The sequence below is a fragment of the Rhodamnia argentea genome, chromosome 7 (genome assembly GCF_020921035.1).
Source record: "Rhodamnia argentea isolate NSW1041297 chromosome 7, ASM2092103v1, whole genome shotgun sequence".
Classification (NCBI taxonomy): domain Eukaryota; kingdom Viridiplantae; phylum Streptophyta; class Magnoliopsida; order Myrtales; family Myrtaceae; genus Rhodamnia; species Rhodamnia argentea.
In genome coordinates this window covers 24,833,554-24,955,449 of record NC_063156.1, presented here as the reverse complement: position 1 = coordinate 24,955,449, position 121,896 = coordinate 24,833,554, and the positions used below count along the sequence as shown (strand labels likewise).

At 41.1% G+C, this 121,896-nt stretch overlaps 12 protein-coding genes and 1 long non-coding RNA gene across 19 annotated transcripts; 5 read left to right on the top strand and 8 right to left on the bottom strand.

Moving 5' to 3' along the window:
* Positions 1–3,219: 3,219 nt before the first annotated feature.
* LOC115742513 (dimethylnonatriene synthase-like) lies at positions 3,220–5,545 on the bottom strand. 2 transcript variants are annotated; one of them, XM_030676841.2, is made up of 4 exons: positions 4,538–5,545; positions 3,952–4,413; positions 3,376–3,592; positions 3,220–3,332 (listed from the first exon to the last, which is right to left on the bottom strand). In XM_030676841.2, the coding sequence occupies exons 1-3, from the start codon at positions 5,477–5,479 to the stop codon at positions 3,425–3,427; spliced, it is 1,572 nt and encodes a 523-aa protein (XP_030532701.2). In that variant the 5' UTR covers positions 5,480–5,545; the 3' UTR covers positions 3,220–3,332; positions 3,376–3,424. The 2 variants fall into 2 exon arrangements, with proteins under 2 accessions (XP_030532701.2, XP_030532700.2); XM_030676840.2 differs by having other exon boundaries at positions 3,220–3,592.
* Positions 5,546–22,974: 17,429 nt separating this feature from the next.
* LOC125312448 (chloroplast envelope quinone oxidoreductase homolog) lies at positions 22,975–39,910 on the bottom strand. Of its 2 annotated transcripts, XM_048282912.1 has the most exons (5): positions 39,758–39,910; positions 38,483–38,624; positions 37,738–37,829; positions 36,800–37,516; positions 22,975–22,993 (listed from the first exon to the last, which is right to left on the bottom strand). In XM_048282912.1, exons 1-4 carry the CDS (start codon positions 39,827–39,829, stop codon positions 36,827–36,829), a joined length of 996 nt encoding a protein of 331 aa, XP_048138869.1. In that variant the 5' UTR covers positions 39,830–39,910; the 3' UTR covers positions 22,975–22,993; positions 36,800–36,826. The 2 variants fall into 2 exon arrangements, with proteins under 2 accessions (XP_048138869.1, XP_030532764.1); XM_030676904.2 differs by lacking the exon at positions 22,975–22,993 and having other exon boundaries at positions 36,746–37,516.
* Positions 24,946–26,397, top strand: LOC115742537 (chaperone protein dnaJ 20, chloroplastic-like). Of its 2 annotated transcripts, none has more exons than XM_030676908.2 (2): positions 24,946–25,674; positions 25,844–26,394. In XM_030676908.2, exons 1-2 carry the CDS (start codon positions 25,216–25,218, stop codon positions 25,865–25,867), a joined length of 483 nt encoding a protein of 160 aa, XP_030532768.2. In that variant the 5' UTR covers positions 24,946–25,215; the 3' UTR covers positions 25,868–26,394. The 2 variants fall into 2 exon arrangements, with proteins under 2 accessions (XP_030532768.2, XP_030532767.2); XM_030676907.2 differs by having other exon boundaries at positions 24,950–25,674; positions 26,142–26,397.
* Positions 26,658–34,119, bottom strand: LOC115742535 (serine/threonine-protein kinase MHK). Of its 2 annotated transcripts, none has more exons than XM_030676895.2 (18): positions 33,940–34,119; positions 32,799–33,128; positions 32,628–32,706; positions 32,016–32,084; positions 31,846–31,935; positions 30,793–30,931; positions 30,554–30,656; positions 30,377–30,429; positions 29,454–29,520; positions 29,180–29,288; positions 28,989–29,054; positions 28,826–28,894; positions 28,698–28,758; positions 28,329–28,436; positions 27,816–27,850; positions 27,564–27,609; positions 27,368–27,443; positions 26,658–27,015 (listed from the first exon to the last, which is right to left on the bottom strand). In XM_030676895.2, exons 2-18 carry the CDS (start codon positions 32,804–32,806, stop codon positions 26,886–26,888), a joined length of 1,308 nt encoding a protein of 435 aa, XP_030532755.1. In that variant the 5' UTR covers positions 32,807–33,128; positions 33,940–34,119; the 3' UTR covers positions 26,658–26,885. The 2 variants fall into 2 exon arrangements, with proteins under 2 accessions (XP_030532755.1, XP_030532756.1); XM_030676896.2 differs by having other exon boundaries at positions 27,368–27,447; positions 27,568–27,609.
* LOC125316045 lies at positions 35,673–48,375 on the top strand. The gene is made up of 4 exons (XR_007199351.1): positions 35,673–35,683; positions 37,843–37,847; positions 42,494–42,501; positions 48,195–48,375. It is a non-coding gene; the product is annotated as an uncharacterized LOC125316045 (long non-coding RNA).
* LOC115742536 (chloroplast envelope quinone oxidoreductase homolog) lies at positions 46,523–50,014 on the bottom strand. Of its 2 annotated transcripts, XR_004015579.2 has the most exons (5): positions 49,849–50,014; positions 48,462–48,603; positions 47,700–47,791; positions 46,594–47,363; positions 46,523–46,562 (listed from the first exon to the last, which is right to left on the bottom strand). XR_004015579.2 is itself a non-coding variant. In XM_030676900.2 (4 exons), the coding sequence occupies exons 1-4, from the start codon at positions 49,918–49,920 to the stop codon at positions 46,674–46,676; spliced, it is 996 nt and encodes a 331-aa protein (XP_030532760.1). In that variant the 5' UTR covers positions 49,921–50,014; the 3' UTR covers positions 46,523–46,673. The 2 variants fall into 2 exon arrangements, 1 of the variants encoding a protein (XP_030532760.1); XM_030676900.2 differs by having other exon boundaries at positions 46,523–47,363.
* Positions 50,015–50,722: 708 nt separating this feature from the next.
* Positions 50,723–53,146, bottom strand: LOC125312444 (chloroplast envelope quinone oxidoreductase homolog). The gene is made up of 4 exons (XM_030676901.2): positions 52,713–53,146; positions 52,159–52,300; positions 51,554–51,645; positions 50,723–51,452 (listed from the first exon to the last, which is right to left on the bottom strand). The coding sequence occupies exons 1-4, from the start codon at positions 52,782–52,784 to the stop codon at positions 50,763–50,765; spliced, it is 996 nt and encodes a 331-aa protein (XP_030532761.1). The 5' UTR covers positions 52,785–53,146; the 3' UTR covers positions 50,723–50,762.
* Positions 53,147–63,850: 10,704 nt separating this feature from the next.
* LOC115742531 (long-chain-alcohol oxidase FAO2-like) lies at positions 63,851–69,741 on the top strand. Its single transcript, XM_030676892.2, has 3 exons — positions 63,851–64,177; positions 65,448–65,720; positions 67,880–69,741. Exons 1-3 carry the CDS (start codon positions 63,959–63,961, stop codon positions 69,620–69,622), a joined length of 2,235 nt encoding a protein of 744 aa, XP_030532752.1. The 5' UTR covers positions 63,851–63,958; the 3' UTR covers positions 69,623–69,741.
* A 1,382-nt stretch (positions 69,742–71,123) lies between these two features.
* Positions 71,124–73,297, bottom strand: LOC115742534 (probable glucan endo-1,3-beta-glucosidase A6). The gene is made up of 3 exons (XM_048282853.1): positions 72,950–73,297; positions 71,545–72,849; positions 71,124–71,307 (listed from the first exon to the last, which is right to left on the bottom strand). The coding sequence occupies exons 1-3, from the start codon at positions 73,005–73,007 to the stop codon at positions 71,270–71,272; spliced, it is 1,401 nt and encodes a 466-aa protein (XP_048138810.1). The 5' UTR covers positions 73,008–73,297; the 3' UTR covers positions 71,124–71,269.
* A 3,954-nt stretch (positions 73,298–77,251) lies between these two features.
* Positions 77,252–79,407, bottom strand: LOC115742532 (probable glucan endo-1,3-beta-glucosidase A6). Its single transcript, XM_030676893.2, has 4 exons — positions 79,160–79,407; positions 77,844–78,991; positions 77,583–77,748; positions 77,252–77,422 (listed from the first exon to the last, which is right to left on the bottom strand). The coding sequence occupies exons 1-4, from the start codon at positions 79,209–79,211 to the stop codon at positions 77,385–77,387; spliced, it is 1,404 nt and encodes a 467-aa protein (XP_030532753.2). The 5' UTR covers positions 79,212–79,407; the 3' UTR covers positions 77,252–77,384.
* Positions 79,408–82,272: 2,865 nt separating this feature from the next.
* LOC115742473 (peptidyl-prolyl cis-trans isomerase FKBP62-like) lies at positions 82,273–88,035 on the top strand. Its single transcript, XM_030676774.2, has 13 exons — positions 82,273–82,693; positions 82,799–82,885; positions 84,773–85,033; positions 85,123–85,197; positions 85,279–85,359; positions 85,447–85,641; positions 85,805–85,897; positions 85,976–86,151; positions 86,244–86,366; positions 87,033–87,179; positions 87,267–87,394; positions 87,513–87,627; positions 87,745–88,035. Exons 1-13 carry the CDS (start codon positions 82,489–82,491, stop codon positions 87,793–87,795), a joined length of 1,737 nt encoding a protein of 578 aa, XP_030532634.2. The 5' UTR covers positions 82,273–82,488; the 3' UTR covers positions 87,796–88,035.
* Positions 88,036–94,279: 6,244 nt separating this feature from the next.
* LOC115742522 (transcription factor bHLH62-like) lies at positions 94,280–96,849 on the bottom strand. 2 transcript variants are annotated; one of them, XM_030676860.2, is made up of 7 exons: positions 95,821–96,849; positions 95,532–95,738; positions 95,374–95,439; positions 95,206–95,274; positions 95,047–95,118; positions 94,742–94,954; positions 94,280–94,619 (listed from the first exon to the last, which is right to left on the bottom strand). In XM_030676860.2, exons 1-7 carry the CDS (start codon positions 96,673–96,675, stop codon positions 94,515–94,517), a joined length of 1,587 nt encoding a protein of 528 aa, XP_030532720.2. In that variant the 5' UTR covers positions 96,676–96,849; the 3' UTR covers positions 94,280–94,514. The 2 variants fall into 2 exon arrangements, with proteins under 2 accessions (XP_030532720.2, XP_048139161.1); XM_048283204.1 differs by having other exon boundaries at positions 95,532–95,742; positions 95,828–96,849.
* Positions 96,850–112,488: 15,639 nt separating this feature from the next.
* LOC115742523 lies at positions 112,489–113,866 on the top strand. The gene has a single exon (XM_030676861.2). The coding sequence runs from the start codon at positions 112,579–112,581 to the stop codon at positions 113,491–113,493; it is 915 nt and encodes a 304-aa protein (XP_030532721.1). The 5' UTR covers positions 112,489–112,578; the 3' UTR covers positions 113,494–113,866.
* Positions 113,867–121,896: the final 8,030 nt, after the last annotated feature.

Genomic DNA, 121,896 nt, shown 5'->3' with positions numbered 1-121,896 from the left:
GACTTTAGTGAAATATAGAAGGAAGAAAGAAAGAGGTCAGACATTTGATCTTGTCTGGTGGGCGCCCATCCTCATCAACGCATGCACGGAATATGCATGCCCATATATTATGGTGGGCACATGGACTTTTTTTCCTATGAGCATTTAATGATGGTCTCGTTTCCTTCTCCTATAAAAGGAGAGGAAATCCGAAGGCGATAACGACGAAGAGCTCGAGAGACGTGTGAGCCCTGAGAGATTTGTGCATCGAGACGAGCCCATCAAGTTGAGTTATTAAACATTGTGGATACTGATTATATAATATAGGATTAGGAAACACTTGAGCGTGAGTGATTATAATCCTGTAATTCTCCTATTTATTAGTGGATTATTTGTTAGCTTTTCCCGTGGACGTAGGTTCTAATATTCGGATCGAATTACGTATATCTTGTGTCCTTTATTGTTCCTCGTTTTATTTCTCTGTCGATTTCTAAAACTCCCGACTTAATTGGAAATGTCACGATCCGCTTCTGTTGCGACACCGATTACACAACAATCCGAGTAAAATCTAACATTTGAGGACAAAACAAAATCTAAGGCTGCTCGGAAGCTTGACGATTCCTAGATGATTGCATCTTCTAAGGTTGTGAACCAAGATGATTCTCCAGAGGAAAAAAAAAAAGATGAAAGATTCGATAAGAACTAGAAGCACAAATCCAGCCATCCAAAAGATCTTGTAATTGGAGGCATAAAAGACGGGATCATAATCAGATCCAAACTCAAGAATGTCATAAATGCCTTTGCACTTGTATTCGAAATAAAACCAAAAGGAATTGAAAAGTCCTTTGTTGATGAAAGCTGGACAGAGGCAATGCGACAAGAGCTACATCAATTCAAAGTTAGTGAAGTTTGGAAACTTGTGCCCAAACCCAAGAATCATCCAATCATCAGAACTAAATGAGTGTTCAAAAACAAATTGGATGGTAAGGGTAAAGTAACCAGAAACAATGCGAAACTCATAGCAAAGGGATACTCTCAAGAAGAAGTGATTGATTACGATGACACATGTACTCCAGTAGCAAGATTGGAATCTATAATATTACTACTTGCTACAATGACTTTAAGCAATTACAGTGCTCTTCGCTAACTTGCTCTCTTCCTTCTCACCTCACCGCGGGCTATAGTTTGTCGGGTCTCTAGGGTTTTGGTTACGATCATTGAGAACGTTGGAAAGGTGTGACGGTGAGAGTGAGGTGAGAAGAAGGAAACGATCGAGAGGGTTTAGGCGTATATATACTCTCGTAGTATAAGGAAGCTAAATTGTCCGTCTGAGTCCCCCGATTAAGATGATAATATTTTATAAACAGAAAAAATGATTATTTCCTTCCTTTTCCAATTATGGAAATTAAAATTCCAATTGTATTTTGTTTTTAGGGACAACAAAATGATAAGTTGCCTGTCCTACCAATCAAATGAACATATCTATTCCTTTTTTGTTTTGCTAAATAAATATTGGAATGTGTCGAGATTGATATGGGGGAAAATTTCAATAAGAGCCTAGAGTGCCTTCGTTTTCTCAAAGAAGGGCATGGAGTGAATCTTGTTTCAAATAAGGGCACGAAGTGGTCATAGAATTTCAAAAAATGACATGATCCGGAAGGCATTTTCGTCATTTCCCTTTATTTGATTTTTTTACTTTTTTCATTATTTTTTCCTTGATTTTTTTTAAAGTTGAAAATAAAATCAAATTTTTTTAATTTTAAAAGAATCGAAAAAAGGAAAAAAATAAAATATCAAAAAATCAAAAGGGGAATATGACGAAAATGTTCTTTAGGCCAAGCCATTTTTTTTTAGATTCCATCGCCACTTCAAGCCCTTATTTGAAACTGCCATGTCACTTCATGTCCTTATTTGCAACAAAGTTTATTTCAAGTTTTTATATGAGAAAATAAGCGCACTTTGAACCATTATTTGGAATTTTCCTTGATATGGGAAATGAAAAAAATTAAAGAAGAGTTGGTGAATTTTGACTCGAAAGCATGCACCGAAGCATGCTAAAACGTTAATCGTATTATATACCAACATGACACAACTATATTCATCCACGGAACTTGAGATTGGCTGGCTAAACATGTTTGATATGATTAGTCACGCCGGCTTCATTAACAAGATAGCTTATGGTGACCTATTTTATATTTAATTAGCTTGCGTCAGTTATGTTAGTGTGATCTTTATTGCTTATGACTATAAAAAATAAATATCTTCATCATACCTCAAGATTTATCTACGCTACTATTCAACAGAAGATAGATTCAACTGATGTGCCGATTTAATTAATGATAGTTTCCAAATTGTCCATAGAACGGATAATAGTTGTGTGAAAATCGAGATGTTATCGTAGCCGAAGATAGATTTGAAAATATATTTTTCCTTCAAAGTTAGATCTTTCGACTTGCAACAATAATTTAGGGAGGTCCATTAGTTATCCGTAGATGCAAATTGAGATTTGAAATTTTGATTCTTTGTTGATTTACAATTGTAGATGGCGATTTTGGGGGAATGATATTGGTCAAACAGCCCCCGTAACTTCATGGGCCCGTGCATACGCTCATAAGCTTTTGTCATAACTTCTAAACAACGTGTCGTTATACACAGAAATGAACACGAACCATGGCCTTGTGCATACGGGCCCATCGTGCAGGTGGCAACTCGAATTTATCAGCCAAAATGGCTAAGAAATTTTGTTAAGATAGTATGCTTCAAGCACTTTAATTGCTGCAGCACCTGCTTAATAATTAGTCACATCGCATCTATTTTTTTAAGTTAGTGAAAGGATTGAGAGCGGTAAGCAGGCTAGCGATCGTCCCTAAGCATTGTCATAGGGGACACAAACTCTCTGCAGAGGGTTCGGTCCAAGTCGGAACTATTCTGCATCACTCGCGACGGGGTCAACGTGTTTTTGACCGCAGCCCCACTAAGATGTTAGCAATTAGGAAGTCCCTTTTCATTAAGAATTGCTCTCTTGACCAAGAGTTCCGGTGTACTAAGACGGTTTGATAGTTTATTCTATCCGGAAGACCATCTAACCTTTTTAATTGAAAACCCATTTTACGTAGGAATTTGCTAACAAAATATCTTGATGGCGTTCGATGAGAACCTAAAGATATGAAGAATAATTTTCAATACACATTAAAGATTACCAGAAAATCGAATGGAAGTCTCTTTCTAACACGTCATAAATAAAAGCACCTATTATAAAAATATAATTAATACTTCTTACCAAGTGCGGTACGGTGCTTTTTAACAATTTAGTCCATTATTCATTACACGCTTCCAAGGTAAAAAGAAGAAGAAACAGGTAAAAGAACCATTTTTCTTCGATTACATTGAAATAGTAAACGATAATCAATATATAGTGAATAGCGATGCATTTATTCCCCTCCACTTAGAGGCTCTCGTAGAGATGCAGCGGAAGGCGTGGCTTGAGCGCGACCCGGAGCGGGTTCACCTTGGGCAGGGCGATGCCCGGCCCTTCCTCCATGTCCACCCTTGACCCCTCTTCCAGTGTCACCTCGAATCCCTGAAGGATCCGAGCCAGCGTGAATTGAACCACCTGCGATTCGTAATATGGTGTCAAACTCGAGTTCATATATTCACTTGGATGTGAGTCTCACGACTCATCGAGCCTCGTCGGACGTATAGTCGAGCCCATGAGGCTCGAAGCACGATATAAAACAACCTACTTAAGTATTTTCTTTCTTGATTTGGGATCACTGGTATAGGCCTTAAGGCCCGGTTCATAGATGGGCCGATCGAGGACATTTAGGTTATGTACCCGACCCGACCATTGACCCAAGTCCAATTCTAGTCAATCCCTTGATTACCAACACGTTGTAATTTTTTTGTCTGTCACTCCAGTCCTGAGTTCGTCCTCTCGTAAAAGCGTGAGAACCTTGCAGAAGCGACACTTACCTGCAAGCCGAGTGTGGCCCCCGGGCAAGACCTCCTTCCCGAACTGAACGGAATAAACTCGAAGTTCTGAGCTCTCAGGTCTACTTCCTTGCGCTCCTCCAAGAACCGCTCGGGTCGGAACGCGTCGGGCTCCGGCCACACCCGAGGGTCTCTCTGTAACTTCCAGATGTTGACCAGCACTCTGGTGCCCTTAGGAACATGACAGCCGCTGATGCGACAGTCCTCCATGGCCTCTCTGATCCCCGTCAAAGGAGCTGGTGGGTACAAGCGGAGGGTCTCTTTGACGACGGCTTGGAGGTATTTGAGACTGCTGATGTCGGACTCTTGGACCCATTCGTGTCGTCCAACGACGGTGTCGAGCTCGTGCTGGGCAGATTTGAGCGCAGCCGGGTGGTTGAGGAGGAGGGAGAGTGCCCATGTCATTGTGATGGATGTGCTCTCTGTCCCAGTTAGTATCAGGATCTGCATATCGAGAAAGAGACATTAAAAGGAGTGACTGTAGAATCGAGCAAATATATATATGCTCATGCAGTATAATCTCAAAATTATTGTAGAAATAATAATAAGTGAACGCAGAAATTAATACCAAAGCTGTGGCTTTGATTATGTCCTTTCGCTTGTGGCCAAACACCACGTCGTCCTCGGGCAGGCTCTCCAACATAATGTCCATGAAATCGGCGCCGCCGCCGTCAACTCGGATCCCTTTGTTTGATCTCTTCTCGAGGTGTTGTCTCAGCCACTTCTCGAGCAGGGAGTCGAGCTCTCGGCCCGTTTCTTTCATGGACCTCACGTGCCCCTGAAAATCAAGCCACCCCAGCCACGGAATCGCGTCCGAGAGCACGAACACCCCGCAAAGATACAACGCCTTGTCGATCGCTCTCTTGAACCTCCACGCGTCCGACCCGACCTCCTCGAATTCCTCGTCCTTGTACCTGTTCCCGGTTATCATCCTCAGGTTCATGTTGAACGTCATGTGCTCCAACTTCTCGCCCATCGCCACTCCGCCGCCAGCGGGTTGATGCCACAGCTCCTTGGTGAGGGCATCAACCTCGGAGCTCCTGACGGGGCGCAGCGCCTCGAGGCGCTTGCCCGAGAAGAGCTCTAGGGTGGCGATCTTGCGGATGAGGCGGAGGTAGGGGCCATAGGGGGCGAGCCCTAGCACGGCGCTGTTGTAACCCATGTGCCGGCCAGCCGCGATGTCCGGCCTGGAGGCGAGCGCACGGTCGTTGGCGGCGAGGCACTCCCTGGCGGCCTCCCGGCTGCTCAGGACGACCACATGGTGGACGCCGAGCCGGAGCGAGAACACCGGCCCGAGCACGTCAGCCATTGCCCCAAGCTTCCGGAAGGCCGGCCCTGGCCCCAAGAGGAGGTGGAGGTGGCCTACCAGAGGCCACGCCCCGGGCAGTTCTGGGATTCGGCTACCGGCGGTCTTATTTTTGTAGGATTTGACAAGTTGGCGAACGATGCGGAGCACTAGAAGGGAAGAAACTATAGCCAGAACGACGCACATTTCATGAGGGAGGTCCATGGGATTGCAAGAATCGATGGTGGGATGGTGCGATTTGCTGGCAACAGTCTGGGTTTAGTGCGCTTGCATGCATCCCTATTTATCTACTCCTGAAGATGAGTAATGTTTGTGTCCATTTTAGACCAATGGAACGTGGACGGAAAAATTATAAAAAAATAAAAATAAAAGTTTACTATAATTATATCAATTTAGTCTTAAATTTTATTTTATCAATTGAATTTTAAATCTTTTGTATTTGCGTTAATTCATTCCACCTTGCCAATTTTGATCAAAAAATCGGCGATATAGATGTCGACCATTCTACATGGCTCGACCGGCACTAACGTGGACAATTTTTAATAATATTTTAATATATTTTAATTCTTATTTTATTATTCATTTTATTTTTTCTTTTCCTTCCTTCTTTTCTTTGTTTGTTACCCATTGTGGCTTGTGAGGTTTGCTAGACCTCACCGGCCATTGGGCGAGGGCAAGACAAGGCTGCCTTCGCCTAGATCCGGGCGAGGCCGGGTGAGGGCTACGACCCTTGCCGGCAATCGATGAGGGCGTCACAACCCTCATCGGCCATAGTGGCAAGCAAGGTTCGACGACTCCACATTGAGTAACAAAAAAAGAAAAGAAGGAAATAAAAGAAAAGGAGAAAAAAAGGAAATAAAAATTTATAAAAATTTGAAAAATATTAAAAAATAAAAAAATATTCATGTCAACATTAGTCGTGTTACGTAGGACTACCGATGTCCACATCGGTGATTTTTCAATTAAAATTGGTAGGATGAACTGAATTAACATAAATGCAAAATGTTTAGGACTCAACTGGCAAAAGAAGAATAATAAAATATTTAAGATTGAATACAATTGCAATAAGTTTAGAATTTTTTTAGTAATTTTTTCATAATGTGCATCACATGTTATCAAGCTAGATCTAGACATTTGACTTCGCAAGAAAAAGATGGGTGAGAAACTTCTTGGGTCATAAATTTCCTTTGATTAGTACGGATCCTATGACATGTCGGCCATCACGACTGGAGCAAATTTGTTGCAGAGTACCTCAAACTTATGACCGTTAAACACACAAAGGAACTGGTCATGTGACTCGATCGAAGGATGAGATTGTAGGTGACATATGTATTGCTGGGATATAGGAAAAAAGGTCAACTGGCAATTTTTTTCTTCGATCGAGAAAAGTCCATAAAATCGGACGTCAATTGGCTCATCTATCTATTATATGCCGTATAAGTTAGAACCGAGAGAATGTTCGCTCCTTTGCGTGGAATCTAACTTTAACTTTGTAATTGCCACGCATGGCATGGCATCCGAAACGTGTATCACTTATTGAATGATCTAAGAATGAAAAATGAGAAAGTATTTTCAAATGTAATCTTAAATGTATTTGATCAATAAAATAGATAAAATGATATATCTCGAAATATATTTCTATTGTCTTTCCCAAACTTCTATCTCTTGCTATTTATCTTATTGATTTCAAATTGAAAAGATTAAAGATAGATAAAGCAGTTCAAATATATGAGTTAATGCGTTTAATTTGAAATTAAGTAAGAGAGAGAAATCTATCGCACTAAAAGTATTTTGACAATGTTTTCCGTGATGTTAGTGGACGCTATTGCTTTGTTAATTACAAGAATAAATGCATTATTTATTCATTTGACATAGATTGAAATAATTTTTTTAAAAAATTATTTTATTACTCGAATAAACTTCACTCGATGTTTACAAAATTTTAACCACGACGAATTAAAAACGCAATTGTTATAGATTTCACTTATTTTTATCTTGCTTATATACAAATTCATAATCTGGAATCGACACAAGTTGACATAAACTTTAAAAAGCTATCGTCTTGTCAATAGGGGTGTGCAAACCGGACCGGACCAACTCGAGACCGGCCGGGACCGGCCGGGTTGGTAAGTCCTTGAGGTGGATGGTCCGGTCCCCTCGGGTTTCTTGTATTGGGACCGGACCGGCCCGGCCCGGACCGGACCGCCAATAATATATAATTATTTATATATAAATATATACAATTGCAAAAGAAAATTTAAAACAAAACAGAATAATAAAAGTCCACTACCCATTTTTTTCCCAACTTTGCATGGTCGCACTTTCCTCCTCAAAACTCTCTTTTTAGTCTTATTTTCCATCTTGTTTTTGGTCATCTTTTCTCTCTGCAGGCTTTTTTTGAGTGCGGTTGGTGATGTTTTTATCATGTAATGGCTGAATTTGGTATTGAATTCGAACATTTTGGTCAAGTTCGTCGATCATAAAAGTCATAGCGAGTCGCTATGTTTTTACCATGACATAATTTATTAAGTTGATTAGATTTTCAATAGTTAGCGGTCCCATTGAGCCGGGACCGAGATCGGACCGGGACCCGCCCGGACCAGGACCGCCGGTTCCGGTCCGGTCCTTGGTCCCGAAAATATGGGGACCGGGACTACGGTCCGGGACTACGGTACGGTCCCCGGTTCCATGCCGGGACCGGACTGGCCCGGACCATGCACACCCCTACTTATCAGCATGTGTGGTAAAGAAATAGAATATCAATTTTTACAATAATTCGAGTTGGAACGAATTAATAACCCGAACATGTGACACGAGTCCTATCCGTCCAATATTTCGCTCAATCAATCCTTTTAAATTGAGTGGTTGGAGAGGACTGAAGCAGCAAATCGAGGAACCACATGTCATGGAGCAAAGTCCAACACGAGTGAAGGAAAATCTTGGAGCACAAACAAAAGAACCCGGGCTCACCCTGGGGTACGAAGTAACACTAATAAAACCTCCACCACAAGCTCCACAACGTCAACATCAGCATCGATTCGCGTGCCGAAAAAGTCTTAAATTTATTATATTGATATCAATTTAGTGGTAAGTTTTACAATTGAATTAATTTAATCTTAAATAATTTTATATTGGTATGAATTTTGTGCATTCGGCCAATTTAGGCCGAAAATCGCAAACATGCACGCCAGCCCTTCAAACTTGGCACTGTCGGTGCTGGCGTGGATATTCTCAAATAATTTTTTAAAATTTTTTTTAAATTTATTTTTTTTTTTTCCTTTTTCTTCTTTTCGGTGGCCGGCAAAAAGACAAGGGAAAAAAAAATAAAACAGAATTTTTTTAAAAAAAATTAAAAGAATTTCCATGACAGTGCCATCATAGAACGGCTGATGTACGTGTCATCGATTTTTGCATTGCGAGCCAACGCATGCACGACTAGCAAGATGACGCTATTTTCAATGACCTAAGCAATGGTACATTCTCGTCCCAAAAATGATTCCCCAGCTAGTGTCTTTGGGGGGATTCGAGAGATGCTTTTGGAACCATGATCTCCTTTGGAGTATAAGCTTTTAAACTTCTTTAAATCGGGTTTAGCACGATAAAAATACTTCGATGCAGAATGTACAATAAAAGCTCTTACCATCACGACATAGATTGCGGTCATATAGTGAGAAAGAACTCGTTTGGGAATGCGTTCTCAATATAACATCTTTCTATAAAACAAGGGCCCGTGAACTAACCAATCGACTTAGGGTCTCGGCTTGGATGAATCCCGAAATGTGATCTTTGCCTACGTTAATTCAAATAATAATTTCAAAAATTAATTAGAGTTGGTGAAATATGAATTTTACCAGCACTAGTTCAATGGAAACTATTGATTTCCACTTCGAACATGGGATAATTAGAAGGGAAATGTTTTCTCGACAAGATTGTGAATGGACTGTATAATCTCAACCGTAAATAAATAAGTTAGAAAGCGAAATCTATTGTATTAAATAAATAATACTCATAATTTGAAGATAGCTTTGTTAATTACACGGATAAATGGATTATCTATCCATTCAATGCCAAAATAGATTAAAATAATTTTAAGAATAACTTATTGCATTACTCAAATAAACTTCACTCGATATTCACTAAATTTTAATCACAACAAATGAAAACCGCACTTATTATATATTTCAGTCACCTTATATACAGCTTATACATGAATCCATAATCCGGAATCGATATAAGTTGACGTGAACTTAAAATGATATCGTCTTTTAGCATATCTGATAAAGAGTATCAATTTTTACGATAACACGAGTTGAAACGAATCAATAACACCGAACGTGTGACACGAGTCATGCCCGTCCAATATTCACTCATTCAATCCTTTTAGTTGGAGAGGTTGGAGAGGACTGGAGAGGACTGGACCAGCAAATCGGAGAACCTCATGGCATGGAGCCAACACAAGTGATCCACAACATCAACATCGAGACAAGTAGCACAGATAAATCCTCCACCACAAGCTCCACAACATCAACATCGAGACAAGTACTGAAAACGTCGTAAATTTATTATATTGATATTAATTCGATCGTAAATCTTATAATTGAATTAATTTAGTTTTAAATATTTTCATATTAATATCAATTTAGTGCATTTTACCAATTTAGGCTGGAAATCATGCATTATTGACGTGGATGCCAATCGTTCTATTAGGCACTGCCGGCTACGACATGGATATTTTCAAATAACTTTAAAAAAAAAAAGAAATTTCTGTTTTTTCCTTTTCCTTTTCTTTTTTCCGGTGGCCGGCAAAAAGACAAGGGAGAGAAAAAAATGAAACAGAAAAAATTGAAAATTGTTAAAAGAATTTTCACGTCAGTGCCAATCTAGGGGCGGCTAACGTCCTCATCATCGATTTTTGCGTTGCGGGCCAACGTATGCACAACTAACTCGATGAGGCTATTTTCTATGACCTAAGTAACGGTGCATTGTCGTACCAAAAATGATTCCCCAGCTAGTGTCTTTGACGGGATTCGAGAGATGCGTTTCGAGCCATGATCTCATTCGGAGTTTAAACTTCTTTAAATCGGGTTTAGCACGATAAAAATACTTCGATGCAGAATGTACATTAAGACCTCTTACCATCCCGACATAGATTGCGGCCATATAGTGAGAAAGAACTCGTGACTTGGGAATGGGTTCTTAATATAACATTTTTCTATAACTCGAGGGCCCGTGACTAACCAACCGACCTCCGAAATGTGATCTTCACCTACGTTAATTCGATTTCAAGAATTAATTAGAGCTGGTGAAATATGAATTTTGTCGGCATCAGTTGAAGGGAAGCCATTGATTCCCACTTCAAATGTGGGATAACTAGAAGGGAACCATACAACCTCAATCGTAGGCCCACACATCATCACCGCTTATTTTGTATAAAGCACTAATTGATTGGAAGATCGCGTGATTATTGGTGGTTTGTTTGGAAAAACAAACTAAGAGATGCTTTATCCCACATCGAAAAGATGTGAGTGCGCACGTGAACTATATTTGGTATTAATCAACAATTACCATTGTGGCTTATTGAAACAATGCGAATAAATTCTTAAAGAGAGTGTTATCACGCCTCAAAGTCCGATTCTATTATTCATCCAATTCGACGCTAAATTTCTCAACAATTTAAAGGATTTATTTTCTACAATAATGGAGTCGGATTTTGATTACGCGATTGCATTCCATGGCGATTTGTGAATGAAGGCGTTTCGTGCAGGATGCATCGTCTCACGAGGAAAGAAGTGGGCAGCATTCAACCTCACCAGTATGGCCGGACTAAAAGTCCAAATATTGACCGCAAGGAATCTCCGTCTTCTCTAGAAGGGCCTTCCTGGGGAAAGCATATCAATACATGTGATACACGACCACACGGGCCTCCCGTGGCAGACTCAGACTCAACAGTGTGGAAGCGGATTCACCTTGATAATCTGGGTTTCGAATGTGGCCCTTCAAAACTCTGCAATCTCAAGCCACTTCTTCAAGACGTTCAGAATTGTACCTTTAAACATGGATCCGCCGGCATGGACGTCGAAACTTTCGGGGATGTGATTCAAACTTGGGGTTAGAGAAGTTGCCAACTATATGAAGGGCAAATACCCACCCATCGGTGGCCGCGATGATTTGAGCCCAATTCCTTTCACGAGAGGTCTTGGGTTCGAAACTCGTAGGTGTCGGTGATTTAAGCAAGAGGTCATGGTGGTGGGATGCTACGCTAGCCTTCCCTCGAGGAATAGTCGTGCTCTACTGCAGGTTTGAGCCATAGCTCGCCGGCCGCGCGGACACCTTGCTTATAAAAAAAAAAAAAAAACTATATGAAGGGCAAACTGTAGATAGTCCAACAATTTATGAAGTTTATTAATTCCGGATTGTTGTTGAGGGTTGAGGGGTTGAGGAGAACATTGACTATCACTACCCAGCTAACCAGTAATCAGATGGGAAGTGGTGATTCTTCAAAATTTGAATTTGGATATCTTCAGTACGAGAGCGAAGGCAAAGTGTAGAAGCAATTGAAAAGGTTAAACTTTAAAAAACTTTAACGGTGGAATTTGATAAATGTAAAATCTTTATTGGCTTAAACAAGCATTGAAGTAGCAGTATGAAAAATTTGATTCAGTCATATTATCCAAAGAATTCAAGCATAATAATCTTATAAGTGTCTAAATATATCATTTTTCATACTTATTTTAAGGATTCATGCATTTGCATATTCATTTGGATTGGCGGCAGGCGACTCGAGCTTAATTTGATAGGCAATTTAAACCTAAATTGGCATACAAATTTTTGGCAATTCATGAACACATGCGCCGAAATTTTCAGGCTATTTTTGGAGCTTATAATTTAGGAAAAAAGAGGCATTAGTTAAAATGCTAATTTTTTGAAGCCTGATTCAAGCCCGAAAAATGTGCAGTAGGCCTGCGATTGAATGATAAATTTCGGGTAAGACGTGGACATAGATGTGCTGAATTTTCATAGGTTCTGGAGCCTATTTTGATTTCCATTGGGACTGCATATGTTTTGTTAAGAAAAGGCGTCACTACAAAAAAACACGGATTTAGTCACGAAAAATTTGCCACAGAAAAAATTCGTCGCTAATTTCCGATGAAAATAGTGACAAAATGAATATTCGTCGCTATTTGCGACGAAATAAGCGACGAAAAAATACGTCGCTCATTAGTGACGAATATAGCGATGAAAACTAATTCGTCTCTAATTTGTGACGAAAATTCCCACGAAAAATTTTTCGTGGCTAGTTAGCGACGAAAAAAGCCACGAAAAATATTTCATGGCTAATTAGCGACGAAAATAGCCACAAAAAATTTTTTGTGGCTAATTAGCAACGAAAAGCGCCATGAAATTATTATTCGTGGCTATCTCCTTTGCGACGAAAATGGGATTCGTTGCCAATTAGCGACGAACGTCTTTTTTCGTCACAATTTTTTTTTTTAATAGTTGGTAGCGAAAATCGACGTTTGTCGCTAATTAGCGACGAAAATAAACGTTCGTCACTAATTAGCGACGAACTTTTGTTTTCGTCGCAAAATTAGCACTATGAATAAAAATAACAAAGAAAATATTAAAATTAGCGACGAAATGTATTATTCGTTGCTAATATGAAGGAAATAAAAAAAAAGAAAATATTCAATTTATTTAATTTGCGACGAAAAAACAATGTTCGTCGCTAAATTTTGCGACAAAATAATACATTTCGTCGCAAATTTATTTAATTTATTCTGGAAATTAGTGACGAAATTATTTTTTCATCGCTAATTATTATTTTTTCTCTTTTTTATTTAATTTATATCGACAATTTGCGACAAATAGAGTATTCGTCACAAATTTTGCAACGAATTTCATCTTTCGTCGCAAATTTTTTTTTATTTAAATTAACGATGAAGTTATGTTTTCATCGCTAATTAACGACGAAATTATGTGTTTCGTCGCTAATTAGCGACGAAAGACTTTATTTCATCGCTAAATTTTTTAGGGAGCTTTTGAATTTTAGCGATCCCACTCTCTCCTCCCGCCTAATCCCATTCTATAAATTCTCCCGCCCCCTTTCTATCATTCCCCTCTCCACGGCATTCAATTTCCCCCACCTAACCCCACTCACCTTCTCTCTTCGTCCTTCTCTCTCTTCCCCGCACTCACCTTTTCTCTTCCTCCTCTTTGTGCGAACAGACCCCCTTTCCCCCCTGTTCATCGTCTTCTTCTTCTTCTTCTTCTTCATTCGGCAGCCCCCCAGCCGACGCCAGCCTCGAGCTGACCACCACCCACCTTCGTCGTCACCCCGCCGTTGCGGCCGTCATCGCTCGCCCGCTAGCCCCGCGTAGCCATCGTCGACCTCCACCCCACCACCTCTCTGTTCCCCACAACGCAAGCCCCGACGCCCACAGCCCGCAGCCGCCACCTCCAGCTGCACCGTCGCCGCGACATTCCATCGTCCCGTGAGCCCCACGAGCCCGCTGAGCTCGCCCCGCCAACCTCGGAAGCCGCTAGACCCGCGACGCTTCGCCCTTCTCCTCTGTTCCACTGCTACTCTACCACCCTCCAACTCACCACCGACGCCACCACCTGCCGCCTCCTCCAGTCACTGTAGGCCTCGTCGTCGTCCCTCCAGCTGTCCGCCCCGAGCCCGAGCCCCCGACCTCCATCTCCATCTCCATCTCTCGGTCTCTCTCCCTCTCTTTGTCCCTGCACCCCGACAACCCTCCTGCTCTGCTCCTCCTCTGCCCGCGACGCCCCCGCTCCAGCTGAGACCCACCCCCTCCGCCACCGTCCAGCTCGCCATCCCGGGGACTCCCTCAACCCGCTGCGACCCACGACTCCCTCACCTCCGCCACTGAATAAAAAGGAACAGTACAAAAAAACACACTTTTTGTGACAAACATTTGCGACGAATAAAAATTTGTAGCAAATTTGTGACGAATTTTGCCATGAATCAAATTTGTGACGAATTTTGCGACGAATAAAAATTCATAGCAAATTTTGCCACGAAAAATTCGGTAAAATTCGTCGATAATTGGGTTTTGCGATGAATTTTGCCACGAAAAAAAATTCGTGGCTAATCTGTCATCGCAAAATCTAGCGACAAAAAATTATTTTTTCGTCGCTAAATTTAGCTACGAACAGAAAATTCGTCACTAAATTCGTCACTAAATTTAGTGACGACATTTTTTTTGTGGCTAATTAGCGACGAATAAGTTTCGTTGCTAATTTGCCACGGAGAGTAATTAGTTAAGAAATTTTTTTTTATTTTTGAAAAAAACTTATTCGTCGCTAATTAGCCACGGATAAATAGTCGTCGCAAAATTAGTTGCTAATTAGCGACGAACTTTAGTTTTTCGTCGCTAAATTTTGCGATTACGAATTGGTTAAATATTTTTTTTTTTTTAATTTTCGTCGCAAATCAATTTAGCGACAATTTTTAATTTTTCGTGGCAAAATCCGTGGCTAAACTCTTATTTTTTCGTAGTGCGTGCTCTCGAACTTTAATAGAGTTGAGTTGGACTTGTATGATCATAATCAATGTTTATTGAAGTTTTCAAGCCCAACTCAGCCAATGAACTTATGCGGTTCGTCCTAGTCAATGTCAAATAGAGCAATGAGTGGCCAAAAATTTTATAAAGAAAACAAGAGACCTACATTGGTTTGAGCCCCCGTGAGTTGGAATCAAGGGATGACCCATTACTCCTTTGGTAGCATACAATTGGCCCAGTTAATGAGATTAAACCTAGCTTATAATATTATAAATAGACCCTTAAGTCTTCACAAAGGGGGGTTAGGGAATTCATTCAGAAAAATCAGATTACACGTGAGTTTCTCGAGAGCAATATACGTGAGAGGAGATATTTGTCTCTTCTAGCTGCCAAGTTCTTTTCTTGTTTGCTAGTTTCGGGTTTTTTTTTTTTTTTTTTTTTTTTTTTTTTTTTTTAAGGGGTTTTCGTTTCTAATCAAGGCAAAAGGCTTTCCTTTCCAAATTTTTTTCTGTAGTAGACTGCCCATTGTTCTGCTCATCCGGATTTCGCTTGCCACATCACGCTACCTTATTCAACCTCGCTGCGTGGAATCCCTTAGATATTCGGTCCGAAAAATTAGTTTCAGTCCCAAGTTCGGCAGATGCAAATTCGGAAAAGACAGCCTTGCGATATTAGTTTAGTTTTTTTTTATCATGAATTTCTTGATATTTATTTGCCTTGTTTGAAAATTCTGAATATCTAGGCATACCGCCAAATATTCATGAAATATCTTGCATGAATTGCTGATTGAAATTGTATATTTCGGATATTGCATTGCCTATTTTTGAATTGATGCCCGGTTGCATTTATTGGCATATCTGAAGATTTGCATGTTCGAAAATTGCACTTTGGAATTCGATCTTGAATATCTTTGAAAATCTCGTAATATATTTCTTGCCTAATTTAAAAAAATTGCAATATGACCAAATATTCTTTGAAAATCTTGGATTGAATTACTTGTCAAGTTTGGATAAAATCGGAAGGTGTCGAAAATCTTTTGAATATATCCAAGATACTCAAGATATCAAAAATCCTTCAAAATGTGATTGATTAGGAAAATATCATAATCCGCAACCGCATACGTGGAAATAAGTCTATCTATCGGGCTTTAGATGGAATTATTTCCGTAGCGGGTATTTCAAATTTTAGAGTCGATCCGTCAAGCTTGAGATCGAAATTGAATTCGAAATATTCGATGGTAATTATATTTTTCATTAAAAGATTTGCAACTTGAATTTAAATTCATTCATAAAAACTTAAAATCACAAAAAAAAAAAAAGAAAAATTTAATAAAATAAACAAATCATTCATGTCTCCTGTTTAATTTTCATGTCATGAAATCCCAGAAAATAAAAAAGATGTAGCAAGATATGGTTTCTTAAAACCCACGTCTTATCAATCTTTTTTTAGAAAGATAAATTTTCTAGAAATCCTATCTCATGGATCACATTCAATAAGCAAAATCTTTTGCATCCATTAGGATAGATTTTAAAAGTTGTAGACTTAGGGTTGAAGGATTTTCTTAAAAATTTTGGGGCTTAATGCGAATTAAATCCAAAACAATTTAAGATAGTCTTGAACCGATTCACCCTCCTTTTCCATTAATTTTTAATTTCGAAAATACATCAAAAATAAAAAAAAAAAAAAAACCCAAAAATTGCACCTTTGAACTGCAAGTCATAATTCATCAAAATTGTCAAATCAAAATTTTTTCATGAAATTGGTATTGAAAGAACATTAATTGAAAAATTAATGTAACCAAGTCCCGAACTTAAGATCTCTGGTTTGTAGAAATAAAATAGTTTTCTCCCGCTATTTTATTTAGGTTTCTAATCAACCTACCAAGAAATTATTAGTGGCGGCTCCACAAAATAAAAATCTTTTGCAGAATAATCACTTGGACCTTAAGTCACGATTTGATAGAACTTGAGAGAGTTCGAGCTAGGTTAGTTATTTTAATTAATCAATCCGGTAATCCATAAACCTAAAATTGAAACCCGATTTTTAGGTCGCGACACCGAGTCATTGAGACTAAGAAATATCTAACTTCAAAATTTAAAATGAAAGACTTGGGTGGAGACTTGGAGTAGATGCTATCTTACGTATTAAAGTTAAAAAAAATATACATAGTAAGGGTTATTCTTTGAGCCAATGTGATTATGTTGAGAAAATTTTAAATAAATTTAAACATCTTGGTTTCAAAGAAGTGAGTAATCCGTTTGATCCCAATATTTAACTAAATTATAACACCGGTAGAGCAGTAACACAACTTGAATATGATAGTGTTATAGGGTCTTTGATGTATGCGATGCATTGTAATGGACCCGATATTGTTTTTTCCATATGTAAGTTGAGTATATATACTAGTAATCCAATTGTAAAATACTGGAATGCCATTATGAGAATGTTTAGTTATCTTAAGATAACTAAAAATTTGGGATTGTTCTACAATAATTATCTAGTTGTATTGAAAGGATACGAACGATGCTAGTTGGATTTCTAGTGTGGGAGACAAATATTCCATGATGGATAGATCTTCACGTTAGATGGATGTGTTGTATCTCGGGTGAGCAAGAAACAAACACGTATAACTTATTCAACGGTGGAATTGAAATTCATTGCTTTAGCGGCAATTGGAAAAGAGCCTGAGTGGATTAGAAAGTAGATGTTGGACATCAAATTATGGCCTAGCCTCATGCCTCATATTTCTGTTCACTGTGATAGTCGGACTACTTTAACAAAAGCTTATAATATCACCGATAATGGAAAGTCTAGACATATCAATTTAAGACATGAGTATGTGAAATAATTGATTCAGGATAGTACCATAACAATTATTTGCGTGAGGTCAAGTGGTGCTTGTCAAATTCACCAAATATAATTCCTACTCTCTAAATCGCAAATAAATTGTACTTAGGGTGAACAGAGTTGAATCCATAGAGATTGACAAATTGTTAATTCTTTGAAAACCAAGTAAACAATAAAAGTGAAATTAAGAAGGGAGGTTTATGCAGAATATACTTAAATAAAATAAGAAAATATAAATAAATAAATAAATAAATCAGATTATGCAACATCTAGCAAAGGTAATCTCATTCAAGTTCGGAAGTTGATCATTGAGTCAATCAAATAATTTCAAACACCGCAATAAGTTGGTTATGGTTGTTGAAATACTTCTAACAACCTAATCTTTCCTTAATATTAGATTAACCGGACACACACCTATGATTAATCCCTTTTTAACGAACAACCCCGACATGTACCAAGGATTCAATTCGCTAATAGCATGAAAAACGAGAAAAACCCAACCCTAGCCAATAAATCACACTCGTAACTTATTCAAGCTAGACCATATATTCTCATAATACAACCTGAAAATCTGGTTTTAATCAAGTCATATTATTAGCCACTATCATTAAAACACCTAAACAATTACAGGTTTGGGTATTTAAATTGGCAACTATCACCCCATCAATTGCACAACGAGCTCTTATTGTAACAACCTACAAAGCAATGGTGAACAATAAAACAGAGAATATATAAATACTGCAAAAATTAAGAAGGAGGATTAAGTTTAGATCTCACAACTTGAATGAGCTTGAACCTTGATAAACCTTTGCTAGATTAAAGAGGAGTTGGCCACGCAAGGCAAAAGATAAGAATAATATGCTTCTGGATTTTATGGAGTAAAAGTTTGTCTTTGCTCTCTTGCGTTCAACCTCTTAAATAATAAAAAAGAAAGTCTAGAAAAAGAAATTATATCCAACATGGAAAGAGAGAAAAAGTAGGCAAAAACTTCTCCCTAATATCCTAACTAAGAGTTCTATTTAAGTACAAAAATCCTTCACAATCAGATCTGGAAAATATGGAAATTAATGGTCAAATCACATCCCCAAATTCTACACCAGCTCTGCATCCACGTGACCTTAAATTGTGGGCACGGCTATTTGCACATAATCTGAAAAATGGGCCTTTTACATGGAGAATCCCAACCAACAACTCAAAAACACATCAAAAGCGTCCAAAGTCTTCACGATTGCATCATTCACCATCACCTAACCACAATGCATTAAAAAAAATTCCACTCTATTTATTCAAATATTTGCCCAAAATACCATTAAATATTTGTCCAAAATACCATCAAATATAACAAAAATATAAGTCAAATATACACATCATCATCAAGCAAGAATCTAACCAATCCCTTTACAAAGGCTCTATCAAGAGATATGGTAAAGGTGACCTCAAATGAAATGGGACTAAAATCCTTTGCTTAAAATGACCAGTAATGGTAACCCGACCTAATACTAGCACACCACTAGTTATAAGGCTTCATGGGTAAAAATAAGTTACTGAAAGTGATTGTTTGATACCGACATTAGCCTAGACATGAGAAGTTAGTATCGTCTATTACATTTTAGAGGCTGAGTTATACTTTTAATGAAGTCTAATACGATTTAGTTACGTGTTTATTAGTAACAAAAACACGAGAAAATACTTAATCTATATAGGCTTAGAAGTGATCCTGCTTCTTACGAAAGTTAAGGTTGCTTTCTAAAGAGCTCATGATACAGGTACAAGCACAAGGCCATAATAGTGCTGAGTAAATATGAACTTCTCTTTGAAACAAGAGGTTATATATGTGCGGTATGTTTGATTCTATTACATAGAGTAACAAGTTTAAAGCTAAGCTACTTGTAACTTTAATGGAGTATTGAGATACTTGTACTAAATAAGGTTTAACTCAAAAGAGACATTTATGTGGGTATATTAATCGCATAGAAATGTTTGATTGTATGTTTTGGGAATTTTTTTTTGTAATTTTTTTTTTACAAACAAAGTGGAGGATTGTTGGTGGTTTGTTTGTAAAAACAAACCAAGAGATGCCTTGTACCATATCGAAAAGATGTAAGTGCGCACGTGGACCATATTTGGCATTAATAAATAATTATCATTATGGCTTATTGAAACAGTGCGACTGTTCATAAAGGGCTCTTACAACTTTTGAAGAGGTGTGTTTGAATTGTGTCCGTTTGGACATTATTTCTTAATCTTTGAAAAGTCGTGGCTATTCGAACATAACTTCTTAGCCTTTGAAAAATCGTATCTATTCAAACATTTTCTCTATATATTACTAAGGTTTGGCTTAGAAAAAAGAAGAAAACAGGATTCCAACCACCACATTGGAACACGATTTAAAGCGATCATATCCACATATCACATTAAAACCATATCAATATAAAACATATAGAGCTAAAATATCACTTATTACTATAAAAAAATGTTCTCATACACAAAAAAAACTAAGAGACACATTTATAGATTTCAAACCCTTCAAAATAAATAAATAAAAAAAATAAAACAAAAACAAAAAACTTTATATAACGGATAAGAAATCCACCGACCTACCACCCCCCCCAGGATTTTATGGTATATCCCCCATATCCGACATTATACTATCCGGACACCTAACACGGGAAGAAAAACATATCATATCCCGAGTTTTATACACCTAAGTGTTTGTTCAATTCAAAACTTCACCTTCTATTTTTTTTTTCTTTGAAGAGAAATATAGCCACTCTTTCCAATTGTTTCATAGAGAGATCTTGGAAAAATATCAGAATTGCTATCTGCTATTCTCACCGAGACTTTGTTTTATCCTCGAGGATATTTACTAGAAACCATTAGCAATTTTGTGAGGCAAATAAATTCTTAAAAAAGAGTATTATCACGCCTCAAAGTCTGATTCCATTATTCATCCAATTCGATGCTAAACTTCCCAATAGTAGTGAGAAATAAATGACGATATTGTCAAACTATCAGACTACCTGCTTTTTAAACTAGAATTACCCTCGACTTGCCTTCCATGATCAAATGCTTCATTAGCAAGATAAAAGGTGAGACCCCAAATCAAGTTGGAGAAGATGCGGATTAAGTGCGTGATAGCCTTGGTGACTGTCCAGTTTTGCTCATTTTTATAGTATCGTATTGCATGCTTGCGTAACAAAGAGAGAGGATGATTGTGGGTCCCCCTTGTTTACGTGGGTCCTGCTTTTAAGACATGAGTTTGTGGTATGGCAAGTTGGGCAACGTGGGGGCGTATGGTAACACTTCTCAAAATAAATTTATGCTCCAAAAGTGTTTTTAAAAAAAAAATTCGTTTGGTAATGCAACTTTTGAAACCAAAATCTATTTGGTTATGCAACATTATATTTTTATCTCTGAAGTTGTTTTTGAGCCAATTTTAAAGTTAAAGAAAGTTACTTCTCTTCCAAAAGCAAAAATATCTCAACATCAATATCTCTCTCACTTAGGCTTCTTTTTATTTTCAACGCCTCTCTCTTCCAACCACGCCTCTGCTGTCACTGCCCATCGCCGACCTTCACCACCCATTGCCCACATCCGCTTGTTGTCGGTCGCCGCAGCACCCCTCCCACCGTCGCCCGCCGCCACCCACCATTGTCACCGCCTTACGCCGCCGAAGTAAAAAAAAAAATAATAATTTTTATTATTTTTAAAAAGTAATTAATATTTTTAATAATAAAAATTATTTTTAAAGAAATTTAAAAAAAGTAAAATTGAAGTAGAAATTTTTTGGCCTTTGACAATAATTTTTTGTAAAGATCTTATGTTAATAATGTTCGAGAAGTGGAAATTTTCAACGGGTACAAAATGAATTTCTCTTATCATAAATAAACTTATGGAGCAAAAGTTGATTTTTGAAACCAAAGTATTGCCTTGCACGCCCTTGACCTCCTATGAACTATCAACCAACGATGCATGAGCTAGAGGCAATCGGTTCTTGATCGGGTCCGATTCTCGAGCTGTTCAGTGAAATCGCTGAATTATTATAGGGCCAAGCAACATGGACTCTAGATTTGCATTTAGGACAAAAAATAACTGGCGAATTATTAGGTTTACATTTAAGAAATAAAAATAAATAGATAAAAAATAATTGATCTGGTTTGGGTGGTCCAGTTCCTCTTGGAACCGGAAAATGGACTGAAAATTATCGGCTCTAATTTTATAGAATCGGGAAAAGCTGATTCTCAATTCTGGACCGTATTGCTCACCCCTAGTGTGAGCTGCACCTAAAATTAAAGACAAAACCTCTCTCTCAAGCGGTCGTCAATGATTTAAGCATCTCCGCTTGTGCTAAACGTCATTGTAAACGTTGAGTTGCTTTCGACCAAAAATAAAAATAAAAATAAAAACGTCGAGTTGCCGCTAATTAATGGTTATTGTAGACGAGCTCTATTGGGTAATGAACCGAAAACGGAACAAAGGTTTGTCAAAAATTATCCCTACCATGCTTGTTGTGAATAACTAAATTAAGCAAGGTCTTTGTCTTTCGGAGCATTCCTTTTTTCTTGATTTAGATAAGTCAAGACGACCCCTTTGTGCCCTGCACCCCCCTCAGCCATGTGCGACTTTTACGTGGCCAGGGGACATGAGATTGAAATCTGGCGTCCATGCAGCTCGCAATCCCGATTAGACAACAAGGCCTGCGACCTCCGGTTCGAGGTCATTGGTGCCATGGCCACTTGAATACAGAGAGAGAGAGAGAGGATGGCGGATGGGGAGGAGGGTAGCGGTAGCGGTGGCGGTGGCGGTCAAGTTTGGGTTCGAATTGATAAGAAGATTTTGGGTATGAAAGATCTTAGCTTCCGTGCTTCGGTAGGTCTCCGAGATTCTTCGATAACCATTCAATCTCTAAAAAAGATTATTGATCCTTAACTTTTCGAGAAATCCTGCATCGGTGGTTGTGAATTATTTTATCTAGTTCGTGATTTCGCTTGGCTTATATGGTTTATTTGGGGAAAAGATCGAGCTTCAAGAAATAGTGAATGGTCTTGTAAATACACTAATGTATAATTCCCACCAGAATAGAAGAGCTTGCCCCACCCATGAGTAAATATTTTATCACCTAATTAAATTTACTGTTTATACTAATGCATGTATAAATTTAGTGAAGACATTTTTTTTGAAGAAAAATGGCTACTTTGTAGAAAAGGGCACGATGGTAAACGGTATTTTCACGTGACGGAGGATATCAAGTGGAATTAGGATATCGAGAAATGATTATGTGATTTTCCTTAGTCCACTGAATAGCTCATTCTGAATCATAAAAAATAATAATAATAATAATAAATAATTAGTAATTGATGTGGTGTTTGTTCCTTCAAGAATTTGTGACTCGCAACATGTTGTTCCTTTCAAAGTCGCCCCACAAGACTCTTATGCTAACCAAGCCTCAAACTATCAGAGCGATCGGACGAGGATGATTTCAGATACTTTGCTAAAAATATTGCCGGTCAAGATATTTGATCCGTCGAAATCAATGTCTTGAGGATGCTGTGGATTGTCATCAGCTTTAGAGGGCACGACTTTGAGTGTTGAGAGTGATCAGCAATACAAAAGCAAATGAGCAAACGTTGGCCCATCTTTTTCCATGGACTTAAAGGGCCGTCCTTGTCTTCGTTGAGTCGCTGGCCAATCTCAGTTTCTTTATAAAGAATCGAACACATCATATCACGAGCTAACGTGTAACGGCGGCCGACCATATTATTCACTTTACCGCCCTCCGTTTCGACTCGTACCTAAATGTTTATGTTGTTTATGGTATCGTAATTTTCCCTCCAAATTAAGCTCTCTCGCTATATCGAAGCACCATAAGTCACACAATTCGCACGGCTAAAACCTTGACCCAATCCAAGCTCAGCCCCTCCTCACCGGCATGGCCCGTGATTGCTGGCCTCGGTTCAAGGTGACTGATGCTATAGCCACTTGAACAGAGAGAGAGAGAGAGAGAGAGAGATGCAAGCATCCGTGGTGTTGGCCAAGGATGGCGAAGGGCCTCGTGATGGCGAACGGGGCGGAAGGTACCGGTGATGGGTTGAGTTTGGATTCGAATTGATTAATAGATTTTGGGTTTGGAATGAATGTAGAATTTCTAAGGGTGCAATGGTAACCGATATTGTCACGTGCTAAGGTTACTAAGTACAATTAGACTATCGGAGCGATCAGACGAGGATGATTTCAGATACTTTACTAGAAAAATTACCTGTCAAGACATTGATCCGTCCAAATCAACGTGCGAGGATGCTGTGATTTGTCATCAGCTTGAAGGGCTCAACAATTATAAAAAAACAAAAAAAAAGCAGCAATGTCGGCCCATCTTTTCCATGGACTAAAGTGCCGTCCTTCTCTTCATCGAATCGCTGGCCAACTTCAATTTTTTTTAAGAAATCGAGACGCATAACAAACAACGGCCGTCTATGGTATTCGCTTACCGTCCTCCGGTTTGTTAAAACATATTCTAAAACGCCTTCAATGTGTTGGGAAATGGATATTAGAATAAACTTATGGGAAGACTTTTCATAATCCAATACGAAATTACCCTCACGTCAAGGATCTCGTTTCGACTCGCACCTAGATCTTAATCATATTCATGGTATCGTAGTTTCCTTCTCATTTGAGCTCTCTCGCAATGTCGAAGCACCATTCGCCATGGAATTCACACGACTAAGACCTTAACCCAATCCAAGCTCAGCCCCTCCTCGCCGACAATTCACGGCCCATGATTGCTGGCCTCGCCACTCTGCTGCCTTGACCCGAGTCATTGACGATCGCTCCAACAGATCCCGTCTCTCCCTTCATCCCTACTACTCCGTCATCCAAGTTTAAGTATTCAATTATTGGATCACATTTTTCTTTAACGGTTTAAGTTTTCAGAAGAATTAGAGTTTTGTAGCTTCACAAACCCTAATTTCGTCGAAGGTCACGCGTGCACAGGTCTTAGTGGCCTATATCTCACGATATAGCCAACAAACCCTAATTTGCAGGTTAATTATGTGTCAACTTGATTATAATTATAATCCCCCATTTACCATGTATCCACCGATCAGAAGGAAGCGCTGTGACGGTGGCTAGGCGCCTTTTCGTCCTTTTCGATCTTTATCTTTGATTGCTTTTCATGACACCGCACTGGGAGCAGATTAAATTCCAAGGAAAGCTTGTCGCGTGTTTACCGAACAAATTTGGACTTCACTTCGTTACAATTGGGAATCCAAAATATTAACGACACCGTTTTTGTACACGGATCAAATTTTTTTACATACGGATCAAGTCATAGTCAGCCAACACGTGAAGATAAGAAGATTAAATTCGTATCGAACCCAAATCTAATCCAAACCTCAAATTCAAAAGGCATTTTGAGTTACCATCATCACGCATGGCTGCTCTGGTCCCCACTCCCAGCTGACGCATTTTGCCCTTCATAAATACAGAGGCGGCAGACTCGTTCCCTCTCGTGCCAAAGCTAAGACATCGAAACTTCCACTTGTTTCCCCAGCAAAAGCTCGGAGAGAGAGAGAGATGAGCCAGACCCAGTTCCCCTTGTGCGCAAAACTCAACCCCAAGTTCGTGCCCGGACCTTGCGTCCACCCAAGATCCACTACCCATTTGCCAAAACCAGGCCTTTTCGTCGGAACTTCATGTGGGTCTTCTTCTTCTTCTTCTTCTTCTTCCGCAAGATCAAGAACCGCTTCGAGAGCCGCCGTTGTCGACCTCTGCGTGGCGGCGATGGAGGCGGATAGTTTCTACGACCTGCTGGGCATCTCGGAGAGCGGGACGGCGTCGGAGATCAGGCGAGCTTACAAGCGACTGGTCCTAAAATACCACCCTGACGTGTCGCCTCCCGGCAGGGCCAAAGAGTACACGAAGAGGTTCATTCAGGTGCAGGAGGCCTACGAGACGTTGTCCGATCCGACAAGCAGAGCTTCGTACGATAGAGATATGGCCTTTGGCAGTCGGAAACCATTCTGTTACGTACAGGTATTTGCTATCTTCCTTTTTCATATTTTTTCACCTTTTTTCATGTTGCTGATTTTCTAAGTTGCACCGTGTTAGGTTGTTGAGTATGGTCTAGGGTTACGAGAATCTAGTTGTTCTTGTCAAGCAGCTTCGGTGTAAAGTATTGATATCTGGATGCTGTCTTCGAAAGATTGAGAAAGGAAACTACACATAAGTTCGGACAATCTTATCGGCAACAACATTTCATGACAAAAATAATTGGTTTCTGTCCTACTGTAATCGACCGTCGTACATGTCGGATATTGCTCTTAACATAAACCCACTTGCTTGTCACAAGGGAAGAATTGGTATTTGAGTGTGATGACAGGGGAGAAACCAATCATATGCTTATTATGAAGTTAAGAACTTGTCTTTCACCGTCCGGCATTTTTGTATGCTCCAGAGCATGAAGTATACTTACTTGGTTACGTCATATCGCCATATCGCAGGCGCGACACGACTCTGCGGAGTGGAAGCTTCGGTGGGTGTCTCAAATCAATGAGCTATTGAGGAGACGCGCGGAGAAAGATCTCCGCCGTGAGAGCATGTCCTGGGGAGCTCGAATTCGCCGGCAAAGAGACAGTTGAAACTAAAATCACTCTATTTATGACACTGCAGAGAATGAAATCAATGGTCTTGATCTAACGTAAATTGTGCTCCAATGATCAATAAATTCACAACGGGTGGGGATGTGTGTCCGCATTAGCCAACGAGAGTTCATCAAAATCCATTCCCCCCCCCCTCCTCCTTTTTTTTCCCACAGCAACATTTCACGTAAGTCACTCTCATAACCTGCCACCCAAGCAAAACCTTCCAAAACAAGAACACTCCTTAAAAACTCAGATGTGCAATATTCCACAAAATGGAAAGTCTTAAGCAGCTCTAGGCAATCGCTTTCTGAGACAGCAGTTTATGTACCCACACGGGCAGCAATTAACTTTGCTACCACTTGGCTGCGAGCAACCTAGAAAAATTTGATTACTCTATTGATGTAAACGCAAGAATGAAGTCGAGAATCCTGTACAAATCTTCTCCTCTCCACATTCCAATTTGTTCATCGTGTATTTCCGAACTATACTCCCCAAGAAGCAAGTGCATTGCGGGGCATGATGTCCTGTTGAGCTTTACAGGAAGGAAAAAAATGAAAATAAATTACAGAGGTCATTGTTTTTGACATCGATGCAATTTGTTTCTCAAAGCCAATGACCCTGCTGAAAAGAAGAGGGCATGGCCAATAGAGGGCAGTCCAAGATACCGGGCTGCAAAGAAGAAAGAGTCAACCCAGTTGACTGCGGAACTCCAATTGACGGATGCCGTATTGAACTGTAGCAGCACACAAGGATAATTAGACATCATTTCTCTGAAAGCACAATCTACTAGTAGCATAATAGAGATTTGTTTCCAACCTAAGCTCAATAACTACAATGCTGTCTGTAATGAGAAGTTATCCGTATTACTGACAGTTGCTTGCACAACTGACTTTCATTGGTTTTACCGAAGACAAAACATTCATCATACATTTACTCCAAGAAAAGTCTTGCATTCTTATTGAAAAACAATCCCCTCAACCAACTATATCAACATCCTGGTATAACTTTTGCATATGATCATATGGGAAAAGGTTGTCACATTTGTTGTGCAAGTGAAAATTGTACAATTTCAAACATGCACTTACCTAAAGGATAGTGACAATGAAGAGTCGACTGGTGCCTGAGTTTGATTTTGGTTGGGAGAGAGCAGCGACCAATAAACTGAAACACCAAAACCACAATATGTGAATGACAGCTAATCAAAGACATGAGATATTAATACGCAACACTAAGCTTCAGAGCAAAGAAAGGAGCCTCCTCCATATTAAATGCTACACTTGCCTGATGATTCTGCACAATCTTTATAGTCGGAGCCAAAAAAAATATCCTGCAGTGTGAAGTTCAAACTAGTTTATAATAACAGTCAAAAATTACTCTTCAGACAGAAGCAATAAAGTACAACGATTCTATGTAACAAAAAGTCTCTTTACTATGTTTCTGAAAAGCAGTATTGAATAAGGAAACATAGTGAACCCCATTATTAGCACGTTCAAACAATGATTTACACAAAGCACTTACAAAGTTTAAACTCACCTTTGCTATTCCCTGGGAAACGTTATGCACCAAATCTGCCAGAATCATGCAATGAAAAGAAAGATGATTGCCAATAGAAATCAGATGGGGAAGGAGAAAGATGGGATTGGAAGCAAAAATTCGTGTCAAACTAATGCAAGGGAGATGGGCGCCCAAACACAAGTCAAATTGAGCATTTGCAGAAAATGACAGGAAGAATGTATTATTTATCTACTCTAGAAGCATGTAAAGGCAGATTACATATTTCTGAGAGGAAGTGTGTGCATGGTTTCAAACTATCATGTGAGTTTATGCATGTAAGACCTCAAAATCCTCTCGAACGGATAAGTGAATTTGAACTTCACAACTGGATAGCAGAGAAGTCCTATAAATATATCTTCAGATAAATATTGAAAGGACAAAAAGTTCACTTGATGCGTATGAAGATGATCTCAACCGTGAGCAATTCCCATAACTTCTCCAAATTAACACAAAGACAAGCATCAACTGAACACGAAAACTAAAAATACATACCTCCCAAGTTCTCATTACTTGGCCTCACTGCCAGTGTCAAGCCAAGAAAACAGTCATCAGGTTGGTTGCCAAAGTCCCACAGGTTCAACTCAAGGTTTGGGATTGCACCTACAGCAAAGTCTGCTTGGTAAGACTTCTTTCAAGCACCTATTGCTTTTCCCATACTTTGCTTTGACTTTATTTGACATTGAAAACCTGAAACCTTTCAAACTCTAAGCCTACAACAGGCTTTCATATTTTAAGATTCGATTTTTTTTTTTTTTCGAATTTTGAAGTGGGAGTAGAATGATAGGCAAAATACAGTGAAAATTGTTAAATAAATGCCGCTGCATCAAGGACTCCACAAAATCTCAATTCTGCAAGACTCACCCATCTTATCCAGCTTCCTCTCATATGGATCACGCAGAGGAAAAGGAACCCGCTTGCTAACCTGTGCATTGGGTATTAACAAAGCATTCCCTGAAGGTGAAAAAAAAAGTAAAAGCAGGGATGCTTACATTGAAAAAAGGATGTTGAAGCGACTGCTCAGCGGTTGGCCTTTTTGAAGGGTCCCATGAGCATAGTTGCTAATATCGGTCAAAAAGTACCATCTGTTAATTTAGAAGTCCATCTCTAGCAAGAAAAACACGATCTTCTATCCTACAATAGTTCATTCCTCACCATTATGAGATCGATTGCTTCCGAGCTAGCATTGGGTATCATAGCAGAAAGATTGGCTGGCAGAATCTGGCCAGAAAAACTGACATCACGACATTGACAAAATACTTCCAGAGAAAAAAGGATCGTAGGAGTAAAAAGAGGGCAGAGGATGACAATAAGGGAATTACAAACAGATTAACTTCAATACTCACCTCTGTAGAATTGATATTAATGAAGGGAAAAATACTGGTTCCTTCAGAAAAAGGAGAACAATCCGGCATGCCAAGAACACAGCATATCTTGTACAATTGATCAGTTTCACTGGCCACAAGAAATTTTTTTTTTTAAGAGATTATAGGGGTTATATCTGCAGATAATTCTCCAAAAGTAATTTTTAAACTTCAACGCAACTTGTACTTATGATTCGCTGGACAAATCACAAACAAATTCCGAAGATAATTGTGGAGCGAAAATATTAAAAATCACCTTTCACCAGGAAAAATAGGAGACAACGTGAACAGTTCAGCTAGTATCGCACCAACGGCCCACATGTCTGTAGAAAGTTCTACTTCATTAGACATGAGTATAACTAGCTTCTTTGAAATGGGATATGGAAGTCTGATAAACAGCAAACAAGCAAATACATAAAACTCATATAGATGCTTCACAAGAATTTGCTTAGTATGATCCAAACATCACAAACACAGAATTTACACACATAGGGACACTAAACCGTTAAGTGCATGAGAACATGGGCACCTGCGTAAATCTACAGTAACAGCATAAAAAATCGTCATGAGAAGTACGCTTCTCATAGCAATGAAGTATGTTCCTCTTACAAGATACAAGCATACCCACTAAGCACAAGACCTGATTGATGATCGCCTAAGCAACCATAACACTAAATGAGACAATATGTAGGCGAATGCTTTCCTTCTTTTACATCACACGAGCTAACCACTAGTTGTTTTCCAAAGAACAGTGAGAGGTATTAAACTCATTACACGAGATGGAATTTCAATTTTCAACTAATAAGCGAATGAATAACGTCCATAATGCGTGCCAGGATCTAAGATACCAGAGAATATGAAATTTCACTATGTATGAACAATCTTGGTCCTGTACACTGCACACAATAGATATCATATGGAGCTGTTCTCTTGCATGCAGTTGTCATTTTAGTGTAATGTGCTCCACTGTACGCATGATTTGACTATCTTGACATACAAAATTTCAGTTGCTCATTTTTGGTTCATGGCATGCATGATAGACAAACTTCCAACAAAATAACCTCCAAAATGATCATGACAATTCAGCATGCCGACTGCATGATATGAAGTCAGATTTCGACATAGAATGACAACTGCATTAAAATCTCCAGGATAGACTTCTATGTACGTACAACATACCAATTGCAGGAGTATATGACGATGACTGCAAGAGAACTTCCGGTGCTCGGTACCTACAAAAAATAAGGCACATGATCATATGTAGCAACTCAATCACGCTATTCGCATTAACCAGAAGCTGACAGATGCATTATGTAAGCAAAAATTACCAGAACAATTTGGGTAATAGAGACTCACCAACGTGTGGACACATATTCAGTGTAAGGTGGCATGGAAGCCACTTCTCTAGAGAGTCCAAAATCAGCAATTTTGAGGACATCATCAGTCACAAGCAGATTCTCTGTATGAAGGAAATATATAGTCTAAAACTCAAAAATAAAAATCCTCAAGCATACTAAAGATGCTAAATGAAATTGAACCAGGGAATTGAGCATGCATAGGACCAAACAACAACTGCACCGATATTAGAATTTTACCTGGCTTCAGATCCCGATGGAAATAACCTACTTTATGCATGTGGGCAAGACCTTGCACCAACTGAGATACAAAGTTACATATTTCTCCCTCTGAGAAAGGATTTTGACGGTCTCTCATTAGCTGGTACAAGTTGCATTCCTGACAAGATTAGGAGCCCATTAAATTTTTGCTTCAATAGTCTCACCTTTCATGTGCTAACCAAACCACAGAAGAATGGCACTTTTCTGGAGCTGCAATTTTGTTTAGTCACAAGGGAACTTGAACATAACAACGTACATAGTAATTGACAAATTTCATGCAGTTAGTGCTGCATGTGCGCCAAAGCATCTTTGGCATTCTTGGTTTGAAGAAATTTTCTGGGATGTTAGTTAATAAATTCCATGGTGAAAATATTTCATCTCACAACTCCACCCTTTACACAAGCTGTAGGTCGATCATGTAAGAGAAAATTCTGGAGCTGCACTTTTCCTTAGTTCCAACATGGAACTTCAAGAAGTCCTGTTCTACATGTGCACCAAAGCAACTCTTAACCATCTTGCTTTAAAGAAATCTTAGAGCCGGTAATCAACAAATCATTTTCTTGGAATACCGTATTATGCATTTGATGAGAAGACTTGGATCATACTGCTGATCATCTGAAGATAAAATCTTAAGCAGTGGAGAAGTTTTAGTTCTTGCCACTGTTAATGTTGCCACTAAAAAATTAACAAACAATAGTTTTCATTTTGAAGAAAATGTAGGAGATATCTTGAACCCATTTATTTCTTCTGTTCTAATTAAAAATAATTCCTCTGCTTTCAAATTTACTGGTAGAAAATAACTCCAAATTCATGTCAGCAAACTCTAGGCACAATATTTTATGAGGCTGTAAATATGCCTTATAAATCGAGCACAGCAGTAAAATATCAAGGAGAGTTTTGTGGAAGGTTCTTCCCTTAAAAGTAAATTTAGCGGCTAAATCATTCTGTACTAAAAAGAGAGTACATTAACCATTCCTATTAGATGCCAAGTAAATTACACGAACATCTGTAAGGGGAAAAATGCTCACTCACCATGTACTCAAAAATGAAAAACAGCTCATTGTTTTCTCTGACAACCTCCTTCAACTTGACTATATTGGGATGATTCAATTTTCGTAGGGCCTACAGAAACATTAGTTATAATTATTGACAAGCTTCATAAAATAGATTTATAGCACAGTATTCTGTAATATCTGAAGTACCTTAACTTCCCTAAGATTCATGCACTCTTCCCAATAGTAGAACTTCCTCTTCATTTTCTTAACAGCAACCTGAGATTGTGAAAAGCAAAACTAAAAGCATTACGACTCCATTGATTAACAAATGCCCAAGGAGCTCCTCAAACCGCTGTCCCACCCCAAGACCTCTATATGTATGAACATAGAGTTTCAATGAGTATGAAAGTCAATCAAATGAAGGCCTGAGAGGAAGCCACAATGATAACCATAAAAATAAAGATCCTAATCCCCATCTACAGGGAGACAGATGTCAAATACCATGCTACGGTTTCCAGAACTGCATGTTCTGTTTGGATAGACTATTTCATACAAAAAAATAACGGAAAAAAGAAAACCTAAAAAGTTAAGTCATGGTAACATAGCCAAGGATCCTCCAATCTTATAAGACTCCAAAAATGGCACCATCTTGCCAAAGCCAGCAAATGAATGCAGCGAGCACAATCCGCAACTTTTGCTGCTTGATAAAAAATATCATTATAATGTCCAAAGGAGGAGGTTGGGAAACAAGATAAGTGAAAAAACATGTAAGTCGGCATGATGTGCTACGTAATTTTTTTCCAACAAAAGATCCCTTACAGTTTCACGTGTCTCCTTATTGAGGGCCTTATAAACGCTACCACAGGTGCCATCTCCAAGCTCTCCCAAAATTTCGTATCTGGAATATAGACAAACAGGTGGATAGTTTGTGTGATTTTATCAAAAATTATGTTAGCAGTATCGAACTTAAAGCAGTCAGAAGCAGCAAACCTTTCCATTTCTCGTGTTGCAGCAAATGACAATCAGCACTTTCTCAAGGGACTTCCAAAAAAGACAAAAAGCAGGTCTCTACACTGTCAACGCAGTGCAGGCCACTAGTTTGTGAACACTTTCTGGTGTTATTGAGTCGCACAAAATATCCAATCTCGTGAACATCGGACTTTGCATTGGAATGATTGAGCATTAGGGACAAAACCCCCAACATGCTGCAACTTCCAACTAGCACACTCGGACAAGATGCATCCAACTTAACACAAGATCGATCTAATCAAAATTTCTTCACATCCTTCAACTGTGGCCCATTTAAGACGGAGAAGCAAGCTGCAGAATGAATCAAATAATTTATTAAGAACTCAACAAAGCAAGGAGGCACATATTAGCTGGAGTTGACCATGAATCTACTGTTTCGCTTTCCTACGGGTCCTTCACTCTCCTGGCTAATACCGAGATTCATTCTTTTCGCTTTCCTTATACATTGTTATCAAAACAGAAAAGCAATGTTAAGAAAATAGAGAGAAAAATTCAAATCTCCAATTGCATACTCGATACACTAAGATAAACAGCAAATCAAATAATCTTTCTGAACGAGAAAGGATTGTCTCTTATTGATCTGTTTGTTTATTCTGCCCACGCACGATTGGAAAACCAAAAAGGAAATAAGAATCCTACTTCCGCAACAGAAACATCGGATTCTGGATGCATTTACCAAACGAAGCAAAGTAGGAGAAGGAGCGCCCCAGAAACACAAGATCAGTCCTTGGAAGGCAAAACCGTTTCGAAATTGGAAATCACGACGAAACATCCATCGAACTCCAATAAATGAACTCGTGTTGCAACTCACTCCGACAAGCCAAGATTTTTTTTTTCTTTTTCATGTCATCCTAAGCCAAAACTCCGAACTCACTCAATTCCTCAATCCTATTCTCATCATCAGTTCCTTATCTTTCCCCCAAAAACAAGCAGCCCACGGCAGAAAACTCCAAAGCGCATTCCAACACGATCGGACAATCGAACAACGTAACCTTGTCAACGCCAAGAAAACGAGAAGAGAGACAGAGAGGCGGAATAGCATAATCAAAAAAGATTATCTGCGAACGACAGGAGCCAAAGACCAGGAGATCGTTAAACTCACCATTGATTAGAAGGAGAGAGAACCGAGGTCGAAGAATCTGACAAACAACGAGAGAGAAGAAGAACGCCAATGCGTGAAACCATTCAAAACGAGAGAGAGAGAGAGAGAGAGAGAGAGAGAGGATTAGAGTGTTGAGGAAGCCATTGAAGAAGAAGGATTCCGCAGCAAAGGAGAAGAAACCAAAGAAACATAAAAATAAATAAATAATAAATAAAAACTTCAAAACAAAATAATAATCCATAGAATATTTAATTATTTCAAAAAAGAAATATAAATCGGGATAGCTTGGTAGAGGTGGGGGTAACGCGGGGTGGGCCCCACGTGGCAGTATTCTATTGTATAACATCTAATTACACAATTGTCCCTGTACTACTTCTTTAATTTCGGTGGTGCACCGGCAATGACGATACTGACCCGCCCCGGGCAGAGGAGGTGGTGTTGGTGCCATCGGTTATTAGAGGTCTAGTTTATGGCCTTGATCGTCAATCCGGTTCGGGTCCTTTTGTTTTGGGGAAATTTCAATTTGCCCCCTGTGAGCCCATTTTCGCAAAACTAACCCATCAACTTCAATACGTTCAATTAGGCCCCTATGTGCTGACCAAATGTGGGTCATCGAGCCCCGTGATTTATTCGTAGGTGGGAATTGTGGACGGCGGTGACTCGCACGCCCATCTCACGTGCGGACTCGTGCCAATACGAGGGTGTTTTTGAAAGAAAAAGTGAAAGATAGGGAAGACATTATGACTTGGACAAGAAAATGAAGGCGGATTTAACAAAGATTAGGGTTTCCACGCCAAAAAAGAGTGAGATGGACAGAGATTTGACGATGGATGAGTATTAAGGTTGGGGTTAATAAACAGATTCCCTTTTGTTATGCTCAATTTGACCTAAAACATTTGGATAAGGGTTTTAATTTTCTAAAGCACGACACCCATTGAGAGTTTACGTGATTTCTTTGTTTTTTTTTTTCAAAATTGATAGAACTCATGAAATCTGTCGAATTGGTATAAATATGATGAATAGGTTTCGGATCTAAAATTTGAAAACTGATTAGTACATGGTAGGGCAAAGGTTTAGAATCATACCCAAACCATATTTAGCCCAAACCCTATACCTACCAAGTAAAATAGTTAAGCCAATACACATGTAATAAATTGTATGTATGTATGTATGTATGTATGTATGTATGTATGTATTTTTAGATTTTAATGTATTTGAAGAGTTTGTTTATTATTAGACAGCACAATGTCTCGTATCATCCATGCGTCTGTGTTTTTATGTTAAATCTTGAATGCATTAATCATAATTAATAGCATCTTTTGTTTAACAAAAGTACGAGGTGAAACCTATAAAATTAACAGATTCCAGGATGGTTTTAAGATCCTAAAAGTCAGGTTTCAATTCAACAAACTTAGAACCGATGTCTTTCAAGTTAGGTTCTAGGACGGGTAGGGAATTGTTTACCATGTCCGGCTGCAATGGATTACTGAAGCTTTTATGAAACAAGTTTAGATCTAAAGAAAGAAATTCTAGATGAATATGAGTTTTAATGGGCTTAGATCAGTTTAGACCAGACCCGTTTTCTAATTCTTTGATTTTAATAGTAAAAATAAACAATCAAAAGGGAAAGAAAAAAGAGAAGAATCCGAAGCAGCTCGGTCGGAGCACTGCCGTCGTTGCCACCTCCGGTGAACATCCCAACAAGCACAAGGAATGTGACTCCAATGACGATCTCCACTCTCATGTTTTTCGGAAAAAAAAAAAGTCAAAAAAGTCATAAATATACTGCATTTATGCCAATTCGATCCTAGATCCTTTTAATTGTGTCAATTCAATCATAAACTTTTGCTTTTACGCCAATTGAGTCCATTCGACCAATTTTGATTGGAAAAAACCTCCGACGTGAATATCAATTGTCTTAAGTGGCACGGCCGGCGTTGATGTTATTTTTTTAATTTTTCTTAATTTTTCCTTTTTCTTTTCTTTACTTTTCTTTTTTGATTGAAAGCGGGGGTCGAGTGACAATCCTCGCCGACCCTCAATCAAAAGAGAAAAGAAAAGAAAAGAAAAAGGGAAAATTTTAAAAATTAAGAGAAATTTTAAAAAATAAAGTCAACGTCGGCCGTGTCACTTAAGACAATCAACATCCACATTAACAATTTTCAGTCAAAATTGGTTAGGATAAAAACAAATGCAAAAGGTCATCAAGTCCTCGCCGACCATTAGGAGAGAGCCTACAAGCCGTCATTGGTCGCTAGCAAGGGTCGCCCAAGCGAGGCCAACCCTCGCCTGTGGACGTCAAGGGTGGCCTCACTCAAGTAGGACGAGGATGACCCTCGCCTAGCCCTCTCCAACCATTGCTTGAGATCGGCCACCAGCGAAAAGGAAAGGAATAAGCAAAAGAATGAGATAAAGAAAGAGAAAAAGAAAAAGAAGCAGAAAATCAGAAAATTTTTAAAAAATTATCAACATCAACACCAGTACACCACATCCGATGGCCTACGTTGATTGAATCGTCAAATCAATATTTCCAGTCAAAATCAATCGAAAGGCCTACATCGTCGCTTATGACTCAATTGACACAATTAAACAAATTATAACGAAATTGGTACAAAAACAAATATATTTAGGACTTTTTTTGATAAGTTTCCCCACGATGCCCATTCTCGGTACTCCCGACAAAATCGAGACTGATAAATTCTCCGACCGACGCAAGAGAAAGCCATACCTCCTGATGTATTTTTGACAGCGGAAAAACAGGGACTAGGATTGAGAACAACTGTCTTGACACGACACACGTAGTAGCCAAGCCATGAATAAGCAACACATTATTACAGACAATACACAGGAAAAAAAAAGACTGCAAAATAACACCAGCACTTAAGTCTTATGGCGCCACAATGATCTTGCCAGTGGCGCGACCACTCATAGACTTTTCCCAACCATCTTCAGCTTTGCTCAGCGGATGCGTCGAGTCGATGAAGGTCTTGAGCTTCCCTTCCTTAACCAACTTGACCAGCAATTCCAGATTCTCACCCGTGAGCGTCGCCATCATCGGCACGAGCTGCTTCTTGGAGAAGGTGAGCTTCTTGATAGCGAATGTCGCCATGCCATTGACGCTCGGGCTGAGATCTATCACTTTGCCACGATCGCTCAAGTTCGGCTCGTAAACCGACCAAGGGAAAGCTTCCGCGCAGTGGACCACGAAGTCGTACTTCCTGCCGGATGGGCTCTTCAAGGCAGCTCCCTCCGGGGTCTTGTAGTCGAGGACCTCGTCCGCGCCCAGGCTCTTGACAAAGTCGACGTTGCGAGCCCCGCAGGTTGCGGTCACGTGCGTGTTCCCCAGCTTCGCGAGTTGAACCGCGTAGTGGCCTACGCCGCCCGAGGCAGCGGTGATCAGGATGTTCTTCAGCGGCCCGCTCCCATCGAGTTTTACCCCGGCAATTTGGGTGAGGGCTTGGAGAGCAGTGATACCGGCCATGGGTAACCCTGCCGCTTCAGGGGCTGATACTTCCGGTGGCCTTGCCACTGTTTGGTTCTCCTTCGCAACGGCGAACTCGGCTAATCCACCTCCTGCCTGTCGGATTATCATGTAAAAGCACAGAATTGTTTATCATCAGGCGGCCTGAACTAGCGCGTAGGAGTTCACAAACCGACTAGGAGAGCAATCAATTGTGCCAAGAATTCTCTCCGTCTGTGAAAATGTCATCTAGATTCCAGTTTGTGATTCGCCATCATAGCAACATGCAATCAAAACTCAAAGGACCAAGAATGCAAAACGCGAAGGATGAACATTACAAGGAGGCTGAGGGTGGCTACGACTTTGTCGCCGGGGTTAAATTTCTTGACTGCTGGTCCAACCTTAACAACCTCTCCTGCTACATCAGAGGCTGTAAAATGAAGGCAAAGTGACAAGAGATACGAAGTTAGCACTAAATATTCAGCACACATGCTTAACAGCATAACCGGCCCGTTCATGAAGCTCAGAGAGATTGAGCACACTGCAAGGCAAAAAGAAACATGCCCCATCTCCAAATCATTCACACTTACATACAAACACGATATCCTGCCCACAATACCATATACCAGCATTCCCGACCCGGACCCAGCACGTGCTCGCGCACACACAAACGTAACATTCCAGGGCGCATGAACATTCGGGAAGCAACCAACCAGTATGGCAATTGCACATCGTTTGAAATGGGTCACCGCGGTTTAGATAGAGAAAAACAATGGCAGACACTAATACTATTAAGCAGTAAATTGTCTGCATGAATTGGTTCTTATCAGCATTCTGTAGTCACAAAATAGTGATAAAGCGGACAAAAGCAAACAACATGAGTGAATCGGCCCGAAGTAGTAAAAAACAGAAAAAGATGAATGAAGAAGTAGTGCAACTACATTGACTGTATTGACTATCCGAGCAAACATGAACAGTCTTTAAGTAATGACTCTTTACCCAAAGATCCATACATTTCCGAAAACCATCACACTTATTCTCAACAAGGTGGGAACAAAGCAATTTCCAGTTTCGACAAAATACCAGGTATCTGAGGGAACTTGCGAGGAAGAAATGGTCTCATCTTTCCGTTCTGCATTTTCCAATCAAAAGGGTTTATGCTGATCGCTTCTAGTTTCAGCAAAACCTCATCCTTTTTAGGTGCAGGAACCGGTACATCCACATGCTGCAAGAAGCACAAGAACAGGTTATCATGGCTTGTTATGCAAATCGAAAAGACAGATCAAACACAAATAACTCGATAACCCAAATCACTTAGCACGTATCTACACAAAGAAGAACAGAGGAGACATTTGTAACATCAATCAGATCCTACGATTAATACCCGTCAGCTCACACGAGCTAGGAAAGAAACAAGATCAATTAACTTGAAAAGGATCACTTTTTCACTGTTTTATGCTAACCAAATTACCGACTTTACGCAGTCTAAGGAGCATCACTCCAGCCAACATGCATTGTGACAGAACACTTAAAGGGATCTTACAGTAACTCACAAGACTATATCTAACGTATAAGCATCAGAATATGTCTGTTACTGGTCTTCTGGTATAGGAGCAGATCATATTCGGAATCTAGACTTCAAATAACCAGATAGATATTCCTGTCAAAAAAACTTAATCTGTTTGCTTCATCATCGATGGGTACGGTCACACAGGACAAAGAAATGAGAAAACAAAATCCTTCGCCGAAAAAGGACTGAAAAGAAGATGCACACGCTACCATCAAACACTCAATAAGGGAAACAGATAAACGTGACAAGAGAACTATAAGCTTGGGGATTAATTTGTGCAACTTTATTCACCCTTACACCAAAGCTCTGTTCACGGGGGGCGTGTCGATCGATGGAGTCCTTACGTATCCACTAGAAAATCAAAATCGCGAGCACAGCCTGACCGAACTCCGTTGCTGTGCTTGCACAAAAGTCATGATCTTGATGGCATCACCACTCAATTTTGATATTCCGGATTCTCAACCTCTGACTCAATTGCTAAGATTCAATAAATTAAGAACAAGTCTTCATTTGAATCCCAAGAAGTCCAACAAACTAATATTCCCAAAACCAACATACGAGAACACCGAACAGCTTCTTCCTGCTGTTCCATAGATGGAACAGCAGAATCTAGTAAGCAGGAAAGAAAGGCTAGCTTCGACATTTGCACTGAAGCGACAACAATCCATCGACATCATCAGTTGCCGGAGAACATATAAAACACAGTACGTCCATGCAAACTTCACTGTGTCAACACGCGCACGTGAATATGAATCGCGAGACGATCGAGAGAGCCGAAACATTCGCACCTTCAACCCGGCGGCTCCTCCACCGTAAGACTCGTAGCAGACCGCGCGCATCGTCGGCTTCTCCTCCGCCATTTTCGATCCCCGAAGCTCCCCGAACTGTGCGAAGATCTAAACAGCGAGCGAGAGAGGTTGAAGAAGATTTTTCAGACCGGGACACGTTGGGTCACTGGTCAGAGTCTAGATAGCCGCGGGTTCCCATTTTCGAATGACTGGAATGGCCTCACTTGGATGGGACAGTTCCTAAAGTTTGTGGGTGGAAGGTTCGGAGAGGGGAGACGAGGCGAGGGCATCATCGGAATCATAATTTGATTGCTTCTTATCGTCATGAATGATGTGCCGATCTTCTTATCGGGTCAAAGAAGATGATAATCGGACAGCCCCCCCTAGACCACCGGCTGTCCACCATTGTGCAGACACAGACGAGAGAACATGAACCGCATGTTCTGCCAGCAGCAGTAACTCGGGCCTATGGCCGACAGATAGGTAGATCGGATAGAATTTGGATTGAATTAAAAATGATCCGATCCAAAATAATTCATCTAACGCGCTTGGACTCATTTACACACGATGCAAATTTAATGACCATTACGTATTTAATTCAATCTATGAAATCTGTCTTTTACCTATTTAACTTGCCTTATATCTTTCATATGTATACTTTACTTGTATGAAAAATTCACATCAAATTAAAAAGTAAATTAGCACAATAAAAAAATGTTGCTAAATAAAGTAAAAAAAAAAAGTAACCAAAAAAAAAATTTCATCGAAATATTTTTGTTAATTAGAAAATTTGTGCATGTGTTGTGACGAAACATACTCTGAATGCATACTTCATTAATCCAAGTTAAGTTAATCCCTTTCTTTGTCCGTCAAATCCATCAAAATCCCTCAAAACCCCATTTTTTTTTTTTATGATGCATAAAACGTTCTAAACTATTTATTTATTTTTCCCATGTATTTGTTGTACTCTTTTCTAAATTTGCAATTCCAGAACGATCGTGAGCGTGGTGATTTGGTCGGAAACTTATTCGCAGAGTCAATAAGTTTCCACCTTGGTAATTTCCATTTTGCTTCCGACCAAAAAATTTTCACTTTGCTGTAAATAATCACACCATAATTTAAATGAGATTGAAAGAAAGGGGGAAGAGGGGGGGGAGAAAAAGATAAAAGGAAAGGAAATAGAAGAAAAGCTTGCCCTAAACCGACCTGACTCGTTGGAATATTAGAACAGAAAACAGATGAACCATAACAAGCCACATCACCTCATTGACTCAGTTGAAAAACGAGCCACTTCAATTTAAACCCACCCCGAAGAAAAAAAAAATTTAAACCAACCTTTTGACCCAAAAAAAATATATATATATTTTGGACCCACCTTCTATTCCTAAGCAGCCTTTAAAATATGTGACCTTGTAGCTGGGTCTGATATGCGTAGGGTGTAAACCCATTTAGACCCCATTTACATGGATAAGAAGTGGGTCATAGACCCATTTTGACAACTCTACTCGGGGTACGGTTCTTATCGCTCTTTTTACTCGTCTAAGGAGAACATTCCGTGGACATGGAGCTTTAGATTCCGATCTTCTACCGAAGTTTATGTCTCCCAAGTATTTTGAACCGGCTGCTCCCCTGCTCCGGTAAGAAACCGCACGCATTAGCTTCGTCGCCACCATTTCCTATCGAGAAGCTCCCCAGCAAACACATGATTCGTCAATGATCGCGACTTCTGATGAAAGGGTATTATTATCTTGACTATGGTATTGGCGAGCTTTTATAAGCTTTTTTTCAACATAGTATTTTCTATCCGCATTGTCAATGGAAAATTAACAAAATCAAAGTATTAATTTCGATAAGTAAGATGAGAAAAGGAAAAATAACTTTTCATATTAATTTGTATATCCAATTTTTTAAGAATAAAGTAAAATTTGAATTTTCATCGAGTATGACAATTATCACTATCAAAGCTAGGAGGCAAATTAGAACCAGCATTAAATATCAACAACTCAACCTTAATTTCGATAATAGACCACAAATTCATTCCGCAAAAGTAAAGTAAATCAAGCGACAAAACTAGGGTTTTTTTCCAATTTAATTTTTTTTTAAAAAATATTTACAAAAATATTTTTTAAAAATAAATATTAACGGATTTGGGCCTTGCTCCGCAGCTGGGCTGCTCGGCAGTTGGGTTGCCGAGCAAGCCCATCTCCTTTTTTTTTTTTTTTTTTTTATAAATTTCATTTTTTAAGTGTTTTAATTATTTATATTTATAATATTTTCGTATTTTTTAACATGTTTATATTTATTTTATTTTTTTTTCGAAGCTTATCTTTATAACATAATTAGTAATAATTAATACAAAAAATTATTAAGATCTATAATTCATAAATAATGTTGTAATTATGTAATTAATTGAAAATATTCACATAAGGAAAATCCTCAATACCAAACGAAAAGAAACCCTAGCCGCATTATAAAAAATAGAGCCCAACTCTCCGCGTCACGAACCAAATCTCAATTTTTTCTCTATTTTTTGGGCCGCACAAAAATATGTCGGGTCGGGTCATAAACCGGACCGGGTACATAAAATTCAAGACATATATTAACAATATATGAAATTAATTGAAAATATTCATAATATAAAATTGGTAAAATATTCATATAAATAATGTTGTAATTATGCAATATTTCCCGACAATGACCTAAACTTATACTATGAAACTCAGTGAATAGCTTGAGTGATGCAGGTTATTCTAATACGTCATCTTGAAATTTCAAATCCTTTAGCTTTATCCGCCTTCTCATTATCCTCTCTCACAACACGACGGAAATACTATTAGGATTCTTTTTCCTTTCTTAGAGTATATAACGCTTGGCATCATAAATCGTGGAAACTTGAATCGTGCATTCTTGAAGTTTAGATGAGCAAAAACTGCTAACATGTATATGAAGACTTAGATATGAAGGTATCGCTAAAGCTCCGATAAATTGCATTTTGCTCAGGACAAGAATGAACCTCCCCCTGAAGGCCGGTTACCAGAAGCTACAAATGGTTAGTTTGCTTGCGGCAAAGTGCGAGAAGATTATTACCGGTGTCTATGCCTCAATGAATTAACCTCTTATTTCGGGTCCCGACCGTCTAAGACAAGTGTTTGGTCAGATGGGTCTTAGCGATAAAGATATCGTTGCCCTATCCGGTGGCCACACTCTGGTAAGTCGATCGATCGAGCGGGTTTCACTCGGGATTACAGTTGAGAACCGAAATCTCAAAATATAGCAAATATAAATAATTTTATATTATGAATATTTTCAATTAATTTCATATATTGTTAATATATGTCTTGAATTTTATGTACCCGGTCCGGTTTATGATCCGACCCGACATATTTTTGTGTGGCCCAAAAAATGAAGGAAAAATTGAGATTTGGTTCATGATGCGGAGAGTTGGGCCAATAGGCCCAACTCGGAGCAAACCAACAAATCTCCTTTGTGGTACGAACAAATCGGCGTGGGGGTTCGGGGGCAACGCCCCCGAATTTTTTTTTTTTTTTGGCTCTATTTTTTATACTGCGGCTAGGGTTTCTTTTCGTTTGGTATTGAAGATTTTCCTTATGTGAATATTTTCAATTAATTACATAATTACAACATTATTTATGAATTATAGATCTTAATAATTTTTTGTATTAATTATTACTAATTATGTTATAAAGATAAGCTTCGCAAAAAAAATATAAATAAAATAAATATAAACATGTTAAAAAATACGAAAATATTATAAATATAAATAATTAAAACACTTAAAAAATAAAATTTATAAAAAAAAAAAAAAAAGGAGATGGGCTTGCTCGACGGTTGGGGCGTCGAGCAACCAAGCCGGCCCACCAGGCCGGCCGCTCGGCAGCCCAACCGCCGAGCGAGGCCCAAATCCGTTAATATTTATTTTTAAAAAATATTTTTGTAAATATTTTAAAAAAAAATTAAATTGGAAAAAAACCCACAAAACTACGGGTGGTAATTTTATTTTTTTGGTGTTGATCGAGTCATCACTTAGTAGAGTACACATAGATTAGGAAGCACGAACATTTTTCGAGGGGCTTTCGTGTCGTGTTGGACACCGACATGAGTCCGTCACTCTTCGATACACGATCGATACGTGGTCGGCGTTCGGGACACTCTAGCAACACAGGGCTCTACAATTATCTTACCAATGGCGTCATCGCTTATAGATGTGATCATAGTCAACTATTTTAAAAGTTTAAGCTGTTACATGAAAACGCATGGAAATATTTTATTGGAGAGGTAAATTTTGATGGGACCACAACTAACTACTCTAAAAACTTAAGCTAATAGAAGAATGCGTGGTTTAATATCTATATATTCTAACGGCCGATATCTTTACATGCCACAAGAAACACAATGAGGTCCGAGAAGTAGAGCAACCGTAAGCGGAAAACAGCATTACTCATCATCATCATCATCTGTAAAACATGAAAACAAGATCAAAGGCTGATGCAGCGTAAGCTCAACCGAAGAGACTAACTAAACGTTGAACTTAAGCAAGTACGACACTGAGATTGATTTTATGTTCAAGAATATTTTTTAAAAAATGACTCTTTATTCCCCTCGGATTTTCATGGCACTGGCATGCGATCTAGCAGGTACGAGGATTAACAGTGATGCGGTCCAGAGTTTCCCGCTTCATATCGTCGAGAAATAAACATCTCCGCACCAAGAACCCAAGAGCAGACCACGTTTCGCACCTTCAGGCCGGCAGCTCCGCCGCCCCAAGACTCATACCAAACTGCGCGCATTAGCTTCTTCTCCGCTAGTTCCGAGAGGACATTCGGAGAGAGCGAGAGGAAGGAGGGAAGATTTTCCGGGAGTTTGGCACCACCGACCGATCCTACAATGGCAAAACACGTTCCAGAACCGTCGTTGTTTGCCTTACTGGAATAGCTGAAAATGGCGCCAAACGTGACTCCACGAGTGGGAGGAGTTCGGTCGAACGCAAATCTTATGGCTTTACTTCATCGTTAGACCTGATCCGAGTGATCGTTACTCACACAACACGTTGCACAATTTGAACCCTATAGAGATTATCGGTCTCGAATTAGGCCAATTGTATTCGAGTCGTTTTGCGTGTCTTCACGACAGACAATCTTGTCGTCTTTGTGTCCAACCCGCCGGATGTAAAATCAATTCCAATTCATACAATCCATTTGAATTTACGAATTAATGTCGATACAATATTTATGCGACCTGATTAGACATAATTCGCGAGAAAATCATGTTGTCTATATAGTTCCTTATTAACATTTTGAATTGACAATAATTCATCAATTACCAAGTCCTCGAGATTGGTACACATTTGGATGGAGCGTTAGGATTTTCAACTCACAAACTAGAGGTTAATTATTCAGATCTTACAAACTGCTCGGTGTCGATCACTTGGACAAGCTGAAAGCCTGAAATTAACAGATTTATGAGACTTGCAGGGGTACTTCACGAACCTCTAGGTAGAGGGCGCCTCCGTTTAGGCCCTTGTTTTATAAATGAAAAACTCATCAACTATGAATCTGGTTGTTTAATCTTAGTTGGTGATATTTTGTGACACATTGACGAGGTTTAGTATCAGATTTGTGTTGGCGTGTTGATTAAGTGTCATGACAGGTCATATAATTTTATTGATCCATGAACTTGTTATTTATCCATGCCATCCCGACAAACCTTTTAAATTTCTAGTCATTTTCGTGTTTCTTAAGCCGATACCATTGACTAATGACATCGTGTTTGAATTGATCTACTCTCGAATCGACACGACACGAACACACACATATTGCCCTCCTTCAACAAGATTTGAGGATCCATTCCGCGAGTCCTTCCGTTGAGAAGATTACCAGACAATTCCACGTGATTTTCGATGCCCTTAAATGTGCACATGTACGGGTTGACAAATTTTAGGGTGTCTACTGTCCGACAATAAATTACAGTAGAAATCTCACAGGCTAATTGTCTACTTTTGATCTTTAAACTCGTGTTTTCTCCCGAGTAAACTCTTTGAAACTTTTAGCCCGTCTAATCAAGTCTTGAATTAGCATAATTTTGGATGTGGCATCTGACATAATTAACGATCCTGCCACTCACAAAGCACATACATATCTAGAAATGCGGATTCGGACCTTCCGATACGGTGTCTCTGCACAAAGAACTAAAAGCAACGGGTCTCGCACCTTCGAACCGGTGGATCCCCAACGGAAGAGCCGTAGGAGACTCCGTGCACTAGCTTCGTCTCTGCCATTTCTGATCTAGAAGTCGCGATTCGTCGAATCACGGCTTCCGACAACGTCTCCGGCAAGATATGCTGCTGTTGGCAGCGTTGCCGATGGCCACCCTCTCTCGTTTGGCAAGGGGAAAGGTATTAGATCTATGGTCAATGCAAAATTAACAAAATCAAACTATCATATGTAAGATGAGAAATGCCTAAATAATTTAGATCACAAATTCATTACCTATAAAGTAAGGTGAACATAACGAGTGACCAAAATATAGATGGTTCTACAAATTGAAAACACTATTATCAATCCAAAAATTTCCACACGCTGTACTATGGTTAGACTAAATAAGCTTAAATTGAACATGATTTGCCCACGATCAGACATATATATCCGAAACCCCACAAGTACGAGAAACGAGCGCGCACAATGTATTGAACTGTATAAAGCTGAGCTTAGATAGGCCACAACAATATTACATTAAAAGTATTTCATTATAATGTAAATCGCTCTGTTCAAAGTAATATTACACTTCCACCAATAATCTTTCTAAAGGTGAAAAAGGAACAAAAGAGTTCAATAGCATTCACAGCAAGTAGAAAATCATTATCATAGACAACACGCACAAAAAGCACCGGCAATTAGTCCTATGGCTCTACAATAATCTTACCAGTGGCGTGACCATTTATAGACTTCGCCCAAGCATCCTCGGCCTTGCTCAGTGGATACTGCGAGTCTATGACGGTCTTGAGCTTCCCTTCCTTGACCAACTTAACCAGAAATTCCAGATTCTCGCCCTTGGCTGTTAATAGCAATGGCACGAGCTGCTTCTTGGAGAAGGTGAGCTTCTTGAGAGCGAAGGTCAGCATTGCACTGGCATTCGGGGTAATATCTATCACCTTGCCACACTCGCTCAGGTTCGGCTCGAAAACTGACCAAGGGAAATCATTTGCGCAGTGGACCACAAAGTCGTACTTCTTGCCGGATGGGCTCTTCAAGGCAGCTCCCTCTGGGGTCTTGTAGTCGAGGACTTCGTCAGCGCCAAGGCTCTTGACCAAGTCGATGTTGCGAGCCCCACAAGTAGCAGTCACATGTGCGTTTCCTAGCTTTGCGAGTTGAACCGCATAGTGGCCAACGCCGCCTGAGGCAGCGGTAATCAGGATATTCTTCAGTGGCCCGCTCCCATTGAGCTTTACCCCAGCAGCTTGCGTGAGGGCCTGGAGAGCAGTGAGGCCGGCTACTGCTAAACTTGCCCCTTCTGGTGCGGATACTTCAGGTGGCCTTGCCACGGTTAGGCTCTCATTTGCAACGGCAAACTCAGCAAATCCTCCTCCTTTCTGGCAGGTTATCATACAACATCAACATCAACACAGCATTAATATCACCTTTATCCCAAACTAGTTGGGGTCAGCGGTCGATGAACCCAAAAATAAATAAAATAAAAGCAATACCGATTGAGGGAAAAAGAAAATTATATAGCCTGAAGGGTATAACATCAGACAGCCTCAACTAGCATGTAGGAGTTCATAAACTGACCAAGAGAGAAATCAGTTATTCCAAGAACTCTCGCAATTTGTTAAAAAGTTATTTTAAATCCAGTTTGTAATCCATCATCATCGCAGAATACAATCTCACCAACAGAAAAAATGCAAAACATGAAGGGTGAGCATTACAAAGTGGTTGAGGATGGCTACGACTTTGTCGCCAGGTTTAAATTTCTTGACTGCTGGTCCAACCTTGACGACCTCTCCTGCTAGATCGGTGGCTGTAAAATGAAGGCAAAGAGACAAAATATACGAAGTTACACTTATATTCAGCACACATGCCTCACAAAATAACTGGTCCATCAATGAAGCTAAGAGAGTGAGCATAATAGAAGGCAAATCATTGACACTATACCACAGAAAATGACGTCCTACCCTCAAGACCATCCCATATAATCTAGTCACCAGCATTCCCAACACGGACCCAGTACATGCTCATTCACACACACACACACCAACACAAGCATTCCTGTCTGCACGCACATTCCGGAAGCAAACAAACAATAAATCAATCAAAATGGCTCACAGCCTAAGTTTAGATGGGGATAAACAATGAAACACATGATACCTTAAGTAGCAAAATTGTCTGCATGAATTAGTCCTCGTTAAGATACTGTAACCTAGTCATCTCTTCAACACAATAGTTTCACCAAATCAGTGACAAAGTGGACAAAAGTAAATACCCCTGAATGAATTGGCCCAAAGTTTCTAAAGAAAAAACAGATGAATGAGGAGATAATGCAATTAAATTGACTATATTGCCTACCCAAGCAAATATGAACAATCTTTAAGAAATGACTCTTCCCCAAAAGGATCCATACATATGGGAAACCATCATGCTTCTTCTCAACAAGGTAAGAAAAATAGCAGTTTCCAGTTTCAACACAATACCAGGTATGTGAGGGAACTTGGGAGGAAGAACTGGTCTCAACATTCCTTTCCGCAATTTCCAATCAACAGGGTTTATACTAATCGCTTCCAGTTTCAGCAAAACTTCACCCTTTTTAGGTGCAGGAACAGGTATATCAACATGCTGCAAGAAGCACAAGAACAGGTAACATGATATGTAATCCAACTCAAAAGCGCATATGACATCAGTTAGCACGTATCTACACAAAGAAGAACAGAGGAAACATTTATAACATCAATCAGATTATGTGTTTAACATCTGTCAGCTCAAGAAAGAACACAGAAAAAAAAATAGATCAAATAACTTGAAAAAGAGCACTTTTTTCACTGTTTTATGATACCCAAATTCCTGACTTTATGCAGTCAATGGAGAAACACTCCAGCCAACATGTGTTGTGACAAACAAACATAAGAGCAAGTTATTTTACATTAGCTCACAATAGTAGATATAACATATATAAGCATGATTATACGTCTATTCCCAGGTTCTGTCCGTCTTCTTTTGGCATAGGAGCAGATCAAATTCACAATTAGCCTACACATTAATAGATAGATATTCCTGTAAAAAACATGTCCCGTTTGCTTCATCATCGATTTTTCTCTACACCAACAGGCAAAAGTCTCGACTGGGTCCAGTTACACAGGACAAAGAAGTGAGAAGAGAAAATGCTTGGCCAAAAAGGGACCGAAAGAAGATGAAAACTCTGTCATCAAAAGCTCAACAGGGAAAATGGATAAACGGGACAAGAGGACTATAAGCTTGGGGCTTAATAGGTTCATTCGCTCTTACATTAGGAGATTGTTCTCCAACAAAGGTCTTATCTGTTTCCAAAGCTCTGTCCCTGAAGGTGCGTCGGTCAATTGAATCCTCACATATTCATTAAAATTCAAAATCTGTAGCACAATCTGACTGAACTCCCTCGCTGTGCTTGCGCAAAAGTCAAAATTTTAGCCCCCTTTAGCATTACCGCTCAATTTTTTAAGTCCCGTATTCTCAACTGTTGACTTAACTACTTAAAAAAAAGAAGAAAAAGTTGTCGGCTCAATTAAATAATTTGACAGAACAGGCTAGCAGAACCTAAAAACCAACATACGAGGACGCGGAGCAGCATCTTCCTCAGTTTATTTTCGAGCAGCAGAACCTTAAAAACAAGAAAGGCCAGAGCTCCAACATTTTCACCAAGGTGACCACAACCCATCTACAGCACAAGTTATCCCATAACACATAATCATAAGTCGTCGATGCAAACTTCGTCACTTCAAGTTCAACACAGACACGGTCTGGTGCTAGTTTCATATCGCGTATATACGTATGCGTGTGTAAAGAGATGGGTCCCGAAGACGATCGAGAGCCCGAAGACATTCGCACCTTCAAGCCGGCGGGTCCTCCGCCGTAAGACTCGTACCGTACCGCGTGCATCGTCGGCTTCGTCTCCGCCATTTCCGATCCCGAAGCTCCCAGAATCGCGTGATGATCTGAAGAGCGATAGAGCGAGAGGTGGGAAGAAAGATTGTTCTCGTGGCACGAAACGAAACTGGGACCGTCCGTTGGAAGGCGAACACGTATAAATAGCCGTTGGATCTCTTTCCCGGATGACTGGAATAGCCTCGCTTCGGTCGGGGGCGGTTTCTGTAATTTTCGTGTGTTGGGGAGGAGGAAACGAAGCGAGGGCATAATCGGGATTTGGTTTCTCTTATCTTCTAATCATTGAGAATGAGAAGGATTGAGAGCGAAGGTGGGGATGAAAACAAAGCGCCTCGGAACGATGGGAAGAAGAAGCCTGATTTGGATCCATCCGCATAAGCTATGAACAATGATTTGATCATTTGGTTAATAGAAAACGTCAGAATTTGCTAGTCTTTTGGCCCCATAAGAGCCCGGTCGGTTTCAATCGATAGCGAAACTGAAAAACATTTCAATAAGTAAAAACGTATTGTATGGATGTCATTTCAGCCATAAACCTTTTTAATTTCTCCAAATTAGTGATTAACCTTTGCACGAAATTCTAATATAGTACTTTCGATCTATTTTTGTTAGGAACCACTCCCGTGACAACGTGCTGACTTAGTCCTAAACTATTATTTATGATTATATTAGTAAATTTGAAAAAGTTTAGACCTGAATTAAGGATTGATATGGTAAGCACGCAGAACACACGTCTATGCTTTCGTTCTAAGGTTTTGGTACTGCCAAAAGCAAACAAAAGACGGCTCGATATAATGTAAAACGCATGGTTTCAAGTGAAATTACAATTTTCAAAAAACAGAGCAGTGCTTAGTGTCTTATGGCTCTACGATGATCTTGCCCGTGGCGCGACCGCTGATAGACTTAGCCCAGCCATCTTCAGCTTTGCTCAAAGGATACTTCGAGTCGATGAAGGTCTTGAGCTTCCCTTCCTGAACCAACTTAACCAGAAACTCCAGATTCTCGCCTTTGGACGACATCATCATCGGCACGAGCTGCTTCTTGGAGAAGGTGAGCTTCTGGAGGGCGAAAGTCATCATGGCCCTGGCGCCCGCCGCGAGATCTATCACCTTCCCGCGAGCGCTCAAGTTCGGCTCGAAAACCGACCAAGGGAGTGCGCCGGCGCAGTGGATCACGAAGTCGTACTTCCTCCCGGAGGGGCTCTTCAAGGCAGCTCCCTCCGGGGTCCTGTAGTCCAGGACCTCGTCGGCGCCGAGGCTCTTGATGAAGTCGACGTTGCGAGCCCCGCAGGTCGCGGTCACGTGCGTGTTCCCTAGCTTCGCTAGTTGGACCGCATGATGGCCGACGCCGCCTGAGGCAGCGGTGATCAGGAGGTTCTTCCGCGGCCCAGTCCCGTCGAGCTTCAGCCCGGCAGCTTGGGTGAGGGCTTGAAGAGCAGTGAGGCCTGCCACGGGTAACCCTGCCCCTTCCGGAGCTGGTACTTCAGGCGGCCTCGCCACCGTGAGGCTCTCCTTTGCGACGGCGAACTCGGCGAATCCACCTCCGGTCTGTCAGGTCATCAAATAAGAAGCACAGAACGATTTAACATCATAGCAACATGCAACACCAGTCAAAAGATAAAATGCAGGACACGAAGGGTGAGCATTACAAAGGGATTGAGGACGGCTACGACTCTGTCACCAGGTTTAAATTTCTTGACTGCTGGTCCAGCCTTGACCACCTCTCCTGCTACATCAGCGGCTGTGAAAATGAAGGCAAAGAGACCAAAGATATCAAGTTACAGATTACATTTCACCACAGAAGCTTAACAAAATAAACATGCCTATCTCCAAATCATTCCCACTAACGCCGCGAAACACGGTGTCCAGCCCTCAAGACCTTGCCGAACACACGACCATTCCCATGCGCTCGCAGAAACCAGAAGCAACCAAACGATATGGCAATTGCACATCCTTTGAAATGGCTCGAACCCGCGGGTTAGCCAGGGAAAAGATGACGATGGACATGAACGCTTTAAGTAGTAAACTAGTCTTGCACGAATCGGTTCTTGTTAACATACTGAAGTCTACCAAGTGAAAGTGACATACAGTCATCTCTTAAGCACGACAGATGAATGACGCCATTATGCAACTACACTCACTATATTGCCTGCCCAAGTCTTCACCCAGAGATCCATACATTGTAAAAAACCGTCACACTTCTTCTCGACAAGGAGGGGAAGAAAAAAAGCGATTTCGGGTTTCGATCGAGTACCAGGTATCTGAGGGAACTTGCGAGGAAGAAACGGTCTCAACTGTCCATCCTGCACTTTCCAATCGAAAGGGTTTATACTAATCGCTTCTAGTTTCAGCAAAACCTCGTCCTTTTTCGGTGCCGGAACCGGGATATTCACATGCTGCAAGAAGCGCAAAGAACAGGTGAACACGGTACGCAATGCGGATCAAAAGCACAACCGACACCCAAATAATCGATAACCCAAACTACCCAACACATATCTACGCAGACAAGAAGCGAGCCGCTTTGTTCGTTCGCTCTTACTATAGGAGAATGTTCCATAAGGAAGATCTTCTCCGTTTCCACCAAACTAAAACTCCTACAACTAACACTCGAGAACACCGAGCAGTTTCTTCCCTTGCTTATTTTGGAACAGAAGAATCCCAAAAGCAAGAAAACGCTCCATTGACAGCACAAGCTGTCCGGGAACACGTAAACATAGTTCGCCAATGCAAACTTCGTTACTTCAACACGTATTCGTGCGAGCGTGCGTGCGGATCGCCAGATGATCGAGAGAGCCAAAACATTCGCACCTTCAAGCCGGCGGGTCCTCCGCCATAAGACTCGTACCAAACCGCGTGCATCATCGGCTTCTTCTCCGCCATCTCCTATGCCGAAGCTCACCGGATTGTGCGACGAGAAGAAGCTTTTCACGCTGGAAGGTCTTTCTCGGGCACGGAACGAAAACCGGGAACGTCCCTACGAAGGCGAACGCTTATAAATAGCCGTCTTTTCCACGTCGGTGGAACGGGAAGCGTTTGCAATTGCAACGGTACTTGAAATCTCTTGGTGGTAGAGATAGAACCATGAGTGCAATTCGTTACCACATCTATCTAACTTTCTATAGTAGGTTGGTCCAACTACACTTTGCTTGATCGTTAGAGAGAGAAAATTATTCGTGGGCCGAGACCCACTTCGTTCGTCCGGTCCCCATCGTTCGTCAGGAGGCGACAGCCTTGCCGTCGTGATTGTGCATTCTCTAATCGTTTTCAAGATATGAAGGAGAAGAGATAAGCTCTATTTTTTGGAAAAACTTGCCAGTTTCGGGTTGTTGGATCGCCGCAGATAAGTTGGGAACCGCCGCTCCTCTACGGCGTAGCCCAACATTAATCGTCAAAAGAATGCACCGGTAGCTCAGACTCCAACGAAATAGCGAAATAAGCGGGAGGAAAGTGTAAAAAGGAAAAAGAAAAATAGTTCCTAATAGTATTGTCAAGACCATACAATCTCAATGTAGATCTACACATCATTTTGCATAAAACACTCATTAAGAGCAATTTTTAGCAAGTGTATATTTGTTATCGACATGAAAATGCCACGTTAAACAACTACTAGCGATTTTTGGACCCAGGATGGGAGCAAATTTGAGACTTGACTTGATTATTCTTACCTTACCAAAAAAAAAAAAAATTTTGAGACTTGATTAAAAGTTGTTAGTTTTTTCTTTAGACTAAAATTTGTTTGGAGCAAAATTGGGACTAGACCTAGAGTTTGAGATTTCTTTAAAAAGTTAGAAGCAAAATTAGGAGCAGAACGAGTTGAATTAAAAAAAAAAAAAAAACAAGAATTAGGCCCATTTGAATACAATATCGTTTACAAACTTAAATTCTCGAATCACAGAATTTTTGCCTAAAGAAAAACTAACAACTTTCAATCTAGTCTCAAATTTGCCCCCATCCTTCATAAAAAAAAAAATTGAAATTAAGATTGGACCTAGAGTTTGAGATTTCATTAAAAAGTTCGAAGCAAAATTAAGGATTGAACCGGAAGTCGAATTAAAGAAGAATTAAAAGAAGAAGAAGAAGAGGAGGAATTAGGCCCATTTTGATACAATATCATTCGCGAACTTAAATTCTCGGATCATAGAACCGAGTAGCACGAAACTTCCATACCTCATAAAGCACTTAGCGGTCCCCCGCCATTCTATCTACAATAATGAATCGAAACACGCCACATCCTATCACGGATCAATCAGGTCATTTAGGCGGCCCTGCATGAACATAATTCTCCAAGACCTAGATACGATCGATGTACGAATAACCAAACAAATGAAACGGAAAGGGCGGGAATACAAGTGGGGCAAACGAGCTGCGGTATAAAGCTATCACAGTACAAAACCTCCCTCCCCGAAGGATGGGGCTGACTGAGCGGTTGAACGCTTGATTTGGATTCAATGGACTATGTGTCAAAATCACACGTCGCCCACTTGTATTAACGCCGAGGGCCCACACCCGCCATCGTGCGGATGGAGCCGTATCGGGTATAAACAGACGGGACGATTTGTGCGTGTCCATGCAAGGATTAGTTGAGCCGCAGGGTTCGAGAATCCAATGTTGTAGAAAAATCTCAGTATAATCTATCAGGACTCAGGAGTTGCTCTCAATCCGGGAAAGGGATATTAGGGAGGCTGGTAATGCACGTTTGTCAATGAGTGGGCTGGGCCGAAATGAAACGCGGACCTCGCGAACACCATCAATGGGCGTGTCTCAAGAGCCCAAAGCTGCTTTCCCCATTTGATTGGGCCTTTGGAACTCCTTTAAAAGCCCATCGAAACACAACTTTACCCCAAAACGAGATTTTGCAGCAAGGAGGGACAAATGCCCATGCAGCACTGCCACAGAACGCATGTTGTGAACCGAGCAAGATGCGAGCTAAATCCCCGAGTCGACGATCGCGAAATCATTTGGCGGCGTAGAGAACAAGGACTTGTGCCGACGCTTAGTTACATACGCAAATGAGCTCCATAACCCTAGCGGAAAGGCCCCGAAAACATTTCCGGATGATACATTGATCCCAAAATTTTGAAAAAAGTTCGCGAATCGTGTACAAATTGTTACGCTAGTGCTTATGAATCAACGAGATGGCGCGAGTGCTGATAGAGGTGCATAGATGGTGCAAGTGTTGGATTAGTACATCCATTAGTATGGGATTACGTACCAAGAACGATTTAGAAAGCTTCCGGGCGTCTAAGCCCCCGACCTTTCGGTGAATAGGAGAAATTATATTCTCAATATTGGGTGGTCATAGGTTTCTCTCATCCCAAAAGCTATAGCTCAAAGGATGAGGACTTGCCTTAGGTTGGATCGGCAACAACTCGTATATTTGATACGAGTGTTGGATGATCTTAGGACCTCTTTCATCTCAAAAGGTAGGTTAAAAGATGAGCATTTCCCTCACGCTTACAAACCTTTCACAACCAATGTAGGATAATCACAACAATCTCCCCTCACACTATATGATTTGTAAATAAGAGACTAGGAATGTAATAGAAATGTGTATCTCGCTAATTTGGCTCGTAAAACGAACCCGTTTTGTAAAATGGGTCTTGAGCAATGACCTCTCGAAAGATGAGAGAACTGATGAAGCAAAGGTCATGGGTCTGGATACGATGAATGGAAGATGAACGTGGAAATGAGGGGGGATCGTGCGCGACAGCTCCATGCCGGCGACAAGATGATAAAATGTTAAACAATCCAATAGCCACATGTGTCTTCACTTGATTCTTTCTAAGATATATATGGAAAACATGATGACAACAAACAAAGCTTACGTTGAAAAAAAAAAAAAACACGAACAGAATAGCCCCCATGGATATCTGACTACGAGGCACAGCTCGAGGTTGCTCGCATTGACGTGCCATTGTGCCGATCTTTGTTTGCATGCTGCATGCATGGAAAGGGAAAGCAAGTTGATTAGCCAAGCTGGGCCCTCGAGTCCTTATCGTGTTGAAGCCCGGCCCCCTTGATTTCGAACAATACCTCTATTCCAAAGAAACAGAAAAAGATAACATGAGCATTGCCTAGGGATGTTAAGTTTTTTAACTACTAAACTTCATGTAATTACAAAATAACTTGTCGAAATTATATGTTGCATGAAAAATAGTCTATAGGTGTAAGACTAAATTTGGCTAAATTTAAACAAAAATAATGGCTAAATTGAATAAATTAGGACCGAATTGATAGTTGTACAATAAGTTTAAAATTGTTTGGAAAATTTTTCCCTGTGAGAGCTATTCAACAAAATGGTGGGAGAGCTGGAGGAGGTATGTAGACAGTTCGAGAGTTGGATTAGTACTTTCATTAGAACGGGATTATATATACGACGGATGCCATTAAAAACTTCCGGATGTGGAAGCCCGCAAGCTTTCAACGGATAGAAGAAACGGCATTGCCGAAACTCTTTTCAATTAGTAAATGGAAAATTGTGAAAAAAGTTCTAATCCTATTGTACTATTTGCCAATTTAGTCTTAAACATTTTAATTTTGTCAATTCGCTCCTAAACCTTTTATATTTGTGCTAATTCAGTCGTAAACATTTTTTTGGCGCCAATTCAATCCTAAACCTTTTTTATTTGTGCCAATTCAGTTTATCGGGTCAATTTTGCTTGCCCGGCGCTGACGTGGATTTGATCGGTGCTGATGGGGCAATTTTTGATAATATTTTAATATTTTTAAAAAATTTATTTCTTCCATTTTTTTAACTTTAATTGTTTACTTTTGTTTGTTCATCTTCTTCTTGATGAATAGAAAAGATGAAGTCGAGAAAAAAAAAAAACCAAAGATGAACATCCATGGCGTTGGCTACTGCCTCTAGCCGGCTGAAGGCCAACGGCAAGGTCGAACCTCGCCGGCCACTAGCACCACTGCTAGGTGAGCTTGGCCAAGCCCAAATTTGGCTTGGCCGAGCTACCCCATGGCCGGGTGAGGCCTGGGAGGCAACGGAGTTGGAGGTCGAACCCGCAAGGTTGCTTGAGAGGGAACCAAGCGAGTTGGTTAGAGACTAGAGAGTGGCCGTGGGGCCGGACCTCACCGAGCCGGATATAGGCTTGGCCGAGCTTGCCCAAAGGTGGTGCTAGTGGCCGGCAAGGTTCGACCTCGCCATGGGCCTTCAACCAACTGGAGGCATTGGCCAACCTATGGCTGCTCATCTCTTGTTTTTTTTTTTTTTTTTTTTTTTTTTCATCTCCTCTTTTCATCGGGAAGAAGATGAACAAACAATTTTTTTTGGAAAAAAAGAATAAAAATAAAAATTTAAAAAATATTAAAATATTATTAAAATTTGCCCCCGTCAGAACCAATCGGATCCACGTCGGCGTCTGTCGACCAAAATTGACCAAATGGATTGAATTGGCACGAATAAAAAAAAATGTAAGATTGAATTGGCACAAAAAATATGTTTAGGACTGAATTGGAATAAATATAAAAAGTTTATGATTAAATTGATAAAAAAAAATAGATTTATGACTTTTTTGACAATTTTTTTCATTAGTAAATAACAATATAAAAGTAATATACAAAACTTATCATTGATTTCTACCACATTTAAATGTATATCTCATCAATTTTTGGTATCTAAGTGATTTGGCACCTCTTAAAAGTCGAGAGAATTGATGAAGCAAAGATCATGGGCCTCGCTAAGTTAAATGGAAAATGAACGTGGAAACGAGGGAATCGCGTGCAATAGCTCCCTATTGGCTACGAGCTGATAAATCTTTAATCGATTCGATAGTCACATGCATCTTTGGTCGATTCTTTTTATGCGTGCAAGCACGTAACGAAGGACTTGTCCCCACGACACCTATTGGCAGCTGCGGACCCGATAAGAAAGGGGTGGAGAAAATGCTCCAAACCAGTGTTCCGTATGGATAAATGAACGGGAAATATCGCCAACATTGGAAAGGAAACAAGAAGGCGTGATGACAAACAAAGCTTCCGGGTTACGTCCAACACAGAGAAACATCAATGCCCACTTGATTTGTGACCACGAGGCCCAGCTGGAGGTTGTGTCCCATTCACACTCCTTTTTAGGTATCTTGAAGCAAAGTGCCCCCCGAAAGGGGTGGGGGGTGTTGTGGTTTTCCTTCGAAAAGCTGTCCAAAAAAAATCCTAAATTTAATTGAATTTTTGTCAATTCAGTCATAAACTTGTTGAATTTTTATCAATTGAGTCTTTAAATCTTTTCATGTTTTTCAATTGAGTTTGTCTGGCCAATTTTTACTGTAAATCGCTAACGTGGATGTCGGCATTGAGGTGAACAATTTTAAATAATATTTTACTATTTTTTTGGGGACCTTTTATCAATTTTTTATATCTTATTTTATTTTTATTTATTATTATTTTATTTTTGTCTTTCTTCCTTAGTCGGCTGTCAAGCCTCATCCATGGCCAGTGACTGCCCAAAGGCAACTGCTGGCGAGGGTCGCCCTCGCCGGTCATAGGCAAGGGTCGCCCCTATTAGGATCCGGCCGGAGGGGACCTCGCTAGCCTTGGGCGAGACTTGTCACGTCGGCTATTACGCGTTCATGCCAGCGATTTTCGCTTAAAATTGACCGAATGGACTCAACTAGTAAAACGTGAAAATATTTAGGACTAAATTGTCCACAAATAAAATGTTTATAATTGAATTGGCAAAATGCAATAAGTTTAAGACTTTTTGAACTATTCCCGTCTTTCTCGATCCCTCCCAAATTGATGATTAGGGCGAAAACCATGTAGGGATTCTATCCCTCTTTTGTTTTTGTCTTTTGCATAAAAGTAATCGATTCTATCTTTTGAAAGCATCATACTACCTCACCTCGTCTCATTAATAAAGCTTTGGGACCCCCAACGCCCAAAAATCGCATAAAAGAGACGAGAACACTACCACAACTCGTCTCGTTTCAGCACAAGAGTGTCGGACTTTATCTTGGCGATGGATCGCAGCAAACCGGTCAAATAAGAGCTTTCGTTCATCGAAAAATGAATAGATTAAAAAATATTTTTTCTAAAATTAATCGCCGCACACTTACAAAAATAAACGAATAGAAAATATTTTAATCATCCACAAAAGTGCTTGAGACATAAGATTATCGATAACGAAAACATTTTTGATTAATTAGTTATTTCAAGTTATATAAATGATCCCTTTCTAGAGAAAAATATTTTACAAATCATTCATTTTTCGCCAAATAAAGTAAGTGTCATGGATAAATTTTGGCACTACTGACGTTTTTGTGCTAATAGAAATGTGTATGCTTTTAATTTGGTGCGTAAGCGATTCGAATTTTGTAAAATTAGTCATGAGCAATGGCCTTTCGAAAGATGAGAGAATTGACGAAGCAAAGCTCACGGGTCTGGACAATGAATGGAAGACGAACGTGGAAACATGGGGCCACGTGCGTGAACGTGGAAACATGGGGCCACGTGCGTGACAGCTCCATGCGGGCAACGAGATGATAAATCTTAATCGATCCGACGTCACCTGTCTTTGCTCCATTCTTTTGAAGATGTATATGGAAAATGTGATGACAAACGAAGCTTACGTTAAAAAAACACGAGAACACATGGCCTCCTTGATATGTGACTACGGGGGGTCACATTTGACATGTTAGAGAAAATTAGGGTTTATCTAGGATAATATCCTATGTTAGAGACATTTGATAATTCTGTTGATACTATATTTTTCTCAAGATTGCGCGTATATCTCCCTTTGATTGTGCGTATCCCGATCATATATATTACTTTAATAATGATCTCATAAAATCTATAAACATGCTGATGTAATTTTCATTATGATATATCCAATTATGCGAAAATTCGTCCTCAAATCTGTTTTTCACATTATTCTTGAGTTTGTATCAGAGCCTCTTTTCATGAGGCAACCTAGTATACCAAGTACACTTCGCACCTGGTGCCCTCCATGCACCTCATAGTAAAAAAATCCATCTCGTCCCTCGATAGTGCTCACCGAGTGCCTCATGCTCATCTAAGTAAGCACCAAGATAGTCGTATTACAATGTTAGCGACGTGTCACCAAATCGAGGCTTTTTCAAGAAGGTGGTTTTCTTTCAATGCCAACCGCACATGTTGCATCGCTTAGTAACTATTTTTCCAAGTCAGCTTTATATGTTGCTTGATGCTACGATGCCTACCATACAAGCCGTGTCACTTAGTTACTATTTCGCAAGCCAATCGCATCGGCCGCTTGTTGTTTCCCTCCAATTTTCAACCCTTGTTTTGAGAAGCCAATACCACCATCAAGCTTGCCACCCTCAGACTAGCTAGATTTGAAAGTTTCACCACAAACAAGCGCAACCGCTGGATGTCGTCTCACGCAGCCACACGCCGCCGTGGAGTGTTGATTTCATGGAGAAACAAATCTTCGTGGTACTGTTACACTTGATTGCAAACTCAAGATGACTTGAGGGAGGATGTTAGAGATAGTTAAGATTTATCTAGGATAATTTTCTATGTTAGAGATATTTGATAATTTAGTTGATTCTATATATCTCTCTCAAGATTGCAAATCTTGATTAATATATATTACCTCGATAATGATCTCGTAAAGCCCATAAATAGGCTAAATGTAATATTTATTATGACATAGCCAATAATACAAAAATTCCTCCACAAATCTGTCTTTCACATTATTCTTAAATCTATCTACTGCATTAGAAACATGCTCTAATATCAACTTAAGAATAATAATATGCAGAAAAGAGAAACATGGAATTTGTATATATTTCAATATATATAAAAGAAAGTACCCAAGTCTATTTATAGTCTTTATTAAATGATATAAGGAAACCAAATTAGAAAAGGGTTCTGCTAGCATGACACTATCAGAGGAAATACCCTTAATATCTCTACGATAGATGTAAAATTTCTAATACCCCTCAAACACAAGGTGGGTTGAATCAAATCAACTTGAGTTTGAAAATAATTCGAATAGTGTCTCCAATATCTTTGATTGCGCTGTGAAATCAAACGGTGAAATTGGTAGTGTAGGCTTCTCGAAACTAGGCAACGCATGAAAAAAGGCTCAATTGGGCGACGCGTCTCAAATGGGAATGACACACTTTGATGGATACTGCCGAGGGGCGAGATGAGTTTATTTGGCTTCGGAGTGCAAAGGGTAGATGGGGTGCACCAGGCGCAAAGTGCTCCAGGTGCACTAGCGTTAGCTCACGAAAAGTGGCTCTGATGCCAACTTAAGAATAATAATTTGCGGAAAAGAGAAATGTGGAATGAGTATACATTCGAATATGTGTAGAAAAGAGTACATAAGCCTATTTAAATCAAAAGAAATATTAAAAAATAAGAAAAAAATATTGTAAATATCTCTAGAATATCTCTAACATGATAAACAAAGCTTACGTTACAAAATACGAATTCGATGCCCCCTTGATATGTGACTTCGGGGGATAAGCTCACGTTAAAAAACACGAACACAATGCTCGAGGTTACGTCGCATTCACGTGCCCTTGCAAGTTGCACCCATCTTTCTTTGCATGCATGCAAAACCAAAGCAAGTTTGATTTCCCCAGCTGGGCCATCAAGTCCCTAGCGTGTTGAAGCCGACCCCTTTGATTTCGAACTATGCCTTGAACCCAAAGGAACAGCAAAAGAAAATGAAAAGAAAAAATGAGCATTGCCCAGGGATGTTAAGTTTTTTAACTGCTGAACTTTATTTAATAATAAAAAAAAAGCATAACTCGTCGAAATATAACAGTAAATGTTCAAACAAGTTTAGGACTACATTAAAAAAAAAATCGTCCAAAGATGTAGAACTAAATTGGTTAGAAAAGTTCAGCACTAAAATGGTCGTAGTGCAATAGATTTAGAACCGTTTGAACAATTATTCTCAATGGAAGCTATTCAACGGGATGGCGTGTGTGAGAATTGTGGGTGGTATATAGACAATGCAAGATGAGGAGGCCCACGAGCTTTCAAGTCAAAAGAAACGATATCGTCTGACCACTTTTCAATTAGTAAATGATGTATGAAATTTATATGCGGAACTTATCTTCGATTTCTCACATTTAAATGTGTGTATAATTTTTGGTAAAAGGGGAAGAGAAAAGGAAGAGGCTATGCTGACCGTCCCACCAATTTTGACAGCGGGACAACCAAATTCTGATCCCAGATCTCTTTTGGTGAAATCGGATCGCCTGTTGAGTGAAAAGATCGCCAAAATTGGAATATAAACAAGGACGCGTGATGACAAACAAAGCTTACGTCGGATACAAAGACACATCAATGCCCACTTGATTTGTCAACACGAGGCACGGCTTGAGGTTGCGTCCCATTCACATTCCTCTGTAGCTTTCAAGCAAGTTGCTGGCGATGGAAGACCGTCCAAGTCCATAATGTTAGGTTTTGGCTTGGGGAGAGAGGAGGAGGCTGTTAGGCTTGGTGTCAATGAAACTTCCATGGATCGTAATCTCGTGTTTGGAGACGGCAGAATGGACTCCAACAAGAGGCGGCAGATCAATAGGTGAGATTACTCATGTTCCGAGATTATACCCGGTGTCTTTCAAGCACGATCGATAGACTTGTCAATCGGGAAAGCCTCCACCCTAAGTGAGGGGGGGAAAAGACAAGTAGAACAAGATAACTCAAAAAGATGAAGGATCACGGTTCTTGAAGACGTGACCGCTTAGAAGAAGGAAATGTACATTTTTCTCGGGGAAAATTATCCAAAAAATCTTAAACCTATTGAACATTTTGCCAATTCAGTCATAAACATTTTAATTGTGCGAATTGAATCCAAAATTTTTTCACGTTGTGTCAATTGAGTCCATCCGGCCAATTTTAGTCAAAAAATCGCTTTTGTGGATGCCGACATTGACGTGAACAATTTTAAATAAAATTTTAATATTTTTTAGCTTTATTAATTTTTTTTTTATGTTTTCTTTTCTTTTCTTTCTCCTTCTTTCTTCCAGTCATCGAGCCTCATCCATGGTTGGCAACCGGCCAAAGGCAACTATTGGCGAGGGTTTGCCCTAGCCAGCCACAAGCGAGGTCACACTCGTAGGGATCTAGCAAGAGGAGATCTCGCTAGCCTTGGGCGAGGCTCACCATGTCAGAGATTTTCTCTTAAAATTAGCTGAGTAGACTCAATTCGTAACACCTTAAAATGCTTAGAATGCAATTGACACAGGTAAAAAGTTTAGGATTGAATAAAAAAAAATGCAATAAATTTAAGACTTTTTAGACTATTTTGCCGGCTTTCTCGTAAATGATCAACCCTTCCTTAATTGATGATAAGGGCGAAAACCATTTAGGGATTCTAAGTTTTGTCTTTTGTTTCTGTCTGTTGCATAAAAGCGATTCTATCTTTTGAGAGCATCATTGACAGTACCTCCCATTAATTATATCTATGCTGGCACCGTTTAATTTGAAGACATTCGTAAATAAATAATCTTATCATGCGTTTCATGATTAAAGAAGCTTCGGGACCCTTAATCAACGCACAAAAATCGCATAAAAGAGACAAGACCGCAACTTGTCTCGTTTCAGCACGAGTGTCGGACTATATTTGTTGGGCTAGGAATCGCAACAAACCGGGCAAACAAGAGACATCGTTCATCGAAAAATGAATGATTTGAAAAATATTTTTTTTGAAATTGATCGCTCACGTGCTTACAAAATTGAAAGAATGGAAAATATTTTAATTGTCCACAAATGTGCTTGAGACATAAGATTATCGATAACGAAAATATTTTTGATTATCTAGTTATTTCAAGTTACGTAAGTGATTTATTTCTAGAGAGAAATGTTTTACAAACCATTCATTTTTCAACCAAAAAAATAGAGCCTAAACGTGCAAAAGGCAAAGATATTTACGTTAGCACCAAGCCAATGCTGGTTAGACGATAGTTCTGAGAGAAATATCTGCGTGCGCTGTGTATATATATGCTTGGCCTTTGGGGCAAAATACAGGCAACCACGAAAAGCCACTCGATACTCATCAGTTTTTGGGATTCTTAACCTTCTTCTTCTTCAGAAGCAAAAAAAAAATGGCGGGGGAGTGCCATCCTCTGTTGAGAGGAGGAAGGAGAGAGAGGAGATACAGTCATGGATTCTCTCCAGCTCAGATTCAAGCTCTTGCCGCCATCTGCGAAACCCTAATCCCTTCTCTCTCGCCCGGCTCCGTCAACCCAAAAACCCCAGTTGATGATCAGGCTCTGCATGGCTTCTACGGCGCTTCTGGGTCTCAGCCTCCTCTTCCCGACGAGGTGAAATAATCTCTCTCAATTTTTCATTAGGGGAGAGAATTCGGAAAAAGAGAAGGAAGTAATTATAGCTCGTTTTTTTTTTCAAATTCCTTGCAGCATATAACCTTAATTATTGTTCGGTTTCAGTGCACAATTACAACGAAATAGAGCGTAAAAACGAGAAAAAGAAATCAAGAACATAAAAGTTTTATCCTAATTCATTCTTAAACTAGGGCTGTGTCAAGCAAAATATTCCACTATAATTAACATATCGCAGCTCATCTCTCGTTACTATCACTCAATTACAAGAGAAATAGATAATATATAGCGATAAATATTCACGGACCTCCGTGCATTCTTGTCAATAGAGGGTACTAATCATACCCCAATAATTATAACATTTTTTATCCTCCGCCATTTTCATTTCTTTGCTTCATTTCCAAGAAAGTTGACAAACTGGGGGTAGGTAAAAGATATTCTTTCTTTTCCATTGTTTTGACATGTATAAAATAAATATTGTGACATTTCGTTTCTAAGCGGAAGAGCCGTTTTCAAGTAGTCTTCGATCGATTACGTATTCATCAATATTCGATTGATTGGTCTGAGGTTATCGACAAAAAAGATTTGTCTACATCACTTCGTTTCTTTTTGTCCAAGTTACTTCTCTTTTTGTCCAAGTTTGTTCGATGGATATTTTATGTTTCTTTTTTTTTTTTACCCATTTTTTCAGTTTTTTCCTCACGCGAGTCCGACATATTTGATCTTACAAAGTAGGGATCAAAAAAAAAAAAAAAAGTAAGACATCATTGGCTTTATCTCTATAATCATGTTGCTTGAGCCTTGAACCACACACTGGATCCAACCCAAAAGAAAGAAGGAAAAAAAAAAAACTCATAGTGGCAGTCCATTTTGGTCACGTGCTTTATGTAGTTTGTCTAGAATTAGATATTTTGACATGACATTATCAATTCAATTTCTCCATGCCCCTCATTCATTCATTCATCTTGACGGATGAGGCCGCTTATATGGAAAATTCCTTTTACGATGCCCTAATTTTTCATCTCATTATACTGGGGCACGAACATTTGGTCAGGAAACAAGTACACAACGTTCTGATGTTATATTGTCGGTCACGTGAGCCATGCTGTTGCTCACAACCGCCAGACATTGCTAGAAGGACGTTTGATGAAAATGAAGTAAATGGACATCTTTATAAAGATTTGTCATCAGATGTAACCAAACATTACCCTTCAACGAATGTTCTGATTCCTTCCATGGCAATGGAGAGCAGGTTGCAGAGCTTTTGACGAAGAGGGCTCAGGGCCAAGTCGTGGCGACGGTGAGCTTGGTGCTGAAGATGCTGTCCTTCAGGCTGGGCACGCTCGTGCTGTGCGGGGGCTCGTGCTTGTCTCCGACATGGCCGTTCGTCCGCAGCTTCTCCGAAATGCCGGTGGAGAGCAGAGAGAGAGTTCTCAAGAACTGGTCGAGACAGACGTTCGTGGTTCCCCTGAGGGTTGTCTTCGTGATGATCAAACTCTACTGCCTTTTCATCTTCTACACTCGGGTAAGGTTACTAAAAATTTCAAATCGCATCATTTTTGTGAACTAAATTCGAATTGAATAAAGGGTAGAAATTTATCGTTCCGAGCCTAAAGAAAGTACATATATTTTTCCATGCTCGCGGACTTTAATCAACAACAGCAAAACGGTCGATGACTTTCATAATGAAATTAATATGCGCTATTGGGTTATCACTTCTTATGTGAAACTATTAGATTTAATTTTATAGATTCATCAACTCTTCCACAATTACATTATCAAGTAATTATGAGTTACAATCACTCATTTGAAAAGGTCATCAACGATTATTTGATTACTTTTATTTGACAAATTTTCAATTAGGTTTGCTTGATTGTGCCTCAAATAAGTTGATAGTATCAGAGGCGCTATGCAGAAAATAAACCAGAGTTGACCCCAAAAAAAAAGGGAAGAGATTTTTTTTTTCTTAGAGGTAAGAGCAATTGGTAGTCTAAGAAACCAAATAAACATTTGTAACAAGTTCAAACAAGAGTTCAAAATACAAAACCAGTTCCTAACTTAATCCTAGAAAAGGGTTGATAAGCAAGGCAAAAAAAAAAAAAAAGTAGCAACTCAATAGTATAGTTTTTCGACAAAAAAAAAATAGTATAGTTTGTAAATTTACGAAAATAATGAATCGAGTAACTTAATGGAAAAAAAAAAAAACAAGATGGTGAGAGGCGTTTGTAAAAAGTATAATAAAAGTTAGAAAACGACAACAAAAGTTGATACATTAAAAAAAGACATCATTAAGTAAGACAGATAAGAGTTGGTAGTATAATTTAGTTGGAAGAAAGTTAATAATCGTATAACAATTGAATAAGTAAAGGTGTTGATAAGAAAAGCAAAGACATAAAAGAATTGTTGACAATTTGCAATTGATATATAGCATATGTTCACTAGAAATCCTAAAACTTATCATCAAAGTTCATTTAAGTCCTAAAACTTGCAAAAAGTGTAATCGAGTCCTAAAACTTATCAAATTGATGCAATTAAGACCTAAAGTTAACTCCGTCCAACTTTACTTATGAAAAATACTGACGTAGCCTTTTTTTAATGTCTTTTCTTACCTGCGTGGCTAAAACGACGTCGTTTTGGTCCGAACATGATTTTTAATATAATTTTCATTTATATGAATTTAAAAAAAGCCAAAAAAAAAAAAAAAAACTGACATCAACGGAGGACCAGCAATGTCCTCACTGCCGCCGGCCGACGGTGGTCGGGAAGTTGTCAGCGGGGTCGCCAGCCGCCTATTTCATATGATATCATCAAGTCGTCAATCAGCAGAATCATATCAATCCACACTCGTTCCCTTGCAAAAACCTGCCATGGAAGGAATCCAAAGGAAGACCCATCGACCGAACTCAGAGATAGAGCTAGAGGGTGGCGAGAGCGAATCATCAGGCGATCAATCCACAGTTTCCTCAAGAACATCGACTCCTTCAACACCCCAATTCTGATTCTCCCCCCTTACTCCGCTTCGCTGCTTCTCTCTCGCTTCCTCTTCCCAGCTACCCCGCAATCCTTCTACCGCGCCGTCTCTAGCTTCGCGCTCGCTCTCACCTTCCTCGCCATGGCCAAATCCCCCCAGGAAGGGCCGGCGACCCCCACCCACAACTTTCCCACCATCGTTGGCCCTTCCTGGCGGTGGTGGTGCGGCCGTGACGAGGGCTACAAGGAGCTTGCGCAGCCGATTCCCTGTTGCGTTGGGTTGTTTTTGTTTTTAAGTTAAATTTAAATAAAAATTAAATTAAAAATCAGATTCGAGTGAAAACCAGATCGATTTAGCCCATGTCATCACCAACTATATAAAAAAAACATTAAAAAACTTTACATCAGCGTTTTTCGTTATTTAAATTGGACGGAGTTAACTTTGGAATTTGATTATACTAATTTGACAAGTTTTGGTGGTAAATTTTAAGATTGAATTGTATTTTCATAATAAATTTTATGATTTTTAGTGAATATGTCCCTCGATATTTACAATTTTTATAAAAAAAAACTTGTTCTTTTATAAACGGATCAAGCAGGGCCGTTCATAACCTTCTGATGATTAGTGTGCCACGCCAGTACATAGATATCGATTTACTCCTCTTCTTCTTCTACTTCTTCTTCTTTGATCTTCCTCCTTGTTTTCTCTTGCAGACAGATGAAAACTCGAGCAACCCAGCATGGGAGGCAATCGGGTACCAAGTGGACACCAGAAAGAAACATAACAAGCAAGAGAGGCCTCTTCAAAGAGGCCTTGTGGAAACCGTCCACGAAACCGACTCGTCCCTCGTTCAATCCCTCGCCCAGAAGGGACTCGAAGTTGCTCAAATTCCGCAGCACAACGCCCTCAGGATTAAGTGCGACGTCGTTGTCATAGGCTCCGGCAGCGGCGGAGGCGTCGCGGCAGCAATCCTCGCACGCTCGGGCCAAAAGGTGGTGGTTCTCGAAAAGGGCAATTACTTCGTCCCGCAGGATTACTCGTCCCTGGAAGGGCCATCGCTGGATCAGCTGTATGAATCCGGCGCTCTGCTCTCCACTGTCGACGGGAAGATTGTGGTCCTTGCCGGCTCCACGGTGGGAGGTGGGTCCGCGGTAAACTGGTCGGCTTGCATCAGGACCCCGAGCCATGTCCTGAAGGAATGGTCGGCGGATCACAAGATAAGGCTTTTCGGAACACCTGACTATGTGGCTGCTATGGATGCTGTGTGCGAGAAGATTGGTGTCACTCAGAGATGTGAACGGGAAGGGTTTCAGAATCAGATTCTGAGGAAAGGGGGTGAGAATCTCGGCTTGAAAGTCGAAGATGTCGCTAGGAATTCATCAGAGGGTCATTTCTGTGGATCTTGCTGTTATGGGTGTAGGACAGGGGACAAGAAGGGGACAGATTCGACATGGTTGGTCGACGCAGTCAAAAACGGAGCGGTCATCTTGACGGGTTGCAAGGCCAAGAAGCTCATTCTGGAAAATACCCAACATGGAGAAAGAACCAAAAAATGTTCAGGAGTGATTGCATCGTCTGTCCTCAACAAGGAGATTACAAAGGAGCTTCACATCGAGGCTAAAGTGACCATCGCCGCATGCAGTGCGGTCTCAACGCCGCCGTTGCTGATCTCAAGCGGCCTGAAGAACCCAAACATTGGGAGGAACCTGCATTTGCACCCGTCCGCTTTCGCCTGGGGCTATTTCCCAGAGAATCTGACCGGGATCCAAGGCAAAGTGTACGAAGGAGGAATCATCACTTCGCTCAACAAGGTTGTCTCGGAAACTGGTGCCCCTGTCCCGGTCATTATAGAAACTCCTTCTCTCGGGCCCGGCCTATTTTCTGCCTTATGTCCTTGGACGTCGGGCGCTGACATGAAGGAAAGGATGAGAAAGTATTCGAGGACTGCCCATCTCGCCACCCTGGTCCGAGACAAGGGCTCAGGGGAAGTTAGAGAGGAGGGGGAAATCGTCTACAACCTAGGAGAATTCGACAAGGAGAACATGAAAATCGGGCTGCGGCAAGCTCTGAGGATACTGATTGCCGCAGGTGCCGAGGAAGTGGGTACGCACAGGAGCGATGGGCAGAGGATGAAATGCAAAGGGACTAAGGAAGAAGACATCGAAGAGTTCTTGAATGGCATCGTGGTCAGTGGAGGGCCCGCGTCGAGGGAAGAGCTGTGGAACTTGTACTGCTGCGCACATCCCATGGGAAGCTGCAGGATCGGGGCTAGTGAGGGAGATGGTGCGGTGGATGAGAACGGTGAGAGCTGGGAAGCTAAGGGCTTGTTTGTCTGTGATGGGAGCTTGATGCCTACTGCAATTGGGGTTAACCCCATGATCACTATTCAGTCCACTGCATATTGCATTGCCAAGAAGATTGCAGAGTCCTTGAGCAATAAAGAAGAAGACCTCTGAACTATGACCGAGCTAAATGATTCATATGCTGCATCTACTTCTCGCTTTTGAATTCTAGAATCCGTCGCTTCCTAGAGCCTAATGAATCATGATTTAAGATAACATCATGTCCGGTGAAAGCTATGTCCACTTCATCTTTCTAGTTTCTGCATTATGCTTTTTAGCAGTAATTGTACTCCCTCCCGCCAAAGGCTTTGCCGTCTTCGTCACTATGTTCTGAAACTTTCCTAAAGGCAATTGTGACTCAGTAGATTTAGCGTTTCGGCATCACAGCAAATTAGGTGGGAATTGGATGGTCGTTTTTAGTTATCAGTCAAGTGCAGAATCGAGCAACCTAGGTAAATTCCTCAGACCGTGAACTGAGTCAGGAAAAGAAGACTCAGCAAAACTAGGAAGACCAGTGACAGAACTCCGCACGTTGAATCTTGAAAATAGTTTCACTGTACAACTTTGCCATCTTCTACTATCACAGGAGCTGGACTTGGGGGTGAACTAATTGGATTGACAACTGAATCTTGCGAGAATCAAAAGTCGTCACCTGCTTATCTAGTTGACCACCAAGCCAGGTTCCTAATGTTGCAATCTCGAATTGGAAATTTTCGAAGCAGAAGGAATTACCTCCTTCAAGATATCAATTTAAAAAAGGAGCCGAATTAGCTGAATGACGAAAAGCGAGGGAAGCAAAACAAGGGAGAAGGTGGCTGGAAAGTGCAAAGAACGCCATAAGAGAAGCGGACCAAGTTCTTGTAAGAGATGATCAGAAAATCAAGAAAAGATGCGTGGGAAGTTGCTATCCCCGGGCAAACGAACCTAGCGGACCGAGTACATCATGCTGCTTCCTTGTTTGGACTATAACCGGTTGTGAAATTTTATGCATACGTCCTCGGATCCTGGTATAGAATCCTGTTTCTGTTTGTGAAAGGTTTTAATATCTTAGTCATCGTCTCTCGAAAGGATTTCCCAGGGCTATCTTGAGGTGATCGGATTGTGACCAAGTGCAAGGGAAAAAAAAAACACAGAGCATGATTACAGTCTAGATCGCAGTTTTCAAATATAGATCATCCTACAACCATTCTTATTCCTAGGAATCCAAAAGAGGAATCAATGTCAAGCTAATCAAGTCGGGTCCTCGACTTACAATCCGAAAGGGGGGAATAGAAAAAATGTGCAGCGGCAATGCTTCATATGAAATTAAAGAAAGAGTCATCTGAATATGCAGAAATAGCCGCCTGCCACACGAATCATCAATAAATTGTCTCAGTCTGAAAGTAAGGTAAGCTCCCAGAGTGGTTGGGAAAATGGTGGGATGTAGCCGTTGGAACCTTCTAGCAACAATCTGGAAACCAAGACAACATTCGACCAAACACGACTCTACTGATTTCACGTCCCCATCCTCAATCGCCTAAGGCTCATCAGGACGACACCAACTATAGATGAAGAAAATCGCTGACTTCTGAGATTGCCATATGCTCTGGAAGTCCGGCCTAAGCAGTAGTACCAAAGTTGTTCCAAGAAAAATGTGCAGTGCCTTCGGAAGTGAAGAAGCGCCCGAGTACTGAAAGAATGAGCTGAACAATTCTTATTCTACGTGACGGTGTTGGAGAAACAGAGACCACGGTATCACCTCTTCTGGCCGGCGGAAGTTCTTCAAAGAGTCACCGCAGGGAACTTGCAGGATCCGTAACCTATGAACAACAATTCAAGACAGAACCTGAAAATACATCTCTAATTCCACTTACAGGAATCAATCATAGCTTCTAAGGTTTGAGCAAAGATTCTCCTTCTGAACTCTTTAATGGTCAATGACTATCGAACTATAGCATTTCCGACAGAATTAACAAGCAAATTCAAAGAATATCATATCATAGAGCAATAACAAGATAATCAAGTGAATAATCAAAGCCGGGTTTGCTAAATCTTACTTGGGTCTTTGATGGTTTGAGTGGCCAGCCCATCGAAGTAACAAGACCCGCCCGCCTTCCTAAACTGGGCCCAGTACGAGCTGAATGCGTAGCTCGCCCGCCGGACCAGCGAACCCCGTCTATAACACGCCTTGCCCGGTTGGATCGGCCCGCACGTCCCGTTCCCCTGCGAGCACGCGTACGACAGTGCCGACCCCAACGCGCTCCGGTTCGCTCCCCTCGCCACCACGCACCATATCTTCCCCTTGTACGGCTCGTTGTTCGTCGGCGCCGGCAAGCCCCCCCTGTACTCCCTCTCCGGCGTCTCTCCGCTGAGATCGATCTCATAGACGAACGACCCGTTCGGGTACAACAGCCCGAAATGCCGCTCCGTCCCCGGACCCGGCTTCTGGTTCTCGTTGTAGAGCGCGAATATGAAGGAGGGCAGGACCCAACCGGGTCGAGCCGGTGTCCCTATGGCCGGTCGGGCCGAGAGCTTCTTGACCACGTTGCGGTTGTACGTGGCGGCGTTGTAGATGTTGGCGCCGATCTGATCGCAGTCGCCGGCGTTGGGCCAGCCCGTCTCGGCGATCCAGACCCGGATATCCGGGTACCCGAGTTTCTTCATCGCAAATATTACCGCGTCCACCATCTGGTCGAAAAGGTTCGTGTAGACCAGGCCCGTCCCTGGGTCCGTCACGGTCACGTTCTTGGACTCGAACAATGCGTAGTCGAGGTCGATGGTCTTCGGGTCGGAGGACCAGGGAAAATACGGGTACACGTCGAGGAAAAAGAAGGATTTGGTCCGGTTCAAGAACTGCAGCATCGGCTTCATGACACGGTCCGACACGTCGGGCCTGAACGAGCCGCTCGAAGGCGGGTACGACGACGCGAGAACGTCCATCGCTAGCGTGGTCCCCACCTTGACCTTGAGGACCCTGTGCCTCTTCAGGGCGATCTTGACCTTTCGCATCGCCGGCACGAGGTTGAACCAAGTCGTGTTGTCCGCGGAGCTGAGGATCTCGTTGCCTGCAAGGAGGTACCGAATCTTGGTCGCCGGGTAGAAGGGCGCCACGTTGGACCCGACCCACGAGTCGGCAAGCGTCTGGTTGACGGCGATGGCGTTGATAAGCTCGTTCGGGACCATGACGGAGACTCGAATGTCGGTGTGCTTAAGGGCTCGGAGGATGCTCGGGTTGGCATCGTAGAGTTTGACGCGCTGGGCCTTGAGCCGGTGCTTGATGAGCCGGACGGACCGGGCCGGCGACGGGAGGTTGTTCCCCAACTGGCCGTAGTTGACTCCGACCTTGCTCGAAAACTCCGCACCTGTGGCAAACAAGAACCCACAAGAGTGAGAGGCTCGAAACAGACAGAACCCAAATCAGCATTGTTGAGATTCCGCAGCAGAAGAGAAGAGACTACTCACCGCACAGTGCGAGGAGCGGGACAGAGAAGACGAGCAGATCCAAAAGACCCATCTGCATCGAAATCAACGACCCCCGCCTATTTCTAATCAAGAGCCCTGTTTTCTATCTTACCCCAAAGGTTGCAACTTCTCTTTTGGGAGGTCGATGATGGTTGAGACTGTGAAGCAAAGAGGATAACGGAGCTTGGTGGAGGAGATTGGCGATTGGGGAGGTTTGAACAGATAGCAATGCTCAGATATGTTGTGTCAAAGGTTGCGGAGATTTGTGAAGATAGTACTGCGGATTTAATGGAGTATTTTTGAAGGAGATAAGAAGATCTAGGCTTTCAGTGAAATGTCTGTTGGGACTCTCTCTCGAGAGAGACTCGTGGAATAAGGCCCCGTAACATATTCTGTCGCAGGAAAAGTCTAGTGAGAAAGAGGAAAGAGTAACGAGTGGGGGCCACTACATTTGGCGCTCCGCTTTTTGCTAGGTTGGTTGTCTCAGTCTCGGACAGTGGGGAAGAACAGGAAGGTGGTGGTGACTCGGATCAAAAAGAGAGAGAGGAGAGAGAGAGAGAGATGCCAAAAGAGAGGTACGACTAGCCGTTTCAACTTTCAAGTGGGGACTTCGGCGTGCAGACTGCAGGGCAATAAAAGACATGCCAGGGATTGAGGACATCGTTTCTTACTGGTTAGGGTTTTAGGATTGAAAGCGTTATGGGTCTTGGAGCATTGTCCAATCAAATTCTCAGTTCCTATGCATGGATGTGAGCACCATTTAATTACACCACCTCACTGGCCTCAGACTATTGTAATGAATACGGATAATGTTTTTTTTTTGGTTGTTGCGAATTCGTATGTAAGTTCGTTCCAAAGAAATAAATCGACGTAGAATGCCGAAATTTATAATTAGTTGTAGAGTGGTTGCAAGATGTTTAATGACCGGCACACGTGGAGGAGCGAATGCAAAAAAGCTTTTGGAGTTATCTCTCTCTTTTCTTTTCTTTTCCGATTTAGGATCATCATCAAATGGAAATATGGCTTAAGAATTAATCTTATGGGGTGATGATAATGTGCTGAATGGGGAGATCATCCACCAACTTTAGACGCCAAAGTGAAGTTAATGATATCTCACTTTGACAAATGAGGATTCCTCGCCTGGATTGGAAATTCAAAACGGGGTGCATCGCAACCGTTAATCATGCGGATTCTATGTGAGCCTCCTCATAACCAACTATTGAGATAGACGGCGGTCAGATATGGTTCAGCGAATCCAAATCCACACGAGTATTTTCCAGGGCAGAGATGATGGGATGTAATCAGTAATGAGCGAGGCATTCCAATTACCCAAATGAATCAGGAGGGAGAAAAGAACAGAGAACTAGTCCGGACGAAGTAGGGCCTTCCCATAAAAAAACGTTGGAAAGAGGAAAGAGATGCGAGCTTCCCTTAGTCCTCTCCAATGGCGTCGCGCGTGGGATTTTACAGGAAAGAAAAAACAAAGGAAAGAGGTGGGCAGCGTCTTCTTCCCAGATTTCGCATTATCAATCATCATTATCGTTGTTATTATTGTGGAACGTCCCAATCTCCGTGGTAGGGACGAGGTCGCTGATTAAGAGCTTGCCCCCCCTCCTGACTATTTGTAGAGACGTCATTATTAATTTTCTTCCATTCTTTACTTTTTATCTTTATTTTTCTTCTCGTAGGTTAATAATTCAATTCAACGGACCAAACCAAGGGTCAAAGCCACTGACATGTTTGTTTGTACTGACCCATGTAATTGTTGTACTGTTCCCACAGGTTCTTCCCAAACTTCACTTGCACGATAGGGCCGCCCAATTCGTACAAATCTCGTATTTTACTTCCTCAGAAGGAGAAGAAGATTAGCATCAATTTGCTTCATCGAGATGCTGTGAAGACACGGCTGATAAAAAAAGATTGGAAAAGGGGGGGTGGGAAAAAAAAAGAAGAAAGCAAGAAAGCAAAGAGAGATGCCCAAATGACTTTGGAAGAGGAACCACACAACCCACCGAGCCCTTTACTTACCTTCCTTTCTTGGTAAAGGAAGAAGATGGACTACAGGTGGGGAATCGTTAGGACAATGCCCCCATCTTCGTCGAGTCTTCGGAGAGGGCCACGCTGGGAAAACTTTCGACAGGTCTCTAGCTCGTTCGCAAGATTCGAGTGATAATGTTCGTGCAAAGATTTCTTGTGGATTTAGTCGCACAATACTCGGAAACAAGTATAGGGAATAGCTCGGGGGAGTTACTTGGATCTTTGATGGTTTGGGTGGTGAAAGTTCGATCCAAACATCATTCTTTTACGAAGACGTTTTTACGGATTATTTATTTTTCTGCAAAATAAATGAGGGCGAAAATGGGGAATTTTCCTCTGTTTCTTTGAAGCTCCACGAGCGTGTTGGCAAAAACGAGTGTTTTTCCCGCAAACGATGTTGGTATTCTGCGGGCCCAAGAGCCCAACAAACAGATCTTGGGTCGTTGCTTTGAGCCAGTCCATTTAGAAAGAAATTGGGCCGTTCACAAATCCAGTCCATTTCAAAGGGCCATCATGTTTCGAATGATTTCGAATCGGTGGGATAAAAAAGGGAAAAACGTGCTTTTGTCAACTCTGAATAACTTTGAACCCGACTGGCACACATATCATGGAAATCCCAATATTAGGCAATCCGGATCCTGTTTCAAATCGGTGGGATAAAAAAAGCGTCAACTCTATAACCCTTAACAAATATACTTGTAAAACCCAAACTTGTATACAGTGTCATTTAATTCAGCAATTTGACCGTAATATGGGGTCAAAGCCATTACATATTTTTATCGATTAGGCTTGTCAAATGATCAGGTTTGAGTTGGGTCAAAATTGGCCCGACCCACATTAACCTATTTTGACCGATTTATTTATGGTGCAAATTTATCGATCCATCCCTACCAAGATCTATATCTGTCTTTTTTCTTATATTCTTGTCTTTGATTTATTGCTGGTATTTTCTACGCCTCCCTTTTTCGTCCAAATTTCTTCTCGAAATATTGCTGTTGGAATCAAGGATCACAATGCCCTTTAGGGCAACGATACTAACCAGAAAAAGGCACATCACACATCCCGTCGACAATGGCTTTGCACAATGGCACCGGGGCCTAGCACGCGAGATTAGTAGTGATCAAGTTGATCTGGGTCGGCCAACACGGTCCCCGTGAATGTCGACGGAAACAGTTCGCTCTCTTCATCAGACCGGGCCCAAAACAAAGACCAAACTTGCTGGTGTGCTAAACAATCTTACTTAACCTAAGAACATGTCATGAAACATAGAAACCCCCCTAGAATGCAGAATCGTATGTTTACTCTTGCCTTTTCTTCCCTCTCTATGCTGTGAACATTCGCTAACAAGACTATATTTACAAAAGGAGCAGAAGAAGAGTAAGATCTTGTCGATCCAGTTCGCTGTGTTCTGTGCTTGTGCTTGTCCGAGTATCGCTTGGTCTGAAGAGTCCTCAACATGGTCTGCAGTCCCATGGCGATCTGCGTGAACGATGGCCGGTCTCAAGGATCAGCAGATCAGCACGCCTCCATCAATTCCTTCCACTCTAGATCCCACCGCTATGCTATTTGTGGCCACACTACGTTACTCACACATCCAACCACTTACATGAAACTTGATCACCAAGCCTCCCAAAGAATCGATTCCGTGTTCAACAAGCCGGGCTCGGTGACTGGCCAGAGGAAGAAGAACAACAAAAAGAGAAAGAAAAGAAAGAGAAAAAAAAAGAACATAAAAATAAAAATAAAAAGAGCAAAAATATTATTAAAATTGGCCACGCAAATGCCGGTCGTGTCACGTCAACGATTTCTAGTCAAAATTGGCCGATGACTAAATTGGCATGACTGCAAAAGGTCTAGGGCTAAATTGGTAAAAAGAAATTAAGATTAAATTAGCATAGCAGTAATAAGTTTATGACTTTTTTGATAATTTTCCTATTGTAAATTGGTTCATAACATAACCCGTTTGAAATCCATTTATTTTGGTAATTTTATATAAAACTAATTATGGCTAGCCTGCAAAATTTAAGGTGGCCTATGTACGACTCATTTCAATGAAGTTGAGTTGATAATAAGATATTGGACCATTTTAACTGGTCTAGTTCCGATCGATGTAATTGTTTAGATGGTTCATGTGCATCAACAGTTCCCACCAGCTCTTCCTAACTTCAGTCGCAATAGAGGACCGCCCAATTCAAGGAAATTTCTTAATGGCACGTAATTAGAAGAACATAACATTGATTACAACATCAAGATCCCGGAAGACACGGCTGATGAAAAAGATTAGAACAAAGTAAAGAGGGACTGCCCAGATGGCTTCAGAAGAAGAATCCCTTTCGAGTCTTATGATGAGGTTGAAGCCAACGATCAGTACAGTACAGAGCCTCCACGTGGGTCGTCTTCAGAGTGTAACGCTGGGAAACTTGCAAGATCCATGGCCTGCAATCAAGAACATAGAATCGGAACGTATGTTATTTCCCTCCCTTTCGAGAAGTGTCTCTCGTTTGCAAGATTGAACGACAGCATGTACGTGCGAAGATTTCTTGACAATCAAGTCATACGACAAAGCAAGAATAAGAGTAGGGTGGGTGGGACTTGCTTGGATCTTTGATGGTTTGAGTGGCGAGCCCATTGAAGAAACAGCTCGCGCCGGACTTCCTGAACTGTGCCCAGTACGAACTGAACCCGTAACTCACGTGCGACAGCACCGAATCCGGCTCATGACACGCCTTGCCTGGTCGGATCGCCTCACAAGTCCCGTTCCCCTGCCGAGCATGGATTATCGAAAGTGACATGACCGCGAAAGATACTGTACATAATCCGAATTTCGCATGCGTTGTTCCGTTGTTTGTGAGCTTACCTGCGAGCAACTGTGCGTTAAGGCTGCCTCAAGTGCCGTCCTATTGTTGGATCCTGGCGCCACCACGCACCATATGCGCCCTTTGTACGGCTTATTGTTCGTCGGTGCCGGCAACAGCTCATAACCTGATGACGGCGCCTTCCCACTCAGGTCGATCTCGTAGACCCTGGACCCGTTCGGGTACAGCAACCCGAAATGCCGCTCCGTGGTAGGGCCTGGTTTTTGGTTCTCATTGAAAAGAGCGAAGATGAATCCTTGCATGGCCTGCCCTGGTCGGGCTGGAGTCCCCACGGGCGGTCTGGCTTTGAGCTTCTTGACTAAATTGCGATTGTAAGTGGCGGCGTTGTAGATATTCGCCCCGATCTGGTCGTAATCTCCGGAACTGGGCCAGCCCGTCTCGGCCATCAGGATCCGGATGTTGGGGTACCCGAGTTTTTCCATAGCGAAGACCATTGAATCTACCATTTGGTCGAAAAGATTCGTGTAAACCAGACCCGTACCCGGATCTGTATACCTGATGCTCTTGGATTCAAGCAATGCATAATCAAGATTGATCTTTTCCGGGTCCTTGGCCCAGTGGAAATAAGGATACGGATCGAAATAGAGATACGACTTGGTCTCGCTCAAGAACTGCAACATGGGCTTCATGACCGAACCCGAGATGTCGGACCTAAACGACCCGTTGGAAGGCGGGTACACCGAGGAAAGCTCGAGCGTATCGATGGCCATCGAGGTACCGACTTTCACGTTCCGAATTTGATTCTTTTTTAGTGCCTTTTGGACTCTTCTCATGGCGGAGACAAGCTTGAGCCAGAACCACCTATTGTTGGGGTCGCTGAGGATCTCGTTGCCGACGAGAACGTGTCGGATCCTGGTGACCGGGTAAAAGGGTACGATGTTGGACCCGACCCAACGGTCCGCGAGGGCTTGGTCGGCCGAGATGTTGGCAATCAGCTCGTTGGGGACCATGGTGCATACCTCTAGGCCCGTGTTACTGAGGGCTCGGAGGATCTGGGGGTTGGCATCGTAGAGCTTGACGCTCCCGGCGCTGAGTCGGCTCTTGATAAGCCGGACAGCGTCAGGCGGCAATGGGAGGTTGTTGCCTAGTTGGCCATAGTTCACCCCGACCGCACTCGTCGCCTCAGCCCCTAAAAGTCACACCCAAAACCATTATCTCGCCTCGTCGAAACACAGTAACAAGTGAAGTGAAAGATTGCAGCCATGCATGTTTGAGCATCTCTATGACAACCAAGGATAGGCTAACCTTGAGGCTTTTTACTTGAGAGCTTTCTCAAAGAGAGGAAGCGGGAACTTACTTGAAAAGTAGAGTAGAAATGAGGTGACGAGCAAGTGAAGAAGACCCCCCATTTGACGCTCGAAGCCACGGTGCCGCGCCTGAAAACTGGGCAGTTTTGCTTCATATAGAACTCAGAATCCATCGGATTCCTTTTCAAGGACGGAAATTCGCAGATCTCCATGAATTTAGTAATGACGCTGGAAAGAGGTGTCGGGTTTAGAAAAGGGAGGATGATCGTCGTCGTTAGCGTTCAACTTGGACAGATATATCAGTTTTATCGGTCATCGAACCATGCGCGATCTTAGAATATGAAGAGGGCTGACAGCTTTGCTTTAAGTCTCGGTGAGGGGTTAAGGTCAATTTCTACGCATGAATGCTTAAAGAACGAAAGCCCATACTTCGCTTGGGGGCCTCTCGGGACGTGAGATTTCAATGAGGAAAACCATTCATCTTCCTGATTAGATAATAATTTGCTAATCCTACACGTGTCGACGGTCACTTTTCCTCGTTGGGGCTTTATGGAACTTTATTAATTACTAGAAAAATACACGCCACTAGTTAGTGATTACCGCTACTAATTTCTAATTATGGGGCTCTTGGGAGAATACCTTACTCAATGAGCCTCCTTTCTTTGAGAGAGGTCGCAATATGGTCGCTAATCTTTTTTTTTTTGGGTAGAATGGAAATCGGAGAACGGGGTCGATGGGGGTGAGAAAAGCATCAACTCTATCGTTAGTCGTTACGCGTTAGCTACGGTAAATGAGAATGTCGTGCTCCGAAAGCATTTGAGAATTTCCCTCTGATCACCTCTTTTGGATTGGCGTGATTTCTCGATGCATAAAAAAGCCCGCCACTCATACCTCGTAGGAAAACACCATTTGTCCATCCGTAGAAACTGAGAAGTCGTATCGAATAATCGAGACTTAAACTTTAAGTTACATAAATTCCAGCGTCTAATAGGAGCTGTTAAGAAACTCTTGGCTTTGCTACTCAAGTTTCCCTACCCACTCAATTTTTTGTTCTACAAAAGGAAAATTTTCAAAAAAGGGCTCCAATTATTTTCATTTTATCAAATAAAGGCATGAAGTTGACATTTTTTGCCAACTTTGAAAGTAAATTTTTTACTTCCCACCTTAGAATCACTGCTTCGCTCACATTGTCTCAAACAAGGGCCTGCAGTGGATATTTTTATAAATAAGGGCATGAAGTGACCATATCGGTCTTAAAAAAAGGCAAGGGCATTTTGGTAATTTTATGTATTTTTACTTTTTCTTTTTTCAAAAATTTTTTAAAAAAAATCTAAAAATGTTTTTTCAAAAAACAAACTCAACTATAGGCAGAGAGAGTCCGCCATCTCGCTTTGAAGGAGAAGTTGAAAATCAACACCGATGGGGGTTGCGAAGTTGACGGAGTGTTACGACCCGCACCTAAGAAACTCTTGGAGGCTACTCAAGAGTCCTCACCCATCAATTTTTTGTTCTAAAAAAAGGAAGCCAATTTCAAATAAGGGCGTCAAAGTATTTTCATTTTATCAAATAAAGGCGACTGAAGTTGACATTATTTCCAATAAAAGCATGAAGTGCCCGGTTGATGGGGTCAAACAAAGGCCTCAAATGGATTTTTTTTAAATAAGGGCATAAAGTGGCTATGGCGGTCTTAAAAAAGAAAGGCCTTTTGGTAATTTTATGTATTTTTACTTTTTTTTTTCAAAAAAAAAAGCTAAAAATAAATAAATAAAAATAAAATTACCAAAATGCCCTAGTAGTGCGCCATTTGGTTGATCGGCGACCCCAACGCCCATGGGTGCCGACCCTTTTTTATACCAAGTAGAGACCAGCTTCAGCCCTTATTAGAGACAAAAAGAGTACATCGCCCATTTATTTGAACAAAAATTTCATTTTAAGTCCTTATTTGAGAAAATGAAGGCACTTGAGACCTTGGTAGATGGGGATTTTCTTAAAAAATTTAGGCCCACCAACGTTATTTAGCGAAAAGTGAGTAATTTGGAAAATATTTTTTTAAATAAAAATAAAATAAAATAAAAAATAAAAATAAAATAATCAAACATTTTTCCCTAGTCGTCGGAATATATTCCAATATTTTTCATGAATAATGCAAATATTTTCTGTTAATTTATTTTTGTAAGCCCAATGAGCGAATTTTTTTTTTTTAAAAAATGTACTATCCGAAGAATAAACGAAACCTTGATATGCTCAGAATGTCTAGGAACACCTCAGGAATCATCTAAGCTGGCCCATACGGCGTGGGCTAACATCGATTGCATGGTAAGAGCCTCAGAGGTATTAGCGAGACAGGTTCTCCAGCCGTAGGAGGACGGCGGGCGACCAAAGTTCCCCGTAAGAGGAAACCGTCTATATTCCCCCTTTCGGCGGGCGGAGCGCTCTATCATATCTTCATATGTCCCCTCATTGTCTCCTGGGCTTATCCCCCTGATGTCCGGGGAAGAAGAAGAAGGAGGAGGAAATAATTTCGAAGGTGGACTTCTCTTCTTCCCTCGCTAAACGGGTTAAATACGGGGAGCGGAAACGGTTGTGGGTTCGACGGCCCGCGCAAGCGATTCAAAATAGGTGCGAGCGAGCTGTTCGCTTCTCTAGCCCGGCCCCCACCTAAATGGAAGTTTCGTACTTAAAATTCAAGCACGGACTGGTTTGGGGGCAAAGATCTTCAAAGCCCGAAATGGACCCCAGGCCTATCCTTTCTCTCTTCGTAGTTTTCACCCAACAAAGGAGCGATTTTTAGACGGAGCGTAGCATAAAATAAGCCGAGGGAATCGAATCAGGATCTATGAAGATGAAGATGTATGGTTGTGGATGGCCATGAGATCCGACGGTGCTCTCCATGTGTTTGATAAAATGCACCAGCGACTCTCTGTCTCTCCGACTCTGACTCAGCTGGTCTCACTCAGTAAAATCTTTAGCTGAGATCCCCCGCACGAGTCTCGACGCATCATCGCTCAGCGTTCGTTTTCATTTTTCTGCAACCCCACGTCACCAAAAAAAAAAACGAAAAAAAAAGAAAACTAAAAGAATTAAAAAGAAAAGGGGTAAACTCTCTGGAACTCTCGGATCATCATCCTCTTCACTTGCCCCAAAACCCTCGCTTCGAACTCTCTAGAACCTCCCCCCCTCTCGACGCCGTATAAAAATATCTTCTCACCCCCGACTTCGCTTGCTTCTCGACGCCTCCAGATTCCGCTCCCGTGAACCCCGTCGCTTTCGCGATCCCTGTTGCAGCTCGCATCCCGTCTGTACCCTCTCGGGTCAGCTCCGGACGATCCTTAAGTAATCGTCCTTCCTTCTTCGTTTTGGATTCCGGAGACGCGCGGAAATGGACCTCCCTCAAATGGATGCATCCGGGGACTTCGACATTCCGCCCGCCGACGAGATGAACGAGGACTTCGACCTCCCCGACGACGACGCCCCCATCATGAAGGCCGGCGAGGAGAAGGAGATCGGCAAGCAGGGCCTCAAGAAGAAGCTCGTCAAGGAAGGCGAGGGCTGGGACACCCCTGATAATGGCGACGAAGTTGAAGGTGCGTGCCTTTTCCTTGGATCGTTGCGTGTTAGCTTTGTGGTTTTCGTTTCTGGAGGTGGTTGAGCTGATTGGTTTTTTTCCCTTGTGGTTGTCTTGTTTTCAGTGCATTACACTGGGACGCTCCTTGATGGTACTCAATTCGATTCCAGTCGTGACCGCGGGACTCCATTCAAGTTCCCTCTTGGCCAAGGTGAGGCTTCCAAATTTTGTGCAAAAATCGTGATTTTTAGCTCATTGAATTAAAGTCGTCCTCACTATGCTCCGCTGTGATTGTGCAAGTTCTTCGGTTGCTTAATCTTGAATCTAATTGGGCTGTTAAGGTGAAGTATGTATTTTCTGTTTATTGGTTCTTTTGAAATGCGAACAAGTTGCGTTGAAAAATGGTTTACACACTACTGACGGGTCCGCAAGGTAACGTCTTAGTAGGTAGGAACTGGTTTTCTTGATGGGATGATAGTTTGCTGATATGGCCTAATAGTGGCCGAGTGGAAGTTGAACGGGTTTGTGTGTGGCACGACCTGCATTTGAGAATATCTCATCCTCTTTATGGATCCTACACGGATCCTACACGTGTAACTCTCTGGAGGTCTTCGACTCTCCTTTGACCGTTTGCTTTTTGGTTTGGCCACATTGATCATGAGTTTACTATACTTGGCTACGACATGGTGTTGTGGCTATTCGAGGAAATTGGTATGGAATGGTTTATCTCTGAGAAGTCCTTTATTAGCCGACATGGGGATATGTTGTGATGTAGGTTTTATCTACAGTCTCTAGTCCATGCAGATGCAAATTCTCCTTCTCTACTGCTGTGGATGGAATGATGCTATAATTACTGTTTGCAAGCTTCTATAGAAGAAGTGGAGATAATTTTGTATGTGCTGAGATCCTATTAGTCTGGATAGAACTCTTTGCTTAGCATGTATTGGAGCGTCTCCTTGTATTGGAAGTGCCTTCCCACTTGTGGTGGTCATGGGATTCATTGTTATGGTCCATAGTGAATACCAGTTTGACATGATGCTGAAATATCATGAATGTTGTTCTGTAACTGCTGACATATGCGAATCATATTTTTTTATTACAGGACATGGAGTAGCATATCAGTTCTAGTGTATGTTGAAAATAGATGCCTGACTAAGATTCTAGAGTTCCCTAGCCTGGGAAGTTAATCTAGTCAGGATATGTGACTTGTGAACTAAAGTTCTCTGCCTCCTTGTTCTTTAGTATGTCTGGAGATGGTGAAAATCTTATATGGATGTTCTGCTTTTCATTGATTCTTTCTTATCTCCTTTTGTCATTCTGAATACTGGTCTTGTCATGCTGCAGCCTTCTTTTATATCTGTGGTCTTTTTCCTGGTCATAAAATGGTAAGCTGTTTAGATGATGGTGTTAGTAGTACAGCATTTGTTTTCGCATTGCTTGAGAAAGCCAATTTTATATGCTTAATCTTTTGAAGTAGACGGGGAATATGTCAACAATTTAAGGTCATCTTCCCATAGATGGTCAGCTTTCATTCTTTTTATAATCCCAAATATGCTGCTGGTCTACTGGTAGTCAACAGAAGTAGCATTGGGTGATGCAGGTAGCATGAATGACTGAATGAATAGGTTTAGATCATCCACTAACAAGATATCGGTAGGATTAAGAAGAAATGTGGATGAATAATTGGAAAAATAGTGAGAGATATGGACAGAAATAAATAAACCCTGCACAATTGACTGGTCATCATTGGCATGGTTCTCTGTTGACTGTGTTTCCAAGATACTTTTACACCAATGGCATTATGACTTCTGTTAAACCTAAACCTAAACTGAACCTGTCTGATGAATTGCGCGACAAAGCTGAGTCATTAAAATTTATACTCTTTGATTGACATTGTGGGTGGCAAAGGTTGCTCTTATGTGAGTCTTGGACAATATGTCTATCAGTCGTATAATGTCTGTGGACTTACATAATTCTGTCAACTGTTTTATTCTAGTTTTGATCATCTTGCACTTGTTATGCCTTGTTTATTTTGTTTTGGTCAAGGAAGCTGGCCAAGGAGGGTGTTGATTTTGGAATGAATTTGTTGTGCTTGCAGGGCAAGTGATAAAGGGATGGGATCAAGGTATCAAGACAATGAAGAAGGGGGAAAATGCTATTTTCACAATACCTCCAGAGCTAGCTTATGGCGAGTCTGGCTCACCTCCAACCATACCTCCTAATGCAACTCTGCAATTTGATGTTGAACTGCTTTCTTGGACGAGTGTCAAGGATATTTGCAAGGATGGGGGCGTGTTCAAGAAAATTCTGGTGGAAGGTGAAAAATGGGAAAATCCTAAAGATCTGGATGAAGTATCAGGTGTTTATTTAATTCTTCCTCATTGTTATTTTTGTCGGGAGTTTGTTAATCGAAAAGATGCTGATAGGATTGACTTTTGGTTTATGCAGTCAAGTATGAGGTTCAGCTGGAAGATGGAACCATAGTTGCAAAGTCTGATGGAATCGAATTCACTGTTAAAGAAGGTGACTAATTTTTGGTAAAGAGTGTACTCTTTTTGCCATCCTACACATTTGTATAGTACTAACCTTGAATCTTTCATGTAGGACATTTTTGCCCAGCAGTTGCTAAAGCTGTCAAGACAATGAAAAAGGCAGAGAAAGTTCTTTTGACAGTCAAGCCACAATGTAAGCTGAAGTTCTTTCCTCTCTCTCTCTTGTCTTGTGGAGCATTCTGCTGGGGTGTGTTTTGTTAATTTTAGATCTTGTTTGTAGATGGATTTGGTGAGAAAGGTAAGCCAGCTTCTGGTGATGAGGGTGCCGTTCCACCTAATGCAACTCTTCAAATAAAATTAGAGTTGGTATCATGGAAGACTGTGTCTGAAGTGACCGACGACAAGAAAGTAATAAAAAAGATCCTCAAGGAAGGGGAAGGATATGAGAAGCCTAATGAAGGAGCTGTAGTTAAAGGTACTTTCTTTTTGTGCCCAAGCTTTTCTTACATCCTACGGACAAGATGATCCACTTCTCTATTTGAGTAACTTAAGAATTGTAGTGTAAAATGGAAGTGACTTAGGTATGATTTGCACAATGGCCTCTGTGGTTGCTGATGTGTGTGATTCTGAGGTTGCAGTGAAATTGGTTGGGAAGTTGCAAGATGGTACAGTATTTGTGAAGAAGGGCCATGATGATAGTGAGGAGTTATTCGAGTTCAAGACCGACGAAGGTAATTGAACTGGTTGGATGTGTTACTTGTCTGCTTTACTTTAGTCTATTGATTAGCTGAAGATTATTCTCTGGACAGAACAAGTGATTGACGGGCTTGACAGAGCTGTGATGAACATGAAAAAGGGAGAGGTTGCTTTGCTGACAGTTGCACCTGAGTATGCTTTTGGATCTTTCGAGTCTAAGCAGGATCTGGCTGTCATTCCTCCTAATTCAACTGTGTATTACGAGGTGGAGTTGGTCTCTTTTGTCAAGGTATGTTAGCAGGCTCTTGTTCATTTGCTTTTATTGCACAATCCTTATTGTAAGCTTCAGGGCACTAATACATCTAAACATTCAATGTTTAGGACAAGGAGTCGTGGGACATGAATACTGAAGAGAAGATTGAGGCTGCAGGCAAGAAGAAAGAAGAAGGAAATGTTCTATTTAAGGCGGGGAAGTATGCAAGGGCTTCCAAGAGATATGAAAAGGTACATCTTGTCTATTTACATGGTTAACTAGTTTTTAGGCATTCCATTATTTAAATCACTTGCGACGGGGGTATTGTTTTGTTTCATGCTAAGTGGCGAGGCTAACGATTCTCAAATCTGACTACTGACCCCTGTCGGAGCAGAGTCCTAGTAACATGCTATGAGGGACCTTGCTCATGATTTATTCCTGTTGGAAGTGGACATGATTGTCTCCTGTTTTCTGCATTGTTGCCATTTGTTTGGATCAAATCAAGCACTGTTTAGTTATTTACTTATATCCTCCAGTCCATGGCTGGTTGAGTGTTCTTTAGACTTGAGGATGGTTGCTTTTTTCAACTGATGCTGTTATGTATTGTATGTTAAAGTATGGTTTAGTAGGAAAGCAGATTCTCAACCATCGGTTTAAATTGAGGCTTTCCTTGTAGTTGAAGGTCTCAAAGTTTCTTAATTTCTCCAGCCCAGTATGAAGATTTTTTTCTCTAGTTATTTGTAATAAATTTGGTATTCGATGAAATGATGAACTGCTTACTGGTCAAAGTAGAGTGTGTCAGAGAAGCTAGAATTTTGAACAGGGCGATTTCCCTGGATAATTACCTGGTAATTTTTCTTATTCTATTGGATATTGATATTGTTTGTAGCTGAGCATTTTGTTCCTTTATTTTGCAGGCTGTGAAGTACATAGAGTACGATACCTCCTTTGGTGAAGAGGAGAAGAAACAAGCGAAGGCACTGAAAGTTGCTTGCAATCTGAATGATGCAGCATGCAAGCTAAAATTCAAAGATTACAAGCAGGCTGAGAAACTGTGCACCAAGGTTTTGGAGCATTTCCTTGTCTGCGCCATTGCAAAATCTCTGGGTGTGATGCATGAATGATCTCTCATCTTTGATTCTGTGTTTCAGGTTTTGGAGCTGGATAGCAGGAATGTGAAGGCTCTTTATCGGAGAGCACAGGCTTACATTCAGCTTGCTGATCTTGATTTGGCTGAATTTGATATCAAGAAGGCGCTAGAGATTGATCCTGACAATAGGTACTTCATTTTACTCCTTTTTCGTTCTCTGAGATGTTTCTTTTGTGGTCTGGGAATTCTTGGTCACACTCTGTGCAGAAATATGGTGCTTACACATTTATTTGCCTTGTTGAAACAGGGATGTGAAACTGGAGTATAAAGTATTGAAGGAGAAGGTCAAGGAGTACAACAAAAAGGATGCCAAGTTCTATGGCAATATGTTCGCCAAAATGAGTAAACTAGAGCCTGCTGAGGTAAAACTCATATAGCACTTCCCAATCGGGAAATCCTTGTATCAATATGACGATTGACATCATTATCTGCCATTATCTGGCCATTGCTGAGGCTTTGTTAACTTTGTGGACCTGCAGAAGACTGCAGCTAAGGAGCCTGAACCGATGATCGTAGACAGCACGGCATGAGAGGAGCGTGCTATTCCTTTTCTTTTCTTTCGGGCCATTTTGGATTTTTCTCCACATGCAAGGAATTCTGTATTCCGCTGCAGTGTAACTGGGGATTACTTTAGGGGATTGGAAACCGTAAAATGCAGTTTACAGCGTCTTTTGCATGTCTTAGATCAGCCGTGCTGCGGTTGGAGTTTTAAAGGTTCTCGTATTTTTAAGAGTTGATCTTGCATTTTCGAAAGCCGAATCTCTGGCCTCGGTCGTTCTCATCTGCTTTGCTTGCTGTTTAGTGATACGATTGTCGTAGCTCGGATGTCGACTTTGTGTTGCGGTCGGCACCAACAAATACAGGTGCATTTGGGAAACGGGTTACGGTAATAAAATCTCAATGGGCCATGTGGTAATGCACTCAAAGCAGCGGAATCGTAGGTAAAAGCTTAATGACACTGAAGAAAAGGTCGCTTGGTAGTGTCAACCTGGAGCCCGAGGCTATAATGGCTCCCAAATGTCACGGGCCGCAACCGACATTGACACAAGGTGCAGGAACTATCGGATGAGCCATGCCAAGCAGGTTGTGGCGTGACAGCGTAAATGGTATTCGGTCGACTTTCTTGTCCATCTTGGAACACTCGTGAAAGCATTTTTGTTCTTGAAGGATCTTCCGCCGGTGTCTATCATCCCGAATCTTTCAGCTATTAATTTTCCGTTCGCTGATACTAAGCTGCGAAATCGATCGACTTGGAGGCTGAAAAACCACCAGCCATATGAACTCTGACATCTCCAGCTACTCGCTTACCAAAAGCTAAGGAAAGAAGAGGGTCTTGTCTGAGCTCCCATTTTCTTTAGAGCGATCATTTGTCGTGTATAATGAACTTCCCACTCCAAAAGCTGCGTGGACTACGCTCCTCTAGCCTATGCATGCATCTTCAATCGAGTGTTCTCGATCGCAATCTTGTCAGTAATTAAAAAGGGATTTGATTGCTTAGTTTGTTTTCCTTTGGTTGCATCAATCAAACCAAAGCAAGGGTTTATTTGACTCAGCATTTGGAAGGGGCTTTAGGGCTCTTAAAGTCATTTGGTCAAATGTAAATAGCGTTTAATTCGTTTTTTGCTCAACTTTAGAGAAATGCAATTACATTTCCAAAGGCCCCTAAATGCTTGTAGTTCAAAGTAGCTTTTGAGATATTTTCAAAAGTTGCATTTTCGAAATGTAATTACAATTTTTTATTTTTTTAAATTTATTGTTCTTTTTCTTTTCCTTTTTTTCTTTTCTCCATCTTCCTCCTTCCTCTGCAACAGCCCCTCGACGATCGACCATGACACGTGGGCGGGCAAGCTCGAGGTTGGGTGACGTGAGCCTCGGTCTCGCGGGATTTTAGCTCGGCCTCGAGCAAGTGAGGCTTGCCTCGTCGGCCTCGAGGGAGGCCGAGCCTTGTTGGATCTAGCTTGGCCGGGCTCGGTCTTGCTCGGGGAGAGGCCAAGCTTGGTCTGTGGCCGATTGCCGACCTCCACCATGGTTGGTGACACGCTAAGAAGAAACTAACGAAGGAAGATGGAAAAAAAATGAGAAAAAAAATTAAAGAAAGTAATTAAAAATAAAAATAATTAAAAATCGAAAAATAAAAAATAACTAAAAAATAAAATTATTTACTAAGGGTATATTTTACCAAACGGGATTTACGTTAAAGTTACTTTCTAATGTATTTTCAAAATACACTTTTACCTAATGATGTTTGCATTTCGAAAATCCGCTTTAGCTCAAAGGTATTTGTATTTTTTCAAGGACATTTCCTCAAAGTCGAACCAAACAGGCTGTAAGAAGAAGCAAATGAAGGGCATCGCATGCGTTAGGTTTAATTTTGCAAATGCGTTTTGGGGAAATGTAAATGACTTTAGTGTAAGGGCTTTTGGGGAAATGCAAATGGCGTTCGGTAAAAAATCCTTTAAAAACCAATTTTGGGTTAAATAGTGTTTGGTAAAAAAAATTGTAAAGGACTTTGACTACATTATTTCTTTTTTTATTAAAATACTTAAACTCTATTGCCAGAGTGGGCAAAGGGTTCAGGCGATCGGCAAGTCAGATCCGACGCGCCGAGGCAACGCAACCTAGGCGACGAGGCTTGCCAAGTCTAGCCTCGTCGGCTCTCTCTCTCCAAAAGATAAACAATATACCACGGGTTTTCCTTTTCAAAAGAGATAAAATTGATTTTTGATAAAGTTTTATGAGTAAAATAGGTAACTAATTTTTATGAATGAGGCCTTCGACATTTTGAAAATGTTGAAAGCTCAAAGCTACTCGGTACCAACATCGAGCATTCAACTTCCCCAATGCTTTCACCCCAAAGCCCATTGGGTACCAAACACTCCAAATTTTCCCCAAGGGACTTTCAAAATGCTGAATCAAATGCACCTGATATCCTCCTTTGCTTCTTTTTTTTCTTTTTTGCCCTTTCATTGAATCTCCCCATAATAAGGCTTGAGAAAATGTATTTATTAAGTAGGTCTATAAAATGCGGAATACGATCCCTCTAGGCTCTCTTCTTCACTCCCGTAACTAGGCTCGAGGCTTGATTGTTGTTAGATGATATCGATCTTCTCAAAAACTCGAAATGGATACCAAATGAGCCCGAACGGCTCATCAAGCATCCCGATCAACGTTCTCCGATCGCGAAAAAAAGTCGAACCGTTCTCGTGCAAAACTCGAACCCTACATGTAAAGCAAAACCTCGGATGTAACCTACTCGGAGAGATGATCATCAACAACATAAAACACATAAAAACACACACTAGGGAGGAGTGTGAGATTCGATCCCCCTTGACCTCCTCCAACCATCACGTACCCATAATAATGCTTTTGACTTCGAGTTTAAAGAGGCGAAAGGAACATAGCATCCGATGAAGTGTCTGAAATTGGTGATGCGGGGGACTCTCAAAAAGTGGGATAGACCCGAATGTTATAATGCCAATGGTTGGTGAAACAAATGATGATCCCCCTTCACAATCTTCACCAGCCTGTTTTTCCTCCCTCCTTAAGGAAAATGCCAATTGACCCCCACCCCTTCCCCCCAAAAAAAAAAAAAAATTTGGAAAGAAGGCAAAGAGAAGCTTTCATAATATGGTGAAAGGGCATAAAGTGGAGGTGCCCCTATTGAAAGGAGTGAAAGAACAGTGACACGTTCTTGATTAGAAGGACACCTACCCTAATGATAAACTCCCCAGTTACCCTACAGCACCTACCGCAAGTTATCATATGACTCTCTCAACCATCTCTTTTCTTGCTCTTCTAAGATTGGTATATCTTTTTCAATAGATTCGACTCAATTTACACATAAAAAAGTTTTTCCGAATTGATTCGACATTTATGCCGCCCCGAAATTATAAATGAGCGATTTTTCAAAGATAATTAGAAAAATTTGACGAAGAGGAACATTATTAGATGCGATTACATTGATTTACACAATCATTACACAAAACGACATGATGGATTGTGAGGGAGCTTTTCAAATAATAGATCACGTTTAATACCGAGAAAATTTCTGTTACATCATACACTATGAGCGATGTAACGTGATATCGAGTGAATCACCAACATGTATCGAGAGATCTAATCCTTGTTTGTAGGGTCTCGCCTTTCGGTCTCTTTTTCGCGAAAAAAAAAAAGAAAAAGAAAAAGAAAAGAAACCCTACCCAGATGATTTGCGGAGGCTCGAAGCTTTTCTTTTCCACTTACGAAAAGGAAAATGTGGGTTAGATTGCTATTATTGATGGAAAGGAAATGCTGCAGTGGCCTGAGATGCACTATGGTTCTGGGGGACCAGTCTTGCAGACCATTTTTCCTTAAATCCTTGAAAAGGAAGGAAAGGAAAATGAAATCAGAGATCTTTCTCTAGTTTTCAAGCCAAAGAGTTAGGCCGCATGCATAATTGGCATTATAAAAAGCCTCCCCTACATCTGACGAAGGTGGAATTTAGTCTGGTCATTAGCGTTAATACAACGTAATTAGCTGTCATTTCTCCTAGTCTATTCCTCTGCCGACGCCACATGAAGTCTTGACCAAGACTTCACTGTGCCCCAATCCCAGCATCTAAACATTTTTCCAGAGGATGCTGCGAAAAATTTCGAGGTTCCGTTAGTAAGTTCGTTTTAGGATGCTAATTAAATTAGCAAAAACAACCATTTAACATTTGAAGAAACGACACATTGCAAGAATATACAAGTGGCCTGGGGATTGAACTTTAATAATTTGAAACAAAGCCTATGATATATGCAGAGAAGAGCAATAATGTATAAACAGTTAATAAAGTTCCAAGTTGAACAGGCGCCAACAGATACTCTGCTGCAACTAGAAGATGGCTTTATTTAAGAATATGCGCAGAAGCATTATTAGAGCTGAGGGAAAAGGTAGGACAAATAATGATAAGACCTACGGATGATCAGTGACTAAACAGAGATGCTTCCAAATCTCAAACTAATCCTAGATCATGGAAGATTGGTTTACGCCGAATATGAGCGACCATTTAAACAAATGTCCTCCATTATTGGGCATCAGGAGATAGCCATGATGCGGATCTGTCGATCGGGGTTTTGCCCTGCTGTTCAATCTGCATCATTTACTTAGGTTAATAGAACTCGAGTAAACGTGAGGAGGGTCCCAAGTAAAATCTTCCTAAAATGATTTGAAGGATGTGAATTCTACTGTTTGGAAAGATCCATTATGATCTTCATTGAGCATAATGTTCTTCATTGAAGGTCAAATTGCACAACTGAATTGAGCCTTTCCATTGGAACGGTTCCTCCAATTATCTGAGGCCAAGTTTCATCATCCAACTCATTACCACTTCAAGATGGAGTCCCACAATTCATAAATCTATGAACCTAAAAATGTAACTGTTGAATGCAATACCAAGGAGCTTGGCCCATGAGTATTGAAGAAGCAAGAAAACCATGCATTAGCTTCTTACAGTTGGGGTCAAGGAAGGATCTAACAAAGAGGTTGCTCAACAAGTCATATAACCTTGCTTGTTCTTAACATCAGGACAAGGTTCAATAGAAAAAGAGTAGTCTCTTTCTCAAGGCAGAGTTAAGGCCTAAAAAAAAAAATGGGTTTCTTTTTTGTGCACCGCGCAACGAAAAGTTCAATATTTGCAACGTAATCTTATCTTAATGATACATCTAAATTCAAACTTAAGTTAATCGTAGCGCCTTTTAAAACTGTGGTCATAAAAAAAGAGACCTCAAGGTACTTTTTCATTATCTGCTTTCTTCAATGTTGATCTGTTACCAGCAAAACCCCACTCCTGTCTATTGTCCTGTCAAATTGTCAAGTTTTGTCTTTGTGGATCGGCTACAAGTCTCATCAGCTAAATTTTAAGGAAACAATGTGTGGAGGGTCCTCCTCCTCCTCCCCCTCCCCCTCCTCCTCCTCCTCCCTTGACCTGTAGTCTGCACACAAACAGCCAAAGATGATGAACAAGAAAACCCCCCAAAAAATGAAGAGAAAAGAAAATGAGAAAAAGTTTAAATGCATTCCTGTAGCAGTATGATTAGGACTCTTTGAAACTCTTGTGGGGACAAGGCTGTCACCTAACAACTTCCTCCAGTTATTATATTGTGGATATTGGCGTATACTAAATGTTCTGCACACACCAGCCACATTCAAAGCATCTTTTTTAGCTAAATAAATAACAATTGATGTGCAGAAAATAATTAGTACCATCTCCTACATAAAAAGCGAAAACTCCTGTTAAGGCTGCAGCAGAAATCTTTTCGGTGAACCCAATGAAATGGATTTTAACCAACATCATCACTGAGATGGAAAAAATAAGTAGATAGATCATCAACCTTTTATCCCAAAGAGCATCTTCCATGCCTGAACCCCACTTCATTCTTCTTTTTGCACTCTCTCTCTCTCTCTCTTTCTCTCTCTCTCTCTATATATTATACAAAAAGTTGAAGTGATTCATTGGGTCTAGTCAGAATCTCACCTCTGCCAACCTGGGATTCTTTTGATGCTAGCTTATAAAATTATGGAGGAGTTTATCGTAATTGACTAGTTTAAAGGAAGGGCATTTGGCATCTATCTTCGCTTGATTGAATGATTGAATTCTCTCTGCAGTAAAAAGAGAACAGAAGCTTCTCTGCCTTGGTTAATCCGTGGAAATTACTGGAGCTCTCAGAACATATGCAGAAATATGAGAAAAAGAAAGAAGAAAAGAAGAAATTTTGGTTGACCCCAGAAGAAGATAACTCATGTCTTAATCATTTGAATCAGACTTTATCAGAAGGAAAAGGATGAAGCCCGACATATACAGCTGGTCGCAACATGAGTAAGAATCAAGAACACCAGATTACGCGGACTTAACAGTTCATCAAGACTCAAGTGACAGGACTCTGAGAGCAACCTCTAAACAGTAAACAAATTGAGCGAAATTCAAGTCAATTGAGTGAATGATGACTTGTATGTTTATGTGGTGAAATGTCCAAAAGACATGACAATAAGAGGTATAGCAGATGAGAAATGAATCCCTTCATCTTCATAGAATTTTTATATATTATGATACATGTATAGCTACCACACTCTGCACCAGAAGAAATTGTACAAAGATTTTACAGAGGGTATTCTGAGAAAAAACCCCTCGAGAATTAGCCCCAGAGGAAGGAAAGATCATTGACAAAAATTGAAGGAAGAGAAACGACTAATTGTCTTCTTCATTAGACCTAATCTTCGAATGCTATCTTCAACCATGGAAAGCTTGATGCTGGAATGCTGTTTCTTGATTTGAATTTTGACCAAAACCCATTTGGACAATGCTGTGCAGGTCATCTCCACAGAAATTCTGATACTGAAAGTAAATGGAACAAGCAGTCAGAGATAAATTGATAAAACTATAAGTCAAAAAAAGAAGAAGAAGAAGAAAGGAAAAGTGATACAGTTGAATCTCAGTCCAAGAGAAGATGGATTTACCTGAAGATCATTCAGATGAGGTAAATGTGACTCAACGTTGTGACATGGTCCCAGATTCAATTGGTCTACTTGGGTCGCTGTGCCACTAGGGCCGTGTCCTTGCAGCGGTGGCGGCAGTGGCTGACTCTGAGGTCGATTGTGGCCGTGAAAGGCGGTCGCTGAGGAATCTAATGGAAACATAGGACACGGTACAGAGTTGTTGGGCTGAAACATCTGAAAATGGAAAAAAATAAAACCACTGATGTTGGCGGAAAGTTCGTAATCTCGAGCTGTTCCTTTCAAACTCAAGAAGTCATAAGACTTACATCCTTCGACATGAGTGCATCTGCATTAAAATCCAGAGGGGTATTGACAGAGGACAACTTCATGGAAAGGAACTGCACTTAGCAAAAATTCTTTTGTCACTAACAAACCAAGGGGAACACTAGTACAGAGGCCACGTTGATGGATGACCGCGACATTACCTCAACTTGACGCTGCAATGACTGAACATAGTTGATGATTTCATCTAGCATCAGTGCCTTTCCAGTGACCTAAAGTTTTGCAGAGAATTCAAGTCACGCGAATAAAAATTTGCACATTTATGGAATTGAAATCGACATCTTTCAAGTTCGGAAATTTTTCTCGAGCACCTTATTGCAGCCGGGCACAAGGTCCTGGAGGAGCTTCATTCGCTCACTGATCTTCTCTCTTCGCACCTAAAAATGGAAATTACTAGACTGTAAGCCAAACAAATTGCAGTTAACATTCCTTATTTCTACATTGAAGAAGACTGGGAAGCAGCACTTACTCTTTCGGCTAGACTATGACTATCGGTTGCCTGTCCCCTTCTTGCTCTGACATGAATGTAGTCTTTTGGAGGCTCAGGTGGCTTTGCATCGTTCTTAGTACTATTTCCTTTGGCATCATCTTCCCCTTTGGCAGTTCCATTTCCATTTTCATCGCCTTCGTTCGGCTTGCATCGCTTCGGACTCGGGTTGTCATTAGACTCGGGTACCTGAAAAGAAAAGTTTTCTTTTCTTACCTGTTGGGATAATATGGAACAAAAAAGGGGCTACATTGAAGCTTTCCGTCAATACCTTCATGGCATTGGCAACAGGTGTGGATGGAGCGGATTCTTTCGCTTTTCCCTTAGCAGCCGCCTTCCTTTTCCTGGAATTCGCCTCGTTCGAGGCCTTCAATCCATTTTCGCCGCGCGGGATTTGCTCGGACACCGAGGACTCCTCGTTAGAATTCGTCAGTTCCATCCGATCGGACAGTCCCGAATTCACATTCTGCTGAACGGTGGCCGCTGCCTGAGATCCCAACGCCTTCAGTGATGGGCTACTCGAGACACGCTGGAATTTCCTGCTCTCCATCAGCGGGTTGGGCTTATAAGGCAGCTCGCCACTGTTCGGGGAAAATTGGCTCGTCCGGCCATTGAAGCTCCGGCTCCCGAAGCACGAGAACCTCGCAGCCCTCTCTGCAAATCCAGGATCAGCAGTGAACCCCGCCACACTGGAGAATCTCTCCTTGACCACGCGATCCACCGTCGTGAAATTCACCTTCGGGGGCGAATTCAAAGGGGTGCTATAACACGACGTGTTAGTACCATTGCTTCCGCCAATGTAAGGCATCACGGTGGCGGCGGCATTCCCCGACAAGGCCAGGGAATGCGGCGACGCCTCGCCGGAGTTCCCGATGCTGCCGAGCTTTCCAATCAGCTCCCTGATCAGGACACTCTGATTGGAAATGTAGGAACAGGGGGCCGGAGGGGAGGACACTATGGAGCTCAGCGCGGACTCGAAGCGACCACCCTGATCTGTCGAAGAATCGTCCCAATTCGGAATGAAGAAGCAATCGGGGGATTGCTTGGAAGCGCAATTCAGGTCGGCGGGCTGAGCCGCCATTCCCGAGGAGAGCGATTGCCACGGCATGACGAACTCATTGTCCATGTTTTCAGGAGTGAAGAAGCAGGGGAGGCGAAATCAGAACCAGAATCAGAATGGCAGGGATCAGCCTAAGAGAGAGCTTGGGGTTGAGGGACGCGAGAGAGAGAGAGCTAAAAAGGGTGTTTTTAAAGAAGGCGAATGCGCCAATCAAGAAATGGCCTGAGGAAGTTCTGGGTGGGCATTAAAATGAAGAAACCAAGAAAAAGAGAGCGAGAAGATGTTTGGAGGGAGTGAAATGTGTGGGGCTCAATATGATTGCATTTGTATGGGACTGGGGGAGAGTGGTGGGTGGAAGTACAGAAGAGAGAGAGAGAGAGAGAGAGAGAGAGAGAGGAATGTGTTTGTTGTGAAAAAGGATTGCGAAAAGAGAGAAAAGCACACGCAGGAAGAGAGAGAAAGGAGGAGGAGGAGGAGGAGGAGGAGAGGGAAAAGGGAAGGGGAAAAGGGGGAAGAAGATGGGCCTTTTATGGACAGAAAAGAGAAAGAGAAGAGAAGGTGTTGACAATTTGTAAAAATTGGGGAATTTCTCAGAACAGAGCAGAACAGAACAGCTCCTCGCTCCCTCCGCCACTCCCTTGAAAGGCGGAGGGCGGTGTCTGCCTGCCGGGCCTTGCACGCCAAACCGCTCTCGCAAATGTCAAAATTCCTCCTCCTCCTCCTCCTCCTCCTCTCTCTCCCCAAAATTTAACCGTCCCGAGAGGGATCTGTCTCGCGGTTTAACGGCAAGGAGTAAAGTTTAATCCTTTCTTCTTTTCCTGCTTTCCCATATTTAAGCATGTAAACACATTTCGGATTATTTCTAATCACTACAAACTTTAATACAAGATTTCTAGGAGTCTGTAACATTTGATGTTCAATAATACGAAATGGGTTTGACCAGAAGTACATTCGCTACATTGCAAAATGATATATATTTACTTTCTTGCTTTTCCAATGTCGACTTTCTTGAGCGTACGTGAAACGTCGCTCTTCATATTTGGTTGTACGTAAAGACTTTAGCCCCTTCTCGATATAATCTATACTTGTCGGACAAAACAGACGCGTGAATACATTTGTTGAATGCTAAACCATTATTTTGAGTTCGGATTTAAAAAGATAATAGACATTGATTTGCTTCGTCACATTAGGCCCAAAAATAATATGGGCCGGAAAAATTAGGAATGAACGGTTCCAGGTTCCGTACTAATTCTATCTTGAACATGGAAATACCCGTCGAAACAGGTTCCTTATTTTTTTGGAACCCGAAACTTATTCTGCATATCTAGAACCCAAAACCTACCCCGCCACAAATTTCGTAGTCTATCAAGGTCCCACACGTATTCTTAATTGAACGATTGCAATGAATCATCACCTTTAATGACCATCATTTATTGCTTCAATCCAATGACCACTACTAATATTTAAACACACAGATAAATATGAAATAATAATTAAGTAAAACTCAATTGTAAATATAGCCAGAAATGAAAGCCTGGATCGGTAGTCCCATATTACACACTCATCATCGGACGTCATGGAATACCGCAGGATCGCGATAAAATATATATTAAGAAAAACATACAAATTTATTACGGGTTTCGGGTTCCACTTACTTGGAACCCGCCCGTCGAAATAAGAACCAAATTTTTGGAACCTAAAACTTACTATAGATACCTTAAAATCCGGAATTGGACAGGATTTCAAGTCCTACCTTGGAATCATGCTCAACCTAGGAAAAATTCTCCTCATTGTGCCACGAAATAAGAAAAAAGAAATAAAAAGGCGAATCTCCAAACCCCCTTGTCTCTTTTTCCATTTTGTAGTGATGAGTAAGCCTTGGGACGGTCACACCGACACCATTAGGCTTAAGTTTTCAATACATTATCGTCGTAGCTTTTCAGTAAATTGATTGCAAATCGGTAGACTCTACGCGGATCACTAGGGTCATAGAAAATATTATGGAGATTGTTAGTACCCCCGTCAGGGAATAATTGATAGGGAGCTAAGCTAGTTAGCTCCTAATTTTTAGATAAATACTACAAATTATTTGCTGTAAATAGCAACTTTAGGGCCAATATTCAAGTAGCTAAGTCACCGGGCATTTCTAGTATGTGGTTGGACAGATCATCAGTTGAGGAACATGATTGGTCTGTTTGCACGTTATTAAACTTTAACTACTTTGATTCTTATATCTATGGAAAAATCCACTTTTGCAATACATATAAGATCCAACACATTTGAACACGACCCCATTACTCTTGGAGTGTATCAACCTTCGTATTGAATGTTTGACAATTCTTCTCTTTCTAATGTAGTGTTTTGGCACTAATTTGCATGCAGTGGCCCAATTCATCTCCAAATTGAGAAATTATAAATCCAAGAGATAACACGTTACAAGAATTCTCAAATTGGCACCCCGGCCTGAATTTAACCCCCTCATCAGTATTCTATCTAACATCCCCGTTGAAATGAATGCTCGTCAACAAACATGAATTTTTGATGTCCGTTACCACTATTCTACATGTCAAAAGCAGTTTTGCAGTCCTCCGCCATGTATCGATACGCACACATTTTAACGGGATGCTGGAAAAAATGTTGTGGGGTTACGTTCGGGTGAGGGGTAACTGTTTTGTGATCTTTGTTTTGACAAAAATTAATCCAGAGTAAATGTGTTGCGAGGTGCTTGTTTGAGGTTTTCCCACGATATCAATTCTAAATCCATTTAGGTCGGTTTCATTGAATTACTCCTCCTACTACTGTTAGGATGTTTCCTTCTACAAGAAGTGAGCAAAAACAAAACATTTGCTTAGAAAAATGCAAAATCAAATTATTTCTCGTGACAACCAACCATTCAAGTCTAGTTTGTTACATTCAAAGCACCTATTAAAAAAGCTAGTGAGATTAAACCAAAAAGGAAAAAAAAAAACTAATGGCATAAATGTTTTTAACTGCCATAACCTACCTTTCACGCTCTTCACTGAATCACACTTAAATTATAAATTTGTGACCGGTGGAGTTCATCTTAGTCTTCTCGCTGTTCGAAGGAATTGAAGACACTGTACAAATTTCGTTCTGCCCCATTGGCTAAGCGCTAACTAAATGTTAAAAGTAGCTTGTCCTATCATATGGGGACCAATTTTAAATTCACAATGATTGGAGTGAGGACAATGGGGACTTCGTCAGGGGCTAAGTTAAAAAAAGTTAATAATAAAAAGATAGTCAATGTAAAATTAAAAAAAAATGAAAATGTTATCTTTTCTTAGCCGGTAAAGCATTGTCACCAAGGCAATAAATAAACATTTTTATGCACGATCGCCAAGGAAATTTGTATTTAAAAAAAAAAGGGAAATTGTTTAACGTGTTTTTGGCATAGTCAATCATTGCATTAAATTCTCATCTCCCGGTTTAACCGGGGCTCCGGTCGGGCTCGTTTGCCGGATCGACCCTCCATCCGATTAGGCAATTACAGAGAATAAATCAGTTTAACAATCGTAACAAAAAGAAAAGGGTTTAAGGCAAAGAAGAAAACAAAAGAAAGAAGAGGAAACATTCGCCTACGTGCCTATACACCGAGTTCCACCATCGATTGGTGCTCGCGTTGACCGTTTGGAATTGTTTGCTCCAATCTTCGACGTCGTTTTGGTCGTGACGCTTGCGTTTCTTGCTAGAAAGAAATAAAGAAGGAATATAAAGATGAGCCGATTTCAAATTACGATTAAAAAAGCCACCGCGGTTGCGAGTGGAGTTGATCGTCGAGTGGACTCTGGCTCAATCCCCCCCCCCCCCACAGTCTAAAACATACAGTGAAGTGGTCCGAATCCGTTTGGCAGATGCTAGGGTCGAAGGTGGGCAATCCAGGCATTTTAATCTAACGCCGTTCCACGGATGTCCCGTTTACCTTTCAGACCTAGTCAAGACGAGTGAATCATCCACCCGTACATCAAATCTACTTAGATAATTTTACCGAGTACCTTATTAGTTGCCCGGATTTTGCGCAAAAAAAAAAAAAAATTCTTCGTGCGTGGCTCCGGTGGGGCCCCAACTCATGCTTACCATTTTCCTCACATTCGATTCACGAGGGGAAGCGGGGCCCCTTCTTTCCCTTCTCTACTGAAGAGAAAATCAAAAAGCTACTATTGCTTGATGTTGGTTTTTCTGTCTAGTCGTGTATAGTCAGTCATATGCCATTATCTCCTTTCTCCTTCCATTCGTTTTTCAAGCCACAAAGCCCAAATCAAGAGAAAGATCCATACCCGGGTCAACCCTTTGTTATAGTCAAAGGAATGATGGATCCTTCTTTCTATTTGGCTACTACAAGTTCCTCCATTTCGGGTCGAAGATAACTCTCTCGAAACACATCTCTAGCACGCGGATTGCCGTTGGAAAAAAATTGTCGGGAAAAAAATTCAATTCTAAGCATTTTAATTATGCCGGTTTGGTCCTAAACCTTCTGACGATTTGTCAATTTAGTCCCGAACTTTTTCGGTTCCGTTAATTTTGCCATAAACCTTTTGGAAGTTTTACCAGTTCGGTCCCAACCCTTTTTAGTCCTAAACTTATATCGGCAAAAATTACTACGTTGATAAATTATCAAAAGGTTTGGGACTAAATCGGTAAATCGTTAAAAGGTTTACCACTAAATTACATAGTTAAAAGGTTTGGGACAAAATTGGTAAATCGTCAAAAGGTTTAGTTAGGGCTATATCGGCATAATTAAAATGTTTATGATTGAATTGGCCGCCGTATAATAAATTTAAGACTTTTTGAACAAACCATTGATGGACACCATCGCTAATATGTGTCACGCCCATGTTCGTAACTCATCCATCGGAGAACTTATTGGATAAAGTTTTCACCAATGAAAGATGGAGGAAAACGCAACCCTCCCTTTTTTTTCACCGTTCTTGTCCTAATCTAACTTATCAACTTTTCTTTGCTAATCCGACTTAATTCATGTTTGCCTTTACCAAGCGCAACAGTTTCTTTTTACTTTTAACGTTGCAGTAGTAAAATTGGTCGTGAAAATCTAAGGGGGTTGTTGCTCCAGTGGTAAGCGTGTCTGTCCGTTCCCTTTATAATAGTTAAAAAAAAATAAAGAACTATCACGGCTGGTAAATGAACTATACAAAGCTATAACACCTAGGCCAGATGCATCCAGTCATCCTGCGCAAAATGGCAATTTTTTGTTTTTAAACTTATTATATGGATGCTAATTCAATTCTAAATTTTTCTTTTCTTTTTTTTTTGAAAACTTTCAAACTTTTCAATTATTCCAATTTAATCCTAAATCTTTTATTATTTGCCAACGTAATCTTTCCGGCTAAAAGTGGTAAAAAATCGCAGACGTGGCCCCCAGCTGTCTTACGTGGCACAATTGGTTTATATTTCTTTTATTTCTTTTATGATTTTTTTCACTTCCCAAAGAGGGCTGGCGAGGGCCCAGTGTCCATGGACGAGGACCTAGATCTGGTTGGCAGGGGTTTCCAGCCATCACCCGCGCCCAAATCTGACCATCGAGGGCTTTGTAGGCATGGGTCACGGCCCTTGCTGGCTAGATTTGGTTGTGGGAAAGGGCTCGCCAGCCCTTAAAAGAAAAAAGCAAAAAACCGTAAAGATTTAAAGAATTCGATAAAGTTACAAAGAAATGCAAAAATTATCCATGTTAGCGTCGGTAATGCCACGTGAGGCAATCAACATTTAAGCCATCGATTTTCGGCCAAAATTAAGACTAGATTAGCACGGTTAAAATATTTAGGACTGAATTGGCATCCGCATAATAGATTTAGGATTTTTTTTTTCAAATAATTTTCTCCGCCAATCTAAGTCTAGATTAGTTGCTACCGACGTATAAGTCCAAAGGGTTCTTGAAGTTGAAACTCCATATACTGTGGCATTCTTGACCAAACGCTCTTTGCTGGCGAGAATATTCCCCGCGACCCAAGTTAAACGTGGGGAAATAGCTGGACACAGAAGCATCTGGATCGAGAATTTCCGTATTCATCTTTCGCATTCGTCAAATTCCCCGGCCTTCCAAATTGGTGCGTCGTTGTTCATGTACCCCCACAGCGGAGCGTCCCGCGCTAACATGCTTCTTTCGGCCAAATCCGTACCGCCAATCATCAATGCGACCAGCTCATTCCAAAACTGACACAGAGTCAAAGGCGGGTCACAGTTGCCAAACAGATGCCAAAGATAGCGACTTATGTTTAGGGTTGAGAAATGAGCGACTCTGTTGAGAGCGCGGCAGCAGAAGTCTGAATTTAAGTCCGAGTTCATTAATATATTTAGTTGGATCCGTATTTATCCAAAATTTAACGTGGCGAGTTATGGATCAATCGAAATATATTAACTACTTTACTTAGTAACTTAAGTTTTTGGATTGGACTTTCTAACAAGTCAAAAACTTAAACCGATAATTTATAGGCGTGCTAATTATTCGACGTGAGATTTTTTTCAAACACAACTCTCATGCATGCATCTCTTTGTGGTCCATACATTTGACTTCAACAAGTGACATGAGATGGACACGAGGATACCTCTTCTCTCTCGTTTCGTAGGCACCGCACTAGCATTCGTCGAAGTTCCCATATAACGGTGTACTGTCCGAGTGCATGAATGTGGAGAGGGGAATGTGGTTTCAAAATCTACCAAATTTACCATTTTTGAGAGCTTCAAAATTTCGTTTAGATGGCTTGAACTTGAATCCTATCAAGGCATAGGATTCTCACGCCTTCAATCTCTATGCATGCTTCACGTTGTGAGGTCATGGAGCCATCAAAGCTCCAAAAATTCTAGAGAGAGAGAGAGAGAGAGAGAGAGAGTGGAGGTGAAGAACAGACAAAGATTAGCCGCCTGCTGTCCAAAAGAAGCTCGATGCGACGTGGGCGAAAATGTTCATCGAACACGACAGAGGAGAGGAGATTATTCAAACGAAACACAACGAGGAAAGACGACAAAAGAAGTCAATTATTTCTGAAGCAGAGAAGCATTTATTATGGGAATGTGCGATGGCCAATGGGTTCCATGAAAACACCCACGGTTTCTCCCTTCCTTTCCTTTCGCTTTCCTCATTTTACTACTTGGCCGCCAAGTCTTTCGATCCATGGTCAAAAAACTTTGAAGGAAAAATTTCGGACAATCTCTCGGAGTGGTTTCTGCTTCGGCTTCTCAAAAGAGCTCCAAAATGGATTTTTATCTCAAATAAGTCTTTGATATCGGTAACTTATTATCAAATTACGCTCAGCTTACCGGCCCATCGAATCTTTCATCAATTTCTTGGATTTTTTCCTTCTTAATCTTTCTTTAAATTGGAACAATGATTTTCAGAGATCATGAACTTTACGAGGGATTCAACTTTTACCTCTTTCCGATCTCATAAAAAATGTTCGGTAAGGGAGTCTTGATTTCTAAGCATTTGTGAAACCCTAATCACTCGATTGACTAATATATGAGTCCAGTACGCACTCCACAATACTCCACATTGGAGTTTTGCCTCCTCCTTTCTTTGACAATAAATTTCCCTTCAAACATACTCAAGACGAGCTTGACTCGTCGATCAATTAAGGTTTCTTCCTGACAGTTGGTAACTAACTATGAGAAGCTTCATCAAAAAACATTGCGTTAACCACCGGTTTTTACTAGACTAAATAACTCTGTTGAGAAGAAGAAGAAGAAGAAGAGGAGGAGGAGGAAATAGTAGTAGTAGCGAGCATCCTAAGCATGACGATAATTTATCCATGAAATTATGTCATACCTACCGCTATTTTCGTACTATAAATCCAAATAAGAAAATATAATTTGCTGTACGTACCGTGATATTATTGAGTGTTCGCTTATTTTCTTCGAGGACACTGTAAGAGCAAGTGGCTTGCTGAATTATTTATAATTAATCGTGCTTTTTTTTTTTTAAAGTTGAGGAGACCATCATCTAAAGGCTCCGAACTCCCCGTCCTTCTTCTAGCAGAGACGCCATTTCTTTACGTCCATAACATAAACCCTAATGATTTCATGGGTCAAACTCGGAGTTCACGACTAATGGGGAAGAACCATTACAATAAACAACTGCAAGTTGCTACAAAACTATTCACGATATCATTAGGCAGCACAGAAGAAGAAGAAGAAGAAGAGAGAAAAAAAAAAAGTTTTGCCAAGATCTTCTCGTGTTTGGTGCTTCACTAGAAGATTGTGGAGTCGCATCACTAATGTAGAAACGTTAATTCACCTAGTAGAATGCTTTTGAACGAAACTGTTGAGGAGCTACTGGACGAGCGAGAAAAAAAAAATATTAGTATGCCGCAAATTGCACCGCGAAACTACATCATGCCCTAAGCTCTTTCGTCCACTTTTATCAACTTTAATCAAGTGGGATAGAAAGGAAAGCGCCATGCGCAAGATAACCAGTTGAAGAACTTCATACTATATTCTTTTCTGGGTCATGTCCCGTGTCCAAATTGGGCACCAAACAATGATTTTTTTCAGTTCGCAACAATGTTGCAGTTAATGGGTATGGAAGGTCTTCATCCGAATCATAGTAAAAGAAATTGAAAAAAATTTCATGGTGGACGATCCTTCATCCGGTGGCCACTTGCATCTTCACAAACACCTTTTGGACGGAAAAAGAAGCACCAGAAAAGTCGAGAGACCAATGTCAAAGTGCATTCTTAATCCTCATATTGGCAATCATGAGCCGTATATCATCATTGGACCTCACTTCTGTTTTTCTTAAGGTTAGTTTTTTGGTAGTGTGCGAATTATTGGAGCTCTGACACCTGAAATTATCCGACGGTATCTTTGCGAATAGTGCATGTTGAGCCGATACAAAAAGCAATATTGCCTAGCTGTTTTGAAAATAAGGCGTGGGTTGGGGGCGGAAGAAAGGAAAGGACGGTGGAGAAATTGGGTTTGAGTTTTGAAGGTTTGAGACAATAAAGTGACAAAAGGTTCGTCACATGGGGTTCCATGCAATACACGACGGGGATATCCTAACGAAGTGAATGATGCAATGAAAGGGGGCCGTCCCTGGACTGATGCTGTTTTCTGATGCATGGGGTTGGAATTGGTCAAAATTGAACTCCCAATATTGAGAAAAATCACCAAAAAAAGTCATAAATTTATTGCCGATTTGACCAATTTAGTCTTAAACATTTTGACGATTTGCCAATGTAGCCCTTCCGGCCAATTTTGGCATGCAATCGATGACATGAACGCAAGCCGCTCTACATGGCACAGACGGTCGGCGATGATGCGGGTAATTTTTTTTATCATTTTGTTTAATTTTTCTGATGTGGTCAACCGGTCCATTAAATGTATACATATGAGAGCCCAAAGTGTATGGTCGAAATTCAAAGAAGCGAAACGGACAAACTTGTTCATTATCTCAATCAATCCCTCGCATCTTTCAGTTGGGAAAGATCAGTACCAGAATGTCTGGTTCATCTGGTGAGGCACAGAGATCACGTCTTCTTCTGCAGCTATCGCCAGGCGACCTAGCAGCTTGCAGGACATATCAAGATCAACACTTTGGAGTTGTTCCACGGATTGACACCTCGTTTTGTCCTTAACCGCTAATTAAACCCTTAATCACGCAACCATCTTGCGCAAGCATGCAAACAGAAGAGCAGAATAAAGGGGTCCTCTCTCTCAATCTGTCTGTGGATTTGCCCCTATTAAATGTAGTGCCTTCAAAAAGAAAGCAAAACAATCGGATTATCTAAGGAGAAAACCCAAAAGCTTGGACAGGAGAGATGCATCTCCAAGACATGGCATTGGGGACAAAACCCCAAGAAATTAGTATTAGGATAAGGACATATGTGTGCGTGTGTCGAAGGCAAATATTCATACAGAGATCACAATCCACGTAGAATTTTTTTATTGTTTGAAAAATGTACGATGCATATATTGTCAACCCGTTTCCTAATATCTAACAATCGGGTAAGAGTTTTATTTATTTATTTATTTTTATGTCGGCTAGGTTAAGTGAGATTGAAATTTACCGTTTTACGGGGTTTTTCTAATAAGGCAAGTCGTAAAGATTCTTAATTAATCTAATATGGGACTGGCTTGTTTGGGCCAAGTAGAGCCCGGCATATGATGAGAGGTTCTGTGGCTGAAAACTCTATAAATAGTGCTTGCGTTTCTCTTTTAACCTTGACGCACAAATAACCTCATATAAAGAGCAATTACAGAATACGATTCGTGAGTGACGATCTCACCGAGTCCGTATTTCGCATTAAGAACGATGAATTCCAAATCAAGTGCGAAAATGACTTTTTCTCCATTACTGCATTCTGGATTCCAGCTACGGAAATTTCGAGGTGCCGTTTTCGCGGCTTACATCATGAACATGTCGACGCCCTTAAATTTTACTCGCGTGGAATGTTGACCACTTGCAGATTTTTGGGTAACAAAAGGATACACACATGAACATTATGGATTATTTAGGTTCCAATATTAATTAGGAAAAGGATTAATTAAGATGACAAAAAAGAGGTGAAAAAGAGAGAGAGAAAAAAAAAAAAAACCGAAGGAAAGAGGGCGAAGAGGCGAGAGGAGGTGGAGAATATGCTCTTATGGTGTTGAACTCGATTATGAGATGGCTTCTGGCGAAGTGGCTTTCCTATCTTTTTACATTACCTTTTAAGCATTATTATTATTATTATTATTATTATTATTATTGATCAATTTTTTTTTAAATACTGCAAAAAGACAACATCCTCAACGCTTTTCCTTAGTTTTTGTTCGTCTAATATTGTTTTATTTGTTCTTGGAATATTTAAATTAGATGGACGGTGGCTTGTCCCAAAACCAGAAGTTTGTATTAACCAGCGGCGCTACCATCTAAACCGGGAAGGATTATACGTTCGTACTACCAAATAATATTATATATGTAATCATGTAAGAGGACCGTGTAAACATAAGCAACATATGACCCCCCCCCCAAAAAAAAAAAAAAAAAAAAACATAAGCAACAATTTTTCTTTCTTAGTTTTCACTTGGCCCTCTTCCATGTTCCTGGAATGCTGGATTTAATCGCTGAATTTGAGTTTATGTGCTGCCTTAATTAGACCCTCGATGTCTGTTCCGATGACGGTTGTGTCGTGATTAAGTAGGTTACCTTTTCAAACCTTAAATCAAGCTTGAATAAATGGAGTTTTAAGTGGTGGTTTCGCTTGTATAAAGTGAAGAAAGTCTAGGGTTAGTCTCTATCTAAACAAGCAAGTCTTTTTGACATCATAACCAATTATCTCCAAGCTTATCTTGGATTAGGTTCTCCCCCTAAATTTAGCCTTCATAGGGTGAAGCATTCCCGGTCTGTTTTAGTATGAATCCGACTCAACAAAACCCGAAAAATGTATAAAACTCGCGAACGTTGAGAAATTTCACGGATTATGACGGTGCAGCCTATGTTTTGGGACTAACTTGATTTTGGTCATGAAGATGGACTCGGGCCGTAAGAGTGCAAGCTCTTAATCTTAATTATAATGAGCTTATTAAGAGCTTTGTGGGCGTGGACAATGATTAGATGACTACATAACGACATGGGGCTCAGAGCAAGACTTTTGTCCAAATCTCTGTTCATGAAGCAAACTTGTCCGAGTTTTCTCCTCGTTTAGCCACACGCCGGCCCAATGGGCTCCGACCGTCTCTCCATTCACAGATTCTTGTTCAGGCCAGAATGGACTTGTCGTCAGGAAGCAAATAAGTGGTGTGAAGTGATATACAATGCAAAGTTTTGGAAATATTTCTAGTTCGTAACTGTCGTTCGCTTAAAATTTCGATGAATTATGCTTGATTAAGTATGCCAACGAGCTTCAAATCCCGAGACAAAGTACGCCAATAGGCTCGAGCGGCCGCATTCTAATCCACCACCCATGTCAGCCAATGCATGCCGATCGTTGCGGCTTTCGCAAAGTTTATTTTACTTCCCACCCATGCCGGTTGATCTCTAATCAGGTGGACGGAACCGTCGTGCTGTGAAAACCTCTTGAAATTTCTCCGTGTGATCTTCTATTATAAGATGCTCGACTTTTTGCTGCAAATTCTTAATATCCCAATATTCAGTTATTTCTTTCAAGGGTGGCTTGCTTTGGATTTGGCGCATTTCATGTAACAGGATTGTATGGTCCAGGAATATAGGTGTCCAATCCTTATGGACTGATTGGAAAGATACAAACTGTAAATCCAGCGTGGGATGGAGAAGGTCATATACGGGAATCAAGATAAGAATTGTTGCTAGTCTTCCGGATAAGAATCCCAACCACAGCAGTCCCGCACGTTCTCCTTCTTTCTTGCTCGGGATTGCAAGCGATGCTGATGAATGCGAAATCCACCTTGTTCAGCACAATATTGCAGTCACAGAGGCACGATGCATGCTGTCTCATTGTTCTCTAAAGAGGAAAGAGAGTTGGAAATTACGAGATTTGGAGTTTGGTCTCGCGTGGAAAAGGTTAGTGCAACATATCGAGACGTTTAGGGAACTGTTACTTGTGATGTGAATTAGGTTGACACTTAAGAAAGAGGTTGCTTGCAAAGCACGAACGCAGAGGTAGCTCAACGTCAAATTTGTTCTCACTAGGGTCGTGTCGTTCCTTGCTCTTGGCCATGTAGCTTTCAATTGATAGCGAGACCGTAATTGTTGCACGAAGTTCAACGTCTCAGAACTGATGTGGTGTGGAACAATCTATTTATACTAATCGGTTTAAACTTTTGAATGAAAGCAAATTCGACTGAAAACATTTATGGATCATGAGATGCAATCAGCCATGCCCCTTTCATGATGATCAATATTGTGGTTCAATTAGGGGAGAAGAACCACCGGTGAAGGTCATCGTTGTGGCATGGGAAATGTGACCACGCGAGAATAATTAATTCTCAGCTAAATAGGTTGGAATTATACGTAACGTGTCTTGTCCTAACCGCGAAAATAATGTCTGTAAAATTGGCCCCAAAGGGGAAAAAAAAAAGATAACAAGGAGAAGGGCATAAATTATGTAGCGCGGAGCAATTAATACATATACTTGACCCATGAGTATATGATATAATATAACAAAAGAAAGCTTCATAAACTATATCGATTGAAACCTGTTATATCTCTAAACACACAACAGATTTAATATGAGTCGATTTTGTTCCTGTGCTTCACTGGATTGCTCTCCAAATGATCTTGCTTTGTCAAAGTAAATAGATGTATCTCGACCGTGATGGAAACGATATCGCATTCCGATTGAATGCGTGTGAAAGCCTCTCGCCATCTCCGAAACATCAGTAATCAAAGGAAGGGAAAAGGAGGAAAGAAGAAAAGAAGATTGTTTTTGGAGATTGGAGACGCGCCATCTTTTTCTTCTCGATGGAGATCAGCAAATGGACCCACTTGGAATACAAAACAAAAGATGTTGCGAGTTGGAGATTTGCAAGTAGGGATCGGAGTCTACGAAGATAATGTTAGAAAAACAAAAGTTGTTCATCCGGCCCACATTATAAAATTGTTTCGACTTTTCGTTTAGTACCCTCAGATAAGTTTGCTAACGACCTTTTGCCATGCTCATCAACGTTACATGTTCTCTTCCACTTCGTAAGAATCTTATTTGTTGAGAAGGTTTTTGTTTCAGGACAGATTAGAATTTCCTTTTCGAGAAAATATTTTTCGCATTTCCAATTAAGGAATTCGTTTTCGTAACTTTAAAAAATGCATATTTTTCTTCGGACCGTAAATAACTTTATCATTTTCAGCAAATCGAAAGCGTGAAAGTCTCGAAAATTAATCCGCGAAAAATGCTTTCTCCCGGGCGAGCATACGACAAGTTTTTGTTCTTATCATCAAAACCCGAGAGTGCTCAGCACATGAAAGCCCCGCACCACCATTCTTGTAATCTAACTCCCCAGCTTTCTTGAAATGGGAGAACGGATGATCATTGATCAGAGTCCGTCGAGATTAATACGTACCGCAACTTGAATTTTAAAATTGGGTTTCTCACTCATGAAAAGGGTCCGAACCATGTGGTTGAAATGATCGTGTCTTCATCGAACTCGATGGACGAAAACTTTCTCTACACCAGAAGCGTTAATCACGTGCTTATTGCGGGCATAGATTACACTTAAAACGGTCTTAACTTCGCGTGAGGTTAATTGATTTGGAGACGAAAATGGTTTGTGTCAGACGTCGCGTAACATAGTTTAACCTCGGATAATAGCAAAGGACCGTCATTTTCTATTGGACGGTACTTTGACAAGGACTGTGGTTAGCACTTAATACTTACCGTTCGATGTATATGAGCGCGACTGTTTCTTAAAAGAGTTAAAGAGGTTACTCAGAGTTCAAGCCCTCTCGAAAGCAACACGAGCTGAGAACCCACCAAGCAAAAATTCTTGAAGAAACTGCAATAAGACAAGCATATAACGTTTGACCTTGCCAACCATCCTAGGTCGTCCCCGCAACAAGTGCCTTACATTCTAGAAGTCAAAAAGAGACTGTAACATATTTATTTTGCACGCCTACAGAAACGACAAAATTAAGCATCATCGAATTCATTTTACAATAGAGATGCATATATAGTTTGTGTTTGGTGGCTTTAGACCTCTCTCATTTCAAAAGTTAATTCAAAAATTAAGGTTTTTTCTCATACTTATAAACCAACTACCAGCCTCTTTCACAATTGATGTGGAATAGTCTCAACAGCTTGAACTCTCGAAATCAGCTTAGTTGCTCGTTTCTTCAAATTGACGATTGAAACACGCAAAGTCGTGTATTTTATTTGGTCTATCTGGTCAATTTCGCCTGCCATTTGGTCACTCAATAAAATTTCCTCAACTAGCGTTTCCTGGGCAATCGATTAACATTCGTTGTAAGAAAAGAAAAAGAAAAGGTTGTGTCATCGTTAAAGTAATGTTTTTTCTAATGCAATGCAATATAAATACATTAAAATCGAAATTTATTGTATTAAATGTAATTAAAAAGCGTCCTTTCCGATTCAATTCAATCAAGTGCCGGAGTTCTACGTTTTGGGTCTCGTCAATTCACGTCTCTTTCTCTCGGCGTCTCTCACCTCTCCCAAGCTCCAAGAGGCAAACCCCCTAACCAATCCCACCCTCCTCTCGCACGAGCCTTGCACGCACGTACACACACAGAGACCACGCTCTCTCTCTCCACGCACGTGCCCATCACGTGCCAATGGACCGGCGTATCTCCACCGTCCACATCACCACCAGCTACCCCACCGGATAAACCAAGTGCCGCTGGATATGCTCCCCACCATCTCATTCTCACCCCCTCCACTTCGTTTCGGATCCGTACCCGCATATTCCCTCCCCCCCGGGTCCTACGCTTCCCATCCTTTTCTATCCATGGACCAAAAAAAAAAAAAAACACAAACGTTAACCTCATCCATTGTAAAATCGACCAACCAAAACCATGAGACATAATGTGGTCATTCGTAAATCTTCCACACCGGTTCATTAGTCAATAACACATGTCGATCCGAGTGACTTTCGGGTTCAAAAATGACTAGCGCGAGCTGCTCGATGCTTGGTATCGGCGTAACATTTCGTGATCGATACCGCCATGTCCAATCTCGCGAACTAAAATTAACCTTAGCCGTACAGAGAACGATGGACCCAGCATTACTTTTTATCTTTCCAATAAAGTCCTTAAAGAAGCTCAAAAGCCCACAGGTCTTGAAGTCTAAACCGCTCAGAACCCCCCCCCCCCAAAAAAAAAAAAAAAAAAAAAGTCCTAGACCGCACTTCCGCTCGAATATTCCTCCGCAAATCCTCCGTTAAACCATTTCCTTTAATCCTCACCTGTTTCTCCTATATATCCCATCGACGGCTCGATTAAGGCCACGACCGCGACCGCGACGACTCGCCACAGCGCTCAGCACTCCAAATCAATCCGAAAGTGAGCTGAACCGACGGAGGTTTGAGCTCCCTGCGATGATGGGTTTTGCTAGACCGAAGCGCGGCAGTAACCTGCTCGACGACCAGGCCAAGGCTCGGCTCGTCCGCTCCGATCTCCGCCGCCTCAGCTCCGACAGCAGCGGGAGCGAGCACGACGGCGAGGACGACTCCCCCTGCCTCTCCGAGCTCGTCCACGGCTTCCTCGAGGTCGAGCCGGAGGACTCCGCCGCGAACCGGCCCCCCGCGGACTGCGGCTCCGACTCCGACTCCGACTCGGACCGAGCCGCCTGGACGGACGCCATCGCGGGCGTCCTCGAGGAGGCTCTCGTCCGCAATGCGGATTCGTATCGGAGCCTTCTCCTCAGCCACGTCTCCGAAGCGATCGAGGCGTTCTCGTGCCTGAAGTCGGACAAGCCCGCGCTGAGGCGCAAAGTGATGTCGCACCTAAGGGAGATCGGGTACAATGCGGCCATCTGCAAGACGAAGTGGGACTCCTCCGGCGGCCTAACCGCCGGGAGCTACGAGTTCATCGACGTGGTCCGATCGGAGCCGCCCGCGTGCGGCAGCCCGAGCCGGTACTTCGTCGACGTCGACTTCGACGGCCATTTCGCGATCGCGCGGCCGGCGCCCGAGTACTCGCGGCTGTTGCAGCGAGTCCCGAGGGTCTTCGTCGGCGGAATCGAGGATCTGAAGAGGACGGTGAGGGCGATGTGCGACGCGGCGAGGCGGTCGCTCAAGAGCAGAGGCCTCTCCCTGCCCCCGTGGAGGAAGAACCGCTACATGCAGAACAAGTGGCTCGCGCCGTACCGTCGGACTACGAACCCGTCGCCGGCGAGCACCTTTGCTCAGGCGGCGGCGGCGTCATCGTCCTCCGCTGGCACCGCCGTGAAGTGCCGATCGGTTGGGTTCGACCAACCCCTGAGCGGCCGTCTGTTTGTACGCACTAGATAAACGAATAAAAAAAAAAATCTTTTTTGTGGGACTCTGTTATTTTAACTTTTTCGGCCTTGCGTAAAAGAAATGGAGGCGTTAATCGAACTGTACGCGGCAAATGCACATCGGATTGGTGGCGGCGAAACAGAAGGGCTGTGAATCACGTGCGCACGGAAGTATTTCGACTTCACTCGGACGCTTCCTCTCTGGGCGATCTGAACCGCTCACTGCGCGAAGTCGTCGGGTTCCGTAAATCGGACGGTGAAAGCCTCGTAAGTCGTGTCCAGATGTGATTTGATGGGTGGTGTAGGATGTGGATAGGGATGACGTGGACAGGGCCGATGCGACGGGTGATGGGTACATTTATGGTGGAGATCCGATCTTTTTTGTCGGGTGCTATCTTATCCTAATCTGCCGTACTGTGTGGGCCCAGTTTGCGAAGTCCTACTCCTTCCTCACGCATACCCACGCTACTCTCTTCAAAAATGAGGATTCGAAACTCCCACATCTTTTTTTTTCTTTCATTCTTTTTTGTGGAATTTATATTTTTAACCATCGAGGAATTGTTCTAACGACCACTCTTTTCATATCGAGTAGATCCATTTCTTAATTCATATTTGATAAATACAAGCTTGAATAATTATATGAATTAGTTAATATCCACAAAATGAGTCGTAAATAAGTTTGGAATAGTAAAATTAAAAATAATATGAACTAACGTCGATTTTGAATGGGATCACAACTTATTTAAACTCAATCCAATTCTATAATTGATTTTGCCCTTGCTTACTCTTCGATATCGCCTCAGTTTACGTATAAGTTTTCATAAATCGAGTTAAATAGAGAGGTGGTGTAATTATGACTCGAGTCGGGGTACCGATTTGCATGGAAATAAGTAAAAATTAGATTAAATGAGTTAATTTAAAAAGGACCATTTTCGACTCAACCCGAACTTATCCTTTTTCGCGGATATTGTGATGAGGGGTGGAGTTGTACGTCTTTGATAAAAGACATTAAGATTAACAGGTGCGATGCAATGACGGGCATGTATAGAAAGAAGTCAAGCGTGATGAACGACACTCAACTAATATTAAATTTTGGCCCCAACTCACACTTAATATAAATGCATGTGGGATATTTTTCTATCCCTCGTTTTCATCTCAAGTCTGATCCTTATCTGAGGAACTTGGGATTAAATTTTGCCACTGCATACCATGTTGATTATGTTCAGGCAAAGCATCTTGAAAGCGCTTAGTTAGCACTGGACCAAGGAGGCTGGTAATGGCTGCTATCCTCCCTCCCAATCACTAGGCCCTCGGTCCAATTTTCAAACTCAGTCCGAACTTCATCTGAGATTTCTATCTCGCCCCTTTGCAAAATCCCTTTCACTTGTCCAAATCCGAACTGACAATTCCGCATATTTCACGCTACTCGTTGAGAAGACTACTTCAAATGACGATCAATGGCAACTCTATAGAACAATAACGAATATTTTTATATAGTCTAGAGACTAAATTGAATATTTACTAAAAATTCAGGGACTACATTAAACAAGTCAAAATTTAGGGATCAAATTACATATTGGGTTAAAGTTCAAGGACTACTTTGAACAAATTAAAAATTAAGGGACCATATTACATGTTGGGTCAAAGATCAATGACTATTTGTGTCATTTTCCCTATTTCAAACGACAATCAATGGCAACTCCAAAGTGGACTCCAGTCCATAGCGACCGCCATGGTGGTGGTCGCCTTCATCGCTAGGATGAGTTGATAACACCGCTATAATTCAACGTAATCATCACAAGAGAAGAAAGCATATCGTGACGGTGACAACGCAAATTTTAGATCTAAAATCCTCCGCTTTCCCTCTGCGAGTCCTTTTTGCAAGTTTCGTTGCTTCGATGTCTAATTTTTTTTAATCTATTCCAACGAAATAATTATCTGTACGTTATAATTATAAATATCACGCATCTATAAAATTTTGTAAAATATAAATATGGTCAATACTAAGGGCTTTGAAAAACGATGGGGGCATGCAAACGAGGACGAAGAATGAAAGGAAGCATGTGGGTTAAGGTTATTTGCCGTATGTTGTCTATTCGTTGGATTGAGCAGACAAAGGAAGAAGGAGCAGATAAGGCTAAACTGCTTTCTTATTATGAGTCCTTGGGCCAACGAGGGGTCGCTTTCGTTGGGCAAAGACGGGCATTCATGTCTGGCCGAACAACCGAAGACAAGTGTCCCAATCGAGTGATCTAGAGACCACCGAGTCCCACCCCACCGGTTGAGAAAGGGTTAGTCGGGTGCCCGAGTTTGACCGTTCGAATTTGAATGGAGGCATCATAAGATAAAAATGGACTTGAAATCCATCCCGATTGTAGTAATATGTCATCACGTGTTTGATGCAACTTAAAATTGAAATTGAAATATTTAAAATGAACAATTCTTTGAGAAATCGACCTTCGGAGCACGACGACGCTCAAGAAATACGACTTCATAATATTGTGTTGGCTATTTTTCGCTTGGGAACGGGTGAACAGCCTGACTCATGAGTCATGCATAAAAGGTCGACCGGAAGGATGTATGCAACAAGAGGTGGTGGAAATGATGATCAATGCATACCTCACACGATGATCGTTTGTAGACTCCATTTCACCCTCGGTCATCGGAACATGACCACCGACCGTTGCGGTCAGAGGTAGCGGCGATTGTGTGGGGGTCGGCAGAGATGATGATTGGCTATCTTGGCGGTGACCCTCGCGGGCCGGTGAAGCAATATCTCACTCTGTCACTCCATCTGTGAAAAGATAACATAAATTGTTTAAGTTATTTTTGTAAATTTTTTATCCAATTCAAATTAATCCCCCCTCCTCATGCCGGATTTCTACCCAGCTCTTTCTGTTCCGATGTGTCCAGATTAATCCACTAGATAGGATAAGTTGTTATCCTACTCGGACTACCAAATGGAATTTTTGGATTTTCAATTCACATGATCTCTTTCCATCATTTGTTTTCACGGGGTACGTGCATAGGTCGTGAAAGCCTCCGAATAAGATTCTCTCGAATGTGCACCTAATGCCACTCGTGTGAGAACACATCATACACACGCGTGTTCTTTCATATCGAGTCTCACGATTTTGACCACCTTACGAGGAAAATCGGATTGGAGGGCTGGGCATTTGGAGAAAAATGTTGCGGTTGGTGAATACGAATACTGTTCAGGGATTTTTGGGGATTGGTTGCAACGAAAGTGGATAGAACGCACCATGTATTTTTAATGATTTTTTGGACTTCAAATTGTTTAGTGCGTTTTTTTTTTTAAATCTTAGGTATAAATAAATAGCGTAAAGTGTGTAATGGTAAAAAAAAAAAAAAAACTGTTGAAGATAAAATTCTAATTACGAGGCCCTGTCTTTCAAATTAAGTATATCACATTTAAAGTTCCTTTTTTTAACTCTCAAATCATCTGTGAAGGATTATAATCACGAGCCATTATGGTTAAATCGAATACGAATTCTATAGCTGCTGGAACTAGAATGAGTTTCAACATGAGAATACCGAAAATTTGGAGGAGAAGAGCCTTTAAAGATTGGTGGATCGGTAACCGTTTAGCCGAGATCTGTTCTATCGTGCTTGGAGCTCGGATGTCATGTTATATGGTTGATGATTAAAACACTCTAATTTTCAAGTTATTGAAGAAATTACAATGGGAGGATGCATACATCATCTTTCAAATTGAAAAATATAGGGGAAATTTCAACTTTTCGGATCAAGTGCCCTTTACTTTTAATTTATCTCAAGAAGTCCTTCAGTTGTAACAAATTTTCTAATCAAATCCACTCCAACACCGTGCCTCGTTGAATCCCTAAAGATTGATTATATCCACACCATATACTGATATCGTCTACCGTGTCTAAATTTCTCCACACTTGTCCTTTTGGGTGGCCGCATGTTTTATTCGCAGCATGCTGTGGCGTTGTTCGATAATCTCACAAGTTGAATCTAGTCAGAGTTGATGTCGGCGGCACTCGATTATAAAATTTGTGAAAGTACGAGTGACTTGATCAGATAAATTACAAGTATATGGACTTGATTAGAAAAAATACGAAACTACATGGTTTGAAAAGTAGAAATTTTCTAGGAACGTATCAAGATATGTTTTTTTCCCAAAATCTCAACGGAGCGTGTGCAGGTTTTGGATCCCAAACTGATCTCTTTGCAAGAAACCCAAATTCGTTTTTCCATTTATAAAAGCCCAGGACATGGTCTGGGCCTAATTTCTTCTACATCAATTGCTCAACAAAGGGAAAATAACACTAAGCCGAACTTCAATTAAAGTCCCGAAATGCCTTTATTTTTTTTTAATGTCAGTGTAAAGTGGATGTTGTTTCAAATAATGATTTGAAGTGGACAATATTTTAAATAGGGGCATCAAGTTGTAATATCATTCTTAAAAATGTACATGACCTCACTAATTGATCAATGAAATTTTCGTTATTTACATTTCTAGTTTTTTTTTTTATATTTTCTTTGTTTTTTCCTTTTTTATTTTTTTAAAAAATAAATACATGCGAGAGGGCAGCCCTCCCACCTGTGGCCGCCTCCCCACCACCGGTGGGGCATCAACAATGGTCATTGGCCCTCTCCAGTTTCTAGCGAGGGCCTGGGCCCCGGTCACCACAAGCGGGAGGGTTGCTGTATTTTTTTTTTTAATTTTTTATATTAATTTTTAATTATCTTTTGACGAAAATGTTCTTGATTGGCCGGTGAGGTGAGGTCCTTAATTGAAGCAGCTATGGTCATTTCAGGTCCTTATTTGAAAATGCCACGTCATTTTAGGGTCTTATTTAAAATAAGATCCACTTCACATCTTTATTTAAGAAAAAAAATTAAAGGCACTCCTGATTTTTATTTGAAAATTTTCTCCAAAATCAAGACACAAAGGGCCAAGTCAGCCCACAAGACCAAGATGGGAGTCTCCCACAGTCCCCATGCAACCTGGGCTTGTTCGAAAGCCAAAAGTTTTGGTATCGAAACCATGTTTATCCATCGATTATTCATCGACCTTGCAGAACTGCAAAGTCCGACCAGTTCCTGACAATTATAGCACGAGAATGCAGAATTCTTCCTCTGTTGCTGTGGAGATTGTGTAATAATTTTCACTAGGTTTCGTCCCGCCGGCGGATCTGATCACGGGTTCGATAGCTCTGCCAACCCCGCTCTTCGAATGGACGGGCTTGGACGAAAGAACAGGCTCGCGTGATCAGGCTTAGCTAGCTTTCTAAGGCCTGGCTAATCTCATTCGAGCGGAAACATAAATTCATGTTAACGCTATGTACGCTTCGATCATAGGTTTGCTCGAGGATGAAAACGAACGGTAAAAGTCGGCTTTTACTTTGGGAATGAAAATAAATAGTACCACTCGGCCTTGTGGAACTCAGCATATATCCATGCGTACGGATTAGACAGCGGCAAAGTTTCGGCTCCGTCGCACCGGAATGTACATAATTTCGTATCTTAGGCACCTGCCGCCGGAACCTAGAAATGACTTTGCGAATCAAATGCCGAACTCTGGAGAGCGGCGGCAAATTGGGTAGGTCCTCTCCACTTAGGCAACCCTCTGTTTTTACACTTTTAACTAATTTTGGTGCTCATTCAATACGTCCATAAATGCAAATCTGTATGTAACACGTTTGATTGCTCTTCACCCCCCACCTTCTTTTTCGTACTTGTACTTTCCAACCCATCACTTAAAATCCCCTAATCATATCCTTAGGCCACAAAGACAAAAATGAAATTCCTTGATCACATTTCACCCACGACTCTCAGAATTGAAAAGGAAAAAAATCACTAGAATCTCAAAAGCACAATGCAAGCTTTTCATAGTTTTATCATGGGCCCAATTCCCTAAAAAAAAAAAAAAATTTCAAGTTTAGGACCAATCCTAATTTTGCCATAAACATTTGTTTTTGTCTTGAAAAAAAATAAATCAAACTTTTGCTCTGGTCCCAAATCCGCTCAGGCATTAAAAAAAAAATCGCCGCTAGTTTCTTTAAAATTATAATCATGAATGCTAGTCAGAGTTTTCTCATCAAAACTTGTGTCTTCATCAACACCCATCCCATTCGTACAGAACGAGAACAACCTTCCGATGTCGATAATTTTAAAGAAATCAGTGACGATTTCTGGATGCGGGGACTGATTTAGAACTAGAGTGAAAGTTGAATTTTTTTTTAAAACAAAAAATTTCGATTTTTTAATTTTTTGGGAATTAGCCCTTTTTATCATCATAATGCAAATTTCCCCACAAGGGGATGAAATGTCCCTTTTTTTTTTTGGGGCGATCATTAATTTCTGGGCCTCTTACCAAAAGAGGACAAAAGAGAAGCTGGACTCTGGACTGGGGACTGGGACTGGACCGGACCAGACTGAAGCCCCCTGCCTTCGGACACACAAACATACACGCACGCGCCACGGTGAGGACACGTCGGTCCAAACGGGGGCCCACTCCACCCACGTACGGACAGTGATGCCCGAGCTGTCATTTACTTGGTTGCATCCCAGACCCACCTCCATCTCATTTCCTAATAATTCCCCGGTAGCGATGTGCCATGGAGGGTTGATCTGGATCCCCATTTCGAAGGGCGGAATCTCAAAAAAAAAAATAAAATAATTAATAATAGATAATGAAAATATGGAAAAAAAATTAAAATTTTTTTTCTAATCTTTCGTAAATTTAACCCTTTTTTTTTCCTGATTTTTTTTTTTTGGTGGGGGACTGGAAAGATGGGGGGCCCGAATAGCCACAAACGCTTATCCGGGCTTTCCTTGTCTCCCGCCCAAAAAGGCATGAGATTGGAATAATAATAGGGGATGATGATTCCCCCCTTTGTCTTCTTGTTGGCGGAATTAGGGTTTCGCTTTTGAGCCTCAGTTTGCCTTTGTTGACTCATTATGAAGCCCCAAATAAAGGGGAAGAAATTCAGAATCTTTCACCATCTGAGACAATAATCCAAGGTGTCCATCATTGTTTTTTCGAGACTCGGTAATTTAAGCAAAACCCAAATTGGGCGTTGAGATTGAGATGTGAAGGCTCGTCGATTTTTGTTCGGTGGATTGTCGGATGTTTTAGTTATGATTCTCGCGGTATAACGTTAGTGCGTCGGTGAAAATCATGGCGAAAGAACAAGATGAGGTGATCGCTGCATTGACATTAGTAGACTCGCCAATCGGGTGAATTGGATTGGGTCATGGATGGTTCGACCCAAATAGACCCAATTAACCCCATTTATGACTTATTCATTGCAATGCAAATCTAGTGGCCTATACCCAAACACATATCCAACTCGATATATATTCCTAACATATTTTCTAATTTAATCAAAACTAAAAAACTTATACCCAAATCAAGATGAGAGTACGGACCGAGTGAGCGTGAGATCGAGTGAGGGCGAGAGAAAAGAAAGAGAGAGTCATAAAGATTGATTGGATCTAAGTAAATTGTAAACTCATTTACAATTCATTTAGGACCCATTTATTGAATTTACCTAATTCATATAACAACATAACCCACCACACATGTGTTAAGAATTGTGTTTATCCATTTTGACAGGAATTGACAGTAAAGCGCGAGTTCTTCACTAGTGATTGTTTTAAGGTGCGTGCGTATCAAGCATGAGAGCTTGGCTTTTAATTGCGTGTTTTGGACGATTGGAACTTCTCTCTAAAGGTGAGGGCTTACTTAGGGTTTTGGCTTTGTTACCGCGTGGGCTCTTTTTAGTAAGCACGAAATCTTAGGAGTCTTGCTACATAAATCGAACAATTCTTTCTTCATTGATGTGATTTAACACGGAAAAAAGGAGAGATTCACGCCACCGGAACTTAACATCATACGATAAGTATGGAGATGCGCTTTACTATTTGAGACGTCTTGCCAAACACTTTTAATTTCCTAAATCTTTAGGCAATGCTAAATGATAGATGGTGCGTTTGGTTCAACATTGGAATAGGTTTTGGGATTTTAAAGTACATTAGACAAATGCCAATGGGGTTTGGTTACTTCTACGAGAGCCAAACGTCAATCTCTCTCTCTCTCTCTCAATGGAAACGTCGAGCTCCTCCTCGGCCGGTGAGGCGGCGCCGATTACCAATTACTGCGGTCACTTGCTACGAGAGCGTGCTATGAAAGCGAGGTCAGAGAAGGAAAGGATAAAAAGCACAAGTTATGCTCAAAGACGTACGCCCCCGGATGATCCGATGAAACCCCAACGACAACTAGAGTTCCGCCTATCGTTCACAAAACCTTTTCAGATCATCATGCCATCCACGAATACCACTAGACGGATGGCTGACCGATCCATCCCCGAGTACTGGTTTTGCTTAATGGACCGAAAATTGACAAGAACAGGAACCTCTCCCT

Bases quoted from the DNA above. Each gene is read 5' to 3' on its own strand.
- LOC115742473 (XM_030676774.2), top strand. From the start codon at position 82,489: ATGGACCTCCCTCAAATGGATGCATCCGGGGACTTCGACATTCCGCCC. The intron at 85,360-85,446 runs GTAAGCTGAAGT...TCTTGTTTGTAG, and splicing joins TTTGACAGTCAAGCCACAAT to ATGGATTTGGTGAGAAAGGT. The intron at 86,367-87,032 runs GTACATCTTGTC...TTTATTTTGCAG, and splicing joins CTTCCAAGAGATATGAAAAG to GCTGTGAAGTACATAGAGTA.
- LOC115742531 (XM_030676892.2), top strand. From the start codon at position 63,959: ATGGCGGGGGAGTGCCATCCTCTGTTGAGAGGAGGAAGGAGAGAGAGG. The intron at 64,178-65,447 runs GTGAAATAATCT...AATGGAGAGCAG, and splicing joins AGCCTCCTCTTCCCGACGAG to GTTGCAGAGCTTTTGACGAA. The intron at 65,721-67,879 runs GTAAGGTTACTA...TTTCTCTTGCAG, and splicing joins TTTTCATCTTCTACACTCGG to ACAGATGAAAACTCGAGCAA.
- LOC125312444 (XM_030676901.2), bottom strand. From the start codon at position 52,784: ATGGCGGAGAAGAAGCCGATGATGCACGCGGTTTGGTACGAGTCTTAT. The intron at 52,301-52,712 runs GTGCGAATGTTT...CGCTTCTTGCAG, and splicing joins GAGGACCCGCCGGCTTGAAG to CATGTGAATATCCCGGTTCC. The intron at 51,453-51,553 runs GTAATGCTCACC...ATGACCTGACAG, and splicing joins TAGCCGTCCTCAATCCCTTT to ACCGGAGGTGGATTCGCCGA.
- LOC115742522 (XM_030676860.2), bottom strand. From the start codon at position 96,675: ATGGACAATGAGTTCGTCATGCCGTGGCAATCGCTCTCCTCGGGAATG. The intron at 95,739-95,820 runs GTATTGACGGAA...TTTTCTTTTCAG, and splicing joins CTGTTGCCAATGCCATGAAG to GTACCCGAGTCTAATGACAA. The intron at 95,275-95,373 runs GTGCTCGAGAAA...GCAAAACTTTAG, and splicing joins TTGTGCCCGGCTGCAATAAG to GTCACTGGAAAGGCACTGAT.
- LOC115742537 (XM_030676907.2), top strand. From the start codon at position 25,216: ATGAGCCAGACCCAGTTCCCCTTGTGCGCAAAACTCAACCCCAAGTTC. The intron at 25,675-26,141 runs GTATTTGCTATC...GCCATATCGCAG, and splicing joins AACCATTCTGTTACGTACAG to GCGCGACACGACTCTGCGGA.
- LOC115742523 (XM_030676861.2), top strand. From the start codon at position 112,579: ATGATGGGTTTTGCTAGACCGAAGCGCGGCAGTAACCTGCTCGACGAC.
- LOC115742534 (XM_048282853.1), bottom strand. From the start codon at position 73,007: ATGCAGATGGGTCTTTTGGATCTGCTCGTCTTCTCTGTCCCGCTCCTC. The intron at 72,850-72,949 runs GTGAGTAGTCTC...TGTTTGCCACAG, and splicing joins CCCGCTCCTCGCACTGTGCG to GTGCGGAGTTTTCGAGCAAG. The intron at 71,308-71,544 runs GTAAGATTTAGC...TGTTGTTCATAG, and splicing joins TCAAACCATCAAAGACCCAA to GTTACGGATCCTGCAAGTTC.
- LOC115742535 (XM_030676895.2), bottom strand. The intron at 30,932-31,845 runs GTGAGTGAGCAT...TAATCTTGTCAG, and splicing joins TTTTCATTTTTGAGTACATG to GAATGCAACTTGTACCAGCT. The intron at 27,444-27,563 runs GCAAGTGTAGCA...TTGGTGTTTCAG, and splicing joins AGATTGTGCAGAATCATCAG to TTTATTGGTCGCTGCTCTCT.
- LOC115742532 (XM_030676893.2), bottom strand. From the start codon at position 79,211: ATGGGGGGTCTTCTTCACTTGCTCGTCACCTCATTTCTACTCTACTTT. The intron at 77,749-77,843 runs GTAAGCTCACAA...CATGCTCGGCAG, and splicing joins TAACGCACAGTTGCTCGCAG to GGGAACGGGACTTGTGAGGC. The intron at 77,423-77,582 runs GCAAGTCCCACC...TCTTGATTGCAG, and splicing joins TCAAACCATCAAAGATCCAA to GCCATGGATCTTGCAAGTTT.
- LOC125312448 (XM_048282912.1), bottom strand. From the start codon at position 39,829: ATGGCGGAGGAGAAGCCGACGATGCGCGCGGTCTGCTACGAGTCTTAC. The intron at 38,625-39,757 runs GTGCGAATGTTT...TGCTTCTTGCAG, and splicing joins GAGGAGCCGCCGGGTTGAAG to CATGTGGATGTACCGGTTCC. The intron at 37,517-37,737 runs GTAATGTTCATC...ATAATCCGACAG, and splicing joins TAGCCACCCTCAGCCTCCTT to GCAGGAGGTGGATTAGCCGA.
- LOC115742513 (XM_030676840.2), bottom strand. From the start codon at position 5,479: ATGGACCTCCCTCATGAAATGTGCGTCGTTCTGGCTATAGTTTCTTCC. The intron at 4,414-4,537 runs GTATTAATTTCT...CTCGATATGCAG, and splicing joins TAATCAAAGCCACAGCTTTG to ATCCTGATACTAACTGGGAC. The intron at 3,593-3,951 runs GTAAGTGTCGCT...TACGAATCGCAG, and splicing joins GGGCCACACTCGGCTTGCAG to GTGGTTCAATTCACGCTGGC.
- LOC115742536 (XM_030676900.2), bottom strand. From the start codon at position 49,920: ATGGCGGAGACGAAGCCGACGATGCACGCGGTACGGTACGAGTCTTAC. The intron at 48,604-49,848 runs GTGCGAATGTCT...TGCTTCTTGCAG, and splicing joins GAGGACCCGCCGGCTTGAAG to CATGTTGATATACCTGTTCC. The intron at 47,792-48,461 runs GTATTGTGTTGA...TTCATTTTACAG, and splicing joins CAAGTTCCCTCACATACCTG to CCACCGATCTAGCAGGAGAG.